At 44.4% G+C, this 144,179-nt stretch overlaps 2 protein-coding genes, 1 long non-coding RNA gene and 1 pseudogene across 3 annotated transcripts in view; 3 read left to right on the plus strand and 1 right to left on the minus strand.

The window, feature by feature from the left end:
- Positions 1–18,524: 18,524 nt before the first annotated feature.
- Positions 18,525–31,406, minus strand: LOC133511287 (uncharacterized). Its single transcript, XR_009797855.1, has 3 exons — positions 31,277–31,406; positions 19,205–19,240; positions 18,525–19,112 (listed from the first exon to the last, which is right to left on the minus strand). It is a non-coding gene; the product is annotated as an uncharacterized LOC133511287 (long non-coding RNA).
- A 35,070-nt stretch (positions 31,407–66,476) lies between these two features.
- On the plus strand, positions 66,477–66,595 carry LOC133511617 (5S ribosomal RNA; annotated as a pseudogene).
- Positions 66,596–71,015: 4,420 nt separating this feature from the next.
- Positions 71,016–117,257, plus strand: si:ch211-207d6.2 (sickle tail protein homolog). The gene is made up of 11 exons (XM_061840243.1): positions 71,016–71,106; positions 79,073–79,098; positions 80,385–80,551; positions 80,764–80,939; positions 94,489–94,625; positions 100,839–100,986; positions 101,082–101,385; positions 107,430–107,591; positions 108,075–108,333; positions 113,260–113,337; positions 117,071–117,257. The coding sequence occupies exons 1-11, from the start codon at positions 71,018–71,020 to the stop codon at positions 117,130–117,132; spliced, it is 1,608 nt and encodes a 535-aa protein (XP_061696227.1). The 5' UTR covers positions 71,016–71,017; the 3' UTR covers positions 117,133–117,257.
- A 26,440-nt stretch (positions 117,258–143,697) lies between these two features.
- LOC133511079 (general transcription factor II-I repeat domain-containing protein 2B-like) overlaps positions 143,698–144,179 on the plus strand; it is a 1,223-nt gene continuing 741 nt past the window's right edge. Inside the window, exons 1-2 of the mRNA XM_061839671.1 lie at positions 143,698–143,712; positions 143,798–144,179. The exon at positions 143,798–144,179 is cut by the window's right edge and continues 741 nt beyond it. Of these exons, the coding sequence (XP_061695655.1) occupies positions 143,803–144,179 (377 nt within the window). The 5' untranslated portion in view covers positions 143,698–143,712; positions 143,798–143,802. The remainder of the gene's footprint in view (positions 143,713–143,797) is intronic.

Genomic DNA, 144,179 nt, shown 5'->3' on the forward strand with positions numbered 1-144,179 from the left:
TACATGTCGAGTACGACTCCGACATAAAGATATTACAGTAACAGTCACAGAGCAACAGAGCAATGGTCCAGTGCAATGACCATTGTTCAAAGGGTTCAAGACTTTAAGGAATGTTTGCAGTTTAAAGTGAGCTAGTGGTGTGATAATCTGGGACAATGTCGATTGTGCAAATGTTACAGATCTTTATCATTCGATTGTGCAAATGCTGCTCAGGTACAGCTGGCTAGTATTGGTTAACATCAGACATGTAGATGGTGCAGATTGGTGAGATATTACAGTGAGTGCACGAGTAATGTACAGTACAATATAATGATTGGCCCAGCAGAATGTGACAACAAACTCAAGACAAAAAAATCAGCAGCATGTTGCTGTTGAATTGTCGGTTAGCTGTTTAAGTAGTTAATTGCAAAATGGAAGAAGCTGTTGGAATGCCTGCTAGTTTTAGTTTGCATTGTTCAGTGGCGCCTACCTGAGGGAAATACCTGGAAGAGCTCGTGACCAGGATGTGGGGGTTGCATGAGGCAGGTTACTTGAAAATATACTGTAATTTCTCGAGTATAATGCGTCCTGAAGTATAATGCGCACCCCGAAAGTTGACCTAAAAACTGGAAACCCCTTCTAACCAATGTACAATCCGCACCACTAATTTGCCGCTATCCATATGCTCAGAATATTAGGAATGATCTGTATTTATATTTTGTAAGGTTTGTAGTTGTATTGTTTTTCAAAAAACTGTCTGTACAACAATCATGAATAATAATTATTGTGCATGTATTGATGTACTGGTAATATAATCTCGGGATAGCCCACAGGACATGCTTGTCCTGGTCCCTGTAACTGTCAGAACAGAATCACTCAACCAACTAAAATAATTGCTCAATGGTGGCACATTTTAATACTGTTGATAACACATAGAATAGTCATAAAAACATAAACTATTTAACACTGTTTATTAAACACTGCATTAAATATTTGTGCATAAAACTTTTGTGCACAGAGCAGTTTATCCACTACATTACACATCTTTGGCTGAGCCTTCAAAAGAAGCATCTGACTCATCTCCACTCTGAAAAAGATCCATAGTAGCTACCTTTGGTGCATCGCTGTGGAACTCATCATTGATGACTTGAAAAGCTTTTTTTAATCCCAAACGTTTGGGCTGCACAGCACAACCTCTCCCCCTCCGTTCAGCTCCTGTCTGTAGCATCTTTCACTATAGTGTCAGGTGGCTATCAAAACAACGTTAACTCAACTATGTAGAAACGAGCGTAATGGACACATTTTTAAAAAAGTGAGCATTTAAATTGTGTGTGCTCTCCCATTTAATGCCCCCTTGACGCTCGTATTACGTAGTTTGAGTAGTTTTGATACCCACATGAAGCCATTGAGGCGAGCTATCGCTTGGACTGCGGCGCGACTTCCGGGCTCGCCGGCATCATCGGCACGAGTGATGACACATTTCTTTTAAAAACAGCTGCACAACTAGCCGTTGTAGTCGACATTTTTTGTCTTAGTTTATGTTTAAACAAATTCATGGGCAGTCGTTTCAGATCTTTGGTGCAGTATCAACAAGCATGCTCTGCTTCTTCTTATTTTCCTTTTGGCTTGTCCCGTTAGGGGTCACTACAGCGTGTCATCTTAGATGAACACATATTTTTTTGGCACACTTTTACGCCGGATGCTCTTCCTGACGCAATCCCTCTGCATTTAGCCGGGGAGAGCTTACAGCACCTGGTATTCCCAAGCGGTCTCCCGTCCAAGTACTAACCAGGGCCAAACCTGCTTAGGTTCTGAGATCTGCACATTATTTTCAAGAAATTACGGTAACTGTCTGGAGGCTCAGAAGCCGTATATTAAGAGAATTGAGGGTAATTTCACCACCAACGATCCACAGAGCATCTGAAAGGGCATCAGTTGTGTCACAAATTTCCCAGGTGAGATTGGTGCTGGAACAGAGTGTTTTAAGTGTGTGGCGTTACATATTGACATTGGAGCATACCACACAGAATACAACTAACACAGTTGAATGCCTGATTTTTTTATAGCTTAATGTGTGGGGCCTGTCATAGATTTGAAATAATAATCATAAAAGAAACATTTAAGATTTTAAAAAAAACCTCGTCTTCTCCTCCTAACTCTTGTCCTCTTTTTTAAAATCCCAGCGGATACTGTTTTTTAATGTTCTTAATTTGATCTGACAGCAGCAGTACAATTTCTTGATGTGAGCTAATTTTCCATTTGAAGCTCCTATTTAAGAGACCAAAAGAACATTATATTGCTTTTTGTTGTCGTTGTAATCCAAATCTCCTACACTCCAACCCAGGCTACGCATTGAGCTAGATGTCGCTGCAGATAAAACTCATGGAACAATTTCTTGATCTTATTTTTAGTCACACCCACAGTGTGGCTATTTCTTTTGGAATGATTTGGATAAAAATTATCCATTGTGTTGTGCTATCTTACAAGAAGAGGGTGGTCATTTCAGGTTGCAGCTTTTCATCCAGAAATTCAGTTTTGTTAAATTTGGAATGCCAATCAGAATTTTTTTCTGTGCTCCCATTTTGTACATGTACACTGTAAACGTCAATCCCAATTGATACTGACATTTTTTTTAATAGAATTCCAATATTTAAACTATCTTCGCCTGAGTGATGCTCACTATACCTCCTGAACATTTCATGTTTAAAACTGCCAGATAAATTCAATGCTGTTTAATTCTGTCGTAAAAAGGAAAATTCCGAGCCAACTACCTTAAAGCTACTAAACTTTGAGTGTTAAAGCAAAGTTTTTCAGGAATGTTACACTGGTTTTTGAACATTACTGTTCAGCACAAGTCATTCATATAACTTAAAAGACCCACTTTCAGCCAACATCAATGGTTTATCGCTGCCTCTGAGGGCTTTTGAGATACTTTTTTTTTTCCTGAAAAGGGAACCACAATGTGAGAAGAGAAAACATGAACATTAGCCAACTTGTTCGAATGACAAAGACACCAACAGTGTCCAAGCACTTTTGTCTTTTTTTTACTTTAAGCAATTTTTATTGTTTGTGATTTTAATTTTGATTTACACGCTCTCATTTCTTTGACACTCACCCAGAGCAGTGTTGACATATGGTGTTCTGTGAATTGTGTCATGCCTTTATAATTTTGCAAAGCCAATTTCTTTTTTTTTTTTAGACACAACACATTTGGAGTAGACATGATGAAACCGAAACAAAAGGTCAGGATTTCAGCATTTATTTTCTGGCATTTACATCTGGATTGGATTAACAAGAATGAGGAGGAGGAGAAGAAGACCAAACTTTTGTTAGAATTCAACCATTTTGCAGTGAGCACAAGTATTGAAAATTGGAACATGTGACTGACGAGTGTATTTTCATGCCCATGTTAAATTGCTAAGTGTATGCGAGCTCCCATAAATACATTTTCTGACCCAAAAGTTTGCCGTTTCAATAAAAATAATGTAAAATCTTCTACATTTTATCTGATCCAGAGATGAATAAAATGCTGATGTTTCATTTTCATACGACACCTAAATGTTTCAGGTCTACAGAAAACATAATTGAATTTATTTGAATGTTTCAAAATGTTGAATGCGGATGGGCCTCTCCTTGAGCCGTTACTTCATCATAGTGGAAGGGTTAGTGTGTCCCAATGATCCTAGGAGCTAAGTTGTCTGAGGCTTCACACCACTATTAGTCACCCACGGGAAAAAGTTCCGAGGTGATGGACCAGACAAAGTACGACTTCATAAACCCCAATGACGAATACAAATATTTGACCTAGGTTTCCCTTGCCCAGACGCTGGTCACCGGGGGCCCACTCTAGATCCAGGGCTGGAGATGGAAGACTAGCACCTGCACCCATGGGCTCATCACCTGTGGGAGGGGGCATAGATGCAGTCTGAGGTGGCCGAAGGCAAGGACTGTGGCGATCTGATCCCCGGGTACAGAAACTGTTTTTCAGGACGTGGAATGTCACCTCTCCGGAACTGGTGTGTAAGGTTGAGAATTTCCAACTAGATATAGTCGGGCTCCCCTCCAGACATGGTTTGGGCTCTGGTATCAGTACTCTGGAGAATAGTTGCACTCCCAGGATGCTTGACAGGTTGCTACGGAGGTCCTTAATGCTGCATCAGCATGCCGCAAAACATTGGGAGCATGTAAATAGTGTTTAAAGTGCATGTTTTGTGTGAGTTATTTTGAGAGTCATTATTTTATTTGTCTTATTATTTGCTAGTTATGCTATTCTGTTTGCTGTGGTGTGATAATTTTTGTTTCGATGTGACACCTGAAGTGTGTACAACATTGTCAGTAACGACCTGCCTACACAGGCAGTGTGTGGGGCAATGTAAGCTCCTTCTGCTTACAGATGCGAAATGCAATTGTTCCTCTCTGCCGAGTGAGCATCATCATATGATTGGTTGGATAGACGCTAAAACAGTTGGTGGCATGCATCATAACAGTGTAAACGGTGTTATGTGTATTTTTTGGAGAAGTCACACAACAAAAACATTTGTAAATGTTGGAATGTTCGAGATGGTAGCCTCCCTAGAACTTTAGGTGGGGAAGGGTCCCCGACTGTTGTTTGTGCCTATGCGCCAAACAACAGTTCAGAGTACCCACCCTTTTTGAAATCCTTAGAGAGAGTTCTGGAGAGCATTCACCCAGGGGACTCCATTGTTTTGCGAAGAGACTTCAATGCTCCCATGAGCAATGACAGTCAGACTTGGAAGGGTGTGATTGGGAAGAACGGCCCACCTGATCAGATCCCAAGCAGTGTTGTTATTGGACTTCTGTGTTTATCACCGAATGTCCATAAGAAACATCATGTTCAAGCATAAGGGTGTCCAACGTGGTCACTTGGCACCAGGACACCCTAGGTCACAGTTCAATGATCGAGTTTGGGATTGTCATCTGATTTGCGACCGCATGTCTTGGACACTCGGGTGAAGAGAGGGGCGGAGCTGTCAACTAATCACCACTGGTGGTGAGTTGGCTTCGATGGTGGGGGAAGATGCCGGTCCAACGTGGCAGGCGCATATTGTGTACACGTTGTGAGAGTCTACTGGGAACATCTGGCAGAATTTTCTGTCAGAAGAAGATTCAACTCCCACCTCTGAAAGAACTGTGCTCATGTTCTGGGAGACGTGGAGGACATTGAGTCTGAGTGGACCATGTTCCGCACCTCTATTGGCTAGCCACCCAACCGGAGCTGTGGCCATAAGGTGGTCAGTGTCTGTCATGGCGGAAATCCTTAAACCCGTTGGTGGATACCAACGATGAGGGAGGCTGTCAAGATGAAGGTGGAAGGTGGCCTGTGGGACTGCTGAGGCAGTTAATGGCGTCTCATGATGGGGAAGCAGTGCACTGTCAAGACCGAGTATAGTGGGGATACAGCACTGCTGACTCGACTAGGGGCGTTGTGAGTTGGTGTTGAGAATACCTTGAATACCTCCTCATTTCCACCAACATGCATCTCCATGAGAAAGCAGAGTCTGAGTTCTCTGAGTTGGATTTGCCAATCTCTGGGGATGGAGTCACAGAGGTGGTTAAAAAGCTCTTCTGTGGCAAGGTCCTGGCAGTGGATGAGATTTGTCTGGAGTTCCTAAAGGATCTAGATGTTGTGGTGGTGTCCTGCTTTACACAGCTGTGCAACATTGTGTGGACAACATCGGGGACAGTGCCTTGGATTGGCATAGTTGGGTGGTGGTCGGGAGGGTGTGCTCCAACTCCAGTGGAATCACATTCTTCAGCCTCTGTGGTAAGGTCTATTCAGGGGTGCTGGAGAGGAGGGTCCATTAGGAAATTCAAATCTTAGATTCATGAGGAGCAATGTGTTTTTCATCCTGTCTGTGAAACAATGGACCAGATCTAAACCCTCGGCAGGATCCTTAAGAGTTCATGGGAGTTCTCCCAACCAGTCTACATGTGATTTGTGGACGTGGAGAAGGCGTTGGACTGTGTCTCCCGGGGATTTCTTTGAAGATACTTCGGGACTATAAGGTACCGAACCCCTGATACAAGCTTTTCGGTCCCTTTACGACCGGTGTCAGAGTTTGGTCCGCATTGCCGGCAGTACGTCGGACTCATTTCCGGTAAGAGTTGGACTCACTCAAGCCTGCTCTTTGTCACCAATTTTGTCCAGAATGTTTATGGCACAGAAGGGGTCCAGTTTAGTGGCCTCAGTATTTCATCCCTGCTTTTTGCAAATGATGCGGTTCTGTTAGCGTCATCAAGCCGTGGTCTTAGACTCTCACTGGAGTGTTTCACAGCCGAGTGTGAAGCAGTTGCAATGAGAATCACCACCTTCTGAGACCATGGTAATCAGGCGGAAAAAGTTGGTGAGCCCTCTTTAGATCGGGGAGGAGATCCTGCCCAAGGTGGAGGAGTTCAAGTACCTAGTGGTCTTGTTCATGAGTGAAGGTAGAATGGACCGGGAGATCAATAGGCGGATCGGTGCGGCTTCTACAGTGAGGCGGACTTTGTATCGGTTCGTTATGGTCAAGAAGGGGCTAAGCTGAAAGGTGAGGCTCTTAGTTGACTGGTGTATCTACGTTCATACCCTCACCTATGGTAACGAGCTGTGGGTCATAAATGAAAGAATAAGATCCTCGATACAAGTAGTCGAAATGTGTGTCCTGCGCAGGGTGTCTGGGTTCTCCCTTTGAGATGGGGTGAGAAGCAAGGTAATCCGGGAGGTGCTCAGTGTAGAGCCACTGCTTTTTCCACATGGACATCAAGTGGAGGCAGATGAAGTGGCTGGGGCATCTGATTAAGATGCCTGCTGGACGCCTCTCTGATGAGGTGTTCCAGGCATGTCCCACCGGAAGGAGACTCTGGGGACGACCCAGGACACAGTCAGGATTCATACTCAATCTGACCAAAAAAATTTAAGGGCTTTTTAGGGTCATTCTTAGGGGCTGACATGAAAAATTTAGGGCTGACACGGAAAAAATTTAGGGCCATTGTGGGAAATCAAGAGTAAGGAAAAAAGACTCACCCAATGGTGCCATCAACTGTTCTTGGTTCATCAAATGTTCCAGTACCTCAGTACCTGTGACAGTGATCACCTGTCTCCCCTTGTGGTTGTTCTCATTGATATGACCATTGTCAACGTCTTCACATAACAGTATACAGAAAAACTGATTCTAACTACAATTGCAACTATATACACAAATGTCTTCTACTGATGTCTGTTTCAGCACCCCTACTCTAGCTCCTTGAGCCTACCCAGTGCCTCCTCTTTGTTGCTGCAGAGGTGCCAAAGTGGCTCTCTTGTCCTTTGCTCTGCCTCTGAGTGCATTGACCTCGGTGATAAACCTCAGATTCCTCTTTTCTTCTGCCTCCTCACACAGCCTGTCAGCCTTCTCAATAAGCGTTGATATGTCAGTCTCTATTCTGGCTTTTTTGGCTTTGAGGCAGTAGAGATGAAAAGTGGGCAGCGATGCCAAATGTAGCCAGGTACGAAGTCTTCCTTTCCCCACAGTGGTAGTTTTTAGCAATGTCACTGTCTGGGAACATGACTGCAAACACTTTCGAATTATTTTCACAAGGTTTGTAACTGTAATGGCTGCAGATCACTTTTAAAGTCCACACAATCTCTGCCTTTAACGAGTTTGTCTTCGTGTATTGAACTACGTTCATAAAGCCTGACTTCTGGCTGGACAACTGTAGGTGCGCATTAGGGATCGCAACCGGTTACAAATAACCGGTTATAACCGGTTTTCTTTTTTTTTTTAAACCGAAACCGTAATCAGACTTTCGAAATCGGTTAAAACTTCCAATCATTTCTTCCGGTTCCGGTACTCCACATTGCGCTATTTTTTCAACATCATTTCCACTTTTTTCAAGTTTCGCTGTTAGAGTAAAGTTGGACTCAAAAGAACATACAGTTAAATCAAAGAAACATCAAACATGGCATCGAGGAAACGCTCCAAAGTATGGGAGTAAACTTGTTTTATTGGCAGACATCAAAACACTACTCGTATAACGGGGGCGAACTCTGAACTCATCACTCCGGAAGAGCAACAACAAAAACAGTCCATGCGGATCCCCGCACCCCAACTCGAGGTCCCGCGGGTGAATTATGTAAACACCACTATGGTACCGTTTTTTGCAACAGCTGTTCAGTTAAAACCAGTGATGAAAGTAAGCGTTTTTTTGCGATCCCTAGTGCGCATGCACTGCTAGTACCACTGCCTGAAGTTGATGCTTTACTATCTTGATATTTTAAAAAGAGATTCATACCAAGGGAAGATGGGAGTCTTCGCCAAATCAGCGTGTCTCCTGTTTTTCCGGTGCGACTCCAGCGCTTTGACGCCCATCTTTTCAAGCTGGTAACTGCTTGCACCGATGGCAGTAAAACATGTGCCGATCTTTTGGATCTCGACGAACCCAGCTCCCAAACTCCTTACTTTCAACCTAAGCTTCTTGAAAAATGCACTTCCCCGTGATACAAGTTGGATCAATGAAAGAACTACGCTACGTCGTAACGAAGACGAAGTGAAATGCCTACTCACGGAAACAAACAATGAATTATCGACAAGATGGCGACTAGTTGTCAACACGGTGACTTCTGTTGACAATTTCTGGCTGATTTGGACACCAGACAGATTGCTATTTTTTTAAAAATAAAATATTAATTTATTTTTTAGGGAGAATTTTCCCGGTAGAGGTCCTCCCTTTGATTTTTTTTTTTTTAAATTTAAGGCCTTTTTAGGGGCTTGACCGGTTTTCGCGGATTTTAAGGACTTTTAGGAGCCCCTAAATGCACCTTCGAAAATTTAGGGGTTTTTAGGGACTTTTAGGGCCGCCTGCGAACCCTGACAGTGGAGGGACTATGTCTCTCGGCTAGCCAGGGAACACCCTGGGATTCCGCCCCCAGAAGAGCAGTATGAAGTGGTTCGGCAAAGGGAAGTCTGGGTGATCCTGTTAAAGATACTGCCCCTGTGATCCAACCTTTGAAAAGCAGTCGATCAATGAATGCATGAATGAATGAATAAAATGTGGATGGGAATTCACTTGGTGAAGGAGGTGAGGCCAAAAAAAAAAAGAGTTCTGAAAACATCTACACACCCGGTTGGATAGTAAAGGAGAGAAAGTTACATAGACAGAGAGCTAGAGATGAGAAGAATGTGCAGCAGGTTATGGTGATTAAGGATAGAGATTGACCTGTACTGACTCAAGCTAGAAGAGGTGAGTGTTGCAAACCAGGAAGGTAGTAGCAGTGAAAAGGAGGGGTATCAGAATTAAAGAATGTGATTATGAGGAGGAATTTTGTTATGAGTGCCTACTTGAAGGAGGAAGGAAGATCAGCCTATCCAAAAATCTGACTAATGCTGTTGAGGTCTGGTTGTCTAGGTTGGTCACACTGCGATTGCTCTGTTTGGAAGCAAGCGGCTGTTTTTCTCTACACAAAAGGATTCTAAGAAAGTTTTAAAAAACAATTTCAAAAAAAGGATTTGATCTTGGGAAAAAAATATTACATTGTTAGCCTAAAGTAAAATAAACTTGAGCAAATTTTTCATTTGATTTTTTTTTTAATTAAGAAAAACAATTGACTTTTTTCTCAAGAAATTGATTATAAGATCTTATTGCTAGGAAGAAGCAAGAATCATGGTTTACACAAGGGTTTTGTCGGGCTGAGACTAAATACCGGACTCAGGGATCTCAGAGAGAGTGCTAATTTTTTTATACACACCGACGACCTATTTATGAGCTGACAAAGTAATTGGCTACGAAAGTACCCTAGTAGTTCAGAAGGAGGAAAAGATTCTCAGAGGAAAAGGGACCTCTACTCACAAAAAGGAAGGCAGAAATTTCTCCAGGAAGAGGAAAGGGAAAACAAAATCTAGTACAGAAAATCAAGTGTTAATAATATAGGCAACAAAATCAAAATCACTCCAAAGGAGGAAAACCAAAGGCAGTGTTAATAAAAGGACCCAACAAAGATATTTAAACAATAAAAACAACAACAAAAATTGAGTTTCAAAGGTACAACTGTGGCAAGGATCATGGGCTGAAGGCAGGATTGGGTGAGTCCACTAAACAGAAAAAGACACTGGCACCAGACATGAGACACAGATTATTTAAGAACACGAGGATAAGGGACAATCTGGTCCGACACATGTGGATAGCATGCGCTCTGAAACAAGAGGACAGTTAGTCTTACAAAATAAAATGGGAAATTAACAGATTTTGAGGCTTTGGAAGGCACCCTCCACCTCTGGTGAGCAGGAGAATCGCACCTTCAAGGATATGAGTGCATGCAGAGGAGCCGCTATTGTGCAAAATCCGCTAAAATACGTCTGTAAAACTTAGCAAATCTGAGGAACTCCTGTCCTCTTATGGCTGTTAGGTCTGGGCCATTCAGTCACAGTACTAACTTTAACCGGGCCAGAGCATGTTTAAAAGAATAAAAAAAGGAAATGACCAGACAAAAACCCCAGAAGGAAAAAAATAAAATCAAGGCCAGAAGAGCATTATTATTTTAAGATTGTACAGCTTCTTAATTTAAGAAAATAGGAAAGAAACAAAGACTCCATCAGCCAGCACTACTTCTTCTTCTTCTTCTTTTCCTTTCGGCTTGTCCCGTTAGGGGTCGCCACAGCGTGTCATCTTTTGCCATCTTAGCCTATCTCCTGCATCTTCCTCTCTAACCCCAACTGCCCTCATGTCTTCCCTCACCACATCCATAAACCTTCTCTTTGGTCTTCCTCTCGCCGTTTTGCCTGGCAGCTCCATCCTCAGCACCCTACCACCAATATACTCACTCTCTCGCCTCTGAACATGTCCAAACCATCGAAGTCTGCTCTCTCGAACCTTGTCAGCAAAACATCCAACTTTGGCTGTCCCTCTAATGAGCTCATTTCTAATCCTATCCAACCTGGTCACTCCGAGCGAGAACCTCAACACCTTCATTTCTGCCACCTCCAGTTCTGCTTCCTGTTGTTTCTTCAGTGCCACCGTCTCTAATCCGTACATCATGGCCGGCCTCACCACTGTTTTGTAAACCTTGCCCTTCATCCTAGCAGACACTCTTCTGTCACATAACACACCAGACACCTTTCGCCAGCTGTTCCAACCTGCTTGGACCCGTTTCTTCACTTCCTGACCACACTCTCCATTGCTCTGTATTGTTGACCCCAAGTATTTGAAGTCGTCCACCCTCGCTATCTCTTCTCCCTGTAGCCTCACTCTTCCACCTCCACTTTTCTCATTTACGCACGTATATTCTGTTTTACTTCGGCTAATCTTCATTCCTCTCCTTTCCAGTGCATGTCTCCATCTTTCTAATTGTTCCTCTGCATGGTCCCTGCTTTCACTGCATATCACATTATCATCTGTGAACATCATGGTCCAAGGGGATTCCAGTCTAACCTCATTTGTCAGCCTATCAATTAACACCGCAAACAGGAAAGGGCTCAGAGCTGATCGCTGATGCAGTCCCACCTCCACCTTAAATTCCTCTGTCACACCTAAGGCACACCTCACCATTATTCTGCTGCCATCATACATGTCCTGAACTATTTTAACATACTTCTCTGCCACAACAGACTTACACATGCAGTACCACAGTTCCTCTCTTGGTACTCTGTCATAGGCTTTCTCTAGATCCACAAAGACAAAATGTAGCTCCTTCTGACCTTCTCTGTACTTTTCCACTAGCATCCTCAAGGCAAATAATGCATCTGTGGTACTCTTTCTAGGCATGAAACCATACTGTTGCTCGCAGATACTTACTTCTGTCCTGAGTCTAGCCTCCACTACTCTTTCCCATAACTTCATTGTGTGGCTCATCAACTTTATTCCTCTATAGTTCCCACAGCTCTGAACATCCCCTTTGTTCTTAAAAATGGGAACTAGAACACTTTTCCTCCATTCTTCAGGCATCTTTTCGCCCGCTAGTATTCTGTTGAATAAGTTGGTCAAAAACTCCACAGCCATCTCTCCAAATTGCTTCCATACCTCTACCGGTATGTCATCAGGACCAACTGCCTTCCCATTTTTCATCCTTTGTAATGCCTTTCTGACTTCCCCCTTAGTAATCATTTCCACTTCCTGGTCCTTCACTCTTGCCTCTTCAACTCTTCCTTCTCTCTCATTTTCTTCATTCATCAACTTCTCAAAGTATTCTTTCCATCTATTTAGCACACTACTGGCACCAGTCAACACATTTCCATCTCTATCCTTAATCACCCTAACCTTCTGCACATCCTTCCCATCTCTATCCCTCTGTCTGGCCAACCTGTAGACATCCTTTTCTCCTTCTTTCGTGTCCAACCTGGTGTACATGTCTTCATATGCCTCTTGTTTAGCCTTTGCCACCTCTACCTTTGCCCTACGTCGCATCTCGATGTACTCCTTTCGCCTCTCCTCAGTCCTCTCAGTATCCCACTTCTTCTTCGCTAATCTCTTTCCTTGTATGACTCCCTGTATTATGGGGTTCCACCACCAAGTCTCCTTCTCCCCTTTCCTACCAGATGACACCCCAAGTACTCTCCTGCCTGTCTCTCTGATCACCTTGGCTGTCGTCGTCCAGTCTTCCGGGAGCTTCGGTTGTCCATTGAGAGCCTGTCTCACCTCTTTCCGGAAGGCCGCACAACATTCTTCCTTTCTCAGCTTCCACCACATGGTTCTCTGCTCTACCTTTGTCTTCTTAATCTTCCTACCCACCACCAGAATCATCCTACATACTACCATCCTATGCTGTCGAGCTACACTCTCCCCTACCACTACTTTACAGTCAGTAACCTCCTTCAGATTACATCGTCTGCACAAAATATAATCTACCTGCGTGGTTCTACCGCCGCTCTTGTAGGTCACTATATGTTCCTCCCTCTTTTGGAAATAAGTGTTCACTACAGCCATCTCCATCCTTTTTGCAAAGTCCACCACCATCTGTCCCTCAAAGTTCCTTTCTTGGATCCCGTACTTACCCATCACTTCTTCATCGCCCCTGTTTCCTTTACCAATATGTCCATTACAATCTGCACCAATCACAACTCTCTCGCTGTCTGGGATGCTCAGAACTACTTCATCCTTCCAGAATTTCTCTTTAAACTCTAGGTCACATCCTACCTGTGGGGCATAGCCGCTAACCACATTATACATAGCACCCTCAATTTCAAATTTTAGTCTCATCACTCGATCTGATACTCTTTTCACCTTCAAGACATTCTTAGCCAGCTCTTCCTTTGAAATAACCCCTACTCCATTTCTCTTCCCATCTACTCTGTGGTAGAATAATTTAAACCCTGCTCCTAAACTTCTAGCCTTACTACCTTTGCACCTGCTCTCTTGGATGCACAGAATATCAACCTTTCTTCCAATCATCATGTCAAGCAACTCCTGAGCTTTTCCTGTCATAGTTCCCAACATTCAAAGTCCCTACACTCAGTTGTAGGCTCTGTGCATTCCTCTTTTTCTTCTGACGATGGATCCGGTTTCCTCCTCTTCTTTGTCTTCGACCCACAGTAGCTGAATTTCCACCGACGCCCTGCAGGTTAGCAGTGCCGGGGGCGGGCGTTGTTAACCCGGGCCACGACCGATCCGGTATGGGATTCTTTAGATGAACGCTCATATTTGTTCGGCACAGTTTTTACACCGGATGCCCTTCCTGACGCAACCCTCTGGATTTATCCGGGCTTGGGACCGGCCTACAGATTGCATTGGTTTGTGCCCCCATAGGGCTGCATTTCAGCCAGCACTACTTCCTAGGCTAAAATATTAAAACTGTGAAAGAAAGAAAAAAATATTAAGACATTACAAGGAATAAAATGTATATACCACTATGCATTAATGTATATTTGAGAGTTTGTAATTTGTTTACAAGTATAGAACATGTTTATGAGTGTGGTTGATGTGAATTGGAGTGTGAAGACGATTAATAAGATTCTGTGTCGGTTTATAAAGCTTTAAAGTATTTTTAAATGATCACAAAAAATATTCGGCCGATACTTCATGGATTTAATCTATTCTGGGAATGGTCTGGACCCCTAACCCCCATGATAAACAACGTAATCCCAGATCTGTAATGTTACACATTGCACAATCTGTGGTCCAATAGGGAATCAAAGTAACACATAGTGACCACCCTATTTTTGTTTAGTACCAAAACAATCTAATTGGACAATGTCAGCAAGCTAACTGGCTAATTGATGAAGTGACTGTCCAAATGGTGGTCCACATATCCACACAGTGCTGCCCAGCACATTAAAAAACTATGATTTTCCCCCGAGCCTTCACTGAACTAGATCAATCAGATCTACTTTGTCAAGGATTGGGGGGCGGCAACGGGATGGAAAATTGTGATGGTACGTAAAGCATCAAAATTGTAAAGGATCCTTTGTCCGCTCAGATTTTTCGGTTCATAAAATTTCATATGTGTGTATGTCTGCTCCTAATAGGCTAAACTGATTAGAAAAAAAAGTGTGTTCGCTCAGGTCTTGCACACGTACAGTGTATGCTCATGCCAAAGGGGGAGCATGGATCATGTGGTTGAGCTCTCAATTTGAAGGTTGCAGGTTTGATCCCTGCCTCCTATCCAGCCCTTTCGAAATGTGAATAAATATGACCGTAACTAAATTACAGAGAGCACCCCATTATATTTTATAGATCATTTATATATACATTCATATTACTTATGGAGATGTTATACTATAGTAATTCTCTAAATTTTTACACCAAGTACCACCACAATGACTGACAGTAAAATACAGTAGCGTAGTTGGCCCAAGTATTCTTTGCGAAATTAAGACGATGTCTTTGTTCTTTAAGGATATAACTAATCTTTTTGTTGGTTACTGTAACATTATACATTTTGATCTTTAGCACCATGGTGGGTTATTAATTATATTGTCCTTAAAAGTTGAATTCAACTGAACTGTAAATATACTGTGTTGGATTTTTTAAAAATGCAGACACTACATAAGGCACTTTCAAGTGTTTCTTTTGCAAACAACTTGAGAGACCCACCAGTGGCACTTGTGCCACAAACTGATAATCATGCTATATATTATAGTTTTAGGATGTCATACTCTATCCGATCCAATAAATGAATGAGATGGTGATACCAATATCCCATTATTACATATTACATCAAATTCTGATTCAGTTTTGTAATTGTTATTGAATTAATAGGCTGTGAAACTTGGTTGTTGAAGTGAGGCTATAACAAGCAGAAGTGACAACATTAAGACAAGATCTCACTGTATGACCTTTGCAGCCAAGGACTGAACGTGACAAGGCAGTCATGAGAAGTCTCTGTTGAGTGCATCAGACACTGCTGGGCCTGAATTTCTTTTTCCAAATGTCACTGCAGCCCACAAGTTGTTTTTTGCAAAGAAATGTGTGTTCAATGGATGACAATTTCTGAGTCAATAATTTATGCTTCATTTGTTTAAAGAAGATGATAAGTACAACAAAAATGATGAACCTTTTTTTGTTTCATAGTTACAGCTTGTGAACAGCATAATACAATTTGGATTTCAGCTTAACTCATCTAAAACACATTCAAAATGTTGACAATTTACCTGTTTTACATCAGTCAAGTGTTTAATGGGAAAAACTACAGCTCCTGTAGTTATTGGGACCTTAGAACAGATTAATTCCATCCATCCATTTTCCAATCTGCTTTTCCTAACGTGTCATTCTGTCCCGGTTAACTTTGGGTGAAAGGCAGACTATAACGTGAACTGCTTGCTAGTCAGTCAAATAAGATTAGAAATGAAATTGTGTAATAATGTGAAATGACACAAGAAAAATGTATTGATTTGTTTATTTATTGAATACTTTGTACAAAAGCCTTTTTTTGCATTGACAGGATCACAATGCCTCCTTTTTTGAGAAAATAAGCATATTCATTGCTCTGGTGTCATTACTCTGGTGCTGTGGTTTGGCCAATTCCTCGAAACAAGCAGTCTTCAAATCTTTAAGGGTCTGTGGGCTTCTTTTATGGACCTTGAGTTTATATTTTTTCCATCAATTTTTGTTTTGATTCAAGTCAACTGCTTTATTTTAATGTCTTTGAAGTCAATTGAGAGTTTATTTTGCAGTATGTTTTGGATCATTACCCTCCTGAAATGTCCACCGTTGTTTCATTTTCATTATCTTCATAGTAGTAATTATATACTTTTATCTTGATAACTAACATAGTAATAACTCCCCTATCATGTGCACTGCCATTTCTCGCATTCTGTGCATTATGGCATCCAAACAGTTCAATTTTTCTTTCTTCAGATCTGGCCGGAGTCTCCCAGTATTTAACTGGCTTTTCCAAATTTTGTTCAGCAAAAATTAAACGAGCTTTGACATGCCTTTTTTTTTTAGCAATGGGGTCTTGGGTGATGAATGTGCATTCAGGCCATGGGGACGGAGTACATTACTCCCTGTTTTGCTTGTGACAACGGTACTGCCAAATTCCAGGTCTGTTATGAAGCTCTCCACAGATGGTCCTTGGCTCTTGGACAATTCTTATGGGTATGCTTTGCACTTCTGTCAGAAATCTTGCGAGGAGCACCTGACCGAAGCAAATTTATTGTATAGTATGAGTGGCTTTCCACTTTCTACTTATGTATTATGGCCCAACCATGCTTACTGCAATGTTCAGAAGCTTAGCTATGTATCTGTAACCATTGTCAACATTATGTTTTGCAACAATTACTTTGTGATGGTCTTCAGACGGGTCTTCGCTGTTACCCATCATTATAGGCCAGGGGTGCCCAGACGTTTTTACCACAAGATCTACTTTTCAAGCGGCCAGCCTCTCGCGGAGAGGGGGTGGAGGGCTTAAGTCTTTTTTTTTTAAACGACCAATATTTAAATAGAATGATTCTTTATGTGTAAATGTATGTTTGTGTGACTTGCATAACCGCATGAGCCAATATTGCACAACACAACATAGTGAACCATAAACATTTTTTGGAACTATCTGAGTTCACATTGATGATCACTAAACATCATATGAATGAAAATGCACACCTTGGCTGTGCCATTCACGTCAGCGGATTCATCCAATTGCAGTGAGAAACACTCACAATTTCCGATGTCCGTCCACACATCAGGCATGGCTCACAGCGCTGCAACTGTATTCCTTTACAGCTGCGAAGATTTTATTGAATATAATATTTGCGCCTTATTTTTAAAAGATCAGAACAATGAGTCAGCTATGTCTCTTTTACCATCTCTGCATCTTGGAAGGACTTCTTGTTATTAACGGTGATGTGACGAATCCGGAACGATGCTTCGGTGGTGGCTTTATCGTGCGAAAAGTGACAGCTGTGCGGCCAATTGGGATTTTAGTTCATTCACTTTTCTCATTCTCAGCTTGCTTTTTGGTGGAATGTCGGCGTCGTATTTTCCATAAACAGCTCGAAAATGCTGTTCCACATTTCATTACGCTGGCTGATGAGGCAAACGCACTTCAAAAATGACATTGTGAAAAAAAACTCCACCTCGCACGTTTTTGTCTTCTTTACTCCAGCATCCATACTCACATTTGATAAGATTTCTTCAGCGAGGACTTACAATAAGGGGGAATGCACCGACTAGCGTGTTTTCCTGTACTGTCATTTTTTGCACATGCGCGGTGAGCTAAAGGTCAGAAAAAACAGCTGATGTCTTTTTTTTTCTTGCGGCACGCCGTCCCAATTGACCAAAACTGCAATCGCAATCGACGCATTGAGGAACCTTGTTATAGGGCATCAATTATGACTGAACCATCTGATATTCCTTTTGAATTGACAAGGGGCTGGATTGCTCTTTGACTATTGATCGATTTTAGGTGTTGTCTTGGTTTTCCATGCGTTTTTGGCCCTGCATCTTTTCATTTGTTGAGTACCTTTTCCTGTGTAATTTCACATTATTACACAATTTAAATTCTGATCTTATTTTTTACAGTTTTTTTGGGGGGGGGATCTATGTATTACTTCCCAACATCTGGTTACATTTTCACCATTGCACCTTGGGTTTTGTGAGTAAAACGGTGATGTGTTAAATCTTTATTTCAGTCCCACCCTTGTTAGTTCGGTGGCCTTCCCGGCACCCAAAGCGAGGTGCTTGGCTGAGCAGTTCAGGAGGCCAGCTAGGATAAAATAGAAGCAAGATGTGGCGGCCGTAAATCACGCGCCACTGCCAGAGAGCTTGGTGAGGGCAATGGGGTAGGACCCAAATGCAGGACACCGAGACAGTGGCATGGTTTTTGAGGGTGGTTTAATTCCAGACAGAGGTTATACGATTTCTTCCTCTTTATCTTCAACATTTTTTATGACTCCATCTTCTTTTCCCCTTTTTCTGCATGGGGGTTAAGCATGTGTGTTGCTTCTGCAGTGACTGCACCATGCCTTTTCGTTGCACTTGTTTCTGATATGTCCTTTTTGTCCACATTTGTAACAGATCAGACTGGCTTCTCCATCCTTCTTGTGGTTTTTGGTGTCTTGTCTGCTTTGCATCGAGCTAGCCTTCTCTCTTTCTTCACATACAGTGCAGACGCTTTTTTTTTTTTTTGCTTTTGTTCTGCTTGCTTTGGCTCTGTTGACACTTTTTTCTTGAAGAATAAGCTCGTTCACCTTCTAAAATATTTAGTATTTAGAACCACCGACTCCTGGATACTTTTTAATCTGTGGGACTGTATTTTTCGTTTTTGTGGATAATCAGTTGTTTCGTGCTGATGTGAGTGTGGGCTGCTAATTAGCACAAACCTGGTGTTAGTAACAAGACCAGCCATCAAGATGGCTTCCTTCTCTACTGAGGACTATCATGGACTACTGCAGAGGGTGTCAATTCTGGAATCGAAAAACTGCCATCTTGAAGTTTATGTGGATGTAAATGGACAGTCAGGGAATGAAACCACTCTGCAGATGTCTCAAAATTGTGAGCAGAGTTGCGCTAACAGTCAGCCACCGAGCTCAACAACGAGGACTGACGTGAACTGTGGAAAGGATAATGGACACCCCAGCAGTTCTCCCTGGAATTTACAGGGAGCAAAGCCCAAACATATGGGACATTTAAAATGGAAGACACAACAGCACCAGGAGAGAATCTGGCTGGGCTGCATTGCGGGCCGCCTCAACACCAAGTGAGCAGCCATGGACGGTCGTTACAGCGAAGAGCTAGAAAAAAAGAGTGTGATTCCTTGCAAAATATTGACATCCAGTGCAAAATATTGACATCAGACTTACAAATAGATATGAGGCAAACTTACAAGATCCAGGCCAAGAATGCTCATCCTCCACCACCACTGAAAGGTACGAAATTCAATTGGGACCCCAAACCTTAATAGTTGGTGATGGAGCCATCAAGGATGTGAAACGCTTTTGCAGTGAGAAGAACACCAAAGTACTGTGTTTTACTAATGACACGGTGTCTAATATCGCTCAAAAAAATCCTGGATATCACTGATCAGCACCAAACTGTGAAATCTGTCATTATACATACAGGGGCCCTTGGATGTTCTCAAGCATTATGACATTATTACAACGTATGGTCTGGACATTTTGTTATTAAATGAAATGTGGTAAAACAGAAAGTAGCTGTAATACCATTTAAATGAGGCAACACCAGCAGATTTTAATTTTATGAACAAGTGTCATACAGGGGAAAAACGTAGTGGTTTTGCTGTTATTTTTAAATCATTATTTCAATGAAAAGAAATTATACTGAGTGATTTTAGCTCTTTTGAATATCTGTGTTTTTTAGTTAAGGGTGACCCGAAGGTTATCATTTTAATCATTTGTAGACCTCCAAGATACAATGGAAAATTTAGGGAGGATTTTTCAGAACTGTGTATCAGTGTAACAGTATACATGTAATATGTACCCTATTTTGACAATGTGATGTTAAATCCTCTCTCTGTCACGGACGAGACTCGGGGGTGGACCCAAATGCACGACTCAGGTGAGAGGTAAGCAGTGCGGAATAAGCCTTTATTCGTTCCAATGTCGGTTACCAGGGAGTCAGTCCAAACAAGCAGCAAGATCAGTAACGGCAGGCTTACGGGGTAGGTCTGGAGACAGGCGTTGGTCGGTACATGGGAGGTAGACGTCAGGAGTACGGTAGTGCGGGAACGAGGCATGAGAGGCAACGATCTAGCAGAGTCTCTGTCGTCCCCCGGGTCCTATATGTACTGGGTTTCATCGGAGGTCATGAGGCGCAGGTGTGACCCTTCCGATTAGACGGCCACGCCCAGCCCTGGCTGGAATCCAGGATCATGACAGTACCCCCCCCCCCTCAACGGACGGCTCTGGATGGCCCAGGCGCATCAGGGTGAGTCGCGTGAAAGTCCCTGATGAGGGAGCAGTCCACGACGAAGCGGGAGGGGATCCAAGAGCGCTCCTCTGGGCCATATCCCTCCCAGTCCACCAGGTACTGGACCCCCCTCCCTCTGCGGCGGGAAGACAGCAACCGGCGCACGGTGTACACCAACCCACCGTCGACCATGCGGGGGGGCGGGGGGGACTTGAGCGGAGGAGCCAGCGACGACGTGCGATTCGGGCGAAGTCTGCTGACGTGGAACGTAGGGTGCACCCTCATCGACCTGGGCAGTTTCATCGAGACGGCGACCGGGTTAATAACCTTGGAAACAGGGAACGGGCCAACGAACCTGGGAGCAAGTTTGCGGGATTCCGTCCGCAGCGGGAGATCTTTGGTGGAGAGCCACACTCGCTGTCCCACTCTGAGCTCTGGTGCGGCCCTCCTCTTGCGGTCTGCTGCGGCCTTGTAGGCGCTGCTCATGTGCAGCAGTGTCCTCCGAGCTGCTTCCCAGGTCCGTTTGCAGCGTCGCACCACGGCCAGGGCCGACGGAACTGTGGATTCTGTGACCAGTGGAGGAAACAGGGACGGAGGATACCCATGCACGACATGGAGTGGAGCCATACCTGTTGAAGCGGAGGGTAGGGAATTGTGGGCATACTCCACCCACTTGATGTGCTGGCTCCACGTGCTCTGGTCCCTGGATACCAGACATCGAAGACCGGTCTCTAATTCCTGGTTAATCCTCTCAGTCTGGCCATTAGACTCTGGGTGATGACCCGATGTCCGACTTGCTGAAGCGCCGATGAGGTTGCAGAACTCCTTCCAGAAACGGGCGCTGAATTGCGGACCCCTGTCCGAAACGATGTCCTGGGGTAGACTGTGGTAACGGACGACCTCGTCTAATACCAACTGGGCTATCTGCTTGGCCGACGGGATCTTCGGGAGCGGCACGAAGTGGACCATCTTGGATAAACGGTCCACTATGGACAGCACCACTGTGTTCCCTTGTGAAGGCGGCAGGCCGGTAACGAAGTCCATCGCGATGTGTGACCACGGACGAAAGGGGATGGACAGGGGTTGCAACTCACCAACGGGCCGTAGGCGGGAAGTTTTATTGGCAGCACACACCGGGCAGGCGTTGACGAACTCCCTTACATCCTTGCTGAGGTTAGGGAACCAGAACCTTTGTTCGACCACTGACCGTGTCTTCGCCATACCCGGGTGGCAGACCGTCTTGTTGGTATGGGCCCAGTTGATGACGTCTCCCCGCAGAGATGGGATGACGAAAAGACGGCCCGACGGACAATCCGCGGGTGGCGGTGTCTCTTCCAGGGCCTCCTTCACCCGCGACTCGATCGACCAGGTGAACCCGGACACGAAGCACCCCGCTGGCAGGATAGTAGCGGCGTCTGAATCAGTGCGCCCTCCCTCGTGGATCCGCGAGAGTGCATCCGGCTTGCCGTTTTTGGAGCCTGGGCAGTAAAAGACCTTAAAGTGGAAGCGGGTGAAAAATAGAGCCCACCTGGCCTGACGGGCGTTCAACCACTTCGCGGACTTCAGGTATTCAAGGTTCTTATGGTCCGTAAAGACAACGAACGGTACTTGCGAGCCCTCCAGCCAGTGCCGCCACTCCTCCAACGCGCTCTTGACCGCCAGCAGTTCCTTATCTCCCACGTCGTAGTTCCTCTCTGCCGGGGTCAACTTTCTAGACAGGAACGCGCACAGGTGAATCCTTCCATCCCTGGGACTCCTCTGCAACAAGACTGCTCCGATTCCTGAATTCGATGCATCCACCTCCACCACAAACTGGTTATCGGGATCCGGAATAATGAGAACGGGCGCAGTAGTGAAACTTGCCTTGAGCCTGCCAAAGGCCTCCTGGCAGGTCCCGGACCAGTCGAAGGTGGTATTTGGCGAAGTGAGCGAATGCAGAGGAGCGGCCACGGAACTGAAGTTCCTTATGAATTTCCTATAGAAATTGGCAAATCCCAAGAACCTCTGCACGTCCCTCCTGTTGGTGGGGGTAGGCCACCGCAGCACCGCGTCGACCTTCCCGGGATCCATCCGTATCTCTCCCTCAGCCAGGACGAAGCCCAGGAAGGACACGGATGCCTGATGGAACTCACACTTTTCCATATTCACGTATAATTGGTGCTGCTGCAGACGCCGGAGCACCTCTCGGACTTGTTGAATGTGAGAGGCTAGGTCTGCTGAAAAGATGAGAATGTCATCCAGGTAAACAAAGACAGATCTGTTCAGGAACTCCCGGAGCACGTCGTTAATGAAGTTCTGAAAGACGGCCGGAGCGTTTGTCAGTCCAAAGGGCATCACAAGATACTCATAGTGCCCTGTGGGGGTGTTGAACGCCGTTTTCCACTCATCCCCTTCCCGAATCCGCACCAGATGGTAAGCGCTGCGCAAGTCGAGCTTGGTGAAGATCCGGGCTCCCTGGAGGAGTTCGAATGCTGTAGAGATAAGCGGCAAAGGGTACCAGTTCTTGACTGTGATGTCGTTCAGTCCTCGGTAGTCGATGCAGGGTCGCAGCATGGAGTCCTTCTTCTTGACAAAAAAAAACCCCTGCACCGGCTGGTGAAGATGAGGGGCGAATGATTCCGGCTGCCAGCGAGTCCTCGATGTAGTCCCTCATGGCTTGATGCTCTGGTCCTGTTAAAGAGAACAGCTTCCCTCTGGTAGGAAAGGTGCCTGGCAGGATTTCAATCGCGCAGTCGTATGACCGATGTGGCGGTAGAGACTTTGCCTTAGATTCAGAGAAGACCTCCCGTAGGTCATGATAGCAGGAGGGCACTGCGGTCAGGTCCAGGGCGGTACCAGGTTCTGTTAGCTGAACCGGCGCGACTTGAATACCCCTGTTTCCCCGGACAGCGAAACAACGACTGAGACAGTCCTCACCCCAAGTCTTGATCTGACCCGTGGTCCAATCTATGTGCGGATTATGTTCTTTGAGCCATGGACTGCCCAAGATGATGTCGCTACTACGTGCGTCGAAGACATGAAAGCTAATTCGCTCCGAGTGAGCGTCCGGAAAGCTCATACGTAGCGTCTGAGTACGATGTGTAACCCGACAAAGGAACTTGCCGTTGGCGGCATAGGCGTGACGAAACCGTTGCGTGGGGAAGGTTGCCGCCCCCAGCTCCTCGACCACGCGGGGATTTATCAGGTTTGCTTCCGACCCAGAATCTATGAAAGCCGTCACAGAGCATGAACGGGAGTCCGTTCCCAAGGTGAGGTGAAGAAGGGACCTCCCTGACCCCGTCGCGGTGTACCGCACACTCACCGGAGTAGCGATCCTGATGTCAGAATGTCCTGGTCGAGTCGGGCAACGGGCGATCAAGTGTCCCAAACGCCCGCAGTAAAAACAGCATCCCTCTCGTCGCCGACGTAAGCGCTCCTCCGCTGAGCTGCCAAGCCCCTCCACTTGCATGGCTTCCGGTGAAGCTGACAACACGGGTGGCCGGGAAGCGGAAACAACCGGACTGCGACTCTCCCTCTCCTCCTCCCTCAGGCCCTCCATCTGTCTCTGCACGGTGAGGCGCTGGTCCACCTTGAGGGCCAATGCGATGAGAGAGTTAAGCAACGGCGGAAGATGCATGGCCACGAGGTGACCACGGATCTGTGGGGACAGTCCCTCGTAAAACGCGTCATGGAGGGCTTCCTCATTCCAGCGGCTCTCGGCAGCCCAAATCCGGAACTCGATGGCGTAGTCGGACACGCGGCGACGCCCCTGGCGAATTGTCATGAGTGACGACGCCGCCTGGCGTTCCGGAGCCGCATACTGGAACACCTGGGTGAGCGCGCAGACGAAGCTCGCCCATGAGCGGCAGGTCTCCGAGTTACGGCTCCACTCGGCGGTGGCCCATACCTCCGCCCTCCCTGTCATGTGGGAAATGACGAAGGCGATCCGGGAGTGGTCCGTGGGAAAAGCGGAAGCTTGCAGCTCAAAGTGGAGATCGCACTGCGCCAGGAAGGGCTTGACGTTACCGGAGTCGCCTGAGAACCTCTCTGGTCGAGAGAGCGGTGACGGTGGCACGGGGGGGCACAAGAGCGGCCGCGCTAGCTTGGGAGGCTAGCCACGGTTGCAGCTGGGTGCAGAGCTCCTGGATCTGGTGAGTCATACCCTGGAGAGCAGCCTCTTGCTCACCCAGGCGTTTGCCCTGCACTTGCAGCGCACGCCGAATGGCTTCAGAGTCAGCTGGGTCCATGTTCTTGGCTAGATCGTTCTGTCACGGACGAGACTCGGGGGTGGACCCAAATGCACGACTCAGGTGAGAGGTAAGCAGTGCGGAATAAGCCTTTATTCGTTCCAATGTCGGTTACCAGGGAGTCAGTCCAAACAAGCAGCAAGATCAGTAACGGCAGGCTTAGGGGTAGGTCGGGAGACAGGCGTTGGTCGGTACACGGGAGGTAGACGTCAGGAGTACGGTAGTGCGGGAACGAGGCATGAGAGGCAACGATCTAGCAGAGTCTCTGTCGTCCCCCGGGTCCTATATGTACTGGGTCTCATCGGAGGTCATGAGGCGCAGGTGTGACCCTTCCGATTAGACGGCCACGCCCAGCCCTGGCTGGAATCCAGGATCATGACACTCTCATTTAAGTGTTTTGAGAATATTTTTACCAACAATTACGAATTTTCAGGGACGCTGCCATTTTCGCGAGTAATATGATCTACGTGGGCGTATGTGATATGTACTGTGCCGTTCCAAACGCCGGATTACATGGGACACCATTATACGCAGCGCTGATTTCTCGGCTTTATCCTCATCTGATGAAGAAATTGCAGTATCAGTTGATCGGAAGACGGAGGCGTTTTCAGGTGAAGGAGGGCTTTAGCGGAGCTTCGGTGGTGGCCCTTTTTAAGAAGGGGGACCTGAGTGTGTGTTCCCACTGTAGGGGGATTACACTCCTCAGCCTCTCTGGTAAGGTCTATTCAGGGGTGCTGGAGAGGAGAATCCATCGGAAGTCGAATCTCCAATTCAGGAGGAGCAATGTGGTTTTCGTCCTGGCCATGGAACAGTGGACCAGCTCTACACCCTTAGCAGGATCCTCGAGGGTGCATGGAACTTCGCCCAACCAGTCTACATGTATTTTGTGGACTTAGATAAGGCGTTCGACTGTGTCCCTCGGGGAGTCTTGTGGGGGGGTTCTTCGGGGGTATGGGGTAACGAACCCCTTGATACAGGCTGTTCGGTCCCTACAACTGATATCAGAGTTTGGTCTGCATTGTCGGCAAAAAGTCAGACTTGTTTCCGGTGAGAGTTGGACTCCGCCAAGGCTGCCCTTTGTCACCGATTTTGTTCATAACTTTTATGGACAGAATCTCAAGGCATAGCCGATGGGTAGAGTGTGTCCAGTTTGGTGGCCTCAGCATCACATCTCTGCTCTTTGAAGATGATGTGGTTCTGTTGGCTTCATCAAGCCATGATTTCCAGCTCTCGCTGGAGCGGTTCACAGCTGAGTATGAAATGGCTGGGATGAGAATCAGCACCTCCTCGAAAAAGGGTGGCGTGCAGTCTCGGGATCGGGGATTAGATCCTGCCCCAAGTGGAGGGGTTCAAGTATTTTGGGGTCTTCTTCATGAGTGAGGGAAGAATGGAGCGGAAAATCGACAGATGGATCGGTGCAGTGTCTGCAGTGATGTGGACTTTGTATCGGTCCGTTATGGTAAAAGCGGAGCTAAGTTCAAAAGGCGAAGCTCTCAATTTACGAGTCGATCTACGTTCCTACCCTCACCTATGGGCACGAGCTATGGGTCATGACCGAAAGTACAAAATCCTGGATACAAGCGGCCAAAATTAGTTTCCTCTGTATGGTGTCTGGGCTCTCCCTTAGAGATAGAGTGAGAAGCTGAGTCATCCGGGAGGGGCTCAGTGTTGAGTTGCTGCTCCTCCGCATTGAGAGGAGCCAGATGAGGTGGCTGGGGGATCTGATTCAGATGCCTCCCAGACGTCTCCCGAATGAGGTGTTACGGGTACGTCCCACTGGAAAGGGACACCAGGGACGACTAAGGATATGCTGGAGAGACTATGTTTGTCGGCTGGCCTGGCAACGCCTCGGGACCCAATGGCTGGAAGAAGTGGCTGGGGAAAGGAAAGTCTGGGTATCCCTGCTGAAGCTCCTTCCCCCGCGACCCGACCCGGAGAAGTGGTAGAAAATGGATGGATGGATTGTTGAGCGGAGTGTGTACTGCACTACCCATGAGTTTCATTGCCAATTTCTCCACTTTTTTGGAGCACAGACATGTTTACAAGGCAGACGGTTTCTGTCTAAATAGACAAGGATTAAGGTATTGGCTGCCAACATTTTTTAGTGTATCCAGAGCTTTCGGAACACGTCTGACTGAAAGGCTTCACAATAGCTTTGAAAAAGTCAGATGGTATAGAATGAAATACGGCTCCTTGATGGTTTCGGCTGTTGAACCATTTTCTGTAAAGTTTTTTTTGGTCAACTGTAACAAATTCTGACATGGTAATTGAGCTTTTCCTGGATGGTTTCAGATGTGTCATTTTATCATTTTGCTGATTTATGATATTTAACCTGAAGAATAGTAATTTTTCACTGAAACAAGCAAATTCACTGCATCCATCAGCTGTTAAGAGTTCTGGAGCTACCTGATTCAGGGAGGTTGTGAGGTTGTCAACTATAGCAAACAGATTGCGAGTATTTTTCAAGCTCTTACTGATGGTTTCACAAAGGTTGCTGTCCAGCCCTGAGTAATTCTTATTTAAAATTACAACTACTTTTTCGGCAGAGGTTGTGGTTAATTTGGGGTTTCGTTTTTCTCAACCGACGTTCTGGTTTCCTCCACTTTGATTTATAGGTCTTTACCATCATAGTGCACCTCCACGTTGTTCTAGCTCACCTCAACATTGTCTTGGTTTTAATTGCAGTGACAGCATTTATGATATTTGAGTTTTCTAGTGAAATTATCCAACGGTTCATCAACTGCCTCAACATTCACATTTTTTGGCATAACTCTGGTCTTCATAAATTTAGTGGTGGTACTTTCATTTATAAACCTTTCCTCAATTGACATAGAGGTTGCCTGAAATTTTGAGAGAATCTGTCGGTCAAAGAAAACTAAACAATGTCAGAAATAGTCATATGCTTAATGTCAACTGATATAATTTCAACATCCTTCGAGATGATGAGGTCTAAGATGTGTCCATGTCCATTTTCCAAGCCTCTTATCCTCATAAGGGTTACGGGCATGCGAGAGCCTATCCCAGCTAACATTGGGGGAAAGTCACACTCTACCCAGTACTGGTCACCAGTAAATCATAGGGCGCACAGGTCTAAGATGTAACCTTGAATGTGCTTTGGACTCTTAATATAATGAGAGTCGTGAAAAGTGTTTATAGCAGAGAGTTTTTTGTATTTATTTCCCATGTAAATGTCTACATCACAGGTGTCATACCTAATCTCCATAGGGGTCTGACTTATTCTGAAAAAGACTGTACACCAGTCGATTTGGAGATGAGTCTTTTCTGGGTGGATGAGGGACCCTTCACATCTTAGTGGATGTTGGCTTAAGGCGAGGTGAGGAGGAAGATCTTGGCATGGTATGAATTGGATTCCAGTATTAAAAACAGCATTCATTGTGTTTGTCACATCTAGAAGATGAAGATAGGATAAGTTTTGCATTGGATTTTGCTCTTAAGTTGGCGGGAGGGGGGTGGCTGAGTCCAAGTGCTGCCTCATTTCTCATTCGTTCCTCCAATTGTTTGGGTAACTCCATCTGTGCCCCGTGTTGCTTTTTTCTTCCTTTTCCTATTGGGTAACAACTGGACACTTCTGGGAATTTTGTGTTTCAGCCGCATAAACCAGGCCATTTTTTTTTCTTTTGGGGGCACTGAATAACTTACACTAGAGGTCTCAAACTGACAACCCAGGGTCATTTACGGCCCGCAAGACAATATTTTGTGGCCCCCACCTTAACATGAAACTTTAATGTTAGTGCGGCCTTTTTACAGTGTTATGTGCGGAGGTGACAAACCTACTGATCACGCTGGGGTATATGGCTCTCAGGGGACCGGGCTTGATACAAGCAGAGCGACATTTTTCAGTGAATGAAATTTACAGTAGCGTTGCCATGGAGAGTTGTATTCGTAGTTTTGCTCATAACTTGTTTACACCAGCATCCTTATTTTATTTTGTGTTAAAAAAAATTAAGAAATACGTTTGAGAAGATTGGAATTCTTTTACTTCTAACTTAAATTGTCCGCGAATGTGCCTCCAGCAGGCGCAAAGTAAATTGGAGTAGAGACCCCTGACTTACACAAAAAAACCTTGTGATTCCAATTTCCCAACCGACCCTAAAAATTCTAATTGACCCGTACATTTTTACACCAGGTAAAAAAAGTCATTCAGGAGTGTGGTTTTCCACGCTTCGCGCGCAGCGAGCTAGCGGACACAGGGCACTTGCTTTGCACGTGCGCATCTTGCGAGCTGCTGCGGAAGCACAGAGTTAAGTCGGGTGTTTGACAGCAACTGCAGCGGGTGGGTGGGCGTGACACTTCCTCATGCACGCTGCCACTGCTTGGCAGTACCTGCATCGCTTTGTGCCCTCATTACATTGTGAATTTAAGCCTTGTTTTTCAAGCCACTTGATGCCAGATCATTGTGTGTACATACGTGTGTTCATGAGCATCTGCCTCGTGCCATGTCAAGAGCATTCCTGAGCCATATCAAGTCAAGTTACGTTTTCATGTTTTGCCATGTCCGATTTTTGACATTGTTTCATGTTTTTTGGACCAACCTGTTAATAGATAGTTTTCGACTGATGTCACACACTTTCCGATTAAGAGAACGGGCGCCATTTTGGATGGGTAAATTCGAGTCAACAAACTGTAACTAAACAGAAATCAGTTCAGAAAGGCGTATGAATCGGGGTGCACTGCTGCGTTATCGGTTGCTCCAATGAAAGTGGGCATTGTAAAGCGTCTTTCTTTCGACTGCCAGCTGTGATCAAGAACCAGTGCACGAAAACTGAGTAGTTATCAACCAAACGGCGACAACTGTGGCTGTCTCGTATCATCAGAGCCGATCTAACAGCCAAAACATTCCCTTATGTTGTAATGGTTTACATAATTCACCTATGGGACCTCGAGTTAGGTTACGAGGTTCCGCACGGACGTTATTGGTGGTTACACTTCCGGTGTTAGTGTGGGTAGAGCGTTCCTGCCGTAATGGGTTCACTCTGTTTATGTCTGCATTAAAACGAGGAACGTTTGCTCCTGTGTTCAACACTCCGCCTCCGACTCATTTTCTTCGGCGCTACAATGTCAGGGTTTGTTCGGAGCATTTCGCTCTTGGTCGGTATTGGATAGCTTTTAGAATGTCACACCTACTTAGCAATAACTAAGTTCTGTGTAGAAGTGTTCGGGCCAAGGGCTTACATAATACTCATGTGTGAATGCAATGCATGTCTCTCAAAGTCTAAATTTTCTGTCAGCCCACAAAAGCAACTAAAACTGAACTGGAACAACCCCCCCCCCCCCAGTACTCTATAATGAATCCGTGTGCTGTCCTCAGGACACGTTATTATGTGAAGCTAGGCAGCCAGCGACTTATAAAGAAACTCCATACACAAGGTGTTCTTTTCTTGCTTTTATGGAGCTCTCTTTTGGTAAATGAATTAATAAATGTAACTGAAAGATACAGAAAAATATATATTACACTGGGCACTCTGTGCCATTGTGTAAAGTACAGGTAGCTACCTTATTTTATGCTAAACACAACAATAGCTGTATTGTGGTGTTTACATAATTCACCAGAGGGACCTCGAGTTGGGGCGCGGGGTTCCGTACGGACTGTGTTTGTTGTTGCGCTTCTGGAGTCAAAGTTCAACAGAGTTCCCGCCGTTATGCGGGTAGTGTTTTGATGTCGAACAATAAAACAAGTTTTGTTCCTGTGTCCGACACTCTGCCTCTGACTCCTTTTCTCCGGCGCTACACTGGTGACCCCGACGTCAGTCCCAGCGTTTTCGAGACTGAAATGAACATGGCAATCGCCATCCTCAAATTGCCGGAGTTTTGGGAGACGTCCGCGGCAACGTGGTTCGCGCAGACGGAGGCTCAGTTCGCCCTCCGCGGGATCTCAGATGATTCCACGCGTTATTATCACATTGTCTCAGCCCTCGGGGGCTCAACGGCGGCCAGAGCAGTGAACTTCATCACCTCTCCCCCGGCCCGAGATAAGTATGCTGGGATCAAGGCTCACCTTCTCAAGGTTTTTGAGCTTTCACGGCCGGAGCGTGCCCGACGTCTGTTGGCTATTAATGAACTGGGGGACAGCAAACCTTCCGAACTCATGGAAATGATGCTAAACCTGCTAGGCACGGAAGAACCCAATTTCATTTTCATGGAACTGTTTCTCAGGCACATGCCACCGCATGTTCAGACGGCGCTCGCAAACAGTACTGTCACTGAGCCTCCATGAAAGCAGCCCTGCGTGCCGGCTTGACGGACGGCAACTGGTTGGATATGCTCCCGTGGGTCATGCTCGGCCTCAGGTGCGCCCCCAAGGAGGACTTGTTGTCCTCATTCGCCGAGCTCGTCAATGGCCAGCCACTGCGGGTCCCCGGCAAATTCATCCCAGACGCCACAGCACCCTGGTCCACAGCCAGGAAACAGTCCTCCCCGCTTGGCCCCTACAGTGCACACCCGCCGGGGTCGGGTCATCATCGCTCCACGGCATGAGGACTTTGACTATGGGTGAATTCTGGGGGGGCTTGTGAGGTGTTTACATAATTCAGCCGAGGGACCTCAAGTTGAGGTGCTGATTTTGTTGTTGCGCTTCCGGAGTCAAAGTTCAACAGAGTTCCCGCCGTTATGCGGGTAGTGTTTTGATGTCGAACAATAAAACAAGTTTTGTTCCTGTGTCCGACACTCCACCTCCGACTCCTTATCTCCGGCGCTACAGTATCAACGAACACTCGTTTTCGTCGAGCTTTCAAATAAATATAATTGTGACCTCACTCTAATAACTGTGGACATACAATACTTACAAAGGCGTAAGTTTCCCAAGGTTCAATGTTTAGAACACATTCAGCGTAGTTATGAGTTGTTGTCAGACTTAATGTTCACCATGCTCACATTTCCACCGGAGACACGTCTAAGATCCTCTATTAGAGTGAGGAGCACTCACTCCGCATAGAAACTGACTGATCCTCACAGGTCAAGTGTCATTCTGACGCTTTTTCTTTTAAAACATTTTAACACATTGATTCATGAAATAAACACATTTTCAACTTTTTAACGAACATTTATCCAACATATTTATCTTATTAAATATACAAATCTTTTAACCAAAGACATTACAATCCGTCTTCATCTTTATTTCATTCACATATTCAGCTTGCACTTGCTTTTTTCATCCCCACAAAGTGATTGTTATGTGCACATGACAACAAAAACTAAAATAATAACAAGCTACACCTCTTTCATTGGTATAATCAATATAATTTAACTCAATGCTGACTGTTTTCACACGAATGAATACTTTCGACAGTCTTCACTCAGAAATGAAATGGCTTCAGCCTACAAATTTAAATTGTATTGTGCGGTACACTAACCTTAGCATTGTGGAGACACAGGTTGCTTACAATGGATACTGTCGCATCACGAATCCAGCCATTGATGAATTGGTGGTAGGCCTCCAGACCTTTGGAATTCTTTAGATGGTCCATGGCATAGGCGCTTGTCGAGAAGAGGAGATAGTTGACGATTTCTGGATGGGTTACCGATGTCCACAGTTCGAAATTCTTGCTCCATTTGTGTTTCTCCAAGGCATATAGTTTGATATTATCGATCAAAGCACACTTGTAACGGTTTCTTAAAACAACACCTAATGAGCCCCAATAACTTTCCTAAGTCTTTTTAGCCATCATGCGTCACTTTTAACAATCATACAAACATTTTTCTACCTCTGGTCTCTATGCAAAAGCAATAGAGTGAACAGCACGTCAGTCGAGTTAACCAACATGGCCACGTGACCCGAATGAGGTCACGTGGTCGAAAACTATCTATAAAACTTAAACCTAAAATCCATGCTTACATATCGGTTTCCTGCATCTGGATCCGACCCTCCACCTCACTCTGCTAATATATAAGACCATATGGAGGAAAGAAAAAATGAAACTTTAAAGGACCCATGATCTGTAAAAATCACAAAATTCACAATATTGTTTTGAACTGTGAAATTGTATAAAGTTGATTTTTTTTTAATTAATCACTGAAGTTTTTCAGCATTTGACTTTTTTTCGACATTTTAAAATAATAAAATACAAGACTGTTTTTCTATCATTTTATTCAGATAGATTATAATAGTAGCCTGTTGTGTAATCTTTAAGACACACTGCCAGGTTGAGAGACTTAGGGTATAAAAGACATTCATGGTTACATGCAGGTGGGAGGTTGAGTTACAATTGGACAATGTAAAAATCCATCCTCTTTGCCGCTTATCCTCACGAGGGTCATGGGAGTGCTGAAGCCTCTCCGAGCTGTCAACAGGCAGGAGGCGATGTACACCCTGAACTGGTTGCCAGCCAATCACAGGGCATATTGGGATAAACAACCGCACTCACAATCACACCTTGGGGCAATTTAGAGTGTCCAATTAATGTTGCAGTTTTTTTAGATGCTGGAGGAAATATATATATATATATATATAATATATATATATATATATATATATATTATATATATATATATATATATATATATGTGTGTGTGTGGATGTTCTCCCAATTCAGAGTGTCTAGTCAAAGTTGCATGTTTTGGGGATGTGAAAGGACACCGGAGTGCCTGGAGGAAACCTACGTAACCACGGGAAGAACATGCAAACTCCACACAGGCTGGGTCAGGATTTTAACCTCGGTCCTGAGAACTGTGAGGCCAATGCCCTAACCAACTCCACCCCCATGGCGTGGGAATACTGTAAATGCTAACGTCCACAATATTAGCTAGTCTTTTAAAAAACACACACACACAAAATGGCACGAACTATCCATGTGTGGTACAGATAATGGATGCCCAAAAGTGTATGGAATCAGACTTTTACTTGTTTGTATGTATTTTATTACTATGTATGTATTTTATTACTCATCAACTAGTTACATAGTTGATAGATGCAACCTGAGATGTTAGGGGAAAAAAAGTCACCATCATTTAGTTTCCTCTCAGTTATGTTATAATTTATCTGATATCTTTCACTTCAATACTTCTCTGTATTCTCATCTTCCTACTTGCCTTATCCTGCCCTTATCCCTCTCCGTCCTAGGGCATGCACAAGTTGTTCCCTGTTCTTCCACTGTAGATGTAAAAATTGAGCATCAGCTCCCAAAGAAACATCACATGAACAACAACCTTCTGTGCAAGCACGATTCAATGCCACCCTCTCCTAGCACTTTACCTCGAAGTTACGCTGCCAGCACTAGGGACAGTGACTTTGAGTGCCTGCTAATGCAGCAGTCTGAAGTGGAGAGAAAGAAGGAAGTTTTCCTGAATCACCTCGGACAGAAGTATCCACACCATGCAGCCATCATTCTGGGTCATCAGGAACACATGAGAGAGCAGGTAAGGTTTTAACTCTTTTAATCAGGTTTGAAGTCTAAGTTTATTATGTATTACGTCATAGAGATTCCAAGATAGTTGCTATCAGTGTATGAATGAGCTGTTGTGTGTACCCCCATTCACAATGACAACACTATTGTGTGACTGGATGAATGAAGTAACCATGTAAAACGGCTTTGAGTACACAGGAGGTAAAAAAAAAAACAACAAAAAAAAAAAACTATGCATTTGCAGAGGTGTATCTAGACCCTAGGGAAGAATCAGAATCAACTTTATTGGCCAAGTGTGTTAAAACACACAAGCAATTGTTCTCCGGCAGTCGGTGCTGCCCTGGTACAACATTCAGAACAAAGAACTACATAGCAACAAGAACAAGAGACATTTCTGTTTAAAGAAACTATTCCTTATAAGTCGTGCAAGATGTAAAATCTTCTTCATTTAGAACAGATCAGAAATAAGTGTGTTAACATACCACATTCTGTTGAGCTTGTGAAGATTGCCTTTACGCGTTCACAGTTCCCATTATAGACCAGTGGAATTGGACCAGCAGGATGTGAGTGAGTGTCCTAACATGGCACAAGGTAGAAAAATAGAAGGTTCGCGGATCAATAATTTAATGACTTATTTGCCAGAGGGAAAAAAAAAAGTGTTCAAATGCCTGCTAGTTTTGACTTTCATTGATCTGTAGCACTTTCCCGACGGAAGGAGATGGAAGAGCTGGTGGCCAGGATATGGAGGATCTGAAAGGATCCTGCCCGGTCTGAACCTAGTTCGCATTGCATGCAAGTCCCCAATTGTGGGTAGCGTGGTGTCGACAATACATTGAGCGGTTTTGATTGGCCCAAAACCAGACTGTGATGGATGTACACAGTACTGATTGGATGACCATTGTGTAGGACTGTCTCAGCAGCTCTTGTGACAGGCCGTGCTTTCTCAGAAGCCGCAAAAAGTATATCCTTTGTTGGGCTTTTTTGAGGAAGGAGGTGATGTTTGTCCCCCACTTCAGGTCCTCTGAGACTGTAATTCCTAAGAACCTGAAGGTTTCGACGGTTGACACAAGACAGTTGGACAGTGTCAGGGGCAGCTGTGGTGAAGGATGCCTCCTAAAGTCCACAATCATCCCTACAGTCTTTAGAGTGTTCAACGGCAGGTTGTGTTGACCAGACCAAAGTTCCAGTCTCGCCACTTCCTGTCAATACGCAGACTCGTCACCATCTTTGATGAGACCGATGACCATGGTGTCATCTGCGAACTTCAGGATTTTGACGGTCAGATGCCACGAGGTGCAGTCGTTTATGTACAGCGAGAAGAGCAGAGGGGAGAGGACACAACCTTGGGGTGCCCCGGTTGCTGATGTGTCCTCCCCATCAGGAAGTTCTAGATCCACCAAGAGAAGGCAGGCGAGATGCTGAGCTGGAGAAGTTTGGAGGAGAGGAGTTCAGGGATGATGGTGTTAAACGCAGAGCTGAAGTCCATGAACAGGATCCTCGCTTAGGTACCCTCGCTGTCAAGATGCTCAAGGATGAAGTGCAGACCCATGTTGACAGCATAATCCGGAGACCTCTTACCTTGATAGGCAAACTGCAGTGGGTCCATTTGGGCACGTGTCACGCTCTTGAGGTGGTGCAGCACAAGACGTTCAAATCACTTCATGACCATAAATCTCAAGGCAACTGGCCTGAAGTCATTAAGACCTGAGACTGCTTCTTTTTTGGGGACCGGTATAATAATGGAGCATTTAAAGTAGGTTGGTACTTCACACAGCTGTAGAGACCTGTTGAAGATCTTTAAGAAGACAGGAGCAGGTTGGTCTGCGCAGAATTTAAGGCAGGACGGGGACACAAGGTCTGAGCCCAGCACTTTGTTGATCTTTTGTTGTTTGAAGATCTGTCTTATGTCGCTTTCATGGCTGTTAAACGGTAGAGTGGAAGGTGGTGCGGCTTGGTGGGTGCGTGGTGTGGAAGTGTTTATTTCAAATCTTGATCTTGATCATGAAGGACCATGGATCAAGAAGATCCACTTCCTTCTGCTGAAAACACTCCAAAACCTGGGATTTTTCTGAAGTGACTTTTGATGACTTCTGAATGACAGTAAATTGTCATGATCCTGCCGCTCCAGCACGAGCTGTGCGGGTGCCTGCGCGGGTGCGCTGATTGGGGCGCACACCTGCGTCTCATGCGGGCTGATTAGTCTGTGTATTTAGATCACCCCGATGACGATTGGTCCCCGCCAGTTCGTTGAGCTTCATGCTACCTTGCATCGTCCGAATCCTGCATTTGCATCGTCCGAGTCCTGCATTTGGGTCCTACCCCTGTTTCGATGGGACGTGACAGAACGAACTGGCGGGGACCAATCGTCATCGGGGTGATATAAATACGCAGACTAATCAGCCCGCATGAGACGCAGGTGTGCGCCCCAATCAGCGCACCCGCGCAGGCACCCGCACAGCTCGTGCTGGAGCAGCAAGATCATGACATAAATCTTATTGAATATCTGTGGAAGGAGCTGAAAGAAGCATTCTCGTTCAGACACATAAGTTGGGGTCCAAATTGGTTCAGAAGTTTCATTGAAAGTGTAATGTAGCAATTACCTCAAAATGTTGAACAAAATACAAAGTCTGTTTTTCAGACAATTATCAAATTAATTTGATTGAGGTTATTATTGTCACGACGAGGCACGAGGGTGGACCCAAATGCACGACTCCAGAGACAGCAGACAGTACGGAGGAAACCTTTATTCGGTCCAAGGTCTGAGATCAGGCAGACAGTCCAAACAATCAGAAGTAATAGTACGGCAGGCTTACGAGGCTGGTCAGTGGACAGGCGTGGGTCGGTGCACAGAGACCAGAAGTCAGGCAAACAGGAGTGCGGGAACGAGGCATCAAGGACAACGATCTAGCGGAGTATTTGTCGTCCCCCGGGTCCTATATGTACTGGGTCTAATCAGTGGTCATGAGGCGCAGGTGTGCGCCTTCAGATTAGCTGGCCACACCCAGCCCGGGCTGGAATCCAGGAGTATGACAGTACCCACCCCCCCTCAACGGCCGGCTCTGGACGACCCAGGAGCATCAGGGTGAGCCGCGTGAAAGTCCCTGATGAGGGAGCGGTCCACGACGAAGCGGGAGGGGATCCAGGAGCGCTCCTCCGGGCCATATCCCTCCCAGTCCACCAGGTACTGGACCCCCCTTCCTCTGCGGCGGGAAGACAGCAACCGGTGCACAATATACACTAACCCACCGTCGACTATGCGGGGGAGCGGGGGGGACTTGAGCGGAGGAGCCAGCGACGACATGCGATTCGGGCGAAGTCTGCTGACGTGGAACGTAGGGTGCACCCTCATCGACCTGGGCAGTTTCAGCGAGACGGCGACCGGATTAATAACCTTGGAAATCGGAAACGGGCCAACGAACCTGGGAGCCAGTTTGCAGGATTCCGTCCGCAGTGGGAGATCTTTGGTGGAGAGCCACATTCGCTGTCCCACTCTGAACTCTGGCGCTGGCCTCCTCTTGCGGTTCGGTGCGGCCTTGTAGGCGCTGCTCATGTGCAGCAGTGTCCTCCGCGCTGCTTCCCAGGTCCGTTTGCAGCGTCGCACCACGGCCAGGGCCAACGGGACCACGGAGTCTGTGGCCAGTGGAGGAAACAGGGACGGAGGATAGCCGTGCACGACATGGAGTGGAGCCATACCTGTTGAGGCGCAGGGTAGAGAATTGTGGGCATACTCCACCCACTTGATGTGCTGGCTCCACGTGCTCTGGTCCCTGGAGGCCAGGCATCGAAGACCGCTCTCCAGCTCCTGATTTATCCTCTCAGTCTGGCCATTCGACTCCGGGTGATGACCCAATGTCAGACTAGCTGACGCGCCAATGAGTTTGCAGAACTCTTTCCAGAAGCGAGCGCTGAATTGCAGACCCCTGTCCGAAAGGATGTCCCGGGGTAGTCTGTGGTAACGGACGACCTCGTCTAACACCAGCTGGGCTGTCTGCTTGGCCGACGGGATCTTTGGAAGCGGCACGAAATGGACCATCTTGGAGAAACGGTCCACTACAGACAGGACCACTGTGTTCCCTTGGGAGGGCGGCAGGCCGGTGACGAAGTCCAGCGCGATGTGTGACCACGGACGAAAGGGAGTGGACAGGGGTCGCAACTCACCAACGGGCCTTTGGCGGGAAATCTTATTGGCCGCACATACCGGGCAGGTGTTGACAAACTCCCTTACGTCCTTGTTGAGGTTGGGCCACCAGAACCTTTGTTCCACTACTGAACGTGTCTTTGCCATACCCGGGTGACAGACCGTCTTGTTGGTATGGGCCCAGGCGACGACGTCTCCCCGCAGAGTTGGGATGACGAAAAGGCGGCCCGGCGGACAGGCAGCGGTGTCTCTCCCAGGGCCTCCTTCACCCGTGACTCAACTGCCTAGGTGAAGCCGGACACGAAGCACGCCTCTGGCAGAATAGGAGCGGCCTCTGATTCCGTACGCTCCCCCTCGTGGATCCGCGAGAGTGCATGCGGCTTGCCATTCTTGGAGCCTGGGCGGAAGGACACCGTAAAGCGGAAGCGGGTGAAAAACAGGGCCCACCTGGCCTGACGGGCGTTCAACCACTTCGCAGACTTCAGGTATTGAAGGTTCTTATGGTCCGTGAAGACAACGAACGGTACTTGCGAGCCCTCCAGCCAGTGCCGCCACTCCTCCAACGCGCTCTTGACCGCCAGCAGTTCCCGATCTCCCACGTCGTAGTTCCTCTCTGCCGGGGTAAGCTTCCTAGACAGGAACGCGCACGGGTGGATCCTTCCATCCCTGGGACTCCTCTGCGACAAGACTGCTCTGATTCCTGAATTAGACTTATCCACCTTCACCACAAACTGGTTATCTGGGTCCGGAACAATGAGAACGGGCGCAGTAGTGAAACTTGCCTTTAGCCTGCTGAAGGCCTCCTGGCAGGTCCTGGACCACGCGAAGGTGGTGTGTGGCGAGGTGAGCGAATGCAGAGGAGCGGCCACGGAACTGAAGTTCCTTATGAATTTCCTATAGAAATTGGCAAATCCCAAAAACCTCTGTACGTCCCTCATGTTGGTGGGGGTAGGCCACCGCAGCACCGCGTCGACCTTCCCGGGGTCCATCCGTATCTCTCCCTCAGCCAGGACGAAGCCCAGGAAGGACACGGATGCCCGATGGAACTCACCCTTATCCTTATTCACGTACAATTGGTGCTGCTGCAGACGCCGGAGCACCTCTCTGACTTGTTGAATGTGAGAGGTTAGGTCCGCTGAAAAGATGAGAATGTCATCCAGGTATACAAAGACAGATCTATTCAGAAACTCCCAAAGCACGTCGTTAATGAAGTTTTGAAAGATGGCCGGGGCGTTTGTCAGTCCAAAAGGCATCACAAGATACTCATAGTGCCCTGTGGGGGTGTTGAACGCCGTCTTCCACTAATCCCCTTCCCGAATCCGCACCAGATGGTAAGCGCTGCGCAAGTCGAGCTTGGTGAAGATCCGGGCTCCCTGAAGGAGTTCGAATGATGTAGCGATCAGCGGCAAAGGGTACCTGTTCTTGACTGTGATGTCGTTCAGTCCTCGGTAGTCGACGCAGGGTCGCAGCGTGGAGTCCCTCTTCTTGACAAAAAAAAAAAACCCCGCACCGGCTGGTGAGGATGAGGGGCGAATGAGTCCGGCTGCCAGCGAGTCCTCGATGTAGTCCCTCATTGCTTGATGCTCTGGTCCTGTTAACGAGAACAGTTTCCCTCTGGGAGGAGAGGTGCCTGGCAGGAGTTCAATCGCGCAGTCGTATGACCGATGTGGCGGCAGAGACTTTGCCTTAGATTCAGAGAAGACCTCCCGTAAGTCATGGTAGCAGAAGGGTACCGCGGTCAGCTCCGGGACAGTACTAGGTTCTGTTAGCCAAACCAGCGCGACTTGAATACCCTTGTCTTCCTGGACAGCGAAACAGCGACTGAGACAGTCCTCTCCCCAAGTCTTGATCTGACCCGTGGTCCAATCTATGTGCGGGTTATGTTCTTTGAGCCACGGGCTTCCCAGGATGATGTCGCTACTACGTGCGTTGAAGACATAGAAGCTAATACGCTCCGTGTGAGCATCCGGAAAGCTCATACGTAGCGTCTGAGTGCGATGTGTAACTCGACAAAGGAACTTGCCGTTGGCGGCATAGGCGTGACGAAGCCATTGCGTGGGGAAGGTTGCTGCTCCCAGCTCTTCGACCACGCTGGGATTTATCAGGTTTACGTCCGACCCAGAATCGATGAAAGCCGTCACAGTGCATGAACGGGAGTCCGTTCCCAAGGTGAGGTGAAGAAGGGACCTCACTGACCCCGCCGCGGTGTTCCGCACACTCACCGGAGTAGAGATCCTGATGTCAGAGTGCTCTGGTCGAGTCGGGCAGCGGGCGATCAAGTGTCCCAAACGCCCGCAATAAAAACAACGCCCCTCCCGTCGCCGGCGCAGACGCTCCTCCACTGGCCCGTCGTGACCCTCCACCTGAGTGGGTTCAGCAGTGGACGACCGGGCGGCAGCCGGACTGGACCCCTCCCTCTCTCCCTCAGTCATCATGGCTAGTTGATCCTCCATTACTAGTCGCTGGTCAACCTTGAGGGCCAACGCGATGAGTGCGTTCAGCGAGGGAGGAAGATCAACAGCGATGAGGAGACCCCGGATTTGGGGGGAAAGCCCCTGGAAAAAGGCGTCGTGCAGGGCGTCCTCGTTCCATCGACTCTCGGCGGCACAGATTCGGAACTCAATGGCGTAGTCGGACACGCAGTGATGTCCTTGACGAATCGTCATGAGCGAGGACGCCGCCTGGTGTTCCGGAGCCGCGTACTGGAAAACCTGGGTGAGCACGCAGACGAACCTCGTCCATGAACGGCAGATCTCCGAGTTACGACTCCACTCGGCAGTGGCCCACGCCTCCGCCTTCCCCGTCATGTGGGAGATGACGAACGATACGGGAGCGGTCCGTGGGAAAAGCGGCCGCTTGCAGTTCAAAATGGAGATCGCACTGAACTAGGAAAGGCTTGACGTTCCTCGAGTCGCCTGAGAACCGCTCTGGTCGTGAGAGCGGGGTGATGCCGGCACGGGGAGGCAATGGAGCAGCCGCGCTAGCTTGAGAAGCTCGCCACGGTTCCAGCTGGGCGCAGAGCTCATGGATGCGTTGATTAGTACCCTGGAGAGCAGCCTCTTGCTCGCCCAGGCGTTTGCCCTGCACTTGCAGCGCACGGCAGATGGCATCGGAGTCGGCTGGGTCCATGTTCAGGCTAGATCGTTCTGTCACGACGAGGCACGAGGGTGGACCCAAATGCACGACTCCAGAGACAGCAGACAGTACGGAGGAAACCTTTATTCGGTCCAAGGTCTGAGATCAGGCAGACAGTCCAAACAATCAGAAGTAATAGTACGGCAGGCTTACGAGGGTGGTCAGGTCAGTGGACAGGCGTGGGTCGGTGCACAGAGAGCAGAAGTCAGGCAAACAGGAGTGCGGGAACGAGGCATCAAGGACAACGATCTAGCGGAGTATTTGTCGTCCCCTGGGTCCTATATGTACTGGGTCTTATCAGTGGTTATGAGGCGCAGGTGTGCGCCTTCAGATTAGCTGGCCACGCCCAGCCTGGGCTGGAATCCAGGAGCATGACAATTATTCCTTCAGGTTTCATTCAATGGAAGGAAGCAAGTAGTTGTATTGGCCACGTGTGCCAATACTTTACTCCGTACTACAGTACACAACCATACACCATTAAGTATCCTGTATTTTTGTATCCTGTATATTTACCAACAGCTTAAATACACTTTACACAATTTATCCTGGGGGTGGCACAGTAGGAGCAATGACAATTTTTCTCTTAAATTAAATACTCAGTATAGGCTTCAAATCATATAAACAAAAACAGCTGGTGTACTTATTGTATTGGAGGTCAATATCCAAATATGTAATCATGACAGTAAAAGTGATTATATACCTGTATTTGCTTCAATTTGTTGATTGTGAGTTATTAAAAACAGTTAAGGTTTTCTCTTTATTTTATTGTTTTTTTCAAGTCACATAATTGCATCCTTAAGTTAATCAAGTGTAACTTTTTTTCAAAGTTAAGCTATAGAACTATTATTTCAAGATGTTGTTACATTTTAATTCGATAGTAGTATTCAACAGACAACATTTCGGGTTTAAGAACGGCAAGAATTTCACATGGAAAAAGCAGATTTTTCATATGATATTTTCATATAGTACAAGTGTTTTTCCACAAAGAAGTACTTTATGACAATGTAAGAACAGGTTAGTGTACCTACAGCAGCAAGGTCAGATTTATGATCGGATGTTACGAGTTATGTTAAATGTCTTTAAATTCCAACTTTTTTTTTCTCAGAGCAGAACGTCTCTCCATTGTTTTTTTTTTATTATTTTAAAGAGCCGTTTATTCATTGTAATGTCCTTTACATGGACGGTGTAGGCCTAGTTATTGGTATTTGGGGGCAATTGGAATTACAGTAACTGTATTGTGTGCGCCTGCATGCTGCTCAAACCTGAAGACTTTCAATTCCTAAATATAACCCCTATCTGACTCCTGCTGTGCCATAACGTGAAATCTGACGGTTGTGCTGCTCGTCGAATCGGTACATCCAGCATTATTTGCTGACGCAGAGTTTTGTTGGAACAGAGAAGAGGTGGGGCATGTTAGTCCATCGGATTCGGACACTAATCCCAAAGAAATATATTATAGTTTACAATGTAGCTCACTGGAAACCAAGACACAAAAAAAAGGTTTAAACTCATCCTACCGTTAACTTTCCCTCACCAAGTCAGTTGCTGGAACCCTGAAATCTTTTGCAACGTACCGATACACATTCTGCTCTCTTCCATCAACTTCTAACCTGCTGTGTTAACACAATCATGACAATAGTTTATCAGCAAATTACAGTATTGAAATTTAACAGATAGAACTTTTATTTTTTTTTTTTTTTTGGCACGAGTAAATGAGCTCTCCCCCAGTTTGTTTGTTTGGAGTGAGAAGGGAATTGCCTATATCAGGTTGTTTGCAAGAGCTCTCAGAAGGCCGTAATGCCGGTGTTCCCCCCCCCCCCCCACCCCAATTAGTGCACGTTTCTTTGCTTAGTTACAACAGCTTGAACATTTTTTTAAATAGACTACCTTAATAAGACCTTTTTTGGTAGGCATTATTCCTGTAAACCTCCTGAGATATGTTTCTCCATGACCTGATAATTTCAACTAGTTTCTGAATACAGTACAGAACAGCAGATTCAGATTTGATGATCGAAGTGGTCAACTGAGACTCTTGTTAATTAGAGATATGACCTTTGTGACTTGGCACTTGATGCAGCACAAAATGGTACTATGAGTATGAAAGAATATGAATACCGAATACTTTTGAATTTGTCAAAAAAATACACCATTGAGGGTAATGTATTCATCTGTCCATCCATCCATCTTCTTAGCCGCTTATTCTCACAAGGGTTGCGGGAGTGCTGGAGCCTATCCCAGCTGTCAATGGGCAGGATGCGGAGTACACCCTGAACCTGTTGCCAGACAATCTCAGGGAACATCGAGACAAACATCTGCATTCACAATCACACCTAGGAGCAATTTAGAGTGTCCAATTAATGTTGCATGTTTTTGGAATGTGGGAGGAACCCGGAGTGCCCGGAAGAAACCCATGCAGACACAGGGAGTACATGCAAACTCCACGCAAGTGAGTCCGGGATTGAACCCAGGACCTCAAAACTGTGAGGCTAAGGCTTTCCAGCTGAGTCACCATGCCGCTGTAATGTACCATCTGTTTCCTAAATAATGTGAACTATAAATAGAATATAAACCCTCTATGAACATTATTACAAGCCAGTGTGACATCAAAATAATTTCAAGTTTTGAAAAGTAAAAAGTACCCGTTAGAATGTGTGATGTTTCACTTTGTTTGCATGAGTTGTCTTGTCTTCAGCTACTTCCCACATCCGGAAGCAACTGCTTCTTGGGTGAATTGAAGACACTACTTGAAACTGCACATGGGTGTGAATGGTGTTTTTATTCCTCTGGGATTGACTATTTACCAATTCTGGTGTAACCCAAAGTCAGTTAAGATTGGGTCAAGATTACCTCCACTGTAGATGTGTCATAAAAATGGATGGATGGAAGATATTTAACAACGTAAAATTGTGTCATATTATTACTTTCATGAATAAAGGTTGTCCAGTGTTAGTAGAACGGTATGGTAGCATCCGTGAAGTTCTTTGGATTTGTAATTGTTTACAAACCTGCAGTGGCTTTCAATTTTGGCACATCAAAACCAAAAGGTAAACACAGTCAGTGAGGTTTTGTACAGATTTTTTGTCAAAGAATGACTCAGGAATTTTAGAGCCCATTGTTTATCCATCCATCCATCTTTGCCGCTTATCCTCACAAGGGTCGCGGGGAGTGCTGGAGCCTATCGCAACGGGCAGGAGGCAGGGTAAACCCTGAACTCGTTGCCAGCCAATCGTAGGGTACATGGAGACAAACAGCCGCACTCACAATCACAACTAGGGACAATTTAGAGTGTCCAATAATACCCTTTGTTTATATTTATTTTAAATGTTATAATATATACCGCATATGGTGGCACAGTGATCACAAGATTAGAAAATCTAACTTAGATATCTGAGGTTGGGGGTTGGAATCTGGGATACTGTTTTTCTGCGTGGCCTTTGGAAGTTCTCTCGATGATTTTAAGGGTTTTCGCTGACTACTCTGGCTTCCTCCCACATTCCAGAAATGTACATGTTAGGATAGATGAATACTTAACTATTAAAAACATGTACATTGATCAGGTCTAACTCATTACAGCTTCATGACGTCCAACTTTCAAAGGCAGTTCTAACCCTGAACCAGAATGCCCCACAGTTGGTAGCTTGGTCGTGGTGGCAAGTCACGAGGGATGGGCAATGAGAATCGAAAAGCAGTTGGAACCAGGGCTAACATTTTTTTGTTCTCACAGAATAGTTCAAATTTTAAAAATGGGTTCCCAGTTTCGATGCCTACAGTCCGTTTCTTTCCTTTTTGACAATCAATGGTGTTATTCATGCCAAAATCCCGTGTTCTGTTGCATATTCTTAGAAAAAAAGACTACAAGCGTAAAACAGGAAGTCAAGTTAAAACATGCACGTATAAACCATCTCACCCTATAAAGCAGTTGCAAAAAACTATTTTAACAATGCTACATCTAACTTTTGGAGAAAATATTAGTTAATGAATATTCAGTCTTTTAGGTTAGAGGAACAAGTATCAGAACTTTATTCTACTGTACAGGGACAAAGGTTGGCAGACCAATCATTCAAGGCTGTGGTCAGGTGTAGGGATTTCCTGCCTTGTGCAGACTGTGTCAAAGACGCTCAAAACCCTTGAATAGCAGGAAGCGAGAATAAGGCAGTTGTTTGTAGGTTGGGAGAGGCTACAGAAAGAGTATCTTTCTGGAACAGGAGAGAGAAGTTGATCTGGAGTCCAGGAATAAATGAGCAGTGACTGAGAGGTTTGGGCATTGTTTAAGTTTGTCCAATTCTCATAACGATTCCAGTTTCTCCCTTTGATTTCAGTTCCAAATGATTCTTGATTCTGATTCTTTCAGGAGGCTTGGGGGAAAAAAAAAGTTTCCTTGGTTTAAATAGAGAGGTCCCTCTCTACTTTGTGCTTCATGTTTTGCGGCTTCGGTGTTTTGCATTTTTTTTACCCCCCGCCAAAAAAATCAGCAAACCCTCTGTTTTTAAGGCATCCCATCTCCCTTAGATGTAGCAGGTGAAACTCACAGTGCAATTGTATGTCTACAATATACGTCAGCTACGACGGTATATACAACTTCTCTTTATCTCTTATTCTCAATAACTCATATGAGGCATGAACAATCTGATATCAATGACTTCTCAAATTTAGGCAGTTCAATATGCAGAATTCGAGAGTAAACAGGCTTCTGCTTACCTTTGGATTTGGTCGCGACCTGCAGAAGTCAGAAGTACAGGCGACTATCCTCGACTTGTCCGTATAACACTCATGTGTTTCTCATATGTCTCTCTTTATCTCATCTGTCCACGGCCAACGCTCGTCTACCTCCATCGAGTTACGGTCGGGGTCACCAAATTGTAGGGATTGGCAAGTTTGGACCCTACGCGTGTTCACGAATTGAGGAAGATATGACCAATGATTAGAAAAAGTTAACAGCAAATGGATTTATTACAAAGGAATGTGCAATACAGACGTCCGGGTCTTTTCTAGGTATCTGCCGCACACGAGACGTGTGTCCTCTGGCAGGATAGCCAAAGAAGAAGACAAAAGCTGCCCAGTAACACAAGGTTTTTATCTGTATGGGTCCATGGTAAAAGTGGAAGTGAAAATTTTCTTGCTAACCTATATCTGTACCATGTATAATCCTTGTTTTCTTCCTTTCTTATGATACCCCGCTTCCATAAATGTCAGCACCAGACCTGTTGGGCATGTTGCCCTTTGAGGGCGTGTGGTCAGGTTGGTGTGCTCCTATTGCTTTTACAGACCACTCATACATTATCTCTACTACATTAAGCTTGCGGTCTCTTAAACGGACCCAGTTTAATGAATACAATCCTATTTGGGGCACCAATGTGACCACCAATCTTAGGGTTTGGAGTACAGGTACTGAGATACTTTGGTAGATAGGTATTATGCTCCCTGTTTCCTTGAATTGGGGTGGAAGTTTTGATGTTACAACACAAAAACTCTAATTTACAGTTTTTCTAGTTTTGTCAACACTACACTAACCATTCTTGGGGCTTCATGAGTGGAAATTAGTGTAATTCATGAAATGGGCTTTCAAAACCACACAACAATTATATTTTATTTGCACCTCGAGGTGGAGTTTGTACTTTCGTGAACCAAACTTGTTGCACATACCATGGATTCCTGACCATTTGATAATAAGAGCTTCATAGCCTGCAGAATGAAAGATCTAATTTTGCGATATTATATCCTGCGAGGGGCTGATAATTTCAAATTAGTTCATTTCACTCGGGTGGCAATTTTGGCTGTATCGGTTTGTGTCCTGTTGTTTATAGTCTTTTCCATGTTGTGTTGTTTTATCCCTTAGGTAAAGTGTATGATTTCTTGCATGATTGACACAGCCTTCGTTTGTGATGCATGATTCCACTGTTCAGTTTTGATGGACGTTTGCATTACCTCTTCTCTCAATCCAACTGCCTGAATGTCATAGGCGACTCCGATGATGGCCGTGTTTCCTATTCCTGTTTTCCTCATGTTCCTCAGTCTACCTATGTTGCATGTCTGCCTTAATGTTTTTTTTTTTTTGTTCTTTTTTTTTTTCAACTTTAATTATTAGTGTTTAGCAATATGTTGTAGCAGTCGGTGCTGGCTTTTAGCTTGATTATTTTTTGCTGCCCCTGTTTCATTTTGATTAATTCTGGGTTTATTGAAGAGTCAAAAAGGGGAATTGTGTTTGAAATTTTATATGTTTCATACATATAAAATATTAGTTGTATTAGTTGTACCTTAGTGGCACTGTGCCGCAGCTGTAAAGCGTTGGCCTCATAGTACTGAGGGGTTCAATTCCTGCCTTGCCTGTGTGGAGATTCGCCCAGAGTTCCTAAAGCCTCTAGATGTTGTGGGGCTGTCCTAGTTGACACGCCTCTGCAACATCGCATGGATATCAGGGACAATGGCTCTGGATTGGCAGACTGGGGTGGTGCTTCCCCTTTTCATGAAAGGGGACCGGAGGGTGTTTTCCAACTACAGGTGGATCACACTCCTCAGGCTCCCTGCTAAGGTCTATTCAGGGGTGCTGGAGAGGAGGGTCCGTCGGGACGTCGAATCTCAGAATCAGGAGGAGCAATGTGGTTTTCATCCTGGCCGTGGAACAGTGGACCAGCTCTACACCTTTGGCAGGATCCTCGAGGGTGCTTGGGAGTTTGCCAAATCAGTCTACATGTATTTTGTGGACTTAGAGAATGCATTCAACCGTGTCCCTCGGGGAGTCTTGTGGGGGTTTCTTCGAGAGTATGGGGTACCAAGCCCCCAGATACGGGCTGTTTGGTCCCTGTACAACTTCTCTGAGAGTTTGGTCCGCATTGCCGACAATAAATCGGACTCGTTTTGTTCATTTTGTTCACAGCTATTATGGACTACTACTACTATGGACAGAATTTCTAGATGCAGCCGAGGCGTAGAGGGTGTATGGTTTGGTGGCCTCAGCCTCACATCTCTGCTCTTTGCAGATTATGTGGTTCTGTTGGCTTCATCAAGCCGTGACCTACAACGCTCACTGGAGCAGTTCGACTATGAAGTGGCTATGATGAGAATCAGCACGTCCAAATCTGAGACCATGGTTCTCAGTCGGAAAAGGGTGGCATGCTCTCTCCGGGTGGGGATGAGATCCTACCTAAGTGGAAGGGTTCAAGTATCTTGGGTCTTGTTGCCGAGTGAGGGAAGAATGGAGCGGGAGATCGACAGACAGACTATTGCAGTGTCTGCAGTGATGAGGACTTTATATTGGTCCGTTGTGGTGAAGAGGAAGCTAAGTCGAAAGGTGCAGCTCTCAATTTAACAGTGGATCTATGTTCCTACCCTCACATATGGGCACAAGCTGTGGGTTATGACCGAAAGAACAAGATCCCGGATACAAGCAGCCGAAATGAGTTTCCTCCGCAGGGTGTTCAGGCTCTCCCTTAGAGATAGGGTGAAAAGCTCGGTGATCCAGGAGGGGTTCAGTGTCACATAAACTGGACACTCTAAATTGCCCGTAGGTGTGATTGTGACTGGGGCTGTTTGTCTCTATGTGCCCTGTGATTGGCTGCCAACCAGTTCAGGGTTTACCCCGCCTCCTGCCAGTTAACAGCTGGGACAGGCCCCAGCACTCCCCGCGACCCTTGTGAGGATAAGTGGCTAAGAAAATGGATGGATGGATATTAAGAGTGCGTCAACTGGCTGTCCTTCACATTAATCAGTGCCCAAGAAGATGCTCGCTGTTCTAAAAAGGTTGTTTATGGAAGTCTAATCTACTTTCATAGTTGTTGACTGTGGGGATACATTGTCTCAAATTATTTAAACAGATATATTGGCAACGTACACATATTTCACATTCACAAATGGAACCACAATTTAAATGTGTTTTTTTTTTTTTTGTTTTGTTTTTTTGTGGGTGCATTTATTATGACTTATCTTTTGTAAAACATATAAATACAGTATTAAACTTTGGTTGTGAATTGTTGAAAATGTGTTTGTAGGTCAGTTGGCTCACACATTTCTTTTTTAGACAAATGTAATGCAGTTTTAAAGATGCACACAATTGGGAAGGCCCGTCACTTCATCTGCTGGACGGCAGTATTGATGACTTGACTGCAAGTAATTCTTATGGAATCCGATATCTTATGGTCAGACACTGCTGAAAGCCAAATCACTGCGGTCAGGTCAGCCCTCAGTCAGAAAGATGGGGTGAAGACAGCTGTCCTAATGGTTTGTTGGCATTACCGTAAAAGACTCCCAGTGAGCTGTTTGGGGCAATGTCAAAATAAAAACCTGACAAATAATATTCCCACCTGTGTGAGTACTCTTGAAAACTTCGTTACATTTGTCTAAAAAAAATGTCCATTGCTGCTGACCCACAAATGCACTTTCAACAATACACAAGCAAAATTTAATATATATATGAGACAAATGACCCCTGATTTAGATTATGGTCAGTTTATTTTAATCACCTCCTGTCATTCTTGATTAATTATTTGAAGTTTTGACCAGCCACCAATTTATGCTTCTGTTTTATATCTAGTTGAGGAGCTCCCGACCTTATGCAAGCGCCACCTGTGAAGGTGTGTTTGCTGCAGAGAACATGTATGATGCAGAGTCACTGTCGATTCCTTTCTCAAGGGGATCTAAAGCCCGATCAAGTCTACCAATTGGACAGTCATGTAGTCAGACAAGCGAGGCAGTTGGTAAGTCAATCCACATATTCAACTAAAAATAATAATCAGAATCAGAATTATCTTTCATGGCCAAGTGTGTAAAAGCACACGAGGAATTTTTCTTTGGCAGTCAGTGCTGCTCTGGTATGACCTTCAGAAGAACAGGGAACAACATAGCAACAAGAACAAAGAACAGGAGACATTTCTGTTTATTGGAACTATTCCTTGTAAGACGTGCGAGATGTAAAATCTATATAGATAAGTGTGTTAACAATGTCAATTGTGCAAAGGGAGCAGTTTAACAACAGACAACGACAGACAACAATCGCACTCACAATCACACGTTGGGGCAATATAGAATCTCCAATTAATGCATGTTTTTGGGATGTGGGAAGAAACTGGAATACCCGAATAAAATCAACACAGACACGGGGAGAACATGCCAACTCCATACAGGCGGGGCCAGGATCGAACCCTGCACCTCAGAACTGTGAGGCCACCATTTTACAGTTGACCCACCGTGCTGCTGCTCTATAACATAATAATAATAGTAATAATAATTATAATTCTAAAACAATGGAATGTAATCAACCCTGTTCCTTCACCGGAAAGTTTGTCAACTGGAGTAGTTGTTCCCCATTAAAATAAACGACAAGAGAGATATTCCAATCTAAATTAATAACAAAGAAATCATTTCGTTTAAATATGTAGTTAGTTAATTAATTTTTTTAAAAATTGCACAGCGGCACGGTGGAGCAAATGTTTAGATTGTTGCCCTCATGGTTCTGAGGTCCAGGGTTCAAATCACGACCCCCACTGTGTGTAGTTTGCATGTTCTCCCCATGCTTATGTAGACGGGCCAGTCCACACACCCTGGCCACACTACGTTGTGTTCTGGTGCATAGAGGGAGACTGGACACAGAGGGTCCCTGGACACAGAGGTTGTTCTCTGACTGGTGTTTTATTCCTACATTATATGAAATGAAACCAAGAGTGTGAGCTTCATGTCATCGAAAAGGCCACCTCTCGCAGTCAGAGTCATGGCTGACTCACATTATGCCTTATGCATTATGACCTCACAATTTTATGAAAAATAAAACAACAAATGTATAAATAAATTGTATATAAAATTAATAACAAATGACAAGCCAGTGCCTAATGGATCATATTAAAATAATACAACCGCCTCGACCATGTCAATGGATTAGCAGGAATAAAGAGAATACAAAAAAAAACCATCAAGCCAAAATACATATAAATAATAATAAAAATAAATAAATAATACATTTCATGTGTTGTCATGCTCCTGGCATCCTCCCCAGGCTGGGTGTGGTCAGCCAAGTAGTCGACACACACCTGCACCCTGTTTCGGCTGATTACACCCAGTACATATAGGACACGGGGGAAAACTAGTCCTCGCCAGATCGTTGATAACCATGCCTCATTCACGCACTCCCGTATACCTGACCTACCGTGCACCGACCCTCGCCTGTTCCCTGACCATCCCAGTAAGCCTGCCACTTCTGATACTGCTGCTTTTCCTGACTGACTCGCTGATCATTGACCACGGACCGAATAAAGGCTTCCTGTACTCTACCTGCTTGCCTCTGGAGTCGTGCATTTGGGTCTGCCCTCGAGCCCCGGTCGTGACAAAAACTATATTCAGAATATTTGGCGATAACAGGAGAAAACATTTTCACATTCACTAAAAACCAAGATGAGCCCTTAAATCTGGTCCCTTACCCCAGCATATGAAGCTACTTATGAAATAAGTTCAGAGAAGACAAGAGTTTATCAGGCTACTGTCTCTCCTAGTCAATATGGTGCCTTATACTCCACATAAATTCTTGGCACAAAGTAACACCAATGAGAACATTTACCACACAGAATTTAAAAAAAAGAGAAAAATAATACACTGAAAACAAAGTACTTCATCATATACATGGTTGTCCTTTGTCCTTTAAAACAGGGTCAACAAAGACTGAGATATTTTGCTTAACCCATTTACAATACCCCTTGTGAGTGGTTTCTGTCCCATGTTCTCTATGAGATGGTTAACTGACTGAACAACACTGCCTGTTCGTGTTCAGACAAGGTGTCCCTCTGACCCTAAATTTTGTGCTGGTGCTTGATTACCACCCGCTGTCTCTGTTAAGATGTCATCATGTTCAGCGCCACTTATGTTCTCAACACTGGCTTGAGAGTCATTATGATCATCTATTGTGAGTGACCTGGAATTTACATTGGAGGCGGGTGAGTCTCCTTGAGGTAAATCCTCCTCCCTTTGGCCTGTGATTCCACTGTCAGCAGAGTTATCCTGGGTACCTGCACATGACAGCTGATCAGAGTCCCAGGTTGCAGATTGTGACATCTCATCCCCCTCTTCTGACTCTTTACTATCCCTCAGTGGCTCACAGTCGACATGTTATGACATGCACACCCATGAGTGGGTCCGGTTCGGTAAAATTTACTCTGGCAGACCTCTTAAGGCATCAGGTGGCTGAGTCTGGGGCTTACTGATCTCATCTGTGGTGGCTGAATTGGGTTCTGGCCTGGTTTCCTCAGGGGTTGGTAAAAGGCTCACGTCCAATATCAAGTTCCGATTCACCACCATAGTTTTTCCACTCTCATCTTTGATTTTGTAGATGTGAGTTTGGCGGTTACAGTCTGTCACTGTATAGATTGTGGGTTCCCACCTATCCGCCAACTTTCTTTTTCCTTTCTCTGCTTTGTTGGCAAATAAAACTCTATCCCCCAAATTTAGGCAGACGCTTGCGTGGGTTTTCTCTGGGCACTCCAGTTTCTTCCCGCAACCCCAAAAACATGCATTAATTAATTAATTAATTAATTACGATTCATCTTAATCGGCCTGAGGTGTGATTGTGGATGCGACTGTTGTGTGTCTTTTATGTGCCCTACCATTGGCTGGCAACCAGTTGAGGGTATACCTCGCCTCCTGCCCAATGACAGCTGGGATAGGCACCAGCACTGGCCCTTTTGAGGACAAGCGGCTCGGAAAATGGATGAATAATAAAAACACAATCTGCCCTACTCACGAATATTTCTACATCCCCTTTTCCTACAATGCAAAATGTTTACAAGTCTTCAATATAAATTCAGTAAAACATATATGGGAAACTGAAGAAATATTTGTCTAAAAGTGTGACAGATGCAAATGTGATCAGGGGCATTTCTTGTTGTGAAGTTTCACTTTAATCATATTTTTGCTTATTCTGATTTTGAATATGAAGTGTCATGTCCAGGTGTGCTGTATCTACAGTATGGAGATGAGACAAAGCAGATCCGGATGCCTGCAGTAATCAGCAATGAGGACACTCTGCGAGCTCTCTTTGTTACTGCTTTTCCTAAACAGCTCACTATGAAGAAGCTTCAGTCCCCCAACATGGCCATTTACATCAAAGACACACGCCGCAATGTTTACTTTGACCTGGAAGACATCAGGTGAGAGGATCAGGATATAACAACTACATTGCAACTAAAACTTACTGTTGAAACATCTATCCCTGCATTATACCATGTGCCTTGCCTTCATTTAGGACTCCAACTAAAACTAACAAACCAATACTATTTACTAAATAACATATTAACTAATGGGCATGACATCCTACTGGTTAGCACAGTTGCCTCAAATTTTTTTTTTTAATTATTTTTAAAATATCTGCTTCACAGTTATGAGGACCGGGATTCAAATCCACCTATGTGGGCTTTGCATGTTCACTCCGTGCCTGTGTGTGTTTTCTCTGGGACACCCCTTGCTCAGAGACATATGGGACAAGCTCTAGCAGGCCTGCGGCCCTAGTGTGGAGAACCATAATGGAAGATGAATGAAATAACTAACATACTGTACATATTTTTGTCATGTAATGTGGGAGGATGCTAGAATACCCATCCATCCATCCATCCATCCATCCATCCATCCATCCATCCATCCATCCATCCATTTCCTATACCGTTTATCCTCATTGAGGTCACGGTTGTGCTGGCACCTATCTCTGCTGACTTCAGGGGAGAGGCAGGGTACACCATGAACTGGTCATGAGCTGATCACTGGACATGGATAGACAACGGACAATTTTGAATCTTAAATCAACCATGCGTGTTTTTGGAATGTGGGAGGAAACCAGAGTACCTCGAGAAAACTCCACATAGGGGGATTTGATTCCCTGTCCTCAGTGCTGTGAGGCAGATATGCTAAAAATGATTTTCAAAGACTGTCCCACAAATGTCCTGTACTTTTTTTCTCTAATTTTTGTGAATGTTGGACTACCTCAATCACGACATTTGTTCATGACATTCTTATCAAACTGAGTTTAAAAACATCACACTACATTTGTGTTATCTCACTGTATGTTGGAGTGTTTTCTATTTGCTTCATTTTGTTGCAGTGTCAAATAAAACGAGCTTTGAAGCAGCAGATGCTGGGCAATATTAACTGTTACCTGCGACTTTAAATCCTTGACTTCACACAGGCATGTTACAGCATGTGTTATCTTCTTTCAGAAATATCACATCCCACTCCTGTCTGAAGGTCAATCATAAAGATCCATCACATGTGTTCAACTGCCACACTAGGCCAACCAAAACAGAAGGAAGGGTGAGTCACTCCATACAGGCTACATTTTTTTTTTGTTCACATTTTCTGCTGTTTACAAGGTATTTGAATCCATCCATCCATTTTCTGTATGACTTACCCACATGAGGGTCACAGGCGTGCTGGAGCCCATCTCAGCTAACTTTTGGTAAGAGGCGGGGTACATCAAGAACTGGTCATCAGCCAATCGCAGGGCATATATAAACAAACATCCATTCGGACTCTCATTCACACCTAAGGAAAATTTAGAGTTTACAATTAACCTACCATTCATGTTTTTGGGATGTGAGGAAAAAACAGAAATCCCAGAGAAAACCCATGCAGGTATGGGGAAAACTTGCAAACTCCACACAGGAAAGGAAATTTGAACCCTAGTTCTCAGAACTCTGTGGCAGTTGTACTAACCAGTCATAACACCTGTTTTTTCAATCCACCCATCCATTCTCTGTACTGCTTATCACAGGATTGATTACATGTGTGCTGGAGACTATCCCAGCTATCTCTGGGCAAGAGGTGAGGTATACCCTGAACTGGTCGCCACCCCATCACAAGGCCCGTATAGACAACCATTTGCACTTACAGGCAATTTAGAGTCTTCAACCAACCTACTTATTGGGATGTGGGAGGAAACTGGAATACCCAGAGAAAACCCAAGCAGCACGTGGAGATAATGGAAATTCCACACAGGCGTGGCTGGGATTTGAACCCTCGGTCCTCAGAACTTTAAGGCAATTGTGCTAACCTGGTTTTAGAATCATTTTTATTATTTCTTTTAACTTCATTCTCTAGTTTCTGTCACAATATTTCAAACACGATTAATAACTGAATGACTGAACAATGACGTCAGTAAATTTCAAGACAGCAACACAGCATTTGTCAGCGCAGAGAAGTCACTTAATTATGATTTCCAAAGCCAATGACTTGGTCCTACCTCCGCCAATCTTACCAATCTTTCTGGCTGGCTCATGCAACCAGTAATGTATAAGTAAGATAGCTTTTCAATCTTAATTTCCCCCAAAGAGTAGCTTCGGGTTGGTATTTTAACAGGTGTCCTTGTCGGATTTAGTTTTTCTAAAACAATGTACAAATGTGCACAATCCAAAATAATTTTTAGACCGTTATAATATTATAAGAAATCTTTGGGCCTTATTTTAAGCATATAAAAAAGGGGTGCAGACTTGATTGTGATTTCCAATAGTATCCTTGTGGCTTGTATTTGTATTTAACCTTGTTTTGGTCAAACTCCCCAAAACAACAAATAGTATCTCAATGTGGCATGAACATATTCATTGCAGAAGTTGGCCTAATGAAAATTGTATCACCTAGTGTGAACATGAGCACAACATCAAATTGGTGAGCCCAGATTTCATCATGAAAGGAAACTGGGGTCAGTGAAAGTTGGAGCTTTTTTTTTTTTTTTTTGAGCCTCACACAGTAACTCTAAAAGGACAAGCTGTTTTTGTTCATGTTTCCTGCCCTCAGGGCTGCTGAATTATAAATGTTTGCCAAATGCTCAATTATACGCGATCACTCTGGAGCCACCGTTTTGGATTACTGACATTTCTGTCGCCGGCACGGTGGGGCAGTTATAGAGCGTTGGCCTCACAGTTCTGAGGACTGAGGTTCAAATCCCCAGCCCCATCTGTGTGGAGTTTGCATGTTCTCCCCGTGCCTGCGTGGGTTTTCTCCAGGCAATACAGTTTCCTCCCACATACCAAAAACATGCATTAAATTGCCCAGAGGTTTGATTGTGAGTGCCACTGTTGTCTGTCATGTGCCCTCCAATTGGCTGGCAACCAGTCCACGGTGTACCCTGCCTCCTGCCCGAAGATGGCTGGGATTGGCTCCAGCACACCCATGACCCTTGTGAAGATAAGCAGCTCAGAAAATGGATCGATGAATGAGATTTCTGTCATTTCGTAGGTGTAATTCTTTGTAACTGTGGGTTCCAAGCCTTTCGACGCCAACTCGTCGAACAAATAGAATATTGAAAGAAAACTGCCTCTTTTTCAGTTTCCCCAACTGTTCTGTATATTTTGTAAATTCCTGCTATGAGTATATAAAGGATAACATCATTATTATATGAATCAGTTTCTTCAGTTTAATTTAATATTCATTTCTTTATATGCTTTGTATCAGAGAGAATAAATGGTGAGTCTTCTTTTCCTTTTGGCTTGTCCCTTTGACCTAGACCAGCGTGTTATGTTTTTCCATCTAAGCCTATCTCCTGCATCTTCCTCTATAACACCAATGACCCTCGTGTCTTCCCTCACAATATCCATCAAGCTTCTCTTTCTGGTCTTTCTCTCACTCTCATCCCTGGCAGCTCCATCCTCAGCACCCTTCTACCAATATACTCACTCTCTTGCCTCTGGACATGTCCAAACCATCGAAGTCTGCTCTCTTGAACCTTGTCTCCAAAAACATCCAACTTTGGCTGTCCCTCAAATTACCTCATTTCTAAACCTATCCAACCTGCTCACGCCTAGAGAGAACCTCAACATCTTCATTTCTACCACCTCCAGTTCTGCTACCCGCTGTCTCTTCTGTGGCACCGTCTCTAATATGTACATGATGGCCAGCCTCACCACTGTTTTTTAAACTTTGCCCTTATCCGAGCAGAGACTCTTCTGTCACGTAACACACCAGACACCTTGCATCAGCTGTTCCAACCTGGTTGGACCCATTTCTTCACTTCCTTACTGCACCCACCATTGCTCTGGATTGTTGACCACAAGTATTTGAAATCGTCCACCCTCGCGATCTCTTCTCTGTGGAGGCTCACTCTTCCACCTCCATCCCTCTTATTGACAAACATATCTGTCATCTGCGAACATTATGGTCCAAGGCGATTCCAGTGTAACCTCATCTGTCAGCCTATCCATTACCACAGCAAATAGGAAGGGGCTATGAGCTGATCCCTGATTTTGTCCCACCTCCACCTTAAATTCTTCTGACACACCTACGGCAAATCTCACCGCTGTTATGTTGCCCTCATACATGTCCTGTACTATTCTAGCATATTTCTCCACCACGCCAGACTTGTGCATGCTGTACCAGAGTTCCTCTCTTGGTACTCTGTCATAGGCTTTCTCGAGGTCTACAAAGACAATGTATCTCCTTCTGACCTTCTCTGTACTTTTCCATGAGCATCGTCCAGGAAAATAGTGCATCTGTGGTACTCTTTCGAGGACGCAGCTCCCTTTGAGGACAATTCTCTTATTTTGCTGCTTCACCTTCAGCTTGGGAGCTTTGGCGGTAGCTTTCGAGTACGAGAACTCTGGAGGCATTTTGAACTAGTGAAGTTGTTACACACACACTTTAATAGTGTAGAAAACTGTGGTAAGAAGGGGAAAAGAGAGTTGCTGTGTGGAGCTTCAATGATGTAGTCAATCAGCTCCAAAAAGCTGATGTGGCTTTTTTTTTTTTTGGCTTCTTAAAGGGATATAGTACTACTGTAAGCCGACTTGGCTTTTTTTTGGGTGGGGGGTTCTTAATGTGATATAGCACTATTGTAAGATGCCCCGGTTTATTTTTTAAAGGGCGGTGGGGTTTTTAAAAAAAAAACTGATGCACTAAAGCGACAATAGGTGAAGTGCAAAGTAGAGAGGGATTACTGTATATCTGTTTACTTTGCACATCGACAAAATGCATGTATGAGTGCTGAGTCTTTGCTTTCATGGAAAATAGCTCGACGATAGCATCTGCGTTTGAGATACATCTGCTGGGGACGATCATATTGAATGCCGATTTGAAATCGATGAACAGTATTTTGAGATGAGTTTTTTGTGTCCAATTGAGTGGAGGGCGATGGAAAGAACATCTTGGTTCAATGGTTGGATCGAATTGCAAACTGGTAGGGGTTCAAAATGGGCACAGAACTGATACCTAATGCAGTCCCACCTCAACCTTGAGTTCTTCTGTCACATCTACAGCGCACGTCACCACTGTTCTGCTGCCCTCATACATGTCCTGTACTATTCTAACATATTTCTCTGCCACATCAGACTTACGCACACAGTACCCCGGTTCCTCTCTTGGTACTCTGTCATAGGCTTTCTCTAGCTCCAAAGACACAATGTAGCTTCTTCTAACCTTCTCTACAGTTGTTGTACTTCTTCTTCTCCTCTGTACTAATATTGTATCTGAGGTATTCTTTCTAGGCATGAAACCATACTGTTGCTCCCAGATGCTTACTTCTTTCCCAAGTCTAGCCTCCACTACTCTTTCCCAAAACTTCATTGTGTGGCTCATCAACATTATTCCTCTATAGTTCCCAAATCTCTGCAAGTCACCATTGTTCTTAAAAATGGGAACTAGCACACTTTCCCTCCATTCTTAGGGCATCTTCTCGCCCACTAATATTCTGTTGAATAAGCTGGTGAAAAACTCCACAGCCACCTCTCCAAATTTCCATTTTTTTAACTTCTTTAGTGCCTTTCTAACTTCCCCTTTACGAATCATTGCCACTTTCTGGTCCTTCACACTTGCCTCTTCTACTCTTCATCCTCTCTCCTTTTCATGACTCATCAACTTCTCTATGTGTTCTTTGTATCTATTAAGCACACTACTGGCACCACTCAACACATTTCCTTCTCTATCCCTTAATCACCCTTAAGTGGTGCACATCTTTCCCATCTGTATCCCTCTGCCTGGCCAACCTGTATAGATCATTTTCTCCTTTTTTCATGTCCAACCTGGTGTACATGTCGTCATATGCCTCTTGTTTAGCTTTCGTCACCTCTACCTTTGTCCTACGTCGCCTGTCAGTGTATTTCTTCCGCCTCTTCTCAGTCCTCTCAGTGTCCCACTTCTTCACTAATCTCTTTCGTTGTATGACTTCCTGTATTTTGGGGTTCCACCACCAAGACTCTGTCTCCCCTTTCCTACCAGAATACAGACCAAGTACCGGCCCACATGTCTCTCTGATCACATTGGCTGTAGTAGTTCAGTCTTCCGGGAGCTCCTCCTGTCCATCGAAAGCCTGTCTCACTTCTTTCCGAAAGGCCACACAACATTCTTCCTTTCTCAGCTTCTACCACATGTTTCTGTGCTGTACCTTTGTCTTCTTAATCTTCCTACCCACCACTAAAGTTATCCTACACACCACCATCCTATGCTGTCGAGCTCCACTCTCCCCTACCACTACCTTACGGTCAGTAACCTCCTTAAGATGACATCGTATGTACAAAATAACATCCACCTGGTTGTTTCTACCTCTGTTGTTGTTGGTCATTCTAGGTTCCTGCCTCTTCTAGAGGAAAAAAGTGTTCCCTACTGCCATTTCCATCCTTTTTGCAAAGTCCACCGCCATCTGTTTCTCAAAGTTCCTTTCCTGGATGCCGTACTTACCCATCACTTCTTCATCGCCCCTGTTTCCTTCACCAACATGTCCATTCCAATCTGCACCAATGACAACTCTGTCTTTGTCTGGTATGCTCAGAACTACTTCATATAGTTCCTTCCAGAATTTGTTTTTCAACTCTATAGCCCCTAATCACATTATATATAACACCCTCGATTTCAAATTTCAGCCTCATCACTCAATCTTTTAACCTTCAAGACATTCTTAGCCAGCTCTTCTTTTAGGCCCGGTGCATTCATCTTCTTCTTCTGCCGACGAATCCGCTTTCCTCCTCTTCTACCCAAAGTAGCTGAATTTCCACCGACGCCCGGCAGATTAACGGTGCTGGGGGCGGGCATTCTTAACCCGGGTCACGACAAATCTGGTATGGTATTCTTTAGATGAACAGTCATATTTGTTTGGCACAGTTTTACATCGGATGATCTTCTTGACGCAACCCTCTGCATTTTATCTGGGTTTGGGACCGGCCTAGTGATTGTACTGGTTTGTGCCCCGGTAGGGCTGCATTTGCCACTGTAGGGATGCATTGCCCCTGTAGGGCTGCATTTAATAAATGGTAAGTGACACAATAAATTCCTATTGTCCTTACACTGTTGTTTTTCATTCTTAGCTGGCCCCATTAAAATAAAATCACTGAAAATGTCAGGGGCATCTTAATGCCACTACCATGTGCGCTGCTGCTCCTGGCAGCAGCTCTTCACCTGCTCTTCATTGAGGATAATCATGTCATGTATTTAAAGGGAAAATCCAGAGGTTTGTGTGAACAGTGGATCCAATAGGTGATGTAATATGTACCCTATTTTGACAATGTGATGTTGTCTCCACTCTCATTTAATAGTGTTTTGAGAAGATTTTTATCGACAATTAACAATTTTCAGGGGTGCTGCCATTTTCGTGAGTCGCATGACCTACGTAGACAGATGTGAGGTGCTACGTGCCATTCCAAATGCTCAATTATATGGGACACCATTATGCCCAACGCTGATTTCTCAGATTTTTTTTTTTTTTTTTTTTTTTTTTTTGCCAGTGTTATTCATCTTTAGGGCAGCACGGTGGAGCAGCTGGAAAGTGTTGGTCTCACAGTAAAATTTGGGAAATCTGGGATCATCATCTCATCCACCCCTCAAGTCCTGGCACTGAGGAGGTATTTCAACCCCCCCAAGTAGCTTCAGTCACACAGATAGGAGATTCCACCTGAGTTCCAGACTCTGTTTTCTAACAAAAAGGCATATCGGTGGAAATAAGGAGATCTACGAAGTATTCTCCTCACTGTCTGACAACGTTTAAAGTCAAGTTCAGCAGCACCCAATCCGTGGAACCCACAGTGTTTATTGTGCTTCTCCTACTGAGACACTGAATAGTAGACCAGAACTTCCAGGAAATCAATGTCCATCACTTTTGCCAGAATGTGATTCAAGTTCTGTTGGAGATAGTTACTGAAACCACTCTGACAGGAGCTGTTTTCTTATGGGCCCTCCGACCACCACCAAACAACCAGCCACATTTATTCATAGACAATCTAGGTTAAGCGTCTTGCCCAGAGACACAACAACAACATGCACCTGGGCAGGGATATGAACCAGCACCTGGTTTTCCAGGCTATACACCTGTCCTCTCCACCACACCGCCCACAGCTTACTTTAACTGGAATCCCTTACAGTAAAGTGACCAGTAGTTTTATTTTGTGCTTTTCAATCACATAAATCCTCACTGGCTTGGACCGGCTGTGTCATGAATAAAAATTCCAAGTTCCACTTGGCAAGGGACACAGTTGATACACTGAGGACAAGGAAGAGCACGAAGATCACAATGATGGCAAGGAATTGATTAGTGTATAGTGATATCTCTACTTAAGAAGGTCTCTAGTAAATAAAAATACAGTTTACGAAACACCTCCTCGGAAATATATTGTCTCTAGTTATGAAGGAAATTCAGGATTAGAACGTAAAAAATGGGCGCTGGATTCCCCAAATTCCACCAAAGGTAAAGATCCTGTATTTTGGTATGTGTGGCACAATAGAGCTGCTCCACCATTGGCCATCGCCATAGCATCTTCCTGATACCCCATTGGCTGGGCAAAACGTCAATCTTTACCCATGATTCACTTCCTGTATTTTGGTTTGTGAGGTGCGATAGAGCTGCTCTCCCACTGGCTATCGCCGTAGCATCTTCCTGGTTTCCTGACAAGGAGGAATGTCAATCTTTACCCACACTGGTTTTGAATTCCCTTGGACTCTCAACTGTCAACGAATTGCACTTGCACTGTCACTCGCTGTCACAAGCTAACGCACATTGGAAAACTGCAACTTTTTCGTTTGTTTTATTTTTTGCAAGTTTATTCATCTCTCTTCACCATGGGCCCCAAGAAACTTTCGTGGAATTAAGTTGTGTGTGTGCGTACGTTCATACTTATGTCATCTCTCAGCTGTCAAAGTTTTCCTCCTCCTCCGTACCCCACAATCCCTTTTGCTTGTCACTCACCCTTCTCTTTGCCTAGTCGCTTAACGCCAAAAGTATATGAACACAATATTTTAATTTATCTTTTACATTATGTATTTGAATGCACTTGAACCACTGGAGAAGCTGCAATACTCTTGCAAGAATTTTAACGATGGTGACTGGTGTGTGGCCGAGGAAGGTGCTGGAAAAAGAGAGGGGAGAGGAAAGAGAGGGTGCAAATCACCACCCTGGCTCCAACCATAGTACTGCAGAGTGACTCAAGACAAGTTGCCTCCTATCTAGCTAGCCGGGTGGCTACCTAGCCTGCTGACTACCTCCAGCTCTCATCACTTTTCACTCTGCATAGGAACAACTTTCTCCCGTGATTTCTGCCATGGTCACCATCCACCTCGGTGGACCTTTGATTGTAGCATTCCATGAATATTAGCGCAGCTCCTCGGTGCTAGTCTAATGGACGTCTTCATGGCATTGACCAAAAACAAAGGCTAAAAATCTTGATTGTTTTTTTTAGTATTGATTCTTTTTTTTTAGGTAAATGTGGTGTTTCAGTATTCCAGGCCTTGTCAGAAATAAATCGCATGATATTCTTTGATTTGTTGTGTTTTGAATTAAAAAAAAAAAAGTCAGATTCAGCATTTGTTTCTTTTGGTGGACTTAAATGCCACTTTGAGTCACCACCTATTTGTGAACAGACTCATTTATACACTGTGACTAATGATCCTAATTGTTGGCCTGCCAATGGTGATTTTTAAGGCTGAAGGTTTTAAATTCACATCATGTAAATAAGTTTCCTGTTAAGTTTAACTGCACACTTCAACTGGGAGTAGCATTGAATAGCTTGAACCTTCTTTAAGGATGAATTATTAACTATATTTTATTGTGATGTGATTTCAGTCACTGCCACCATACAGTTTGTATTTGTACTTCAGTTAGTGCTCACAAGACCAACCAAAGAATAATGGCTTGTATTATGAAAAAGTAATGTCAGGTATCTTAATGCACCACTACAAACATTTTTATTATTCCATGAAATGCTGTTAAGCATTCTTTGGTCAAAAGAGAGAAATATACAACACAATATGCAACATTATACTGACTGACGTGGCACTGTGGGCAGCTGATAAAGTGTTGGCCTCACAGTTTTGAGGTCTGAGGTTCAATCGCGGACCTGTGTGGAGTTTGCATGTTCTCCCCGTGCCTGCGTGGGTTTCCTCCAGGTACTCCGGTTTCCTCCCACATTACAAAAACATGCAACATTAATTGGACACTCTAAATTACCCCGAGGTGTGATTGTGAGTGCGAATGTTTGTCTCAATGTGCATCTGCGATTGGCTGACAACCAGTTCAGGGTGTATCCCGCCTCCTGCCCGTTGACAGCTGGGAGAGGCTCCATCACTCCCTGCGACCCTCATGAGGATAAGCGGCAAAGAAAATGGATGGATGGAATTACGTAACTAATTTTATGGATGTTTTTTCAGCTTTATAGCCCCTTTCCAGTTAAGTTGAAAAGAATGGGAATGGACATGTGCCAAATGAAATCTACTCAATTCTAATGTGCAGTTGTGTCAAATTTGTAATGACGTATGAATGCCTGTTAATAAGATTCCACTCTACACAAACGACTGCACCTCAAGGCACCCAGCTGTCAAACTCCTGAAGTCCGCACGTGACACCACCGTTATCGGCCTCATCAAAGAAGGCAACGAGTCTGGGCATCGACAGGAAGTGGCGAGACTGGAGCTTTGGTGTGGCCAACACAACCTGGCATTGAACACTAAAGATTGTGGAGCTGATTGTGGACATCAGGAGGAAGCCTTCACCAGAGGTGCTCCTCACAGTGTCCAACTGTCATGTGTCAACGTTTGAGACCTTCAAGTTCTTGGGGATTACAGTCTCACAGGACCTGAAGTGGGTGACGAACACCAACACCAGCCTCAAAAAAGCCTCAAAAAGGATGTATTTCTTGCGGATTCTGAGGAAGCACGACATGTCACAAGAGCTGCGAGACAGTTCTACACAGCGGTTATCGTATCAGTACTAGTGTGTACCCTAACACAGTCTGGTTTGGGCTGCCACAAAAGAGGACAAATAGATTGTTGGCACCACCTTACCAACCAAGAAGCACTGTGTAGCACTCACAGACCATCATAGACTTAATATGAACAGAAAAAAAATGGCCCAAATCCCACAGCACATTGGGAGTTTGGGTAAACAAGGCTGTTCGGAACATAATGTATAATTGGGCTAAAATATAATTTAAAACATACACCAATTATGTGCCTATCACTAACACACATTTGTCTTCCAAGCACAATCCCTAAAATTTATCAAAGTTAAGACAATACAAGTGTCGGAAATATTCCTTACCACACCTGTGCCTTGTCATTCACGTTGACCGCCTATATTTGAGCTTGTGTTTCATTCTGCCTCATTGTGTTGAATGTCATTATTAGCTTATTATTACTAGAAACATGTCATGCCAATGCCCTTTTGTTTTCCCAGATCTCCAAAGAAATACTCTATGGAAGCCACAGTCCTGTCCACAGACTGTCATCGTTCAGTCGTAGTACATTTCAGAGCTTGCAAGGCTCCATGTCTCCACCCATGGTCCGTTCCATGCCCTCCTCACCATCCAGGATGGTCTACAGTGAGAGGACTACACAGGGCTTGGTGGGAGTGATGGATGCAGGTAGCACCATATTACCCCAAGACCACCTGCCAGGCACAGAACAATCCAGCAGTTTATGCACCAGCAGCAGTGCCATACTAGAGAGGAGAGATGTTAAGCCTGGTAATACACACATAGATCAATACATATATAAATAAATGCATGCATGCATACATACATGCATACATACATACATACACACATATGATTACTGAACACATGTAGAATTCCGCTTCAATCTCTGTGAACTCAGTGCAATAATTGTTTAATCATTTTAAATAATGTAGATCAGGGGTGCCTGATGAAACCAGAACACTGGAGGATACAATCCAGCTAACAGGATGAATTTGAAAACAAAATAATACAGAAAACATTCAGGTGATGAGGATACAAGCCCATTTAGGTTTCAAATTCAACACCATATTTTTGGGCAGCATGGTGGAGCAGCTGGAAAGCATTGGCGTCACAGTTATGAGGTCCTGGGTTAAATCCCATACCCACCTGTGTGGAGTTTGCATGTTCTCTCCGTGCCTGCGTGGGTTTTCTCCATGCATGCCGGGTTACTCCCACATCCCATAAACATGCAACATTTATAGGATACTCTAAATACCACCTAGATGTGATTGCGAGTGCGGATGTTTGTCTCTATGTGCCCTGCGATTGGCTGGCAACCAGTTCAGGGTGTACCCTGCCTCCTGCCCGTTGACAACTGGGATGGGCTCCATAACTCCCCACAACCGTTGTGACGATAAGCAGTGAAGAAAATGGATGGATGGATAGAATACTAACATTTCCCATTCTAAATACCTGTGACTTAAATTCTTGTGCCTTAGTATAGACCTCGTGCACGTGACATCACCATTTTCATGGCGCCATATTGCCGGTCAAAAAGAGCTGCTCGACAGTGTGGGGGACATTGAACTAGAGGAGAATATTCACAATGCCTGAGACTTGTTGTGCTGTTGGTTTTTACAACAGACAAGACAGATATTCAAAGTGGTCATTCTATAGAATACCAGCTGAAAAGAACAGCTCGAGGGATTTTGGCAATTAAACGTGATGGATGGTGCACAACCAAATGCACACAACTTTGAAGCGATCACTTCATTTCAGTTAGGAATTATTCTTCTCAGTCTTAAATTCCCAAGAATTATTTATTATGCCAAGTTGGCTCATTTGAGAACAATGCATTTAAAAAAAAAAGACGGGGAGTTGTCTCCAACGTACACAGAAGCATGTTGAAGCGACACATTAAACACAGACGACAGACGCTTTTTTATTTTTATTTTAATATGCTTTGTTCTCAAATGAGTCCAATGCGTATTTAAAAAAAAAATTAAACCGTCGGTCACACAGAGGTTTACGAAGGTTACCATGTGGCCACAACACACTTCTATGTATGAGGGCTGAAGCCTATCCCAGCGGTTTATCTGCTTTTTTAAATACGCATTGAACTCATTTGAGAACAATGCATATTTAAAAAAAAAAAAGTCTGTCATGGAGAGGTTTACCGAAGTTTAATGTGTGGCCACAACATGCTTCGTGTACGGAGAACCCAACTCCGTCTTGTTTTTTTTTTTTTTTAACGCATTGTTATCAAATGAGAACTTACAGTCATGCTACCCTGAGAACGGCTGATCTCTTCAGATCTCGGAAGCTAAGTGGGTTTGGCCCCGGTTAGTGCTTGGATGGGAGACCACCTGGGAATACCAGGTGCTATAAGCTTCTCTCTAAATGCAGAGGGGTTGCGTCAGGAAGGGCATCTGGCGTAAAACTGTGCCAAACAGATATGCGTTCATCAAAGATGACACGCTGTGGTAACCCCTAATGGGACAAACCGAAAGGAAAAGAAGAAGAAGGGTTCTCAAATGAGGCAACTTGGCATTATAAATACTTCTTGGGAAACGCTACGGAGGAGCCGACTCACTTGTCATCTTTTTTTTTCCAATCATAGTTAATGAATGCGAGTTTGTGTAAAACCAGAGGTCATTTATTTAAATATTGGTATTTGTATTGAAAAAATCTGAGTGGCTCCATCACTCTGTGGGATTTATTCTTGATTGAGAACAGATCAAGCAACGAAGTATTTGTATGCATCCAGACTTTTCTAGGCTTTCAAACTCTTCCGGGTAAATCTCAACGACTTACTCACCAGATACATGTGTACATTCAATTGTCCAAGACAAGTGGAAGTGGGTTAACAGTCCAATTTCTTATCGGCGAAAACATCGACTTCGGCATTAAATACGGGTCCTCTGTGCCAAGTGTCTCTCATTTTTCCATGTACCTTTGTTTATTATCACCTTCTAAATGTTTAACGATATCGAACAAAACTCTGGGCGTTGTGCTATGACACGTATTTTTGTGTCATCTTCATCCGACTTAGCATTGAACCATGCTTTGCTTGCCCAGCAGTATGGCCAGTCACGTGATTTCGGTGACATAGGTGCACGAGCTCTATACAATAACTGTGATAAGTTATTATGCACACATGGAGATTACCAACTGAAGTAAAAATGACTCAAGGAATGGGTTATTTTGTAAAATGGAAGAACTCCTATGTAAATATTTTCCTAATACACTTTTTTTTTTGCATCAAAAAATGAAAAGGAACAACCCATTTTTTATTTATTATTAGAGTGTATTAAGCATAGTAGGATTTTAGTGGTTCAGGCCCTTTCACTTTACATTAAACTATTTGTGACCCCTGAAATACAGTGAGTTTGAAACCAATCCTGGAGATTATACGAGCCTTTTTATTTGCATTTTGGATGTTCTCCGAGCACTTGCGTGGGGGTTCTCAAGATACTCTGGCTTTCTCCTCAAATCCAAAAATATGTGTTTGAGGGTCATAGAAGTCTAAATTGTCACTGATGGTGTAGTGGTACAGACAACTGCCTTTGGTGTGGGCAGCGTGGGATCGATTCCCTCTCAGTGTTGGTGTTGATGTCTGCCCTGCAACTGATTGGCGACCAGTTCAGGGTTTAAACCCGCTTTAGCCCGAAGTCAGCTGGTATACGCTCCAGCTCTCTCATGACCCTTATGATGATAAGTGGGTTGGATAATGGATGGACGGATGGATGAAGACTAAATTGTCCTCATGACTCAAATGACGGTGAACTATCTGCCCTGCAATTGACTCGCGACTATTTCAGAGTGTACATTATCTCTCTCCCCAAATTGCCTGGAATATACTCCAGCTCACTTGTGACGTCAGTAAGTAGAAAAGCGACATATAGAATTTTTATGGATGGATAGATGTTTTTTTTTTACACTGCTGAATCATAATTTGGCCAATTGCAATGGTATGTTGACTTGTCTAACGTAATGTTTTGGACAGACGGAAACATTTACAACTCTTTGTGTGTCTTAGATGAAGATGTTGGCAGCTGCAAGAGTATGGCCCTGGTCATCCATGGGGAGGGAGGCAGACATTACTCGGACTCCTACTGCTCATTCCTCCAGGATAGAGGGAGATATCCTGGAGGGAGAAGCAGCTTTCCTTCTTCCCACTGTAGTGGTAGATTGCCCCATGCTTCAGAAATGGTAGATGCTGGGGTAACTGGGATCCCTGGGGGCTTGCAGCAGTACTGTGCTTTCATCAAGCCCTTAATGGGCTCTGGGGATACTATGGAGCACCAAACACAATCCCTAAAAAGGTATGCAGAAAAAAGCAAATTAGTTTCTAAGGTCCGACTTCAAAGATGGAAAAAGAAGCCGAATTTGAAAAGGCTGATTCTGAGGCGTATTCAACACCTAAAAGGAATTAAGGATATTAGTGTGATTACAGACCCTCGTAACGACATTGTTATTGCTCCTTTTATTTAATGGCACACTAAATATTTAAGGTTATATAGCACATTTAGCTAAAATGTACTTTAAAACATGCTATACTGTTATTTAACTAGCAGGTACAGTGAAGAAAATGAGTATTTGAACATCCTGCTATACTGCAAGTTCTCCCACTTAAAAATTATGGAGGGGTCTGAAATTTTCATCGTAGGTACATGTCCACTGTGAAAGGGATAATTTAAAAAGAAAAATCCAGAAATCATAATCTATGATTTTTTTAACGACTACATTGTGTGATACAGCTGCATATAAGTATTTGAACACCTGAGAAAACCAATGTTAATATTTGGTACAGTAGCCTTTGTTCGCAATTACAGAGATCAAATGTTTCCTGTAGTTGTTCACCAGGTTTACACATGCTACAGGAGGGATTTTGCCCCACTCCACCACACAGATCTCTAGATCGACACGTTTCTGGGCTCTCGCTGAGAAACACAGTTTCAGATTTTCTATTAGGTTTAGGTCTAGAGGCTGGCAAGGCCACGCCAGGACCTTGATATCCTTTTACAGAGCCACACCTTGGTTTTCCTGGCTGTGTGCATCGGGTCATTGTCATGTTGAAAGACCCAGCTATGACCCTTCTTCAATGGTCTGACTGAGGGAAAGAGGTCGTTCCCCAAAATCTCACAATACATGGCCGCAGTCATCCTCTCCTTAATACAGTGCAGTCGTCCTGTCCCATGTGCAGAAAATCACCCCCATGTCATGACCCATCGGAATGAAGCTAGGGCCCAAATGCAGGATTCGTCAGATGCAAGGTAGTTCGGGTAAAAACGTTTATTATTAAATGGTCGAGGATCGGGCAGGCAGTCAGGTGCAGCAGCGATAGTTTGGACGTCGGGCGAAGAGAGCAGGTGAGCGGGCAGGCAGGAGTCGGTACACGGGAGCTCGATCAAGGAAGGCAGAAGTGTCCAGGGAGTCAAGCTTATGGGGTCGGTCAGAGTACAGGTGAAGGTCGGTACACACGGGTTGACGATCAGGGATACTAGAGTGCTGGAACGGGACATGAACCTCAATGATCTGGCCCAGGACCAGTCGTCATCGGGGTCCTATATATACAGGGGATAATCAGCCCGCATGAGGCGCAGGTGTGTGCCTCCCAATTAGCGGGAGCACCCGCACAGCCCGGTTTGGAGCGGCAGGATCATGACACCCCAAAGCTTGATGCTACCACCCAATGCTTCACAGTAGGGATGGTGTTCTTGGGATGGAAGTCATCATTCGTCTTCCTCCAAACATGGTTAGTGGAATTATGACCAAAAAGTTCCATTTTGGTCTCATCTGACCACAAACTTTTCTCCCATGATTCCTCTGTATCATCCAAATGGTCATTGGCAAACGGGCCTTGACATGTGCTGGTTTAAGCAGGGGAACCTTCCGTGCCAAGACGTCTTAGTGTATTACCAGTAGTCACCTTGGAAACGGTAGTCTTCTTTTTACTTTTTAGATTATCTCTCTTACAGTGGACATGCAGACCCCTCCATGACTTCCAAGTGGGAGAACTTGCAGGATATCAGGGTTTTCAAATACTTATTTTCTTCACTGTATCTCTCTTACAGTGGAGATGCACCTACGATGAAAATTTCAGACCCCTCCATTTTTTCAAAGTGGGAGGACTTGCAATATAGCAGAGTGTTCAAACAATTATTTTCTTCACTGTAAAAATCTGTGGTTGTACAGGAATATTTTATCAGTTCAATCTAAAATGTCTTCTGTTTAAAATTAGAGTAAAAACTACAAGCCATAAATCGGTCCAGTGTAGAGCACGGACACATGCAGTGAATGACTTAACAAAGATGTGTATCAACCTTGTATCTTCTATTTTTATTAGTTTTTCTTCCAGAGAAAATAGTAGGAAATATTGTTCAAATCAAATTCCTCAGTTTAGAAACCTGTCTCCCTCCCAACACAGATTGAATGAAGTTAGCATGAAAGAGAGACAGATCATTGGAGGCGTGGATCTTGTCTCACCTGATAGGATGTCCTCAATTCGTCGATCTTTGCAGCGGGAAAATAATGGAGCTAATGAGGAGATTATAAACAGAAGCAGAGGGAGTGGTTCGTCATCATCCACATCGTCTGTATTTGTGGACAGCCCACTGGGAAAACCAGAAAGGCTAAATCAGGGTCACATGACTGCCTTTGATGCTCAGAGGTGAACACAGACAGACGTCAGATTTACAAATTTCAAGATTCCATTTACGTATTTCAGCAATCTAATATTTAAATTATTTGTCTCGAAAAAGGGGTAATGTTTTCATATACATATTGTATTTCAGTGAGAGAATAAAAGTAATGGAGGAGCAAATAGCCAGCCTAGCAGGGCTGGTTCACCATGCATTGTCTGTGGGAGGAGATAGTCCAAGAACTCAAGCACATGCCGGGTCTGTATATGATATCCATTATCTTTTAATCCATGAAAAAAATTAAACATTGTGTTTAGCTCCTACATTTGCAATTTTTTTCCACATCATTCCACAAATGTTACTTCACGGTTAATTGTCATATGTGATACATTAAACCTGTGAATCAGTGAAACTTTGGTTCAATTGAGTGAAAAGTGAGAATAAGACAAGAAACATTTTGACAGATGACATGCAAAGCTGTTCTGCCAATTTTCATAGAAAAGGTAGTGAGGAAAAAAATAATACCAGATCACCCATGTCTTAAGAGGGGCAGGGGACATTGAGTCCGACTGGACCATGTTCTGGACCTCCTTTGTTGAAGCGGGTGATGGAATCTGTGTCCGTAAGGTGCTCGTTGCCCCCGGGGCACCAATCCCCAAACATGTTGTTTGAAACCAACCAAGCTGAAGAAGGAGTCCTATCAGGCCTTTTTGACCCGTGGGACTCCTGAGGCCTCTGATTGTTACTGGCTGGCTAACTGGAATGGAGCTTTAGTGGTTGCTGAGGAAAAAAATTCAGATTTTGGAGGAGTTTGTTAAGACCATGGAAAATCACATCTGGATAGCTTACAGGAAAGTCCGGTCCACCATCTGGCATCTCAGGAGGGGAGAGCAGTGTACCATCAACTGTATATAGTGAGGATGGGGAACTGCAGACCTCGACTCACGATATTCTGAGTTTCTGGGCAGAGTACAAGGAATGCCTCCTCAATTCCACCCACACACCTTATATGAGGAAACGGAATCTGGGGTATCTGAGGTGGGCGCTTCTGTCTCTGGGTTTGAGATCGCAGAGGTGGTTAAAAAAAACTCTAAGTGGGAAAGCCCCAGGAGTAGATGATATTCGCCCTGAGTTACTAAAGTCTTTGGATAATGTGGGATTGTCCTGGTTGACATGCTTTGTAACATCATGTTGACATCGGGGACAGGGGCTCTGTATTGGCAAACTTGGTAGTGGTCCTGTCACGAACTGAGAGGAGGTGGACACAAGTCCAGGCGGAGGCAGATGTAATATCTGAACAGTTTATTAATGGAAGGAAGTGGAGGTATTCCTGGATGTGTTGGCAGTATCGTAAGGAGAGTCTGCAATAATTTGGAAAGCATCTCGGGAAGACAGGCAGACTGATATACACTGGAGATAATGAGAGGGGAGAGAGAGAGAGAGAGAGAGAGAGAGAGAGAGAGGAGAGAGAGAGAGAGAGAGAGAAGAGAGAGAGAGAGAGAGAGAGAGGAGAGAGAGAGAGAGAGAGAGAGAGCACGCAGACATGGAACTGCATGGCCTCCCCCACCTCAATGGATGCCAGGCTTCCCCGGGTGAGCCGCGTAGAAGTTATCCAAGAGTGTGGGGTCGAGGATAGTGTCAGGTTTAAGCAGCCTAGGACATTTAAAGTACAATTCTCCAGGAAGGAAGACAAGATGAACTTCTGGCTCACGAGGAGAACGTGGGATGTGTCTCTTTCACAATCTCCAACCCGTTCTAATCGCATCTCCACGTCTCCACTTTTTTCTTCCTTAGCGTGCTTCGGATCACAACAAAGCAAATGTGACAGACAAAGCAACTGTGACAAAAATAGTCCATGTGAGACTTTGTGATGTCTTCAGCATCCTCTTGAGATCGTCAGTCTTTATTTTGTCTTCTGCATCACTGTCTGGTGTTTCCACGCGGCACCCAATGTAACTTGATTGTATCACATTGTTTAAGTACATCATAGCAAAATTTCCAATGGGCCTCTTGATTGCACCACATCACACAAGCAATGAAGCATTAAAAAACCAAGAAAGCAAATATTAGATAACTTTATATCCTATTAATCCAATAGGACATCCGAGAAATCCAGGACTGCTCCTATGGGCCATACCCCTCCCAGTAAACAAGGTACTGGAACCCCTTCCCCATAGGCAGGACATCGAGGAAGCGCAACACTGAGAACGGGAGATGTCAATAATCGGAGTGGGGGAGCGGGATCGGTCTGAGAGCTCAGTGCGCAGGTGGAGACAGGTTTAAGCAATGAGACGTGGACAGTTGTATGAATTTTCAAAGACTGAGGTAAGGTCAACTGGGCAGAAATGGGATTGCTGATTTTGATAATGGGGGAAAGACCAATATAACGCGGAGTGAGTTTATGGGACTCAGTCAAAGTGTGAGATCATGGGAGGAAAGACTGACTGACCTACCTTGTATTTGGGGGTGAAAGATCGATGTCAGTCCGTGAGTTGTGTGCCACGGATCGGCTCAATGCAGCCCTAACTTCCTCCCACACCACCTGGACTCTAAGGAGTCAAACAGGAGGAACTGCCACCGCCTGCTCCTCTTGGTTGATAATGGGGGTTGGAAACTATTGCAAGTCATGAATGGGGACATACCAGTGGCAGAACTAGTGTGTACATATTCAACCCACAAACATATTCAGAGGAGTAATGTGCTCCATGAGGATGGGTTCCGTGCAGCTACACAGCGGAGTACCAACTCCAGGGAATTGATCAGCTCGCGCCGTCTGGCCATTGATGTGCAGATGGTACCCTGAAGACAAGCTGGCCACTGTGCCTACCAAGTTGCAGAATTCCATGCAGACCTGTGAAGAGAACTGTCTCCCTGAGAGAACTCAGAGACAATATCTGATCTGGTGTTCCTGGGACTGGAACTGGACTGGACCCTGGACTGAAGGGGAGAGTGAAGGGGAACTGGCTGGGAAAGAGGGCCCAATGAGCTTGTCAGGCATTGACTCACTTAGCTGAACGAAGGTGAGCGAGGTTTCTGTCGCCGGTCCAAATGATCAGAATCAGAATCAAGTTTATTGGCCAAGTGGTAAAAACACAAGGAATTTTTCTCTGACAGTCGAACATTCAGAACAAAGAAAAGGTAACAAAGTAACAAGAACAAAGAACAAGACATTTCTGTTTATAGGAAGTATTTCTTATAAGAGTAGTGAATTATGTAAAATCTTCTTCATTTAGAACAAGTAAGAGATAAGTGTGTCAAGGGCTATTCAGTCCCATCGAGTCAGTGCCTCCACATATTCAGTTCCCTGATTATAGCCAGCAGTTCACGGGTGCCGATGTCATAATTTTCCTCTCCAGTGAATAGGCAAGGGGAGAAAAAAGCACAGGGATGTAGCTTCTGAGTGGTAGAGTCCCGTTGCGAGATGACAGCACCAGAGGCGTCGACCTCTACCACAAACTGGAAGGAGGGCTCAGGGTGACGCAGAATAGGAGCACGGGTGAAATTTGATTTGGGGTGCTCAAATGGTCGAGAGGCCGTCAGAGTCCACTGAAAGGGAACGCGGTTGTATCTGAGGCTGATGAGGGAAGGGCTACCTTGCTGTCGCTGCGGATGAAGTGATGGAAGAAGTTGGGAAATCCATGCTGTAATGTTTTTAGGTTCATGGGAATAGGCCAGTTGATGATTGCTTGGATTTTGGCAGGGTCTGGTTGTAATTGTCCTTTTGTGATGATGGAGCTGAGGAAATATGAATTAAGTAGAATTCACATTTTTCCAGTTTAGCATACACCCAGTTCTCAAGAAGGTGCTGGAGGACTTCCCAAATACGGGAGCGGTGTTGTTCAGGGGAACGTGAAAAATGAGGATGTCATCAAGGTACATAAACATCAACCGGTTGAGCATGTCTCAGAGGATGTCAGTATTCAAAGTTTGAAAAATTGCAGGAGCATTAGTTAACTCAAACGGCATGACGAGATACTCAAAATGTCAGAGAGGGTTATTGAAGGCAGTTTTCCATTCAACAGCTCTCAGATACAAATGAGGTGGGAGGTTTTACCGAGGTCCAATTAGGTGAAAATATTGGCATCACAGAGGGGCTCAAACAATGGGTTGATGACAGGAGGTGGAGATTTGTTTTTCACAGTGATGTCATTTAGACATCAGTAGTCAATGAACAGTCGGCGAGTAGTGCCCTTTTTCTCCACACAGAAGAATCCAGCTCAAATTGATGGTGAGGAGGGTCATATGAGGCCAGCAACCATGGAGTCACGAGTGTGAGTCGGGTGGTGGGAAGTGGAGCTCCCAACAAGTCAATGGCACAGTCGTACGGGCTGTGGGTGGTTAAAAAGACTGCTATGTCCTTGAGCGGTAATGATGTTCAGGCAGGATTTATGACATAGTGCTCTGCGGTGGCAGAAGGTGGTGGATCTTCAGAGTGTGAAACGGAAAAGAGTAGACAGTAAGAATGCCAATATGAACTACATCTGGTAACAGATAAATGAGAACAGTCAATGGTGGGGTTGTGAATCTGGAGCTAGGGAATGTCAAGAACTAAAGGGGACATAAGGGAAGGAATAACAAAGAGAGAAATGGTTTCATGGTGATTGCCGTAAATGAAGAGCATGATGGGCACTGTTTGGTGGGTGACACAGAAGATGACTCTGCCATCCAGGCTTGTGATGCTTTTCAATGATGAGAATGGTCGGAGGGGAATTTGGAATTTTTGCATTAATTATTCAGGAATGAAATTATCATTGGCACTGGAATCAATGAAGGCAGTAATGGGGTACTTTTGAACGAAAAACTGTAATGCAAGCAGGAACGGTCATGCTTGAGGGAGAGCTCGAGGGAACAGAGGTTGGACTCACTTCGTAGCGATGAGCCAGATCCTTTGTTCAAGGAGGACATGAGGAAATAAAATGATCAGGTTGACGACAATAAATGTACATCTGCTGGTTGACACGATGCTAACGCTCTTGGGGATCTAATTGTGGTTTCGAAAATGGCATGAGTTCACTGGATTCAAAAGTGACAAAATGCAGAGGGCAACAGAGGAGGATGGTGCACAGCTGATGGTGTGGTGCTTAGCGTAGAAGAGCATTTACACGAGTGGAGCCCCTGCTCATGGATTCTCTCACATAGTCTATTATCTAGACGGATACAAAGGGCGATTAAAGGCTCGAGAGAGGAGGGATCATACCGGACAATAAGGTTTAATTTGGTTGGTGATGCTGTTTCAGCAAATTCCCCGAAAGGTTGCGTCACCCTATGTGCATTCACCAGCAAGGATACGGAAGTTGACAAATTATTCAGTGATGAACTTATCGCCCTTAGAGCCCTAGAGGAGACGATGGATAGCTTCTTTGCTTCTTTAGGGTGATCAAACTCCTTACACAGATCATCAAAAAAGGAGTAGAATGAATGAAGGACCGGGGAGGAGTTATGTCATAATGCAGTAGACCATTTTGGTGTTTTGTGGTGTAGGAGGTTAGTGACATATGCTCTTTGGAATATTTGGTAGGATAATTGTATGGTTGGAGATCGAATAGGAGTAAGCAATTTAGTAAAAACTGGCAAAATAAAAAAAAGGACCCCAGAGTAGGGCTCGGGAAGGGGGGACATGGACAAATGACATACGAATGCGAGGTGGTTGAGAGGCTGCAGGCTCATGAATACATAGAGAAGGTGGTCAGTTTGCAAATGAGAAGATAGAAAGAATACCTGTTGCCTGAGGGAGTGTATTGATTCCATGAGTTCTTGGAGGGTCCGTTCTTTTTTGCTGATAGGGGCACCATGGAGGGTGAGTGTGGGTTTTTTTTTTTGCCTCAGGCATTGCTGGGTTCACGACAGCCAAAGTATTCTGTCATGAACTGAGAGGAGCTGGACCCAAGAGCAGACGCAGACAAATGTAACATGGTGAACAGTTTATCAATGGAAGTAATAGGCGGCGATGTGGATAGGTGGAAGGCAGTGGACAGGTGGCTGGCAGGCAGTTGACAGGTGGCTGGCTGGGTGGCAGGAATGATGCGGCGCAGGAACCCGAAGGGAAACAAGGAGGCACAAGAGTTACCAAGAGAATGAGGAATTGTGAGACTTTCTGTATGTGGGCCGTGGTACCCCTCAGAGAGTCTGCAATGCTTTGGCAACCATTTAGGAAACAGGCAAGTTTATGAATACCGGAGTCAATTATGTAATTGATGGCAGGTGCTGCAGATAGATAGATAGATGGATAGATAGATAGATAGATAGATAGATAGATAGATAGATAGATAGATAGATAGATAGATAGATAGATAGATAGATAGATAGATAGATAGATAGATAGATAGAGATAGATAGATAGATAGATAGATAGATAGATAGATAGATAGATAGATAGATAGATAGATAGATAGATAGATAGATAGATAGATAGATAGATAAAACATGTCAAGAGCTGGTCAGGCAAGCAAGTCAGCAACAACTTTGTGCTTGGACCCAATAAGGTGAATGAAACTGAGATAGCTTTGCTGGTCTTTTAGCAATTGTGAGAAACGGAAAGCTATTCACAGATGCAAAGCATTCATGCCTATTTTTTTTAAACTTTTCACATTAAAAAAAGGATAGATAGATAGATAGATAGATAGATAGATAGATAGATAGATAGATAGATAGATAGATAGATAGATAGATAGATAGATAGATAGAGATAGATAGATAGATAGATAGATAGATAGATAGATAGATAGATAGATAGATAGATAGATAGATAGATAGATAGATAGGTGAGAGAGGGGGGGAGGTGGGGGGAGGCACACTCCCCAGCCACCAAATGTGGAACTGCATGGCACAACATTACACATTAGAGGTCCCCCTTTTTAAAAAGGGAGACCAAATAGTGTGTTTCAACTAAAGTGGGATCACAATCCTTGGCCTCGTTGGTAAAGTCTATTCAGTGGTGCTGGATAGGAGGGTATGTTAGGAAGTTGAATCTCAGCTAGAGAAGGGAGCAGTGTGGTGGTTGTCCTGGAGTAGAACAGTGGACCAGCTCTACATGCTCGGCAGGCTCCGCGAGGGTGCATGAGAGTTCGCCCAACCAGTCTTCATGTGTTTTGTGAACTTCAAGAAGGCGCTTGACTGTGTCCTTTGGGGAATCCTCCAGGGGCTACTCCGGGAGTATGGGGTACCGATTCTACTGATACAAGCTGTTTGCTACCTGTATGATCAGTGTCAGAGTTTGGTCTGCATTGCTGACAGTAAGTCAAATTTGTTTCTGGTGAGAGTTGGACACTGTCAAGGGTGCCCCTTTCCAATGATTCTGTGGATAACTTTTATAGACAGAATTTCTAGGCACAGCTGTGGTGCAGAGTGGGTCCAGTTTGGGGCCTCAGTATTGCATCCTTGGTTTTTGGGGATGATGTGGTTCTGTGTGCTTCATCAAGCTGTGATCTCCAATGCTCATTGTAGCTCCAACTCTTGTTTCGCAGCCGAGTGGGAACCAGCTGGGATGAAAATCAGTATCTCCATGTCTGAGAATATGGTCCTCAGTCAGACAAGGGTGGAGTGCCCTTTGCTGGTCGGGAATGAGATACTTCCAAAAGTGGAGGAGTTCAAGTAACCTGGAGTCTTGTTCATGAATGAGGGAAGAATGGAATGTGAGCGCTACAGGGGGATCGGTGCGGTTTCTGCAGTGATGCAGACTTTACATTGGTCTGTTGTACGAGGAGCTTAGCCGAAAGGTAAAGCTCTCAATTTACTGGTTGATCTACGTTCTTACCCTCACCTATGGTCACAAGCTAAGGTGAGAAGCTCGGTCAGCTAGAAAAGCTTCAGAGTAGAGTTGCTGCTCCTCCACATTGAGAGGAGCCAGATGAGGTAACTCGGGCATCAATTTGGGATGGATCCTGGATACTTCCCTGGTGAGGTGTTCCAGGTATGTCCCACTGGTAGATAACCTAGGGACAACACAGGACACGTTGGACAGGCTGGCCTGGGAATGCCTCGGGATCCCCTCAGAAGAGCTATAGGAATTGGCTGGGGAGAGAGAAGTCTGGGCTTCCCTGCTAAACCTATTGCCCTCTCGACCCAATCTTGGGTATGGAGAAGAAAATGGATGTTTGCATAGTCTTTCTTTAGGATACAAAAAAAAGACTTACTTGTAATGTAATGTAAAACTTCAAAGGCAAAATAACCCTGTTAACTCTGAGAGAAAAAATAATATATTTACTAACCATATGTGTGTTTGCAGTGAAAGCCCTTGGAAGAATAGCTCTGGTGAGTTTTTTGTTTATATATTTTTATATTCTGTGATGATGGTGGAACTTTGGTTTGGTTGACTTTTAAAGCAAAGTTTAATATCTATCTTATTGACAGTTATTTGGGGAATATTTTTTTGCAGTCCAAACCATCATACCATCACCATCATAATAAAAAGTCAAATTTCTTTTCTCTTATTCATCTTTTGATGTCAAATGCAAATGTTTCAAGTGGAGAGCAAAATGATGTAAATTTGCCTCCCTGTTCATCTGGCTATTTTTGCAGAATGGTGGATCTGTATGATTTTTTTTTTTTTTTTTTATGCTCGAACAGTTTCTCTGTGAAACACAGGCGTTTGAAATGCTCCCACTGTATTATTTTAGATTGTGAAAGTTTTTGAAAATGTAGATGCTCAGAATAAGTTTCACCTCCACCTTAAATTCTTCTGTCACACCCACAGCACAACTTCACCACTGTTCTGCTGCCCTCATACATGCCCTGTACTATCTAATGTATTTCTCCACCACACCAGACTTACGCATGCAGTACCACAGTTCCTCTACTGGTACTCTGTCATGTGGTTTCTCTTGATCCACAAAGACACAATATAGCTCCTTCTGACATTCTCTGTACTTTTCCATTAGCTTCCTGAAGGAAAATAATGCATCTGTGGTACTCTTTCTAGGCATGAAACCATACTGTTGCTCACACATACTTATTTCTGACCTGAGTCTAGCCTCCCCAACTCCATAACTTCGTTGTCTGGCTCATCAAGCTTATTTCTCTATAGTTCCCACAGCTCTGCAAATCGCATATTTTCTGAAAAATGGAAACTAGCACACTTTTCTTCCATTCCATCCTGTGGAGCTACACTCTCCCCGACAATTGCCTTACAGTCAGTAGCCACCTTCAGATGACATCTTCTGCACAAAATGTAATTGACCTGCGTGCCTCTACCTCTGCTCTTTGTTTCTGTGTCTTCTGGGGAAAAAAAAAGGGTTCACTTCTGCCATTTCCATCATTTTTGCAAAGTCCACCCTCTGTCACAAAAAGTTAATTTCCTGGAAGCTGTACTTACCCATCATTTCTTCGTTGTTTCCTTCAGCAAGTAGTCCATTACAATCTGCACCAATCACAATTGTCTCTGTCAGGGATGTTCAGAACTACTTCATATAAGTTCCTTCCAAAATTTCTCTTTCAAATCTAAGTCACATCCTACCTCTAGGGCATTAATGAATCTAATAACCCCACATGCAAAGTTTACAAATATTTAAAATAGTGTCTGTCTTTGATTTCCACCAAAGTTTCATCTGAGCCACATGTGACCAGTGATGTAACCGATGTGATTAGCTCTGCCTCGGGGGCTATTTTGGCTCCAACCGCAGAAAGTGAGCTGCAGCAGTGCTTGGTGCAAGTGAAGAGCAATGTGAATGAACTACGTCTCCAATTAAATCAACTCAGACGTTTACAGGTAACTGTCCATCCTGTGTTGTGTATGTATTATTAGCTCTATGTCAAGGCTTTAATCATTCCACTTCATGCTTCTTATTATTTACAAATGTTTTTTTTTTCCAACAGAATATCCTTCTATGAAGGTCAAGAAAATAATATACTGTAGTCGTAATGTTAAATAGCACACCTCTCCATATGCTTTGCAATTAACATCTTACTGTTGTATCGCAGATATCACACCAGCAAACCACCAAGTCTTTGTTGCACTTGGCTAGCCAGGAATTGCTGTTATTGATGTGTGATGGCTTCACTCAGTCTGAGGAGACCACATGTGGACCAAGAGCTCAGATAGGGGAGGAGAGGATTAATTACCTTGCTACAGAGGAGAAAATACTCAAACAGCTCAGGTAATATTTTTAAAGTTGTCGATGACTTGAACGGTAATGTTTAAGAGCATGGTTGAGAATTGACATGTAACAGAAATACTAGAAGTCACCTCAGATGTTGTCACATTAATATTTGTATGTGAAAAAATTCTGGCTCCATAATCTAGAGCCCAACAAAAATGTCAGTTTCTTCCAGGAACATGCACATAGTTTTAGGGGGGCGCAATTGAGGAAAAAGGGCACTTTTTTTCATTTGTTCATGAATAAATAACTCTTACCTATGTATGTCAATACCTTGACACTCATAATTTGTGAATACTCACCACTGAAATTTCTACAAAAAATCTGGCCACTAAGACATTTTTATATAGTATTCACAGAGTAAGAGTGAGCAAGAAAAAAATACGTTGAGACACCATGTGTGGTTTTGTATGTTACTAGTATGCTCCTACTATGCTACTACAGTGAAGAAAATAAGTGTTTGAACACCTTGCTATATTGCAAGTTCTCCCACTTAGTAATCATGGAGGGGGCTGAAATTTTCATCGTAGGTGGATGTCCAATGTGAGAGAGATAATCTAAAAAGAAAAATACAAAAATCACAACGTATGATTTTTTTTCACGATTTATTTGTGTGATACAGCTGGAAATAAGTATTTGAACACCTATTTATCAGCTAGAATTCTGACCCTAAAAGACCTGCTAGTGCGCCTTTAGGATTCCACCTCCACTCCATGTATTATCCTGAATCAGATGCACTTGTGTGAGGTCGTTAGCTGCAGAAAGAAACCTGTCCACCCTATACAATCAGTAAGACTCAACTTGTAACACGGCCAAGACCCAAAGAGCTGTCCAAATACACCAGAGACAAAATTGTACAACTCCACACGGCTGGGGAGAGGTACGGAGAAATTGCTAAGCAGCTTGTTGAAAAAAGGTCCACTGATGGAGCAATCATTAGAAAATGGAAGAAGCTAAACATGACGGTCAATCTCAATCGAAGTGGAGCCCCATGCAAGATATCGCCTCGTGGGGTCTCAGTGATCCTTAGAAAGGTGAGGAATCAGCCCAGGACTAAACGACAGGACTTGGTCAATGACCTGAAAAGAGCTGGACCACCGTTTCCTAGGTGACTATTGGTAAAACACTAAGACATCTTGGTTTGAAATCATGCATGGCATGGAAGATTCCCCTGCTGAAACCAGTCCATCTGAGGGTATGGGCCTAAGTTCGCCAATGAACATTTGGATGATTCAGAGGAGCCATGGGAGAAAGTTTTGTGGTCAGATGAGACCAAATTGGAACTTTTTGGTCATAATTCCAGTAACTGTGTTTGGAGGAAAATGACTGATGAGTTCCATCCCAAGAACACCATCCCTACTGTGAAGCATGGGGGTGTTTTTCTGCACATGGGACAGGACGACTGCACTGTATTAAGGAGAGGATCACCGTAGCCATGTATTGTGAGATTTTGGGGAACGACCTCTTTCCCTCAGTCAGAGCATTTAAGATGGGTCGTGGCTGGGTCTTTCAACGTGACAATGACCCAAAGCACACAGCCAGGAAAAGCAACGAGTGGCTCTGTAAGAAGCATATCAAGGTTCTGGCATGGCGTCACCAGTCTCCGGCCCGAAACCCAATACAAAATCTTTGGAGGGAGCTGAAACTGTGTTTGTCAGCGACATCTCTGAAACCTGTCTGATCTAGAGAAGATCTCTGTGGAGGAGTAGGCTAAAATCCCTCCTGCATTGTGTGCAAACCCAGTGAACAACTACAGGAAATATTTGACCTCTGTAAGTGCAAACAAAAGGCTACTGTACCAAATATTAACATTGGTTTTCTCAGGTGTTCAAGTTCTTATTTGCAGCGGTATCACACAAATAAATAGTTGAAAAATCATACATAGTGATTTCTGGATTTTTCTTTTTAGATTATCTCTCTTACAGTGGACATGCGCCTACAATGGAATTTTCAGACCCCTCCATGACTTATCAGTGGGAGAACTTGCAGTATAGCAGGGTGTTCAAATACTTATTTTCTTTACTGTATACTTAGAATCACAGAATGCAGGGAGAGGTACAGGGTGAAGTCCATCCATCCATTCATCCATTCATTTTCTTAGCCCCTTATCCTCACGAGGGTTGCGGGAGTACTGGAGCCTATCCCAGCTGTTAACGGGCAGGAGACAGGGTACACCCTGAAGTGGTTGCCAGCCAGCCGCAGGGCATATCGAGACAAACAGCCGCACTCACAATCACAGCTAGGGGCAATTAATGTTGCATGTTTTTGGGATGTGGGAGGAAACCGGAGTACCCGGAGCTAACCCACACAGGCACGGGGAGAACATCCAAACTCCACACAGACAGGTCCGGGATTAAACCTGGGACCTCAGACCTGTGAGGCCAACTCTTTACAGCTGAGCCATGATGCTGCCTCGATGAAATAAGAATCTTCAAATAGAGTATTAATTTTTTTTTTTATACAAAATAGTGAATTATTTTTTGGTGTTGTTTAAATATATAAATAACTAATCTTTGCATAAAATAAAAAAGAAAATTCTCTCCATAGGCAAACATATCTCCACTTTCAAAACAGCAATTGACGAATACAACTATACCGGTAGTTGTATTAGTTAGGTTCTGTGCATTCCACATGCCACTCTCCTGTTCATGTACATTTTCCTGGGGAAAAAAAAAAAGAAAAATTCCAGACACTGAATATCACTGCAAACCTCTCTTGTCCCTCAATTTTTGCTGTCTAATTCTTTTTGGTCCTGCATAATTCTGGTGATATTTTGTTGTTGCCATGCATTGAGAGATGTGCTAGATGTGCTTGGATTTTCATGACATTTTTGTGGACACATTCTTTTTGGTGGGAGGGTGATGCATTGTACTGCAGACATGTTTAAAATTGTTGTATTACATTTGAGCTTTTATACCTATGTTATAACAAACGAAAAAAAAAACATAGTTCCTGGAATATGCTAGTGATCAATAATCAAAATTATCAATTATATTAAGTCAGAGGCTTGGCCAGGCCACTGCCCTTTACGCAGCTGCCTCCGGCAGCAGCTCCTCACCTGCGCCTCATTGACAATAATTCCGCCAGGCATATAAACCTTGTGTTTTGTATTGTTAGTTGTCAGTTCATTGTGTTTGAGACTGTATCATTGTGAATGAGTGCACGAGCATCTTGTTGATGTATTTTCCTCGTTCCTCATTTTGTTCACCTTTTTCTTCTTTTCCTTTCAGCTTATCCCATTAGCGTGTCATATTTTTCCATCAAAGCCTATCTTGTGCATCTCCCTCTCTCACACCCACAGTCTTCATTTCCTCCCTCACAACATCCATCAAGCTTTTCTTCGGTCTTCCTATCGCTCTTTTGCCTGGCAACTCCATCCTCACCACCCTTCTACCAATATACTCACTCTCTTGCTTCTGGACATGTTTAAACCATCCAGGTCTGCTCTCTCTAACCTTGTCTCCAAAACCTCCATCACATCATTCAACTTTGGCTGTCCCGCTAATGAGCTCATTTATAATCCTATCCAACCTGCTCACTCCAAACAAGAACCTCAACATCTTCATTTCTGCTACCTCAGGTTCTGCTTCCTGTTGTTTCTTCAGTGCCACCGTCTCTAATCCATACATCATGGCCGGCCTCACCACTGTTTTATAGACTTGACCCTTCATCCTCGCGGAGACTCTTCTGTCACATAGAACACCAGACATCTTCCACCAAGTGTTCCACCCCGCTTAGACCCGTTTCTTCACTTCTTTACCACACTCTCCATTGCTCTGTATTGTTGACCCCAAGTATCTGAAGTCGTCCATCTTTGCTACCTCTTCTCCCTGGAGCTTCACTCTTCCCCACCGCCTCTCTCATTCATGCACATATACTCCGTTTTACTTCAGCTAATCTTCAATCCTCTCCTTTCCAGTGCATGTCTCCATCTTTCTAATTGTTCCTCCACCTGCTCCCTGCTTTCACTGCAGATCACAATATCATCTGCGAACATCATGGTCCAAGGGGGATCCAGCCTCACCTCATCAGTCAGTCTATCCATTACTACCGCAAACAGGAAGGGGATCAGAGCGGATCCCTGATGCAGTCCCACCTCCACCTTAAATTCTTCTGACATACCAACGGCACATCTCACCGCTGTTCTGCTGTCCTCATACATGTCCTGTACTATTTTAACATATTTCTCCGCCACATAGTACTTGCGCATACAGTACCACAGTTCCTCTCTTGGTACTCTGTCACGGGCTTTCTCTCGGTCTACAAAGACACAATGCCGCTCTTTCTGACCTTCTCTGTACTTTTCCACGAGCATCCTCAAGGCACACAATGCATCTGTGGTACTCTTGATTTTTTCCAAACATTTGGGCCCATGGGTCCTTGTTCCCAGACTGCTGCCCAAAGGGCCCTCTTACCCAACCTCCTTTGCACCGTACAGGGCAGCACCAAAGCGAACGCCCTCAGCTGCACCCAATGCCATCAGCGATTTCACAACAAATGCAGGGGCCTTACCAGGACAGAGGTGGCCAGACAATACCAGTCTGACAACTACCACTGCCTAGGTGTTGTCCGCAAGCATCTGTAGACCACAACTGCACCAGATGTGGATAAAAATTCAGCCTCAACCAAACAGGTTAACCTGCGTTTCCTGCAATTTGCCCTTCCATCTCGGCTGCACACATCTGACACGAAACAAGCAAAAGAAGGGCAAAGAGGAGTGCTGTCCTGGAAATGCTGCCTCAGACCTCAGCGAATTGACAAGTCAGAAGATGATACCCAACCACCCAATGATACCAACTAAGACGACGATGGGGACAGACACCAAGCAGTACCATCTGCCTGGTGTATGCAAATCATTCGACACAATGCCCCTAGAGCCGTGTGTGGCACCTGTGGCGCTGCCCACCAACTCTCCTGTACCAGCCTACCGCAATCCCAAAGAGACGCCGGGAATGGAGATGCTGTCCTTATGAAGGTGTAGAGGGCAGCACTCCACCCCCGCCACCGAGTTCCTCCAGCAACAATCAATAATCCCCCGACGATCAATCAGCTGACCAGCCGCAAGCAGTGCCTCAAGTCCAGCTTCATGGCGCTTGGTGCGCGGAGTGTAAGGGATGTGTCCGTCGCGCTGCCAGACGCTTTACGTGTAGCCACTGCAAAAGCCCCTTCCACATCCAATGCATGACGACGGTGAGATGTCAAGCAAATGTGAACTTCAGACGCCAGGGTGGTGTTGTCCTCGGTGCCAGCCATCAGGAGTTCAGAAGGGTACTGAAGCCCAACAACCACCTACCCTCGACAAGACCTTGGTCGGGGTCACTCAACCACGAATCAAGGACTTGCAATGGAATGCCAGACTCTACAGAGAGCTCCAGCTACTCGAAGATCTTGTTGAGAAATATGAAGTAGATGTCATCACCACCCAACAAAGCCATCTCCTCCCTTGCGACAAGACCCCACACCTCAGCAACTACACCCTGGTACGACGGGGTCGGCCACTACAAGGGGAAGCCAGGGGAGGCGGGCTCCTTACCTACTACATCTGAACCTCTATACCATATTGGGTCCAACAACTTGAAGAGGAAGATGTGGCGCTGGAAAGGCTGTCCATCCAGATGCCCATTCCCAACATGCAGACATTGACTATATCTAATTGGTATCTCCCTCCACAGAACGCACATTACCTCCAGAGAATTGGCTTCTCCATGGCATCCTTTCAACCAGAACTCCAAGAAAACAAGATCGTGTGTGCTGACCTTAACGCTCACAACAAAGTGTGGGACCAGAACGCTCATCCAGATGAGAGGGGCGAACAACTAGCCGAGAGAGATGTGGACGCAGAGGAAGGCTTCCTCGACAACCCAGAAGTGGCCACCGGCCAAAATCCTGTCACTGGCCACTTATTGTCCGACGTCACTATAGCCCACACGGCATCCAACACCGATGCGACTGGATCCCTCTTAACAAGCTCTCCACAGACCACAAATTCATCCTAACGACTGTCCACCTCCTTATGGTGAAGACAAAAGGAGCAAAGCGGCTAGTATGGGACTGGAAGAAGGTAAACCTCCAGACCTTCCAAGATGAACTCAGCCAAGCCCTATTGGCCAAAAAGAAAGGCGGACAAGAAATGACCACCACCATGAATGAGCGCTTTGCAACGCAGTTCTGGCAACCACGTGATTCGATTTTAAAGCAGTCAGAATACCCAGAGAAAGCTGGAGAAAATTGGAGATTATGAAAGCTGAAAAGGAAAGAGATACAGCGAGGGCAGCATCTGACACCCACTCGATAGCTTACAAGACCAGCAACGACCGGGTGAAGTAACCGGTGCGCGAAAGCAAGGCAGAGATATAGAAGCGGAAGGTGATGGAAGGAAATGGCAAGAGAGAGATGTGGTCAATCCTCCACAACCTCACCGCAACCAAAAGCACTGACACTAGCCGAATCATTACTGACCAAGGCTTCAACTATGTCAGCCCGAAGCAGAAGGCGAATGCGTTTGTCAAGCTGTATTGGGGTGTGATTTCGGTGAAGATTAAGAAGGAAGATCGCAGCATGAAGAAGATTCTCAGTAGCTGCTTTCAAATAGAACCAATAGATTCCAAAGCCTGTGGCGTCTTCCCCTAAATGGGATCAAAGCAGCGTTGACGAGTTTAAACCCTATAAAAGTGCCCAGACCTGACCAAATCCATCGTCGGTTCCTATGACAACTCAGCCCCATAGCCGTTACCACCCCCTGAGGATCTCCAATCACTCCTGGTCATCCACACAAATCCCTCAGGCATGACGAGTAGCTGATCTCAGACCAGTTCTAAAAGCCGGAAAGGACCACCAGCGGCTTAACAGCTACAGACCAATCTCCCTCACCTCAATGATAAGGAAGGTTATGGAGAGGCTGGTGACGAATCGCCTCCACTACATTGCTGAGACAACGAACCTATTAAGCCCTAACCTTGCAGGATTTTGAGCTGGCCACTCTACAAAAGCTCAGTTACTTCACCAGTCACAGACGATCAGCAACGGCTTCCAACACCAACCAATGCAACAAATGATGCTGGCACTGATTGATTACTCTCAGGCCTATGACAAGGTGTGGTGAGACACGCTCCTTTTGATGATGAACCAAACAGGAGCACCGACAAAAATAGTCCAGTGGATACAATCTTGGCTTTCTAACAGACTAACCTAGGTGACATTTGACAGCAAGAAGAGCAAGATAGTCACATTGAAGCAGGGCGTCCCACAGGGGTTTGTTCTTTCACCACTCCTGTTCCTCATTTACATCAATGAACTAACCACCGACCTCAACAACCCGCAGGTTAGCCTGTTCACGGATGACGTTGTTGCTTTGAGCCAGACCTCCTCCAGGCAGAACGCTCACTGCAACAGTCGCTGAATCATATTGAGACATGGAGTCGACTCTGGAAAACTTAACTTTTGGTCCAAAAATCTGAATGCTCCTTCTGCAGCACCAACATACACGAGGACAGCTGGCACCTATCTCTTCAGCTAAACCAACTGTTGCAGTACAATCCCCACCCTAAGTTCCTGGGCGTGACATACGACCGCCAGCTGACCTTTACCCATCATGCAGCAACCGTCGGCAGGAAGTTGGGACGACAGGCGGGAGCCCTGCGATGCCTACCAACAACTAAGTGGGGCTATGACAAGCAAACTCTACGCTCAACTTACTTTGCTACGGGTCAGGTACAAGTCGAATACACAGCAGCAACTTGGCTCCCGTGGGTCTCATCAACCATGATGGAAAAGCTAGAAACGTGTCAGTGCATTGCGGGATGAGTCATCACAGGCCAAGTCAAAACCACTCCATTGGAGGCCATCCTGGCGGAGGCAGACTTGCCAACAATCACCACGAGAGTGACACAGCTGAGCAGCATTGCGATTGAAAATTCGAAAGGGGTTGCCCACGGTTTGAAAATCCGTAGAAAGAAGTGAAACAACGAACAGAAAAAGCCCAGCTGGCGCCAGAAGGCTGGTGAGACCTGAAAATCCATCTTTGGAGCATCCAATCCCCACCAGCAGCCAAAGTTCTCCCACCCTGGTTGGAGACTGGTGGACACAACCTTGAGAGTAGTGGCAGCAAGTCAGGAGATGTTGAAGCTGACAAGAAGTGGGCCCTTGAACGACTGGAGGAAGGATGGGACACCTTTGACATGGTCCTCTACACAGACGGATCAGCAATGAGTGGTACCGTAACAGGCGGTGATGGAATCGTCGTCACCACTGGCCACCCAAGTGACCCCAAGTCCACCACTCCTTCGCCATTCCAACAGGCCGATGGTGTTCCTCCTTCCAGGCGGAGATCAAAGCAATGGTCGAAACGGTTGAAAAATCATCCGGACCAATGACACCGTCCTGAAAGCCCGAGTGGTCAGTGACAGCCTTTCATGATTCCTTCACATCCAGACAATGTACTCACCAAACAGCCTCAAGAACAACGACAAACGAAATACTCTGATACTCCTGTTGGATTTCATGGAGCATAGGTGCGTGGTGACCTTCACTTGGTGCCCTAATCATTGCAGTATCGCTGGCAATGAGGTAGTAGATGCCCAGGCGAAAGTCGCGGACCAAAACAAAGTCGAACACGATTACAACACGGCAAAAGTATTGATCCCGAGGGCGACAAAAGGCGTCCCGGCATCCCATGAATGAACGCAGCGAATCTACAGCAACCAAGGCAGCCGGATCGACCGCCAAGCAGAAATGACCTATGGACGCAAAGACCAAGTGACATTGAGTTGGCTCCGGTGTGGTTATCACCCCGCCCTGAAGTACTGGTTAGGGTTACCATTTACAGAAAATGCGGCCTGGGGGACAAGACTGCGGTTAGTCATGTACGATTGCCCTCGTATCTACAGCGCCAGCGGAGCCCCCTCCTCTAGATACAATTGTAAGAGACCCGCCTATGACGTTGGCCATCTGGGAGAAAAGGACGACAACCCCCGACCTACCAGATATGTCCCAGCCAACAACCAAAACTAAACTACCCACTATTTCTCTCGTTGCTCAACAACAACAACAACCTTTTTTGGTTAATGCTTTGTCATTGGGATCCTGCTTGCAGACGTCTGCCTGAGTTGGCCTGTAGGAACGCCGGTCCTGCCCTCCTGAATTGCTCAGCCAAGCTCCTCACTTTGGGTTGCACAGAAAGAACACAGGGAGAACATGCAAACTCCACACAGATGAGGCTGGATTTGAAGTCGGGTCTTCAAAACTGTGAGGCAGCACTGATTGCCAGAGAAAAATTCCTCATGTTTTTACACACTTGGCCAATAAAACTGATTCTTATTCTGTTTCTTCTTCTTTTCCTTTCGGCTTGTCCCGTTAGGGGTCGCCACAGCCTATCTCCTGCATCTTCCTCTCTAACCCCAACTGCCCTCATGTCCTCCCTCACCACATCCATCAACCTTCTCTTTGGTTTTCCTCTCGCTCTTTTGCCTGGGAGCTCCATCTTCAGCATCCTTCTACCAATATACTCACTCTCTCGCCTCTGAACATGTCCAAACCATCGAAGTCTGCTCTCTCGAATCTTGTCTCCAAAACATCCAACTTTGGCTGTCCCTCTAATGAGCTCATTTCTAATCCTATCCAACCTGCTCACGCCGAGCGTGAACCTCAGCATCTTCATTTCTGCCACCTCCAGTTCTGCTTCCTGTTGTCTCTTCAGTGCCACCGTCTCTAATCCGTACATCATGGCCGGCCTCACCACTGTTTTGTAAACTTTGCCCTTCATCCTAGCAGAGACTCTTCTGTCACATAACACACCAGACACCTTTCGCCAGCTGTTCCAACCTGCTTGGACCCGTTTCTTCACTTCCTTACCACACTCACCATTGCTCTGGATTGTTGACCCTAAATATTTGAAGTCATCCACCCTCGCTATCTCTTCTCCCTGTGGCCTCACTCTTCCCCCTCCACTTTTCTCATTCACGCACATATATTCTGTTTTACTTCGGCTAATCTTCATTCCTCTCCTTTCCAGTGCATGTCTCCATCTTTCTAATTGTTCCTCTGCATGCTCCCTGCTTTCACTGCATATTACAATATCATCTGCGAACATCATGGTCCAAGGGGATTCCAGTCTAACCTCATCTGTCAGCCTATCCATTACCACTGCAAACAGGAAGGGGCTCAGAGCTGATCCCTGATGCAGTCCCACCTCCACCTTAAATTCCTCTGTCACACCTAAGGCATACCTCACCATTGTTCTGTTGCCCTCATACATGTCCTGTACTATTTTAACATACTTCTCTGGCACACCAGACTTACACATGCAGTACCGCAGTTCCTCTCTTGGTACTCTGTCATAGGCCTTCTCTAGATCCACAAAGACACAATGTAGCTCCTTCTGACGTTCTCTGTACTTTTCCACTAGCATCCTCAAGGCAAATAATGCATCTGTAGTACTCTTTCTAGGCATGAAACCATACTGTTGCTCGCAGATACTTACTTCTGTCCTGAGTCTAGCCTCCTCTACTCTTTCCCATAACTTCATTGTGTGGCTCATCAACTTTATTCCTCGGTAGTTCCCACAACTCTGAACATCCCCTTTGTTCTTAAAAAGGGGAACTAGAACACTTTTCCTCCATTCTTCAGGCATCTTTTCGCCCGCTAGTATTCTGTTGAATAAGTTGGTCAAAAACTCCACAGCCATCTCTCCAAATTGCTTCCATACCTCTACCGGTATGTCATCAGTACCAACTGCCTTTCCATTTTTCATCCTTTGTAGTGCCTTTCTGACTTCCCCCTTAGTAATCATTTCCACTTCCTGGTCCTTCACTCTTGCCTCTTCAACTCTTCCTTCTCTCTCATTTTCTTCATTCATCAACTTCTCAAAGTATTCTTTCCATCTATTTAGCACACTACTGGCACCAGTCAACACATTTCCATCTCTATCCTTAATCACCCTTACCTGCTGCACATCCTTCCCATCTCTATCCCTCTGTCTGGCCAACCTGTAGAGATCCTTTTCTCCTTCTTTCATGTCCAACCTGGTGTACATGTCTTCATATGCCTCTTGTTTAGCCTTTGCCACCTCTACCTTTGCCCTACGTCGCATCTCGATGTACTCCTTTCGCCTCTCCTCAGTCCTCTCAGTATCCCACTTCTTCTTCGCTAATCTCTTTCCTTGTATGACTCCTTGTATTTTGGGGTTCCACCACCAAGTCTCCTTCTCCCCTTTCCTACCAGAAGACACACCAAGTACTCTCCTGCCTGTCTCTCTGATTACCTTGGCTGTCGTTGTCCAGTCTTCCGGGAGCTTCTGCTTTCCATCGAGAGCCTGTCTCATCTCTTTCCGAAAGGCCACAGAACTTGCTTCCTTTCTCAGCTTTCACCACATGGTTCTCTGCTCTACCTTTGTCTTCTTAATCTTCCTACCCACCGCCAGAGTCATCCTACACACTACCATCCTATGCTGTCGAGCTACACTCTCCCCTACCACTACTTTACAGTCAGTAACCTCCTTCAGATTACATCGTCTGCACTAAATATAATCCACCTGCGTGCTTCTACCTCTGCTCTTGTAGGTCACTATATGTTCCTCCCTCTTCTGGAAATAAGTGTTCACTACAGCCATCTCCATCCTTTTTGCAAAGTCCACCACCATCTGTCCCCCAAAGTTCCTTTCCTGGATGCCGTACTTACCCATCACTTCTTCATCGCCCCTGTTTCCTTTACCAATATGTCCATTACAATCTGCACCAATCACAACTCTGTCGCTGTCTGGGATGCTCAGAACTACTTCATCTAGTTCCTTCCAGAATTTCTCTTTCAACTCTAGGTCACATCCTACCTGTGGGGCATAGCCGCTAACCACATTATACATAACACCCTCAATTTCAAATTTTAGTCTCATCACTCGGTCTGATACTCTTTTCACCTCCAAGACATTCTTAGCCAGCTCTTCCTTTAAAATAACCCCTACTCCATTTCTCTTCCCATCTACTCCGTGGTAGAATAATTTAAACCCTGCTCCTAAACTTCTAGCCTTACTTCCTTTCCACCTGCTCTCTTGGATGCACAGAATATCAACCTTTCTCCTAATCATCATGTCAACCAACTCCTGAGCTTTTCCTGTCATAGTCCCAACATTCAAAGTCCCTACACTCAGTTGTAGGCTCTGTGCATTCGTCTTTTTCTTCTGACGATGGATCCGGTTTCCTCCTCTTCTTTGTCTTCGACCCACAGTAGCTGAATTTCCACCAACGCCCTGCAGGTTAGCAGTGCCGGGGGCGGGCGTTGTTAACCCGGGCCACGACCGATCCGGTATGGGATTCTTTCGATGAACGCTCATATTTGTTTGGCACAGTTTTTACGCCGGATGCCCTTCCTGACGCAACCCTCTGCATTTATCCGGGCTTGGGACCGGCCTACAGATCGCACTGGTTTGTGCCCCCATAGGGCTGCATTTTCTTATTCTGTTTCTAAAATAAATAAATAAATAAATTCAGGCCCCCTGTCAGTAGATTGCAAGACGCTGGCTGCTTCAAAAGTAGATCTTGGGGTAAAAAAAAGTCGGGGCACCTCTGAAATACACAGTCTTGTCTCACTCACACATCGACAGTCATGCCTACACACAATACCGATAACAAGTGTAATAAACTCAAGCAAAGTGGGGACGTAAATACCACAGTAAATGCAAGCAAAGTGCACTCGTAACTACCTTAATGAACTCAAGCAACAGCACGTGCATGCACATTAAAGAAACGGAACTTTGATCTGCTTTCGTGCCATTACAGAGCTGCATGAAAATGGGCAAAGAGCCCCGCGCGCCTCGAGAAATTGTGCCATGCTGTTTGTTATTTAATAAAATTATAATAAAGTATTGGTGGCATGGTGGGGCAGCTGTAAAGTGTTGGCCTCACAGTTCTGAGGTCCAAGGTTCAATACCTGCCCTGCCTGTGAGGAGTTTGCATGTTCTCCCCGTGCCTGTATGGGTTTCATGCAGGCACTCCAGTTTCCACCCACATCCCAAAAACATACAACATTAATTGGACACTCTAAATTGCCCCTCGGTGTGATTGTGAGTGCGGCTGTTTGTCTCTATGTGACCTGAGATTGGCTGGCAACCAGTTCAGGGTGTCCCCTGCCTCCTGCTCGCTGGGAGAGGCTCCAGCACTCCTGTGACCTTTGTGATGATAAGCAGCGAAGAAAATGGATGGATGGATCGAGAGTAAAATGTGTGGACCCTTTAAATGTTGATTTCCATTAAAAACACAAGGGGTCGCACTCTTTCTGTTCCAGCATGTTGGTGGTCAACCACGAAAGTGGATGAGTCTAAAACTTTTTTTTTTTTAGTGGGTGTCCAGTTCAATCACTGTTGGTGGTGTCACTCAGTATGTGGCAGGCATAAGAGTCTGTCAAATTGGTTCAAGCAAGATGTATATAAGAATCAAACTGTGCTAAAACCCCACTGGTGCAAACTGACCTATCAGAAACCATTCTTCAGAAGTTGCTATTTAATATTCTCTGCTGCTTTTGATGTCTTTGTTTCTGACTGTTCTTTCTCTCCATCTCTCAGTGAACTGGAGGATTACGTGAACAACTTACATTCAAACAATGTTTCCCGACATGGCCATTTGCCAATCAATCTGAAAGATGTAGAGGAGGGAGCAGTGAACCTGCGCAAAGTTGGGGAGTCCCTTGCTATTCTTAAAGGTCAGTGATTGTCCACCCATACACGATTTATAAGACTTATCCCGGCCAGTGTCACAGGGAACAAGAACCTTTCCGAGCTGATTTAGAGCAAAAAGCAGACTATACAATGGACTGGTTGGCAAACGGTGACAGGGCACATGTTGGAACAAACAATTATTCACGCACAAATTTCCCCGTCTTTAGCGCCACCCTAGTGGCTTCCGGAAGCTTTTGAAAAAAATTGTGAAAATGGAAAGTTCTCATTGACAATATTTTACTTGGCCTTAAAATGAATCATCAATGCTGTCAGTTACGGCCATGCTACCCTGAGAACGCCCGAACTCGTCAGATCTCGGAAGCTAAGCGAGTTTGTCACGAGTTAGTACTTGGAGGGAGACCGCCTGGGAATACCAGGTTCTGTAAGCTTCTCTCCCCGACTAAATGCAGTGGGGTTGAGTCAGGAAAGGCATTCGGTATAAAACTGCGCCAAACAAATATGCGTTCATCTAAGATGACATGCTGTGGCGACCCCTAACGGGACAAGCTGAAAGCATAAGAAGAATAAGAGAAAAAGATGGGGACGAAAAATATATTTTTTGTTTCAATGTGATTTATGTAGAAGGAAAAACATGACCCAAACATTCTGAACGTTTTCTAATGCTAAAAATGTATCAAATGAGCATTAAGTGTCAAAATTTCTGTCAACGAAGATTGCGTCATAGCATGCATCACATGCTTCTTCGAACTCAGCGTGGTGGATGCCTGTCTTACCATTCACCGAAAACTCGAGAAATCGCACAGAAATCAAACATAAACTATTATTTTCAATTTTATATACTTTACCTTTTCGAAAGGCTTTTGTTTGTTTTATTTTTATATTTGAAGCCTGTATTTTATTACCGTGGGGAGGTCTGAAATTACAGGAGGCATGTTCAATTGTGTTTTTTTTAATCCTCAAAATAATCATGACATAAAAAATTCTCAATATATTTCTACAAATTTATCAGTGCAGCAAAACATAATGCATCAATAATCGAAGTTAAACTTAAAACACCATCGTCATGTGGTAACATCATTCTCTCGAGGAAGCGCATTGAATCGTGAATCGTGTTCATTATGCCATTTGGATAGTGAGACATACAGTGAAGAAAACAAGTATTTGAACACCCTGCTATATTGCAAGTTCTCCCAATTAGAAATCATGGAGAGGTCTGAAATTTTCATCGTAGGGGCATGTCCAGTGTGGGAGAGATAATCTAAAAAGAAAAACTGAAATCACAATGTAGGATTTTTTAACGATTTGTTTGTGTGATACAGCTGCAAAAAGCATTTGAACACCTCAGAAAACCAATGTTAATATTTGGTAAAGTAGCCTTTGTTTGCAATTACATAGTTGTTCACTAGGTTTGCACACATTGCAGTAGGGATTTTGGCCCACTCCTCCATGTAGATCACGGAGTTTCAGCTCCCTCCAAAGATTTTCTATTGGGTTCAGGTCTGGAGACCGGGTAGGCCACGCCAGAACCTTGATATGCTTCTTACGGAGCCACTCCTTGGTTTTCCTGGCAGTGTGCTTTAGGTCATTGTCATGTTGAAAGACCCAGCCATGACCCATCTAGAATGGTCGGACTGAGGGAAAGAGGTTGTTCCCCAAAATCTCACAATACATGGCCGTGGTCATCCTCTCCTTAATACAGTGCAGTCGTTCTGTCCCATGTGCAGAAAAACACCCCCAAAGTATGATGCTACCACCCCCATGCTTCACAGTAGGATGTTGTTCATGGGATGGAACTCATCATTCGTCTTCCTCCAATCACGGTTCGTGGAATTATGACCAAAAAGTTCAATTTTGGGCTCATCTGACCACAAAACATTCTCCCATGATTCCTCTGTATCATCAAAATGGTCATTGGCAAACTTAAGACGGGCCTTGACATGTGCTGGTTTAAGCAGGGCAACCTTCCGTGCCATGCATGATTTCAAACCATGACATCTTAGTGTATGCAGCATGGTGGATCAGCTGGTAACGCGTTCGCCTCACAGTTCTGAGGTCCCAAGTTCAATCCCAGACCCACCTGTGTGGAGTTTGCATGTTCTCCAAGTGCTTGCGTGGGTTTCCTCCGGGCACTCTGGTTTCCTCCCACATTCCAAAAACATGCAACATTAATTCGACACTCTAAATTGCCCCTAGGTGTGTTTGTGAGTGCGGATGTTCGACTTATGTGCCCTGCGATTGGCTAGCAACCAGTCCAGTGTGTACCCCGCCTCCTGCCAGTTGACAGCTGGGATGGGCTCCAGCACACTCCGCGACCCTCGTGAGGATAAGGGGCGAAGAAAATGGATGTATGGATGGACGTCTTAGTGTATTACCAACTGTCACCTTAGAAACGGTGGTTTCAGCTCTTTTCAGGTCATTGACCAAGTCCTGTTGTGTAGTCCTGGGATGATTCCTCACCTTTTTAAGGACTCCACGAGGTGATATCTTGCATGGGGCTCCACTCCGATTGAGATTGACCGTCATGTTTAGCTTCTTAAATTTTCTAATGATTGCTCCAAAAGTGGACCTTTTTTCACCAAGCTGCTGGGCAATTTCTCCGTAGCCCTTTCCAGCTGTGTGGAGTTGTCCAATTTTGTCTCTGGTGTCTTTGGACAGCTCTTTGGTCTTGGCCATGTTACAAGTTTAAGTCTTACTGATTGGATAGTGTGGAGAGGTGTCTTTATGCAGCTAACGACCTCACACAGGTGCATCTGATTCAGGATAATACATGGAGTGGAGGTGGACTTTTAAAGGCGGACTAACAGGCATTTGAGGGTCAGAATGTAGCTGATAGATAGGTGTTCAAATACTTATTTGTAGCTGTGTCACACAAATAAATTGTTAAAAAAAAAGTCTTACATTGTGAATTTTGGATATTTCTTTTTACATTATCTCTCTCACAGTGGACATGCACCTATGATGAAAATTTCAGACCCCCTCCATGATTTCTAATTGGGAGAACTTGCAACACATCAAGGTGTTCAAATACTTATTTTATTCACTGTACAGCATGTATTACCTTCACCGTAAGAGTTATGTAAGGCTTTTATATTTTTGTGGCTCCAGACAGGCTTGTTTTTTTAATTTTTGGTTCAACATGGCTCTTTCGACATTTTGGGTTGCTGACCCCTGGACAATGGAAAAGTATGGTCTTTATGGCATTTGATTTCATGGCCCGTAGCATCTGACGAAATTACCACATTTAACTGGATCACTAATATGTGGAGCTCTTTTGTTCAGAATGCAGGTTGTTTTATCATTTTGGAATTCTGTCAGTGCTGTTGTCAGACAAAAAACAAATACAATGTATTAGTTGGACTCCAAATGGAACTAGTGAGTGGTTTATCATCATGTGTCTGTCCTGTGATTGAATTAGGGTGCCTACACACTGCACTTGGGTTGTATGGCACTGACTGTGCGGTAGTTCACGGTACAGCTCATAGACAATGGCAGCACAGCATAAACTTGCCCTCGTGTGGTGTAGGTGGTGAAGTAACTGAATAGGAAATATTCTGGCTCCTTTTCTCTCTCTGGTTTTGACCAAGTAGCACACAACTGCATTGTGGATCTCTTAGCCATGGCACCATGGATTGTGTAATAATCAATCGCCAATCGCTTTCTTCAATTTGCTGGAAAAAAAAACAGCCTTGGTTAAATGCTTATCCACTGCTGGGCTGCTCTTTGTTCAAATCACCAGCTTCAAATTAATACTTGGTAAAAGACATTGGCGATGTAAAAGTAACTACGTATTGCGTGTCTGAAGAAGTCACTGTAGTCTGATTACTAGCCTAGGAAAAGTGCGGTGTTTTGTAGTAACACATTACTGGTGACCGGCTTCATGGGCGGGGCACTGCATGAATTATGCATCCACACTTAATGGGGTCATCAACAATATGCTGCGCTGTGCTAAATACAGAATGAATGGACCTTTAGATGACAGGAAATTCCTGGATCTTGCCAAAGTGACATTTGAAAGCCTCTTGTGACTGGGGTTGGGCATCAAGATTCAAGAACCAAGAACTGGGACTAATGTTATGGTTCTCTCGGATTCGTTCAGATTTTGAAAATTCGGTTTCCAGTTTCAACTTCTGACAGTCCACAGACCTAGAAGAAGAGAATGGCTAAAACCAATGAAGGGAAGTGTGGACCAAAACTTAACTTTGTGTCTCAATTTTGTTAGAATAAATGACCAGTCAACTCGCACTGAGTTAACCTAACACTTAAAATAAGATCACATTGCGCAAAGGAGGCTTTCACGATGTGTAATAGTCTGACGTGCTCGCTCCTACTCTGAGGCTAAGCCTGTACCATGCAGAACTTCTATCAAGTCAAATTTGGTGAGTGAAACAATAAAATCTGTTTATGGAAATATTGAGGAAGCTAACAAGGTCTATGGTTCGCTGCACTTTGCATTGGTGGATTTTAGCATTTGTTTTAGTTTTCAAACCAGCATAAGTGTCACGACCCATCGGTGCGGGGGAGGACCCAAATGCAGGACTCCGGAGGCGCAGAGGCATTTCGGAAAAAGTGTTTATTCGTTCCAAGGTCGGGGATCAGGCAGACATTCAACGGGAGCAGTGGTAACCAGGACGTCAGGCATAGAAGGCAGGTCAGCGGGCAAGCACAGATTGCTATATGGAGATCAGAAGCAAGTCAGCGAGAGTGCGGGAACGAGACATTAAGCAACGATCTGACAAATGCCAGTGACAAAACTGCAACTTAAATACATCATCTAATTACAGTCCCAATGTTAAACAGCTGAGAGCGGTGACGAGTGTCACCAGCCAGGGCAGTGGCCACTCCCCTCTTGGCCGTGGTCCAGCCTGGGTCATGACAATAAGAGATGATGACAAAAGAAAAAACATCATCATCAACATTGAGCTCAAACTTCACCAATGTTTAAACTTGACATCACAAAAAATTGAGATGAAACTCACATATTGTCTCACAGCATCACAAACATTAACCTTGCACCCCATTGTTGGGTAGGAAAAGGATTTTTTTTTCTAGGATTTGGTTCTATTACTTTTTTTTTTAATTCCGCAGTCATGTGCCAAATTGGTGAGTTCTGATGCATACCCTTCAAAATAAAAGGTTACAAGTTTAAAATAGAAAGTCAAGTTAAAAATTGGACCTACAAGCCATTTGTTATTGTCATGATCCTGCCGCTTCAGCCCAGGCTGTGCGGATGCCCGCGCGGTCGCGCTAATTGGGAGGCACACACCTGCGCCTCAGGTGGGCTGATTGGCCCCGGTGTATATGGGTCCAGGGGGACGACTGGTCCAGCGCCAGATCGTTCTGTCACGACCCATCGAGAAGCAGGTAGGAACCAAATGCAGGAGTACACAGGAGACGCAGATGTAATTCGGGAAAAACGTTTGTTAATCCAAGGTCGGGGATCGGGCAGGCAGTCAGGTATAGCAGCGCTAATCAGGACGTCGTGCGTAGAGAGCAGATCAGCAGGCAGGCAGGAGTCGGCACACGTGAGATCGATCAAGGAAGGCAGAGTGTCAAAGGAGTCAGTCTTACGGGGTCGGTCGGAGAACAGGCGGAGGTCGGTACATACAGGAATACGATCAGAGATACGGGAGTGCTGGAACGGGGTATGAACCGCAACAATCTGGCGCCGAAACAGTCGCCCCCCTGGACTTATATACTCTGGGGCCAATCAGCCCGCCTGAGGCGCAGGTGTGTGCCTCCCAATTAGCGCGACCGCACGGGCACCCGCACAGTCCGGGCTGGAGCGGCAGGATCATGACAGTTATGATGAAACGGTCCCAAATAACTATTTTAAACAATGCTTAATTTAACTTTTAGGTGAATTAATGAATATCAACTCAATTGGCTTAGGACAGGTCCACACACATTGCCTTTTAGTTCAGAGGTTTCATATTGATATTGGTTATATAGAGCCAAAGTAAAATGTTCATATTAGTTTATTCTGCAGGCTCCAAGGAAAATGACTTCATCATTTGTATGCCCTCTAGTTAAACCATGTGAACCTTTGGACCCAGCCTCTAAAAGAATCAAAATCCAGAATTTTTTGGAAGCGGAATCAAAAACACAGAACAAAATTAGTCAGGATTGAGACCAGAATCATTGAAATACAAACGATGCCCCAAACCTTTTTGTGACACAGGAGAGAAGCAATATCGATGCTGGTTGTAGTGATGGTATATCTGTTTTTTTTTTCCCAGGGGAGTTTCCAGAACTGCAAGTAAAGATGCGTTCGGTGCTCAGGCCGGAAATGGATGCAGTTCGTTTTCTGAAGGAGGAGCCTCATAAAATGGACTGCATGTTAAAAAGAGTCAAAGCACTAACTGAAGGTCTCAGCTCTCTACGCAGGTACTCTTTTCACATTTATATTAACTGTGAAACATTTAAAGTACAATGGAAGTAAAACGAGCAAAATCCAGCTGTCAAATATTTGTGGTTAACAGATGTGTGTCAGAAGCAAATCCCTCATTCAAAGCCACCCAAGTGGACTTACCAAAGGTCTCTGAAGCAGACCAAGAAGGTCTGATAACCCAGAGTCCTCAGACCTCACCACAACCACAGCCTCGGTCATCAGTCAGAGCCCCTCAGCCCATTCCATCATCCTCCTCAACTGAGCCTAAGCTCAACTATGTAGCCTCAGCATCCCCAGCCACTGTTAGGATGACCTCAGCTACGGTGATCCAGGTCCACCAGCACAGTCCACTACTGAACACCACCCATGGAAGAGACCTACCAACTGTGGCCAAGGTACTACTGTCTCCCAAATCAATTTATAGTCTAGATATTGAGATGTGATCACTGTCAACTATCAACTCTTTTCTGCATAGTGAAAGTTTTTACCTGGTGTTGAGAAAGGACAAATATTTGAATACCTATTTGAAAATGTCGTCTTCAGTTAAATCTTAATTGTGTCTATCACATCAAGACATTTAGATTGTAGTGACATTAACAGAAAAACAGCTATCACTTGTTTTTTGCAGTTAATTGGGACCAGAACCACCCACAAAAAGTGAAAAACCACGAACTAGTGGGGATGTATGTTAATCTGGGTAACAGAACATTTGAGACAAAAAAGGTATTTAGTTAAATCTTTAATCATAAAACCCCATGAATAAAATATATGGTTATTATAAATTTATATTAATAATTTAAATTATAAAGCACTTACTGTATTATATTACTGTAGTTACAATTCAATCTGTGTGGGGGGGGGTACCAGAATGTTTAAAATGTGTCAACACTACAGCATTTATTTCTTAAATACTTGAGATAAAAATGCCAACAATACAATCGTCTAGTTGAACAAAAACAGGTCTTTGTCCTCAAGAACAGCACTTTCTTCAGCCTCTTCATCATCATCACCAGGCCTTTTATATGCAATCTGCTGTTCACAAATGCAGCTTCCATTTTGAACAATTTTTGTATTTTGCAAAGTCACCAAACATTTCGCTTCCTTGTTCAAAGTGATTGAAGCGGTTTGATGGACGTTTACAACATCCTTCTTTATGTAGCGCACACATGGTTTATTCACGCCATAATGGTGCCACAAAAGTGTAGATTCTGCTGTCTTTGGTCCTGTCCAAAATTTTTACTTTTTCGCCTTTCGTCATCATCTTCCTCTTCCGCTTGGGTGTGTCGGTGGAAGCTTTAACATCAGCACAATGCTTTGGTGGTATTGTGAACTACAGAGGTTATCACATACACAGTCAACTGCGTAGAAAATGGCAGATAGGAAGGACAAGGGAGAGGCTTGAACAGAAGTTGCTGGTTGGGGCTTTGATGATGCACAGCCAATCAGCTCATGATTGATGAGGCGTCTGCTTCTAACGTCACTTCCTGCTTCTTCTCGAAAACAAATCCCCCGAGAGGATTTTCATGGCAGGAGTGACAAAAAGCCATACACGTCAAAATCACGTTTTTCTTCTTGTTTTCCTTTCGGCTTGTCCCGTTAGGGGTCGCCACAGCGTTTCATCTTTTTCCATCGTAGCCTATCTCCTGCATCTTCCTCTCTAACCCCAACTGCCCTCATGTCTTCCCTCACAACATCCATCAACCTTCTCTTTGGTCTTCCTCTCGCTCTTTTCCCTGGCAGCTCCATCCTCACCACCATTCTACCAATATACTCACTCTCTCGCCTCTGAACATGTCCAAACCATCGAAGTCTGCTCTCTCGAACCTTGTCTCCAAAACATCTAACTTTGGCTGTCCCTCTAATGAGCTCATTCCTAATCCTATCCAACCTGCTCACTCCGAGCGAGAACCTCAACATCTTCATTTCTGCTCCCTCAAGTTCTGCTTCCTGTTGTTTCTTCAGTGCCACCATCTCTAATCCGTACATCATGGCCAGCCTCACCACTGTTTTGGAAACTTTGTTTTGTTCCAACCTGCTTGGACCGTTTCTTCACTTCCTTACCAAACTTACCATTGCACTGGATTGTTGACTCTAAATATTTGAAGTTGTCCACCCGTGCTATCTCTTCTCCCTGTAGCTTCACTCTTCCCCGTCCACCCCTCTCATTCACGCACATATATTCTGTTTAACTTCAGCTAATCTTCATTCCTCTCCTTTCTAGTGCATGTCTCCATCTTTCTAATTGTTCCGCCGCCTGCTCCCTGCTTTCACTGCATATCACAATATAATCTGCAAAAATCATGGTCCAAGGGGATTCCAGTCTAACCTCATCTGTCAGCCTATCCATTACGACTGCAAACAGGAAGGGGCTCAGAGCTGATCCCTGGTGCAGTCCCACCTCCACCTTAAATTCTTCTGACACACCAACGGCACACCTCACCATTGTTCTGCTGCCCTCATACATGTCCTGTACTATTCTAACATATTTCTCTGCCACACCAGACTTACGCATGCAGAACAACAGTTCCTCTCTTGGAATTCTGTCAGGCTTTCTCTAGATCCACAAAGACACAATGTAGCTCCTTCTGACCTTCTCTGTACTTTTCCACTATCATCTTCAAGGCAGATAATGCATCTGTGGTACTCTTTCTCGGCATGAAACCATACTATTGCTCGCAGATACTTACTTCTGTCCTGAGTCGAGCCTCCACCACTCTTTCCCATAACTTCATTGTGTGGCTCATCACATCATTTATTCATCTATAATTCCCACAGCTCTGAACATCGCCTTTGTTCTTAAAAATGGTAACTATTACACTTTTCCTCCATCTTTCAAGCATCTTTTCGCCAGCTCGTATTCTGTTGAATAAATTGGTCAAAAACTACACAGCCATTTCTCCAAATTGCTTCCATACCTCCACCGGTATGTCATTAGGACCAACTGCCTTTCCATTTTTCATCCTTTGTCGTGCCTTTCTAACTTCCCCCATTGCCACTTCTTGGTCCTTCATACTTGCCTCTTCTACTCTTCCTTCCATTTTCTTCATTCATCAAGTTCTCCAAGTATTCGCTCCATCTGTTTAAAACACTCCTGGCACCAGTCAACACATTTCCATCTCTATCCTTAATCACCCTTACCTGCTGCACATCCTTCCCATCTCTATCCCTCTGTCTGGCCAACCTGTAGAGATCCTTTTCTCCTTCTTTCGTGTCCAACCTGGTGTACATGTCTTCATATGCCTCTTGTTTAGCCTTTGCTACCTCTACCTTGCCCTACGTCGCATCTCGATGTACTCCTTTGGCCTCTCCTCAGTCCTCTCAGTATCCCATTTCTTCTTCGCTAATCTCTTTCCTTGTATGACTCCTTGTATTTTGGGGTTCCACCACCAAGTCTCCTTCTCCCCTTTCTTACCAGAAGACACACCAAGTACTCTCCTGCCTGTCTCTCTGATCACCTTGGCTGTCGTAGTCTAGTTTTCCGGGAGCTTCTGCTGTCCATCGAGAGCCTGTTTCACCTCTTTCCGAAAGGCCGCACAACATTCTTCCTTTCTCAACTTCCACCACATGGTTCTCTGCTCCATCTTTGTCTTCTTAATCTTCCCACCCACTACCAGAGTCATCCTACACACCACCATCCTATGCTGTCAAGCTACACTCTCCCCTACCACTACTTTACAATCACTTTACACTCCTTCAGATTACATCGTCTGCACAAAATATAATCCACCTGTGTGCTTCTACCTAAGATCTCGTAGGTGACTATATATTCCTCCTTCTTCTGGAAATAAGTGTTCACCACAGCCATCTCCATCCTTTTTGCAAAGTCCACCACCATCTGTCCCTCAAAGTTCCTTTCTTGGATGCCGTACTTACCCATCACTTCTTCAACGCCCCTGTTTCCTTCACCAATATGTCCATTAAAATATGCACCAATCACAACTCTCTCTCTGTCCGGGATGCTCAGAACTACTTCATCTAGTTCCTTCCAGAATTTCTCTTTCAACTGTAGGTCACATCCTACCTGTGGGGCATAGCCGCTTACCACATTATACATAACACCCTCAATTTCAAATTTTAGTCTCATCACTCGCTCTGATACTCTTTTCACCTCCAAGAGATTCTTAGCCAGCTCTTCCTTTAAAATAACCCTACTCCATTTCTCTTCCCATCTACTCCATGGTAAAATATTTTAAAACCTGCTCCTAAACTTCGAGCCTTACTACCTTTCCACCTGCTCTCTTGGATGCACAATATATCAACCTTTCTCCTAGTCATCATGTTAACCAACTCCCGAGCTTTTCCTGTCATAGTCCCAACATTCAAAGTCCCTACACTCAGTTGTAGGCTCTGAGCATTCCTCTCTTTCTTCTTAAGACAAATCCGGTTTCCTCCTCTTCTTTGTCTTCGACCCACAGTAGTTTAAATTCCACCGACGCCCTGCAGGTTGGCAGTGCCGGTGGCGGGGGTTGTTCACCCGGGTCACGACCGATCCGGTATTGGATTCTTTAGATGAACGCTCATATTTGTTTGGCACAGTTTTAACGCCGGATGCCCTTACTGACACAACCCTCTGCATTTATCCAGGCTTGGGAGCGGCCTACAGATTGCACTGGTTTGTGTCACAATGGTCGGGGGAGCACTGGAGACAACCCCAGCTGTTATCAGGCAGGATACGGGTTACAGCCTGAACTGGTTACTGGCCAATTGCAGGACACAGAGGCAGACAACAATCACATTCACAATCACACTTCAAATCAATGTAGAGTCTCCAATTAATGCACGTTTTGGGAATGTGGGAAAAGGTCCCCAGAGAAAACTCAAGCAGGCACGTTGAGAACACCACACAGGTGGGACCAGGATTTAAAGCCTGGTCCTCTGAACTCTGAGGCATTTTTACACGAAAAGAGGCATTTGTGAATGGAGGTTCTACTTTATTATACTTAAAGGGCCACTGTCATGAAATGCATGATTTTTAGTATGTTATTAATGAAAAAATGGCAGCCAACATGGACCCATGCGTTTTTTTTCACCACAAAACATGATTTTGACATATATGGCTTTTTGTAACTCCCACCACGAAAATCCTCTCAAGGGATTTGTTTTAGAGAAGAAGCAGGAAATGACGTACATGGTGGGACCCCCCTCAAGTGGACTCGTTTGTTTCTATTAATTTTACCTCCGGGAAGGTAGCTCATTGTTCTTTGTGTTAGCCAAAATGCCGGCTCGTTGCAATGCAGGACATTGCTTGAACACTCAGGAGGATGAATTTACCCTTCATAAGTTTGCAAGAGACACGGTTCGTCATGAAAAATGGATTGCACGGGTGCAATGGTCGAGAGCTTCGTGGGTTCCAAATGACAGGTAGGTGTGTATACAGCTACTAAAAAAAAATAATAGTTTGGGGTGGACCACGTAATCCGTCTCTCATAACGTAACAAAAGATCCATGTACGTATGACAGGCATGCTAAATCTGTCGATGTGCACGTCGATTGACGTCGGGCACGCCAGCGAAGGCTGCTGCATTGCCTCGCGCAGCTTTCAGCTCGCGGACAGCGGCGGCTCTGAAGAACACTGCCGACAATGGCCCACTAAGCTGCATGCGACAACAACGCCGTAAAGCGCCCCGCTCGACGGTGTTGTTCATTGCGGACGGCAGTGGCTATGAACAACGCTGTAAAGCAGCCAGCTGGGCTCTGTGATAAACCACCTTGGCGCCAAAAATGACCCACCCCGGCCGAGGCGCCGCGTATGCCGTTCACGGCTTCGGCAAAGGCTGTGCGTCGGGATCGCGGACGGCGGCGACTCTGAAGAACGCTGCCGATAATTGCGCACTCAGCCGCGTGCGACGCCAACGCCGTAAAGCACCCTGGCTCGACGGTGTTGTTCATCGCATACTGCGGCAGCTATGAACAATACCTTAAAGCAGCCCAGCTCAGCTCAATGATCAGCCACCTCGGCACCAAAAATGAGCCACACCGGCTAGCTGCGCGGAAGTGGATCGGACTGGGAGGCGGTTTGGCCATGATCGCATATCATCTGAATATGGCTCGAAACAATCGGGTAATATTGCCCCGGTAACTTCATTCCGTTGTGTTATGTTCTCTTCTTCGAAAAGAGCTTCCACATGTTCGTCTTCCATAGTGGGGTCCACCGCGTGTTTTCAATGGCGAATGTTCCGGTGACGTCACGGACAGGGGATGCAGCCAATATGGCGACCACTTGGATGTCGTCAAATGACATTTCCACAACATTGCGCATGGATGAAGCGCTCTCCACTCATATTTATTTTTTCGTAGAGACGTTGAAGTGAAAAATGTTATATGTATTTTTCATTACAATATCTACTTTATAATGTTTATAGGGATGGCACTTGACCTTTAAGGCATAAGAAACTTGGGCTGAACATCTTGTAAGAAAAAAATGTCATGTGTTGTGAAGGTGAGTCCTCGTAGCAGAGAGGGCGGCCCTGCCCTGCAGAAGCGACCGACTCCTCTCCAGTTGAATAAACTTCACAGATCAGGCGTGCCAAAAACAACAAAGGGGCGTCACACAGAAAATCAAATCCAAACCTCTTTGAAAACCACTGTCAACCCTACCATGGTAAGGATTATACCTGCTGAAAAGATCATTTCCCAATAGATGCTTTATATGTTTAGATTTTTTTTTTTTAAGTTTTTCCTACTGGGTGTTTTTTTTTCCTGGTGATCAAGCTACTAATTTGTGATTTAACAAGAATGTGGCATTTATATTTTTTTGAACATTCATTATTCTAAAGTGTATTTGAGTGACATTTTTTTTAGCTAAATATTTGATAATTATTCTTCCTCTGCAATTTTGCTACTGTAAATATAAGGTTGAACATTGGATTACAACACCGCAAATTGTTTCCATAAGTTTGTTACGAACTTCAAAATATTCTCAAATATTAAATATACGGTAATTTATGAACAATATTGCCAATATTTTTGAAGGAGAAAAACTTTCTTTAAGAATGCGATCTTAATTATATTACTTAATAATTATTCCCAATGTCTTAAGAAACCTCATTAAAATATAGTCAATTAACTACTGTGACTCTGACAGAAAACTGATGGAGAAAGTCAAGAAGGAAGTCTGACTCAAGAAACCAGGAGTGTGAGCAAGCCAAGGACCCATCTACCAAACCAGCCCTCTACCAAAAATGTAGACAAGGTCCTGCAAGAAGCCCAGGCCAGTGTGATGAAGTCCATTCCTGATCTGGATTTGTCAGAGACCAAAGTGGCTCATTCAGATTTGGCCTCTGGAGAGAAAAAATGCTTTACTTCCAAGAAAAAGATGGAAAATCGTCCCGACACACTGCAAGGTTGACTTTGTTTTATATGAAAGTCATAAGCATGGAAGGAAGGAGCACAAATGCTTATAGTACTTTGAAAGGATTGTTGAACTGTGTGAATTTGTCATTAATCAGGTTAACAAATAATATAGGCCCCTCCTCGAGTCGTCAACTTATTGTGGTGGAGGGGTTTTTGTGTCTCGATGATCCTAAGAGCTACGTTGTCTCGGGCTTCGCACCCCTGGTACTGTCACCTATGGCAAAAAGGTCCGAGGTGAGAGGGCAGACAAAGCACGTCTCTAAAACAACTATGTTGAGCAAAAATATTGGATATTGATTTCCCTTGCCCGGACGCGGGTTACTGGGGCCCCCCACTGGAGCCAGGCCTAGAGGTGGGGCTCGAAGGCGAGCCCCTGGTGGCCTGGATCCACACGCATGGGGCTTGCCCGGGCACAGCCCGAAAGTGTAACACGGGTCCCCCTTCCCATGGGCTCACCACCTGAGAGTGGCCATAGGGGTCGGGTTCAATGTGAGCTGGGCAGTGGCCAAAGGTGGGGACCTTGGTGATCCGATCTCCGGCTACAGAAACTAGCTCGAGGGACATGGAATGTCACCTCTCTAGCAGGGAAGGAGCCTGAGTTGGTCCGTGAGAAATTCCGACTAGATATAGTCGGACTCGCCTCTACGCACCGCTTGGGCTCTGGTACCACTCCTCTTGTGAGGGCTTGGACTCTCTTCCACTCTGGAGTTACCCACGGGGAGAGACGCCGAGCAGGTGCGGCTGTATTTATTGCTCCCCCCCTCCGTCCCCCGGCTCAGGGCCTGTACGTTGGGGTTTACCCCAGTTGATGAGAGGGTAGCCTCTCTCCGCCTGCAGGTAGGGGGACGGATCAGAACCCGAGTGGACTTCTGTGCTCATCATGGATTGTCCATGACGAACACCATGTTCAGGCATAAGTGTGTTCACATGTCCACCTAGCACCAGGACACCAGGTTGCAGTTCGATGGTCGACTTTGTGGTCGTGTCATCGGACTTGTGACCACATGTCTTAGACACTCGGGTGAAGAGAGGGAGAGTTACCTGATCACCACCTGGTGGTGAGTTGGGTTCGATGGTGGGAGAAAATGCCGGTCCGACGTGGCAGGCCCAAACGTATTGTGAGGGTCTACTGGGAATGGCTGGCAGATTCCCCTTTCATAGGGAATTTCAAATCCCACGTCCAAATGAGCTTTGCTCACCTCCCGGACGAGCTGGGGGACATTTAGTCAGAGTGGACGATGTTCCGTGCCTCTATTGCATCGGAGGCCGACCGGAGTTGTGGCTGTAAGGTGGTGGGTGCCTGTCGTGGCGGCAATCCACAAACATGTTGGTGGACAGCAACAGTGAGGGATGCTGTCAAGCTGAAAAGGAGTCCTATCAGGCATTTCTAGCCTGTGGGAGTCCCGATGCAGCTGAGCGGCACCGGCTGGCCAAGCAGAATGCAGCTTCGGTGGTCATTGAGACAAAAACCCGGGCGTGGGAGGAGTTCGGTGAGGCCATGGAAAATGACTTCAGGATGGCTTCAAGGAAATTCTGGTCCACCCTCCGGCGTCTCAAGAGGGGGAAGCAGTCCACCGTCAAAACTGTGTATAGTGGGGGTGGGGTGCTACCGACTTTAACTCGGGGTGTTGTGAGTACTTTGAAGAACTCAATTCAGCCAACACATCTTCCCATGAGGAACCTGAGTCTGGGTGCTTTGAGGCAGGTTCTTCTATCTCTGGGGCTGAGGTCACCGAGGTGGTTAAAAAGCCTTGGTGGCAGGGCCCCGGGGGTGGATGAGATTCTCCTGGAGTTCCTAAGGCAGTGGATGTTGTTGGGCTGTCCTGGTTGAAACGCCTCTGCAACATCGCGTGGACATCGGGGACAGTGTCTCTGGATTGGTAGACTGGGGTGGTGGTCCCAGATTTTAAGAAGGGTGACTGGAGGGTGTGTTCCAAGAATAGGGGGATCACACTCCTCAGCCACTCTGGTAAGGTCTATTCAGGGGTACTGGAGAGGAGGGTCCATCGGGAAGTCGAATCTTGGATCCGGGAGGAGCAATGTAGTTTTTGTCCTGGCCGTGGAACAGTGGACCAGCTCTACACCCTCGGCAGGATCCTCGAGGGTGCATGGGAGTTCACCCAACTAGTATACATGTGTTTTGTGGACTTGGAGTAGGCATTCGACCGTGTCCCTCTGGGAGTCCTGTGGGGGGTCACTGATACGAGCTGTTCGGTCTCTGTATGACTGTTGTCAGAGTTTAGTCCACATTTCCGGCAACAAGTCGAACTCGTTTCCGGTGAGAGTTGGACATTGCCAAGGCTGCCCTTTGTCACCAATTTTGTTCAGAACCTTTATGGACAGAATCTCCTGGCGCAGCCAAGGCGCAGAGTGTGTTCAGTTTGGTGCCCTCAGCATCATATCTGTACTCTTTGCAGATGATGTGGTTCTGTTGGCTTCATCAAGCCGTGATCTCCAGCTCTCACTGGAGCAGTTTGCAGTTGAGTGTGAAGTGGCTGGGATGAGAATCAGCGCCTCTAAATCTGAGACCATGGTCCTCAGTCGGAAAAGGGGGGCGTGCCCTCTCCGGGTCAGGGATGAAATTCTGCCCCAAGTGGAGGTATCTTGGGGTCTTATTCACGAGTGGGGGAAAAGTGGAGCGGGAGATCGACTAATCGATCAGTGCTTTGTCTGCAGTGATGGGGCCTTTGTATCAGTCCGTTGTGGTAGAGGGAGCTAAGTTGAAAGGTGAAGCTCTCAATTTACCAGCCGATCTTCTTTCGTACCCTCACCTATGGCACGAACTGTGGGTCGTGACTGAAAGAACAAGATCCCGGATACAAGCGGCCGAAATTAGTTTCCTCCACAGGGTGTCCGGGCTCTCCCTTAGAGATGGGGTGAGAAGCTCGGTTATCCGAGAGGCGCTCAGTCTCTGCATTGAGAGGAGTCAGATGAGGTGGTTGGGCCATCTGATTCGGATGCATCTCGGACGCCTTCATGTTGAGGTGTTCCGGGCATGTCCCACTGGAAAGAGACCCCGGGGGATGACCCAGGACACGCTGGAGAGACTATGTCTCTCGGCTGGCTTGCGAAGGCCTCGGGATCCCTCCGGAAGAGCTGCAAGAAGCGGCTGGGCAAAGGGAAGTCTGGGTATCCCTCCTGAAGCTACTTCCTCCGCAACCCGACCCGGAAAAGCCATAGATGATGGATCAATGGATGGATGGAGGGATGGATGGAAATATTTTAGGACAAAATCCCGGTTTTTATACCCCACAGCTAATTGTAATGTATTTGAATAGTGGATGGAAAAAGTTTGCACACCCGTGTTCAAAATTCAGAATTTTGTTATAAAAAAATGAGACCATAATATATTCATCCATCCATTTTCCAACCTGCGTATCCTCACAAGGGTCACAGGCTTGCTTAGTCTATCCCAACTACAGTAACTGTGGGCAAAAAGCAAACTACTCCCTGAACTGGTTGGCAGTCAGTTGCAGGGCACAACCATAATAAATCATTATTTAAAAGTTCACCATTAACGTAATGTATTCCATGTGAAACTCATTTGAAAGTCCCCACCCTACCTCAAAGTCTTAACAGACCAACTTGCTCCAGTCTTCACAAAACGTCTTCAGCAGGTCTCTGGAACTGTGAGAAGTACGATCCTACTTCAATCCCTTCACTTTCATCCCTGTCCCCAAAAACCTACAATCTCAGGTCTGAATGATTAAGTACAGGCCTGTCACCTTGACCTCTTTAGTCCTTTGAACGCCTTGTGCTCCATCCCAGGTCCAGCTAGACCCACTGTAGTTTGCCTAATGACCAAACAGGTCTGTAGATCATGCAGTCAACATAGGTCTTCACTTCAACCTTGAACACCTCGACAACGTGGAAACCTTTGCGAGGATCCTGTTTGTGGATTTCAGTTCTGCATTCAACAACATCATCTCTGAACTTCTCCTGGTTGGAGATTCACCAGCTCCATTTCAGCTGCCATCTGCTCATCGAGCCACAACTTCCTGACATGTAGGACACAGCAGGTGAGACTGGGGGACATGACCTCAATCACACATACCGGGGTTCCCCAAGCTCGAGTACTCTCCATGCTGCTCTTCTCGGTTTACACAAATGACTGCACCTCAATGCACCCGGCTGGCAAATGCTTGAAGTTTGCAGATGCCACCATAGTCATCGAGCTCATCAAAGATGATGATGAGTATGCGTATCAACAGGAAGTGGAGAAGCTGGAGCTTTGGTGTAGCTGACACAACCTCGAGCTGAACGCACTAAAGACAGTAGAGATGATTGTGGACTTCAGGAGGCATCATTCACCATTGCTGCCTTACACACTGTCCAACTCTCTGTGTCCACCCTTGAGATCATGAAGTTCCTTGGAATTACAGTCTCACAGGATGTGAAGTGGGAGACAAATATCAACTCCATCCTCAAAATCGCCCAGCAAAGGATGTACTTTCTGGAGCTATTAAGGCAGCATTAGGCATTCCAACAGCTCTGACAGAATCTGCATCCTTTGCACAGTTGTTAAAAAAAAAAAAAAGTCCCATTACTGCCAGATTACAAGCAACCCTTAATGCTCCGTGACTGTTTCTGCAATGTCCTGATGTCTCAAGCGTATTCTCTGTCAATTGATTATTTTTAGTTTACCACTATCTTGGTCTCATTTTCATCAAAAGAAAACTTGCATTCCAACAGGGGTCTGAAAACTTTTTATTTCCACTGTATGTGCAATATACTGGATGACTAAATGTGCACAAACAACACAAAGATAATTTAAAGCATACATAACACTCCGGTAATGTAGGATACATTGGTTAACCTAACAAAACCCTTAAACACCTACTGTATACCAGTATGAATGCCCAAATTGTATGTTACACTGTATAGCAGCTATGACATCTTGTATTTCTTGACTGCAGCTCTGTTGTCTGGAACTCGGGATGAAGAACCAGCACAGCAAAATCATGAAGTGGATTGTTGTCAGTTGAAGCCCTCGGGTAATAAATCTGCCATTTGTATTTTTATGATTTGGTTTTTACCTTCAGCTCAACAATATCTTCTCACTCATGCTTAGAGGGCTGAAATGCATTAAAACATCAGTGTTTTCTCAAAACCTACAAGAGAAAATTCGTGTACCCCGACGTTTTGGTGCTTGACTATTTCAGGTTGGGGTGGGGGTTTTTTTTTTTTTTTTTTTTTTGGTAAATGTCATTATTTAGTTGAAGTCCAGGACTTCAAACACCATAATTTACAGGCTATAAGCGGTGACTTTTTTCACACGCTTTCAACCCTGCAGTTTATTTATTATTATATTTATGTTTATCACGGCCGCAAGGAGCCACCTAAGCGGAAAAGGTAAGAGTGAGACTGAATATATGTGCCGAGGAAGTTACTTTTACCGGTCCGGCTCTGTTAGCATAGTGCTAGCATTAGCGCTAATGCGGCGGTGCTAGCATTAGTGTGGCAGCGCTAGCATTAGCGTTACCGCAGGGGCGCTAGTGTTAGCATAAGCGCGGCGGCAGTAGCGTTAAACTGTCTGTGTACCGTCTTTCTTTGTAAATACCTCATGTTTCAATGTCAGTTTCAATGTGGGCACTTGTGGCTTTTACACGGCTGCAGCCCATGTATGTACCAAATGGTATTTCCTTTAAAAATGTACTCGGTGACGCTTATAACCAAGTGCGCTCTGTAGGGCGGGAATTACGGTAATCATATGGTTACAGCTGTAGTAATCTACTATGTAATGGAAAAACCCAATTGATTATAATATTATGTGTAATAACTTTGACTTTGAATGTTGGGACTATGACAGGAAAAGCACAGGAGTTGGTTGACATGATGATTAGGAGAAAGGTTGATATTCTGTGCATCCAAGAGAGCAGGTGGAAAGGTAGTAAGGCTAGAAGTTTGGGAGCAGGGTTTAAATTATTCTACCACGGAGTAGATGGGAAGAGAAATGGAATAGGGGTTATTTTAAAGGAAGAGCTGGCTAAGAATGTCTTGGAGGTAAAAAGAGTATCAGATCGAGTGATGAGACTAAAATTTGAAATTGAGGGTGTTATGTATAATGTGGTTAGCGGCTATGCACCACAGGTAGGATGTGACCTAGAGTTGAAAGAGAAATTCTGGAAGGAACTAGATGAAGTAGTTCTGAGCATCCCAGACAGCGAGAGAGTTGTGATTGGTGCAGATTGTAATGGACATATTGGTAAAGGAAACAGGGGCGATGAAGAAGTGATGGGTAAGTACGGCATCCAGGAAAGGAACTTTGAAGGGCAGATGGTGGTGGACTTTGCAAAAAGGATGGAGATGGCTGTAGTGAACACTTATTTCCAGAAGAGGGAGGAACATATAGTGACCTACAAGAGCGGAGGTAGAACCACGCATGTAGATTATATTTTGTGCAGACGATGTAATCTGAAGGAGGTTACTGACTGTAAAGTAGTGGTAGGGGAGAGTGTAGCTCGACAGCATAGGATGGTAGTATGTAGGATGATTCTGGTGGTGGGTAGGAAGATTAAGAAGACAAAGGTAGAGCAGAGAACCATGTGGTGGAAGCTGAGAAAGGAAGAATGTCGTGCGGCCTTCCGGAAAGAGGTGAGACAGGCTCTCGATGGACAACCGAAGCTCCCGGAAGACTGGACGACGACAGCCAAGGTGATCAGAGAGACAGGCAGGAGAGTACTTGGTGTGTCATCTGGTAGGAAAGGGGAGAAGGAGACTTGGTGGTGGAACCCCAAAATACAGGGAGTCATACAAGGAAAGAGATTAGCGAAGAAGAAGTGGGATACTGAGAGGACTGAGGAGAGGCGAAAGGAGTACATCGAGATGCGACGTAGGGCAAAGGTAGAGGTGGCAAAGGCTAAACAAGAGGCATATGAAGACATGTACACCAGGTTGGACACGAAAGAAGGAGAAAAGGATCTCTACAGGTTGGCCAGACAGAGGGATAGAGATGGGAAGGATGTGCAGCAGGTAAGGGTGATTAAGGATAGAGATGGAAATGTGTTGACTGGTGCCGGTAGTGTACTAAATAGATGGAAAGAATACTTTGAGAAGTTGATGAATGAAGAAAATGAGAGAGAAGGAAGAGTTGAAGAGGCAAGAGTGAAGGACCAGGAAGTGGAAATGATTACTAAGGGGGAAGTCAGAAAGGCACTACAAAGGATGAAAAATGGAAAGGCAGTTGGTCCTGATGACATACCGGTAGAGGTATGGAAGCAATTTGGAGAGATGGCTGTGGAGTTTTTGACCAACTTATTCAACAGAATACTAGCGGGCGAAAAGATGCCTGAAGAATGGAGGAAAAGTGTTCTAGTTCCCATTTTTAAGAACAAAGGGGATGTTCAGAGGTGTGGGAACTATAGAGGAATAAAGTTGATGAGCCACACAATGAAGTTATGGGAAAGAGTAGTGGAGGCTAGACTCAGGACAGAAGTAAGTATCTGCGAGCAACAGTATGGTTTCATGCCTAGAAAGAGTACCACAGATGCATTATTTGCCTTGAGGATGCTCGTGGAAAAGTACAGAGAAGGTCAGAAGGAGCTACATTGTGTCTTTGTGGATCTAGAGAAAGCCTATGACAGAGTACCAAGAGAGGAACTGTGGTACTGCATGCGTAAGTCTGGTGTGGCAGAGAAGTATGTTAAAATAGTACAGGACATGTATGATGGCAGCAGAACAATGGTGAGGTGTGCCTTAGGTGTGACAGAGGAATTTAAGGTGGAGGTGGGACTGCATCAGGGATCAGCTCTGAGCCCCTTCCTGTTTGCAGTGGTAATGGATAGGCTGACAGATGAGGTTAGACTGGAATCCCCTTGGACCATGATGTTCGCAGATGATATTGTCATATGCAGTGAAAGCAGGGAGCACGCAGAGGAACAATTGGAAAGATGGAGACATGCACTGGAAAGGAGAGGAATGAAGATTAGCCGAAGTAAAACAGAATATATGTGCGTGAATGAGAAAAGTAGAGGGGGAAGAGTGAGGCTACAGGGAGAAGAGATAGCGAGGGTGGACGACTTCAAATACTTGGGGTCAACAATACAGAGCAATGGAGAGTGTGGTCAGGAAGTGAAGAAACGGGTCCAAGCAGGTTGGAACAGCTGGCGAAAGGTGTCTGGTGTGTTATGTGACAGAAGAGTGTCTGCTAGGATGAAGGGCAAAGTTTACAAAACAGTGGTGAGGCCGGCCATGATGTACGGATTAGAGACGGTGGCACTGAAGAAACAACAGGAAGCTGAACTGGAGGTGGCAGAAATGAAGATGTTGAGGTTCTCGCTCGGAGTGACCAGGTTGGATAGGATTAGAAATGAGCTCATTAGAGGGACAGCCAAAGCTGGATGTTTTGGAGACAAGATTCGAGAGAGCAGACTTCGATGGTTTGGACATGTTCAGAGGCGAGAGAGTGAGTATATTGGTAGAAGGATGGTGAGGATGGAGCTCCCAGGCAAAAGGGCGAGAGGAAGACCAAAGAGAAGGTTTATGGATGTGGTGAGGGAAGACATGAGGGCAGTTGGGGTTCGAGAGGAAGATGCAGGAGATAGGCTAAGATGGCAAAAGATGACACGCTGTGGCGACCCCTAACGGGACAATTCGAAAGGAAAAGAAGAAGAAGATTATGTGTAATAACTCAATCGTGAAATATGTTCTGGATTGTGTATATCTTCACTAGCAACTGTTGAACCGCCATGGTCAGCTCCTCCATCAGCCTCTCCATGTGCCAAACAGACCACACGTCCACAGATGGAAAAGCCGAGACGGTCCAGTATAGAAAAGAAGCAAAGTCCTAATAGAAGTGGCCAGTCTCCTCCTCCTCTACTAAGAAGGTGTTTCTCGTGCATCACCTTTGCAACCTCAAAACAATCAACTCCATTGTGGAAGTGTCCATTATTTTTTCAGATTGCATGGAACCGCTGTGAGCCTCATCACAGGAAGGAATGAAGAGGAGATCTATACAACCAGGAAAGAGTCTGTTGAAGAACAGGTGTGTGTATACAGGGGTTTTGTCTTTGTGTGTACTGCTGTTTTGAATGGAATTTTCCAAGCATATCATATTAAATCGGTGAATACTGTTTATTTTGGAACATAAATTTTTAATCCTGCCGAGAGAATCCTAGTATAGTAGAACCTTGATTGGATGAACTAATGGTCTGGGGTTAGTCCGATCGTCCGTTACATTGACAATTTTTTGTGGACAAACGCATCCATAATTCTGGAGGGTACAACATTCTTTTGTACTTTTTCGTGGTCTCAAACCCCCAGCACAGTACTATAGTATTGTAAATAAATGTAAAAATCTTTAAAATATTAGAAAAGTTCACTCAAAATTTCCCCTAAGTGTAATTGTGAGTGCAGCTGTTTGTCTCAATGTGCCCTGCGATTGGTGGGCTACCAGTTCTGGTTGTAACCCGCCCCCTGCCCGTTGACAGCTAGGATAGTCTCTAGCACTCCCCGCAACCATGTGAGGATAAGCGGCTAAGAAAATGGATGGATGGATGGATGGATGGATGGATGGATGGATGGATGGATGGATGATGGATGGATGGATGGATGGATGGATGGATGGATGGATTGATGGATATTTGAAAAGCTTTACATTTTATCCAAACTAAGCAGGCTGGTGTGCACGATGATGACATTGTTGACATTTTCATTGGTAAATTGAGGTTGCTTTCATGAGCCACAACGAATTGGTGTACTTCAAAGTTCCAAATCTGTTGAGATGAACAAATGGTTAAAAAAAAATGGGAAAAACATAGTGTACCAAATATTGTGTTCCAGACTCCAGAAATTTGTTTTGTACTCCTCAGATTTAAAACTGACACTATAAAGTGCTTTCTCGGCGAAGCGCTCTTTACAATAGACACTAAAGAGAACCATCATCACCCTGTCTGCCCCGTCAAACGCATGGCTTGGAAATGTGCCACATTCAACATCACCAGTCTCCCATCCGAGTACTAACTAGGGCCAAACCTGCTTAGCTTCTGAGATCTGACGAGATTGGGCGTTCTCAGGGTAGCATGGCCGTAAGTGTTGAACTCACAGCATTGATGCATTCATTTTAATGCCATGTAAAATATTGCCAATGAGAACTTTAACTTGCTCTGGATCAGATTTGTGTGTGTGTGTGACAGCTAGTTCTTTTTGTCCCGGTCGTTTGCGCTCTCTCACAATAATGTACCAATCCTTTTTTCCATCTTGGGTCTTCATATAATTCCAATAGCATCTTTTCTGCTGAATGTGTTGCTTGAGGTAGTTCAGCTTCCATTGACAACTTTAGGGTCACTGCATGTTAGGCAGAGCACTTTTTCTCACTCGAAAAATAAAAGATCTCACCCAGTTTCACCGCTTGTTCTTCTATTTGCACATACTCCAAAAGCCATTCCATCTTAAAAGAACCACAGTTCTTTTTTACTTTGGTTTGGGGAGCCGACGCATCACATTCACTACCCGCTCGTTTCACCATGATATGGAGTTAGCATTAGCATTACTGAACTCCACCGCACTGTTATTGTTATGGAGTGTGTACGAGCAAAGCACATGCGCTGTCAATGTCGCGATTGGTTGTGTAGCATATTTGCATCGCATCATATGATTGGCTGGACAGCTGTCACTCACCCAATTACACAGCAAAATGATACAGGAAAAAAATTTATCTACCAAAAATCATTTGCAATGCATTCAGCGGTGAGAGTGTGGGAGAAGTGTGAAATTTCGCAGCCGCCCAGCTTAGAGGGAACATTGGTTGTGGCGTGGGGAAACATCTGCCATCTCCGCCGTTAACCTACAGAGTGTTTGTTGGAGATTCAGCTATTGTAGATCAAAGACAAAGGAAACGTGGAAAGCAAGTTCTTTGGCATAGAGAGAAGAGGAGCGCATAGAACTGAATTGGGGTACTTTGATTGTTGAGCCTATGAGAGGAAAAGCTCAAGAGTTCGATGACATGATGATTAGGAGCAATGTTCCCTCTCAGCTGCGAAACTGCGCATTTGCGCACCTGTCGCACACTCTTAGCGGAGAGGAAAACATCCAGCACAGTGAACTACAGCCTGACGACTCTTTTCTTTTTTCTTTTTTTTGAAACATGGCACCACACTGCCTCTCACAAAGAGCTGGTGCTGGCCACACCCACACACTCTACTTCCTAGTTTACCTGACACCGCCCCCCTCCATTTTAAAGGGGTACACATAATTCCAAACACTAAAAAATGAGTAAAAAAAATAGTCTGGTATGAAGTGCAGGAAGAGATGGTGTGTAATGTTAAAATTTGGCACAGCCTGATCCAGGATGAAAGCACAGACAATACATTCCCCATAATGCTTATTCTGTATTTTAAATATAAGAGGCAACATAACATTAACCCTAAAACTGTTTGGGAGCATCATTCAGCTTTCAACATGCATTGTGAAAGATATTCTGCAAGCAATAATTCAGTTTTACACCAAAACAAAACAGATGGGGATATCATTGTGGGTTGAAAAAAAAATGAAACAAAGTTGGAAGCAACATATGAAATTTATAGTTCATACAGTGAAGAAAATAAGTATTCGAACACCCTGCTATATTGCAAGTTGTCCCACTTAAATATCATGGAGGGGTATGAAATTTTCATCATAGGTACTTGTCCAGTGTGAGAGAGAAAATCTAAAACACGGAGTTTCAGCTCCCGCCAAAGATTTTCTATTGGGTTTAGGTCTGGAGACTGGCTAGGCCATGGCAGAACCTTGATATGCTTCTTACGGAGACACTCCTTAGTTTTCCTGTGTGCTTCGGGTCTTTGTCATGTTGAAAGGCCCAGCCACGACCCATCTTCAATGCTCTGACTGAGGGAAAGAGGTTGTTCCCCAAAATCTCACAATACATGGCTACAGTCATCCTCTCCTTAATATATTACAGTCGTCCTGTCCCGTGTGCAAAAAAAAAAAAAAAAAAAAAAAAACAAAGCATGATGCTACCACCCCCACACTTCACAGTAGGGATGGTGTTCTTGGGTTGGAACTCATCATTGGTCTTCCTCCAAACACGGTTAGTGGAAATATGACCAAAAGGTTCCATTTTAGTCTCATCTGACCACAAAACGTCCTCCCATAACTCCTCTGTATCATCCAAATGGTCATTGGCAATCTTAAGACAGGCCTGGACATGTGCTGGTTTAAGCAGGGGAACCTTCCGTGCCATCCATGATTTCAAACCAAAAGTTGCATGGGGCTCCACTCTGATTGAGATTGACTGTCATGTTTAGCTTCTTCCATTTTCTAATGATTGCTCCAACAGTGAACCTCTTTTCACCAAGCTGCTTGGCAATTTCTCCGTAGCCCTTTCCAGCCCTGTGGAGTTGTACAATTTTGTCTCTGGTGTCTATTGTTTTTTTTAGTAGCTTTATACACACCTACCTGTCATTTGGAACCCACAAAACTCTCGTCCTTTACACCTGTGCAATCCATTTTTCACGACGAACCATCCCACTTGGAAACACCCATCCATCCATACATTTCCTTTGCCCCTTATCCTCGCAAGGGTCGCAGGGAGTACTGGAGCCTATCCGAAATGTCAACGGGCATGAGGCGGGGTACACCCTGAACTGGTTGCCAGCCAATCGCAGGGCACATGGAGACAAACAGCCGCACTCACAATCACACCTTGGGGCAATTCAGAGTGTCCAATTAATGTTGCATGTTTTGGGGATGTGGGAGGAAACCAGAGTGCCCGGAGGAAACCCACGCAGCCATGTGGAGAACATGTAAACTCCACACAGGCGGGTCTGGGATTGAACCCAGGACCTCAGAACTGTGAGGCCAATGCTTTACCAGCTGATCCACTGTGCCCTTCACTTGAAAACATATGAAGAGTAAAGCCATCCTCCCGAGTGTTCGAACAATATACAGCAATACAACGAGCCGGGGTTTTGGCTAATACGATGGAACAAAGAGCTACCTAAAGCTTCTGCCTTTAACGTCACTTCCTGCTTTTTCTCCAAAACAAATCCATCAGAGGATTTTCATAGCGGGAGTTACAAAAAGGCATATACGTCAAAATCATGTTTTGTGGTGAAAAAAGGATGGTACCATTCCGGTTGTCTGTTTTTTAATTGATAGCATACTAAAAATCAAGCATTTCATGTCAGTGGAGCTTTAAACCTTTTGCAGAAAGTTTCATTTTTTTGTGCATAAGATATTTGTGCATAGTGCAGTTTGTCCACAATATTACACATCCTTGTCCAAGCCTTCAAAAGAAGCATCTGACTCATCTCCAATCTAAAAAAAGATCCATAGTAGCTACCTTTAGTGCAAATCTGTGGAACTCATCATTGAACGCTTGGTCCAGTTCCGGTACCTTCTGCATACCTTCATCATTAACATTGATTCCATTTCAAGAGTCTTGGTTCCCTTTATTCCTCATTATTATCAGAGCTTTGAGGCGAAGCTCCACAGTGCTAGCAGCTTGTCCTCCATCTCTGGGAACTGAGCAACTCTCTCACATTCCAAAACTCTTCTGTGTGCTTTTTGATGGATTATTTTCTCCTTCGTCTTCCTCCACAATTTTACATTCGATTCAGCCACTCTGAACTGCCACGCTTCTTTGCGGATTCTCACTTCTTCGGCAGCAGTGATGACGCTTTTCTTTTACAAAACGAATGGAAAACTTGTCGTTGACATTTTTGTCTTAGTTTGAATTAAAACAAACTCACGGGCAGCCATTTCTGATGTTTGGTGCAGTAGCAACAAATATGCAATATAATACTAAGGATCATAAAATGGCAAATGACAAAGTAGGTCAAGAATCTCAGGCTGGCGGCGCACATTACCGTAATACAAATAAATATGTAACATAAGACAGTGAATATCATATTGAAATGTCTATTCCTTTTTTACCACCCTATGTACCTGTATATGACTATAAAATGTGATTTTCTTTTTATTTATAATCTGTCCCGAAATAGAATTGACTATTGACTTTTTGAAATTATTTTGGGGAAATTTTGCAAATTATACATGAGAAATTACAGTAGTTTGCTGTCCAATATGGCAGTCGGTGTCTGCAGGCGCAGAAGGGTCAAACAACTAATTGTGGAAACGCTTTTGATGAAAATTGCTCAAAGAAAAAAAAACATGAATAATCTTCGGCAAGATTGGACAGAGGAATTTGCTTTTGTGGAGAGAGACGTTTCTGCTGTGTGTCTAATATGTAATGACAAAATTGTAACAATGACATGCTCAAATATAAAATGGCATTTAAACATACGTCATACTGCGTTTTTCATCAAAATATCCTGCGTGGGATAGCGGGAAGAAAACATGTCAAGAGCTAGTCAGGCAAGCAAGTCAGCAACATCTTCGTGCTTGGACCCAATAAGGTGAATGAAACTGAGATAGCTTTGCTGGTCTTTTAGCAATTGTGAGAAACAGAAAGCTATTCACAGATGCAAAGCATTCATGCTTATTTTTTTTAATCTTTTCACATTAAAAAAAGGATAGATAGATAGATAGATAGATAGATAGATAGATAGATAGATAGATAGATAGATAGATAGATAGATAGATAGATAGATAGATAGATAGATAGATAGATAGATAGATAGATAGACAGACAGACAGACAGACAGACAGACAGACAGATAGACAGATAGATAGATAGATAGATAGATAGATAGATAGATAGATAGATGATAGATAGATAGATAGATAGATAGATAGATAGATAGATAGATAGATAGATAGATAGATAGATAGATAGATAGATAGATAGATAGATAGATAGATAGACACACAGACAGACAGACAGACACACAGACAGTGTCAGATTCCGCTTATCCGCAGGACTAATCGGGAGAAATGTCCTGACCGACTCTCCAGTTAAAGGGTTAAGCTACCCCTTTACCTCAGCTGACTCTAATGCCGTGCATGCAGGGGGACGGGAGCTTCTTAAGTCGGTATCGAGATGAATTTGCCTAGGTGAACTAACTGTCTTTAGTTTTGCAGAGCCAATCCGATCTGCCTTCACTTATCAGCCCTTAACAAGTAACCTTACAGAGTAAAAGGGTGACAAAGTGTTCACTCTTTCATGGCAGCTTCATCTCTTATGAATTGATTGCACTTGTCATTGACCTAGTAAATTTAACAATCCTTGTTAGGATCGTACGGATTTGTTTTATCTTAAGCCGGAGATGGTGATTGACCGATTAAAATAGAATTTTACGACTAGATGATGTTAATGTCGTTGACGATCAATCTTTAATGAGGTTGAATGGTAATAATGAGACAACTCAATGTAAGAATGACAAAGATAGATGAAAATGGAAGTTATAAGTATTTAATAAAATGATAAAAATTGTTCAGATAACATTCATTACTCGAAAGTTACTCCCGCCAGTCACGGGGTACGGTTGCAATGTTAAGGCCAAATTCGATGTTAATTGAACATAAATCAATATAAGGAAAAATGATTAAAATGATAATACTGATGTTAAGTAGGATGAGATAAATTATAAAAGTAGTAAAAAGTAATAAAAATGAAGTAAGATTAAAATCATTCAAAAGCATTAGAAATACGGGAAAGTAGACATTTTTGAGTGAGCCTCTTAGGGGTGATCAAGTCCTACGAAGCTCGAAGCCTAATTTAGTAATCAGGAATTTTAGGGTTAAGGATAAATCGTCAAGCTAACTTGCCCTTCTTCGGGAACCACGTAATATCCCTGGTATTATCCTGCCATTACCTTATCATAGTAGTTGTTTTACACGTGTCCAATCATAAATGAAGAAGTCAAAATTAAGCATCCCAAATTGCCCGAAGACTTCTCGCCAGCTTGTCACACAACTATTACTCCCTACAGAAAGACCTGTCTCTTTGTTAGCGAGAAACGAACAAAGAGCCTCGGACTTCCGTATCTAAGGTTTTTATAGCTTTTTGGTGGAACATTCTGGAAGACTTTGGCTGTACATATGCCCAGTGAGATGGGCCCCCGTTGTTATCCTATCAGGCCCCTTTCGCCATCCCTGGGTTGACTTGTCACGCCCCTTTTAGCTCACTCAAATTAGGCCAAGGCACCCGCAAACTCAACTGTCCCTTCCGCTTTAACCAACAGGTGCATCCTGTAAATATAACCACAAACTTGCGTTCACTTTCTCTCTAGTTCTTAAGCAATAGCATAACTGTATCAACATTCTTCCATGGATTCCGTTCCGCCTTCCGTTAATACTTTGTAACACCACCTTTTGCTGCAATTACAGCTGCAAGTCACTTGAGGTATGTCTCTATCAGTTTTGCACATGGAGAGACTGAAATTCTTGCCCATTCTTCCTTGCAAAACAGCTCGAGCTCAGTGAGGTTGGATGGAGAGCGTTTGTGAACAGGAGTCTTCAGCTCTGCCCACAGATTCTCGATTAGATTCAGGTCTGGACTTTGATACTCCCTCCATTTCAATAGAAATCTGCCTTTAAACTTGTCCACAACAGTATCTCAGATCTGCCTGATGTGTTCCTCAGTCTTCATGATGCTCTCTGCACTTTAACAGAAGCCCGAGACTATCACAGAGCATGTGCATTTATATGGAGACTTGATTACTTAGAGATGGATTCTATTTATCATCTTCAGTCAACATTAAATCATTCACAATCCTCACTGAACTTCTGGAGTGAGTTTGCTGCAGTGAAAGTAAAGGGGCCGAATAATATTGCACGCTCCACTTTTCATTTTTTTTATTGTTAAAAAATTATAAAATATCCAATAAATTTCATTCCACTTCATGATTGCGTCCCACTTGTTGTTGATTCTTGAAAAAAAAATTATATCTTGATGTTTGAAGCCTGAAATGTGGCAAAAGGTTGAAAAGTTCAAGGGGGAAGGGCACTGTATGTAAATATATATATTAAATTTGGGGGAACGGTGGAGAATACTTCGAAGACCTCCTCAATTCCACCAACATGCCTTCCCATGAGGAAGCTGAGTCTGGGTTCTCTGAGGTGGGCTCTTCCATCTCTGGGGTTGGGGTCACCGAGGTTGTTAAAAAGCTCCTTGGTGGCAGGGTTCCGGTGGTGGATGAGATTTGCCCGGAGTTCCTAAAGGCTCTGGATGTTGTGGGGCTGTCCTGGTTGACATGCCTCTTGTTGACATCGCGGACAGTGGCTCTGGATTGGCTGACTGGGTTGGTGGTCCCCCTTTTTAAGAGGAGTGACCGCAGGGCGTCCTGTGCCAACTGTAGGGGGATCACACTCCTCAGCCACCCTGGTAAGGTCTATTCAGAGGTGCTGGAGAGGAGGGTCCGTCGGGAAGTCGAATCCCAGATTCAGGATGAGCAATGTGTTTTTTTCCTCGTGGCTGTGGAACAGTGGACCAGCTCTACACCCTCGGCAGAATCCTCGAGGGTGCATGGGAGTTCGCCCAACCAGTCTACATGTGTTTTGTGGACTTGGAGAAGGCATTCGACCATGTCCCTTGGGGAGCCTTGTGTGGGGTTCATCGGGAGTATGGGGTATGGGGTACCTAACCCCCTGATATGGGCTGTTCAGTCGAAAAATTCCCGTTACGAAAACATTTTCGGAACTGATTATCTTCGTAAGTAGAGGTACCACTGTATATCATTTTCAAAACATAAACATAACACGCTTGACTTTGGTGCGGAAAGCGCGGATCAATTCCCACTCAGAGTAGTCATCAAAATATGCCCTTTGACTGACTGCCGTCCAGTTCAGGATGTAATCCGCCTTTTGCCTGAAGTTTGCTGGGATAGGCGCCAACACTCCTCCGACCCTTGTGAGGATAAGTGGCTTGGAATATGGATAGATGGATAATCACCAATACTTTTTTAAAGCTGTTAAAACTCCACTGCCTACTTTCATTGTCTAGTCCCTATGTTCTTACATATCAATTACTTATTCTACAAAAAAATAATTATTCATTCTGTTCTGTCTGATTAATTCTTGAAAGGGTGTTTGTGAGAAAAAAAACATCTGTTAATCTTCAACCAAAACCCCAGAGACAACCACCAGAGGTCAAACCCAAACCATCCGGCACCACCCTCACTCTTGTCTCAGAAAACATGGATGATGGGAAAGATGACAGTAATAGATTTTTGAAAGAACCGCAGGTAACATTTGTTTCATTGAGCGTATACATTGATCCTTACAAGTTCATTTTGGTGTCTCTAGTTAATTGAAACAACATTTTAAAAGCTTTAACACATGGTATAATGTGATTGTGTAGTCTCTTCTAACTGATGGCGGCACGCTCGGATGCAGTGGCTCTTAGCTCTCCAGCTTGGTCTTTTTTCTTTTTTTGGCCACGGTCACATGTACTGTAGCTTCCAGGACCTGAGTGATGCGGGACTGAAACATAACCTATCAATAACAAAGGAATATAAAAAGGAAAACAATATTCCAGAGGACCACTGGGATCTCTGTGGATAGCCGCTCTCAGCAAGCGATGGAGAAGGCGGAGGGAGTGTAAACAAAAACGAGGATGTTTGGCAGGCTTGGGTTCTAAGCTAAGAAAGCAACCTCACAGACCTGTGCTTCCAAGCATCTTTTTACCCTTCACAAGATTCATCACCCACAAAATGGACGAATTCGAATTACAACTAGCCACGAGCAGCTTTGTCCGAAATTGCAGTATTATTTTCATCACGGAGACGTGGCTACATCTGCCAATCCCCGAAACTGCAGTTTTGCAAGCAGGTTGCACGCTACATCGACTGGACAGAACCGAAGCCTCCAAAGACCAGAGGAGGAGGGCTTTGTGTCTATGTGCACAACATCTTGTATTCTAAAAGGAGGATTATCGACACCCACTGTCCTCCTGATTTAAAGTCTCATACAGACCCTTTTATCCACTGAGGGAGCTAACAGTGGTCATTGTGGTAGCTGTTTATATCCCGCCAGACACTACTGTTAGTGCAGCACTAAGCTGTCCGCTCGTGACTGTAAACAAACAGCAGCTCACCCGCCCCAACAAAGTATTTATTGTTGCTGGTGACTTCAATCAAGCGTGTTTAAAGACTGTCTTACCCAAATTCGTCCAGCATGTGATGTGTAAAAGCTGAGGAGACAAAACCACGGACCATGTTTACTCCAACATTAACCATGCATACAAGTCCTCCACCCTTCCCCATCTTGCTGGATCTGATCATGTCTGCATCACCCTTATGCCCACATACATCCTCCTACAAAAACAAACAAGGCCTCAAACAAAGACAATTACAATATGGCCTGAGAATGCACTGTCTCAGATGTAGGATTGTTTTTCATGCATTGTTGGGGAATTATTTGAAACCTTGGATGAGCAATGAATGAATGTTGAGGCGTGCTTCACGGAAAACAATAAAAAAAAAAGATGTGTGAGGGAAACTACAATAGAAATAAGATTTGTGTCGGAAACAGACTGCTCGCTGGCAGAGGAACTAAACAATTCCTTTGCCCATTTTGAGACAGTCAGATCAAATCCAGGCTCATCACAACCATTTCCCATCAGCAGCACACTGACGCTTCTAGAACGAGAAGTGAGAGGTGTGCTCAGGACTGTAAACACCAGGAAAGCTGTTGGTCCAGACGTAATGCCGGGGAAGGTGCTGAAAGCCTGTGCTGATCAGCTGACTAGCATTTTCAGAAAAATCTTCCACAGCTCCCAGCAACAATCAACTATTCCCTCCTGCCTGAAATCTGCAACAATCATTCCCATCCCCAAAAAATCAGCCATTGACAGTCTAAATGATTACAGCCCTGTTGCACCTGTGATCATGAAATACTTCGAGTGGCTGGCTGCACGCCACATAAGGGGCTCACTCCCTGCCTCACTCAACCCTACCAGTTTGCCTATACAGAGGAAACCGGTCCACTGGGGATACTATCGCAATAACTCTCCACACTGCACTGGCCACCTGGAACGCCAAAAGAACTACGTCAGAATGCTTTTCATAGACTTTAGCTCAGCCTTTAATAATATCATCCCAGGCATTTTGGCTGACAAACTCTCCCTCCTTGGACTATTTCCTTCCATCTGCTGCTGGATTAAACAATTTCTCACAAATCATCCAGTCTGTCAGGCTTGGCCCACATCTTTCTTCCTCAATTATCCTCAGCACTGGGTCCACCCAAGGTTGTGTACTGAGCCCTCACCTGTACTCTCTGTACACATATGACTGCATACCAGCCCATCCCAGCAACTCCATGTTGTTGTGTTGTAGTCAGGCAATCGCATTGTTCAGTCGACTTCTAGTTCCAGGAAGGCAGTCACTTCCTTTGGGCGGTTCCACAGGTCCATTACGGTCAGCGTAGTGGGAGCCGCTGCGCAGGTGAAGATGTGCTGAGTGTCGTTTTCAGGCGCCGGAACCGTCCCAGGCTAAGCCAGCCCGGCCAACGATCGTCGAACCCTCCAAGCAATCGCTCCTGGTCAGCAACTCCATCATCAAGTTTGCTGATGAAACCACGGTGATCAGGCTCATCTCAAAAGGAGATGAGTCTCCCTACAGAGATGACAATGGAAAACCGTCAAAGTGGTGTTCTGCAAATAACCTCAAACTGAACACCACAAAGACGAAGGAAATCATCCTGGACTTCCAGAAGTGCGGCCTCGCCACACACTCCCGATTGATAAGCAGTGGGACCGGGTCCACTCCTTCAGATTTCTGGGAGTCAAGCCACTTCTTGAGAGTGCTCAGGAAGAACAACTTGGAAGCTAAGCTACTGCTGGCTTTCTACAGAACCACCACGGAGAGCATCCCCACATACTGCATCACAGTGTGGCATACTGGATGTACAGGAGTGGACAGGAAAGCTCTGCAATGAGTGATCAACAGTCCCCAAAAGACCACTGGCTGCTCTCTGCCCTCCCGAGAGGACATTGCCAACTCCCACTTTCACAGCAGAGCTACTAAAATTGTAAAGGACTCTTCACATCTGGTCACCACCTGTTTAACCTGCTGCCCTCTGGCAGGCAGTCCAGGTCCCTCAAAACACGGACAACCAGATTCAAAGACAGATTTTTCCCCAGAGCAGTTTAAATCTTGAACTCAAAAGCACTGACCATAACAGTAGTGTAAAGATTATGCAATTACACTTTTGTTTGCTTTCCTTGGTTTATTATCTGTTATTTTTACCCAAGATGCCCTATTTTTATTCTATTTTATTCACGCATGCATCTTTTGAAGAAGCACTCACAGTTTTGCTGTATGCACATTCATATAATGACATTAAAGGCTTTTGAATGATTTGATTGATCTTCCCTTCTCACCACAAGTGGTTACAAATGCAATAGATGGTGCCAAAGTTTAGAAAAAAATTAAATAATAATCATAATAATCATGTTAAAAATAACAATAACTGACTGGTTGGGACAGTATGTATATTTGAGATGCTGTAACTGTCAGTTTCAGTTTTTATTGGAAAGACAAAGAAAAATTAAACAGTCACACCATTTTATGTAAATATTTAAAGCCCGGGTGTCATCAATGTAAACATTCTAAAATAGATATTGTAATGAAAATTGTAATGAAAAATACATACCATATTGGCTGTGGGTTTTTCATTAATAATATACAAACAATCATCCGTTTGACGACACTTGAGCTTTAAAGAGTTCTTTTTAAAAGTAAATTGCACCGTGGATAAGTGGTTAGCACACCTGCCTCACAGTTTTGAGTTCAAATGTGCTCTCAACTGTGTGGAGTTTGCATATTCACCGCGTGCCTGTGTGGATTTTTCCAGGTACTCTGGTTTCCTCACAAGTCCCAAAAACATGTCTAGGAGGTTGACTGAAGATTCTATATTCCCCCTAGGTTTGAATGTGAGTGCGAATGATTGTTTGTTTACTCAGTATGTGGCCTGCGACTGGCAGGCGACCAGTTCAGATTGTACCCCGCCTCTCACTCTCACTCAACAATAGCTGGGATACGCTCCAGCATGCCAGTGAAGATAAGTGGTACAGAAAATGGCTGGACGGAAAATAATAATACAAGTGGCCAAATGAGTTTCCACAGCAGGATGTTCGTGCCATCATGGGTATATCACCTTTACCTAAAATGTATGGAATGTCTAATTTGTAATGCAAATTATCTCATCTAGACAAAAATATACAGTGAAGAAAATAAGTATTTAAACACCTCGCTATATTGCAAATTTTCCCAGCTAGAAATCATGGAGGGGTCTGAAATTTTCATCGTAGGTGCATGTTCACTGTGAGATAATTGAAAAAGAAAAATCCAGAAATCACAATGGATGATTTTGTTTAATGATTTATTTGTGTGAAACAGCTGTAATTAAGTATTTGAACACCTGAGAAAACCCTCCAAAGACTTTCTATTGGGTTTAGGACTGGAGACTGGCTAGGCCATGCCAGAACCTTGATATGTTTCTTACGGAGCCACACCTTGGTTTTCCTGGCTGTGTGCTTTGGTTCATTGTCATGTTGAAAGACCCAGCCACGACGCATCTTCATTCTCATCTTGCGACTGAGGGAAGTAGGTTGTTCCCCAACATCTCACAATACATGACTGCGGTCATCCTCTCCTTAATATATTGCAGTCGTCCTGTCCCGTGTGCAGAAAAATACCCCCAAAGCAGGACGGTACCACCCCCATGCTTCACAGTAGGGACGATGTTCTTGGGATGGAACTCATCATTTGTCTTCCTCCAAACACAATTAGTGGAATTATGACCATAAAGTTCCATTCTGATCTCATCTGACCACAAAACTTTCTCCCATCACTCCTCTGTATCATCCAAATGGTCAGTAGCAATCTTAAGACAGGCCTGGACATGTGCTGGTTTAAGCAGGGGAACCTTCTGTGCCATGCATGATTTCAAACCATGACGTCTAAGTGTATTACCAACAGTCGCCTTGGAAACAGTGGTCCCAGCTCTTTTCAGGTCATTGACCAAGTCCTGTTGTGTAGTCCTGGGATGATTCTTCACGTTTCTAAGGATCATTGAGACCCCATGAGATGATATCTTGCATGGGGCTCCACTCCGATTGAGATTGACCATCATGTTTCCCTTCTTCCACTTTCTAATGATTGCTCAACAGTGGACCTTTTTTCACCAAGCTGCTTGGCAATTCCTCCGTAGCCCTTTCCAGCCATATAGTGTACATCAACATTTACACAATGAAAAAAAAATCAGGATGTAGATCATTTAAATCCTGTGTACTCTTGGCCCCCTGGATTAGGAAAGGTGTCTCGAATCTTTGACACACAGCAGGATGGAAGTGGCACCTGGTTATTTCTGCCAACACTTCCCCAACACCATCTCACAAACTGTTTATAAGCAGTATGTTGCATTATCCTGAAAATGAGAAAATATGAGGATTTCCCACAATGGGACTTTGTTTGAACAAGGATTGATTGGACAAATGCTGCTTTTAGCAGTAACAATAATATAAATCTTTATTTTGAAAAATCGTGATATAAAAAACACAGATGCGTCGCTGTAAAGCGTTGGCCTCACAATTATGAGGACCCGGGTTCAATCCCAGCCCCACCTGTGTGGAGTTTACATCTTCTCCCCGTGCCTATGGGATGTCCAGTTCCTTCTGCTTGATGACAGCTGGGATAGGCGCCAGCACTCCTGAGACACTTGTGAGGATAATTGATGAAATAAAAATGGATGGATGGATGATGGGTGCTCCATCATGCACTCCAGCAGATGATCTGGATAATCTGCCATTTTCTGGTGAATATGTTGACTCTCATGGCAGCAAAAACTCTCCTGTTGTTTGCATAGGTATGCAGCATTTACATGCACACCTGCGGATATAATAAAAAATAAAAATAAATAAAAATCTGTTCACATTCACAAACTTCTACACCTCAAAGACCTATATCAGTCCAGTCAACAGAACCATCCACCCCTTTTACATTTGTATTTTACCATTTAGCGCCCAAACAAAACCACAAGATACCGGTTTACAGCTTTCAGTATAAAGTTTTGCAGTTTTTCCCATGACATCTTGCCTTAGGCCCAAACAAAGACAGTGGTGCAACCAGCAGGGAAGTAAAAGGAAAGTTGAACAACCCTTAGTGGATGTAATTATACTAAGTACAGCCGTAGCAGCTCACCACAAAAGCATAACTTCTGCCATCTTTGATCATATCCAAAAGTTTTACTTTTATCGCTAACCGTCATCATCTTCCTCCTCCTCTTGGGCACTTCGAAGGAAGCTTTCGCATCAGCACAGCGCTACGGCAGCATTGTGAAAACAACAGGGTATGGTGCAGTCAACAGCGAAGACGAAAATGGCGGAAAGTAAGGATAAAGGAAAGGGTGGAATGGAAATTGCTGGGTAAGACTTTGATGATACGCTGCCATTCAGTTCACAAGATAAATCCACATATGCTGTCAGTGGTCGATGTCGTGCTGGGGAACAATCATGCCCCTTGTATCAATGCGTCTTCCCGCTGTATGCCAATATTTATTATTTTGGGGGTGAAAAAAACGTGAAACACGGAAGCCGCAAAAAGTGACGCACTAAGTAAAGAGGGAACCCTAGCCTGTATTTAAACCGAGCAAACTTTTTGGGTCCAAGCCTCCTAAAAGATTCAGAATTGAGAATCGTTTGGAACCGAGATCAAAGTGAGGAGCCGGAATCAAGAAGAGAATTGCACAAGCTCTGAGATGGGGAGTTGTTTTGTGTGTGTGTGTGTGTGTGTGTGTGTGTGTGTGTGTGTTGTGTGTGTGTGTGTGTGTGTGTGTGTGTGTGTGTGTGTGTGTGTGTGTTGGGTGGGTACCAGAATGTTTAAAATATGTCAACAGTACAGCATTGATACATACTTGAGACAAAAATTACAGCAGTACATGTGTCTAGTTAAACAATAACAGTAAAACAATGACATTTGAATGCAGTACAGAATTAACATTCTTCACTCTGAGAATCTTCTGCTGGAGGCGCTGGCGTTGTACATTACATAGCTGAGTTTTTCACTTTTGAGATGTGTTGATTTTTTTGTGTATGTGAGTTTCAAAATGTTTAAAATATGTCAACAGCACAGCATGTAATTATAATTTACTGGGGCAGTCAAAAAGTCTTCTTTTTCTTTCGGCTTCCCCCGTTAGTGGTCGCCACAGCGTGTCATCTTTTTCCATCTAAGCCTATCTCGTGCATCCTCCTCTCTCACACCCACTGTCCTCATGTCCTCCCTCACAACATCCATCAACCTTTTCTTTGGGCTTCCTCTCACTCTTTTGCCTGGCAGCTCCATCCTCAGCACCCTTCTACCAACATACTCACTCTCTCGCCTCTGAACATGTCCAAACCATCCAACTTTGGCTGTCCCTCTAATGAGCTAATTTCTAATCCTATCCACCCTATTCACACCAAGCGAGAACCTCAGTATCTTCATTTCTGCTTCCTGTTGTTTCTTCAGAGCCACCGTCTGTAATCTGTACATGATAGCTGGCCTCACTACTGTTTTATAAACTTTGCCCTTCATTTTAGCGGATAATCTTCTGTCACATAGAACACCAGACACCTTCCGCCAACTGTTCCACCCAGCTTGGACCCATTTCTTCACTTCCTTACCACACTCTCCATTGCTCTGTATTGTGGACCCCAAGTATTTGAAGTCGTCCACCTTCGCTAGCTCTTCTCCCTGGAGCTTCACTCTTCCTCCTCCATCCCTCTCATTCACACACATATATTCTGTTTTACTTCAAATAATCTTCATTCCTCTCCTTTTCAGTGTGTACCTCCATCTTTCTAACTCTTCCTCCGCCTGTGCCCTGCTTTCACTGCAGATCACAATATCATCTGCGAACATCATGGTCCAAGGGGAATCCAGTCTCACCTCGTCTGTCAGCCTATCCATTACTACTGCAAAAAGGTAGGGGCTCAGCGCAGAACCCTGATGCAGTCCCACCTCCACATTAAATTCTTCTGCCACACCAAGGGCAGATCTCACCGCTGTTCTGCTGCCCTCATATATGTCCTGTACTATTCTAACATATGTCTCCGCCACACCAGACTTGTGCATGCAGTACCACAGTTCCTCTCTTGGTATTTTGTCATAGGCATTCTCTAGGTCAACAAAGATACAATGTAGCTCCTTCTGACCTTCTCTGTACTTTTCCACGAGCATCCTCAAGGCAAATAGTGCATCTGTGGTACTCTTTCTAGGCATGAAGCCAGACTGTTGGTCGCAAATACTTACTTCTGTCCTGAGTCTAGCCTCCACTACTCTTTCCCATCTGGCTCGTCATCTTTATTCCTCTGTAGTTTCCACAGTTATGAACATCGCCTTTGTTCTTAAAAATGGGGACTAGCACACTTTTCCGCCATTCTTCTGGCATCTTCTCTCCCGCAAGTATTCTTTTAAATAAGTTGGTAAAAAATTCCACACCTCCACTGGTATGTCATTGGGACCCACTGTCTTTCCAGTTTTAATTCTGTTCAGTGCCTTTCTAACTTCTCCCTTACTAATCAAAGCCACTTCCCGGTCATTCACGCTTGCCTCTTTTACTCTAGCTTGTCTCCCATGTTCTTCATTCATTAACTTCTCAAAGTACTCTTTCGATCTACTTAGTACACTACTGGTACCAGTCAACGTATTTCCATCGCTATCCTTAATCACCTTTACATGCTGCACATCCTTCCCATCTCTATCCCTCTGTCTGGCCAACCTGTAGAGCTCCTTTTCTCCTTCTTTCGTATCCAACCTGGAGTACATATCGTCATATGCCTCTCGTTTAGCCTTCGCCACCTCTACCTTTTCCCTACGACCCATCATGGTGTATTCCTTATGCCTCTCCTCAGTCCTCTCAGTGTCCCACTTCTTCGCTAATCTCTTTCCTTGTATGACTTCCTGTATTTTTGGGGTTCCACCACCAAGTCTCCTTCTCCCCTTTCCTACCAGAGGACACTCCAATACTCTGCTGCCTGCCTCTCTGAATACCTTGGCAGTAGTATTCCAGTCTTCTGGGAGCTCTTCCTGTCCATCTTGAGCCTGTCTCACCTCTTTCCGAAAGGCCACAAACACATTCTTCCTTTCTCAACTTCCACCAACTGATTCTCTGCTCTACCTTTTGTCTTCTTAGTCATCCTACCCACTGCCATAGTAATCCTACACACCACCATCCTATGCTGTCGAGCACAACCTTAGTCGGTAACCTCCTTCAGATTACACCGTCTGCGTGCTTCTACCTCCGCCCTTCTCGATCACTCTATGTTCAACTCTCTTCTGAAAATAAATGTTCACCACTGCCAATTCCATCCTTTTTGCTAAGTCCACCACCATCTGCCCCTCAAAGTGCGTTTGCTGAATGTCAAAAAGTAATGCACCCAATTTTCCTCAAACTTAATTTATTCCATTCAAAAATATTCCACAGAAATAAAGCCCAGAAAGCAGGAATTTCCACTTTCCCTTTTATTTTTTCCAACACCAACATCGATGAACAAGGGCACATATGCCAGCCTCATAAAATTCAGTAAGGCACATTATAAACTAGCTTTGTTTACAGCTTGATTAACTTGTCAGTGACCAGAGAAGTCCAGAACAGCTGATCTTAATGAGTTCAATGAAGTATACAGTGAGTCACCAAGAGAGCCCCGATATGTCGATTCACCATGAAATTTGATATAAACCTGCAAAGTTATTTCTCCCTTTGAATTTGACGTGCTAATGAAGGGTTTTAGTGATATGAAAATATATTCCATTTAAAAAAAAAATGCTGCAGAAGTGGAAGAAACCATTGATGCATGAGTGAATGTGGTGTTTCAATGAATTAATTTCATTCATACTAATTACTATTATTAATAAAAATTCATTAATTTAATATTCAACACTTTGATACAATATTATTTACACATTTGTGTCAATGATCCAAATGTAATGGACTATATGCATATACAATAAATGGGTTACGCATAATGTTTCCCATCCACAAAGTGACTAATCCAGTTAGACCACATAGGGAGAGTAAACTTTTTGTACTTCGGGCTACATTTCAATCGATTTTTAAAATGGACAGATCAGCCAGGTCATTTGTAGATGAGGTCAAAAGAAATAGTTGCAAATGACCTACTAATAAATATAACTATAATAACGTGATATAAATCAATTAACCAAGTATTGCTTAGATATACGAATAAAACCAACATAAAAAATTGTAAGTTTGCATTTCTTTGAAGTAAAATGCTTCTTAAACTTGTTCTAATTCGTATTCAGTATTGATGATGTAGCATTCATTACAATTTGCAAGTTTGAATTTAAATGCAATTGAAGGACTGCTGTGTTTCAATACAAAATTATTTCTAGAGCACTCAGTATTCAGCCAGTCCAACTTACAATAAATACCACCTCCCACCTTTTCCAAACTTCCTTTTATTTTTCTTAGTCATCCATCACAGTCCATCCATCTTTGGGATGGACATAGAATGAAACTGCCTTTTTGTATGTTTAATTATTTCCATTGTACTACGACCACAGGCCCTGAGGGAAAAATAATGTGATTTTAAGTGTTATGTGACTAGTGTGTTCTTCAGACTACTTTTGTGTGTGTGACATTCATTGTCCGAAGTTGTATTGAATTTCTACAAACATAATTTACAGATTCTTTAAAACTGTAACTATCAATATGATAAGTAGGTCTAATGACAATGACAGACTCATGTCTTTTTTTGTTTTTGTACTTTGGTATGTAGAACTAACTATTGTGTTCCCTCTGTCTGCTTGTATAGCTGATGTGACTAACAACCTTGATGCTTTTTGTTCACCTTTGGTAATATGAAAAAAATTCCTGAATATAATGAGAAAGAGAAAGAAATTGTGGGGATGTTATCGTTTTATATATATATATAGGTGCATGCAAACTTCTAATTAAAACATACAGTATATTTGACTAGTTGCTACTTAAAAATACTTTGTACTTAAGATGTATTTAATGTATTATTTAAATATTACAATACTGTAAATCATTTAGTTGAATACAATATTGTAAAATTCCCCAATGTACAATCTAAGTTATATTGATTCATAGTGTTGGGCTACAAATCCTTGTAATCCTGACATGTCTTAATTATTGTTTTATTATTACATTATGTATAAGTGTAGCTCCTTTTAAAAAAGGGAACCCTGGGTAACATAGAAATGTTTTATTTACTGCTGCTGCTGCTAAAAAATGAAATTGAACCCTTTTAGCCAAGTCAGACACACTTCGTGATGATGGTGGTGGTTTCTGTCAGTTATAAAATGATGTAATTTTATATTGTACATTACCATCAATATGCAACTGTGGAAAAATATACTGATGCAAGAAAACCTGCCCATGTTTCCAGATTTTATATCAGGCGTGCTCAATACATCGATCGTATGCGTCAAATGTCTGACTGTCGCCTTGACCAATCCTGGCCTTTTCTGACGTGTCACTGCCCATGTGCACACTCTAACAACGTAACGAGTTGGCAAGAACTACCGTTACACAACGCAGTGAATCCATAGCCAAGGATTTGACCAAACAACTTTCGAAGCACATCGCAGCCTGAGAGTGCTTCTTACTGCAGCTGGATGAGTCTACAGACATGTGTGACAAAGCCCAGTTTTCCATTTTTATTGAATTCAAATTTCTGTGCTTGAAAAATTCATGTCTCTGTGGAAGCAGTTGGGAAAACATTACTGGGTAATAGAGCTCGTGCACGTGATGTCACAGCACGCCGCCATATTACCAGTCAAACCTAGCTGCTCCGCAGTGTGGGAAACGTTGAACCGGAGCAGATTTTTCAAATTGCCCGAGACCTGTTGTTCTGTTGGTTGTCACAATAGACGACACAGTTCTTCAAAGATATCATTCTATAGAATACCATCTGAAAAGACGAGAAAAGATCGATGGGTTGCCGGTCAAACAAAGCTGCTCAGGAGTCGCTGAACCGGAGCACATTTTTCCCAATGCCCGTGACCTGTTGTGCTGTTGGTTGTCACAATAGACAAGACAATTCTTCAAAGAGATCATTCTATGGAATACCACCTGAAAAGACGAGAAAAGATCGATTGATTTCGGCAATTAAAAGGGATGGATGGTGCCCAACCAAATACACACGCCTGTGCAGCGATCACTTCATTTCAGGTACGATTTATTCTTCTCAATCTCAAATTATCAAGTATTTATAACACCAAATTGACTCAATTGAGAACAATGTGTATTTGGAAAAAAAAAAAAGTGTCTGCCCCAGAGATGTTTACGGAGGTTAACGTGTGGCCGCAATACGCTTCCATGTACAGAGAAGACTGTCTGAAAATTTTTTTTCCAGTCATAGTTAATGAATGCGAGTTTGTGTAAAACCAGGGGTCATTTGTTTACATATTGGTATTTGTAATGAAAAAATTTAGTGGATCCATCACTATGTGGGATTTATTCCTGATTGAGAACAGATCCAGCAACAAAGTATTTCTATGCATCTAGACCTTTATAAGCATTTGAACTTTTCAGTATAAATCTCGACGACTTACTCGCTAGATACATGTGTACATCCAGTTGTCCAAGACAAGCGGAAGCGAAATAACGGTCTACTTTCTTATTGGCGAAAACATCAACTTCTGCATTAAATATGGGTCCTCTATGCCAAGTGTCTTTCATTTTTCCATGTACCTTCGTTTATTATCACCTTCTAAATGTTTAAGGGTATCGGAGAAAACTAAGACATATGTTCTTTTCGTCTCAAAGGAATTAACTTGCAACAATGCTTTGTTTGACCGGCAATATGGCGATGTCATGTGATTTTATGATGTAGGGGCACGAGCTCTATACAAAGTGTGCAAAAAGAATAATAGCCCTGCTCCCATTGGTGGATCGTGGGAGTCTGGCAGCTGAAAAGTAGATCTTGGGGCAAAAAAGTTTGTGCACGCCTGTCTTGTATCAAGTGGACAATGAACACTAATGTTGGAGTTGGGTTGCAGTGCTCATTTTACTTCAGTTTAATAAGTAATCAACACATTTTAGAGTGGCTATAAAAAAAACATTTTGGAATAAAATACAATGAACCACTGGAATGCTGGGCTGATGCCTCTTTGAAAAACATGGTGTGGAGCTTTTTACTGTGTTCAATGTGAATATATATTTGTATATAGTGTATTTCGGTTTCTAGTTAGTCTGTTGGCAGTGTCGAAACTTCTCCATACTTGTTGAGTGTTTCATCTTATCTTTGAAATATTAAAACACACTTAAAGAAGTGTAAATGTGTTATTTTACCATGTAAAATTTTAGACCCAAGACGCACAGTAGGTTACAAATAAAAGGCCTTCCACAATATTGCAACATTACCTGCCTCTACCATAACTATAAAGGAGTGGGCACTGTAGACACACAAAGCCTAACAGTCCTACGTACACTACATTAATGCACCCCATGTCCTTCTATCGAGTGGATTTGCTTCAACGTAGGTTGTTAGTGATACAGGATACATCTTTTGCACTGAAACTGGATTAATGGGAATGATGCATATTGTAAAGATATAAATTATTTTCAATCTGAATAAAGTAACAATACTAATGGAGAGAAGGCAATATGTCAATTCTGCATGTGTCATGCATATGAAATGTTTCTGTAAGGATTTCATCGATTTAATGTATTATGCATCCAAATGATTATGCATTTGTTGCTCCATCTTGATAAAACATACAGTACACGTGAAACAGGTGTTTAGAACTACAAGGCAGTTTTACAAATTCAACGTAGTATACAGTAATTGTGTTCATTTTGAATAGGACAAGTATGGAAATAAATATGTGCCACTAGGATTTGAATTTGAAATGTAAAGTGATCACATTTTCAATAGCTGTATTTCAGTGTAACTTTTCACTGTTCACAATTCAACTGGATAGAATTCGCTGTCTGAAATTCAGCCGGCTACAGTTCGCTGTCTAAAAGTCACCGCATGCGCCACCAAGCAGGGTTACTTCAGGTCAGAACCAAACACCCAGCCAATCGCAGGTACGCTTTTTAAGTCACGTGATGTCACATACTAAGAAAGTGTAACTGGGTTGGCTGGCTGTTTGGTTCTTATCTGAAGTAACCCTGCCTGGTGGCACAGATGGTGAATTTTAGACAGCAAATTGTAGCCAGTTGAATTTCAGACAGCGAATTGTAGCCGTTTGAATTTCAGAAAGCAAATTGTAACGGGTTGAATTTCAGACAGTGAATTGAAGCCAGTTTAATCAACATTGAAAAGTTACACTGAAATACAACTATTGAAAATGTGATCACTTTACATTTCAAATTCAAATCCCGTTTTCTGTGCCATTTCAAATTCAAAATCCTGGTGGCACACATTTACTTCCATAGACTAGCGTCTACTTGTTTACAGAGCAATTTCAAGGTGGATAATATAAATTGATGGACGACATTACTGTCAAGTTAACGTATTAAATGTCGAATATTTCCTGAAGAAAATGAATCAAATGAAAGAACATTTTTTACAGAGAACTCGTGTTTGATACAAATGAGCAAATGATGAACATTTTATGGACAGGAGAAAGCTTTTTGGCAATGCACACAAGAGTATGTTGATAGACGGCATAGTGAAGAGGCCTTTTAGGAAAAGAACTCCCACTTAACGGTCAAACGTGGTTGAGGATCCATAATGCTCTGAGGCCGTTTTGTTACACCTGGTACTGGAGGTCTTGACTGTATCACAGGCATTATGAAAAAAGAAAATCGTCAAGAGATTTCACAGCAAAATGTCTTACTAGTGTTGTCAGGTTCAGTCAACCTAATACATTTAATAGAGAACATACAAGGAAGAAAGACAAGAGACCTAGGATTCTTTCACTCACGAGGAGAACGGATAGAGATGTGAACAGTTACCATGTCCTACCACCCTGAGGCACATTCTGCCAAGCTCTCTCTTTTTACTTTCTTAGGGTGGTCCCTAGTTACACACAGCTGTTTGCTTCTCTAAGGGGTGGGGAGCACACTGACAACAATGACGACGCGGCTCTCCTCAGCCACGAGACACCCAACAGCCAAATGCAAAATGCCCCAGCCGCTCTTTTGTGACAAGATAATGGCACAGTTCCTATCTCACAGTTGTAGCAACATGGGTCATGCTCCTTCTCGCGCTCTGCTCTCTTCACAGACAAATTCAATTTAAATGATTCAAAGAGGGTTAAACTGCTGAATAAATGCTTTGAAAAACTAAAAGAGTAAAATATGCGATGACTTATGTACATTTATTCTAACATTTCTCTCACATTACATATTTGCTCAAATTCTCATATCACCTTTCATCAGTCACATCAGCTTTCAAATACATTTACACTCAGAGACAATGTTAATCTTTATTCATAGTCACTTGAATCAAATCAGGCAGGTTATAACGTACACCATTATCATCATCATCATCACTGTCATCACCTTCAGGTTCAGGACCAAGCAAATGATACATCCATTTTCTTCACCGCTTATCCTCACAAGGATCGCGGGGAGTGCTGGAGCCTATCCCCGCTGTCAACGGGCAGGAGGCGGGGTAGACCCTGAATTGGTTGCCAGCTAATTACAGGGCACATCGAGACAAACACCCATACTCACAATTACACCTAGGGGCAATTTAGAGAGTCCAATTAATGTTGCATGTTTTTGGGATGTGGGAGCAAACCCAAGTGCCTGGAGGAAACCCACGCAGGCACGGGGAGAACATCCAAACTCCACACAGGCGGGTCCAGGATCAAACCCGGGACCTCAGAACTGTGAGACCAACACTTTATCAGCTGATCCACCGTGTCCCCGCAAAGCATACATCTGTGCCATTTTGTTCTCCATGGGTGAGATTGCTATATTAATTATTCTGTTTAGGAGAGAGAGCAGACATGGAATACAGCAACATCCACACAAGGTCAAAATTGCAGCAAAAACAGTGATTGATACCAGGGACACCAAGGTTTTGTATTTTCCGAAGGCATCCATCCAAGACATGGAGGTGTCAACACCAGTGTGTTCTTTCATTTTACCATTAAGGGTTCGGAGGCCATCTGGCAGGCATGTAAAACTGGATCCGGCCTGTTGGATTATTATCTGATCAATCATCATCATCAATTTCTGAGTACGTCCAAAAAAAAAAAAAAAAAAGTGAGTCTCTAGTTGTTTTCTATCAAAAGTTGTGATTTTCAAAACAATACAAACCAAATGCTCCATCCAGCCACTAGAGGGCAGTAAATGTATAAAAGCGCTCACGTCCTGCATGCGGCAGTGAGTTAGTCACAGCAAATAAACATTCGCATCGTGATGTGTAAAGTAAAAATAAACCGTCAATCTAGCTTCACCATTCACCACTACTAAGCATGTTATCGGTCAACACATCCTTCCCAAAATGACAGTCAAAAAATAAAGAAAAGTGGACGCGGAGTGCAGAGATTTCCAGGAAAAATGGACAGAGTATTTAATATTTTATTATATTTAATGTACTTGCGAGAAGAACGGGCAGAGATGTGTGCAGTTACCATTTCCTACCGCTCTGAAGCACACTCTGACGAGCTCTTTTTTTTTTTTACTTCTTTTGAGTGCTCCCTAGTTACACAGAGCTGTTTGATTCTCTAAGGCAGACATGTCCAAAGTCCAGCCCCCGGGCCAATTGCGGCCCGTGGACAAATTTTTACCGGCCCGCGGCCTCTATCATGAAATCAATAATATGCGGCCCGCCAGCACTGTTGACCACAGTATAAAATACATGTGTACAAAAAGCTATTTTTCATATTTTTCATTTCACCAGAAGATGGCAGTAGCCCTGTGGCCGCACTCTGGCCGCCGTGACCCTTGACCTTGCGTGATCGTTTCAGCCCAGCCCATTTCTAACATGGCGTCTGTAAACAAAAAAAGGAAAGTTGACCGCGAGGGCCGCCGCTTCCAGGACAAGTGGAAATTTGAGTATTTTTTCACTGAAATACGAAACAACTGTGTCTGCCTAATTTGCCAAGAGACTGTGGCTGTTTTCAAGGAATTTCAACATCAAGAGGCACTACCAGACGAAACATGCTAGCTACGACAAGCTAATTGGGAACAAACGCGGTGAAAAAGTGAAGCAACTGGAAGCTGTTTTAACGGCACAGCAAAGCTTTTTCACAAGAGTCCGTGAGTCAAATGAAAATGCCACAAAGGCAAGCTACGAAGTGGCAACGCTGATTGCAAAGCACTGCAAACCTTTCACTGAGGGTGAATTTATTAAAGACTGTGTAATGAAAATGGTTGAGAAAATTTGTCCCGCGAAGAAGCAAGAGTTTGCCAATATTTGCCTGGCTCGTAATACTGTGGTACGGAGAATTGAAGACGTTTCATTAGATATTAAGAGACAGTTAGAGGCAAAAGGAACTGAGTTTGACTTTTTCTCGTTAGCGTGCGATGAAAGCACAGATGCGTCCGACACCGCTCAGTTACTGATCTTTTTAAGAGGAGTGGACAATGACATGAACGTGAGTGAAGAGCTTCTGGACCTCCAGAGTCTGAAGGGCCAAACAAGAGGAACGGATTTATTTGTTTCTGTTTGTTCCACCGTAGATGACATGAAACTACAGTGGAATAAAGTCACCGGGATTATTACGGACGGCGCACCTGCCATGGCTGGCGAGCGGAGTGGATTATCAAGCCTTGTCTGTAACAAAGTCAGCGAAGAAGGAGGCAGCGCTATTAAACTCCACAGTATTATTCATCAAGAAGTTCTCTGTGCCAAATATATGAAATATGATAATGTTATGAAACCGGTGATAAAGACTATTAATTATATTCGCTCCAAAGCGCTGTGCCACCGCCAGTTTCAACAGTTTCTTCTCGACATCCAGGCTGAATACGGAGACGTTTTGTATCACACCGACGTAAGGTGGCTCAGTCGGGGGTCTGCGCTGCAGCGCTTCTTCTCTCTCAGGGAGGAAATTGGACAATT

Source organism: Syngnathoides biaculeatus, chromosome 13, assembly GCF_019802595.1.
Source record: "Syngnathoides biaculeatus isolate LvHL_M chromosome 13, ASM1980259v1, whole genome shotgun sequence".
In the NCBI taxonomy this organism is placed as follows: Eukaryota; Metazoa; Chordata; class Actinopteri; order Syngnathiformes; family Syngnathidae; genus Syngnathoides; species Syngnathoides biaculeatus.

Coding starts and splice junctions, on each gene's coding strand:
- si:ch211-207d6.2 (XM_061840243.1), top strand. CDS start 71,018: ATGGAGGAGCAAATAGCCAGCCTAGCAGGGCTGGTTCACCATGCATTG. Junction 80,552..80,763: donor ATCAACTCAGACGTTTACAG/GTAACTGTCCAT, acceptor GTTGTATCGCAG/ATATCACACCAGCAAACCAC. Junction 113,338..117,070: donor TTGTCAGTTGAAGCCCTCGG/GTAATAAATCTG, acceptor TGTGCCAAACAG/ACCACACGTCCACAGATGGA.